The sequence below is a fragment of the Suricata suricatta genome, chromosome 1 (assembly GCF_006229205.1).
Source record: "Suricata suricatta isolate VVHF042 chromosome 1, meerkat_22Aug2017_6uvM2_HiC, whole genome shotgun sequence".
Classification (NCBI taxonomy): domain Eukaryota; kingdom Metazoa; phylum Chordata; class Mammalia; order Carnivora; family Herpestidae; genus Suricata; species Suricata suricatta.
The window spans coordinates 40,922,635-41,066,510 of NC_043700.1; the positions used below are offsets into that span (position 1 = coordinate 40,922,635).

The 143,876-nt window shown below is 49.7% G+C and overlaps 1 protein-coding gene and 1 long non-coding RNA gene across 6 annotated transcripts; one reads left to right on the forward strand and one right to left on the reverse strand.

Moving 5' to 3' along the window:
* Positions 1–17,847: 17,847 nt before the first annotated feature.
* GFRA2 (GDNF family receptor alpha 2) lies at positions 17,848–100,644 on the reverse strand. 4 transcript variants are annotated; one of them, XM_029936995.1, is made up of 9 exons: positions 99,934–100,644; positions 94,567–94,881; positions 88,622–88,705; positions 70,244–70,598; positions 32,601–32,710; positions 31,717–31,857; positions 29,147–29,319; positions 20,076–20,129; positions 17,848–19,202 (listed from the first exon to the last, which is right to left on the reverse strand). In XM_029936995.1, the coding sequence occupies exons 1-9, from the start codon at positions 99,971–99,973 to the stop codon at positions 19,080–19,082; spliced, it is 1,395 nt and encodes a 464-aa protein (XP_029792855.1). In that variant the 5' UTR covers positions 99,974–100,644; the 3' UTR covers positions 17,848–19,079. The 4 variants fall into 4 exon arrangements, 3 of the variants coding, with proteins under 3 accessions (XP_029792855.1, XP_029792847.1, XP_029792870.1); XR_003907746.1 differs by lacking the exon at positions 99,934–100,644 and adding an exon at positions 21,498–21,633 and having other exon boundaries at positions 19,164–19,202; positions 94,567–95,069; XM_029936987.1 differs by lacking the exon at positions 99,934–100,644 and having other exon boundaries at positions 94,567–95,067.
* Positions 22,950–25,864, forward strand: LOC115289670. Of its 2 annotated transcripts, XR_003907750.1 has the most exons (4): positions 22,950–23,270; positions 23,389–23,618; positions 25,375–25,473; positions 25,684–25,864. It is a non-coding gene; the product is annotated as an uncharacterized LOC115289670 (long non-coding RNA). The 2 variants fall into 2 exon arrangements; XR_003907749.1 differs by having other exon boundaries at positions 22,950–23,618.
* Positions 100,645–143,876: the final 43,232 nt, after the last annotated feature.

Below are 143,876 nucleotides of genomic sequence, written 5' to 3' on the forward strand. Positions count from 1 at the left end.
TACTCCACTTTACACCCTACCAGCAATGGCAGAAGCCACATGCTTCCTCACAACTTTGCCAGCACTGTTCCATCAAAATTTGGAGTTTTGCCTGATTTGAGAGGTGAGAAATTAATGTAGTTTTCATTTGCATCCCTCTCATTATAAATGGGTTGTACACGTATTCAAAGGGGAAAGGACTGTTTGCATTTCTGTTTTATGAACCCAATGTTCATATCCCTTGTCCATTTTTCTTTTTTTTTAATTTATCTATTTTGTGAGAGAGAGAGAGTGAATGTGCAAGCAGTCTCCAAACTGTCAGCACAGAGCTCAACAAGGGGCTCCATCCCACAAACCATGAGATTATAAGTCAAGGTAAAGTCATGAGTAGGACACTCAACCAACTGAGTCACCCAGATGCCCTTCCCTTGTCCATTTTCCTCTTGGGTTATGGGGCTCTTTCCTGATTTCGAATTCTTTTCATGTTAGAAGGATTAGCTCTTTGGGATATATGTGTTACAAATACTTTTTTCTCAGTTTGTCATTTGTCTTTTGACTCTACTTATGGCATTTGGGGCATGTGTAAATTTTTTTATTTTTACATGATTAAATTTACCCATCTTTTTCTTGGCTTCTAGATTTTGAATCATAGTGAGAAAGGCTGTCTTCATTAAAGGTGGTCTTCATGTTTCCTTATGACTTTTATGTTTGTGTTTAACATTTAAATCTTCATTCCACTTGGAGATTTTCCCAATGCGTGTCATGAGGCACAGAACCAAATGTATCTTTTTCTAAAAATGACTATTTTGCGGTCCCAATATCCTTTATTTAAAATTCATCTTTACCATATTGATTTAAGAGGCCACTTGCATCATTTACTAATTTCTTACAAATTTTATGGGCCTATCTTGGGAGCATTTGGTCCCTTTAGCCTATGTTTCTATCCCACTGCCACACCATTGTAATTACTGAGACTATATCGTGGTTGTATTGTCTGGTAAAGCTAGCCTCCACTCACAGGTTTGTTTTTTCTTTTTAATTATTTCTCAGGGGGGTCTTTCCTTGTTTAAATTTCCATATAAGCTTTAAAATATCTTGTCTAATTCCAGGAGGAAAATAAAACCCATTGGCATGTTATTGGAATAATATTAAATGTATACATTACCCCAGTGAGTACTGGCCTTCTCATGATAGCCAATTTTCCCAGCAGGGGTGGGGCTGGAGGTGGATGAGAGAATGAGTTCTGGCTTCAGGGTCTTGAGGCCAGTGTGATATGGGATGATAAGAATGGCGAATGTGAAGCCTGAATTTGCCATGTTCCACCTGCCATTCCTGCCACAATAATGTTTGTGGCCAAGGTCCATCCCAACTCTTCCTACTTGAGATTTTCTGAGAGGACATAAGAGGCACTGAGGAAGTTTGGTAGGACACACTAATTTCATAATCTCTTGAACATCCAGTTTAGAATTGGGATGGCTCAGTGTCATTGTAGTGGTTGGTGGGCAGCTGGAAGACAAGTTACAAGTTTAGTAGGTACTTTCTATGTGCTAAAACTGGGGAGGAGGTTTTACAAGGACAGAGACATTCCCAGATGCCCCAGAGCACACAGCTAGGATCATCAGCTGTGACTGCTTAATGCAGGGGGTAAAATCCTATGACACTGACACCAAAGGGGGCCATATGCAAAATGGGTTCTAAGTTTTAAAGGTGAAAGAGAAAGGCATTGATGGATGGCACAGATGAGCCTCAGCAAGACATTGAGATCCAAGAATTTTTCCTTGTCTTTCCACTTAGGCCCTTCCCTCTATCCATATGAGACTTCCTCCAGACATATGAGCCTCCTGTTGGTCCTTGGCCTGTCATATTCTAGCCACACCAAACAACCCAAAGTGCTCAGCACCATTGGTAGCCCTCATCTCTCTGTGCATCCGTACATGCTGTTCCTTCTGCTGGGGTGTCCTTTTCCCCTTGGCTGTCTGGCGTCTCTGCCCAGTCTTCCAAACTCAGCTTGAGCACCCCACTGCTGCTGTGAAGGCTGATTCCTTCCTGCATGCCAACAGTCACTGATGCTGAGTCTACCCTTGTGGAGCCCTATGGGGCTACGTGCTCTGCACGTCATCCACTGAGCACTTTCTCCTTAGGCTGTGCCCACACACTGGGCTTCAAACAAGGCCTCCCACATTAGACTCTGAGTGTCACCAGGGCAAGGACTTCATTTGTATTTCAGAACTGGATTTATAGAAAACATCCAATATGTGTTTGGATGTCCATTTGTACAAGCTAACAAAGTAATAAGCAGGAGGCCCCAGGTTCAAATCCCAATCACCCACTACTACCATTTACCACAACCAAACGACCTTAGACAAGGAATTAAGCCTTTGTTAGCCTCAGTTTTTATGCTTGTAAAATGGAGAGAATCATAACTCCTCATAGGAATATTAATAGGATTAAATAAGATAACACATGTAAAATGCCTAAAAGGCACTCATTTAATGTTAGTTACTATCATTGCCATTAATGAGCTTTTAGTTAATGAGGTTTGAAGTTTGAGCTTTACATTTAACAAGAGAGTGCAGGGCTGGACATGGGCTCATGTTTCCTGCAGGAGGGCTCTTTCTACCATGCTCCTTTGGAGGCCAGGGCTGGGTGTGCTGGGCCCTGCCAGTGTAGACAGATTCAGAGAGTTTCTGGGATTGAGTGTGCTCAGGAGCAGTTGCCTCTGTGACAGAGTGCTCCCAAGCACACCACAAAGGTTTGGAAGCCTGAGGTAGTGCCCCAGTGGCACACGGAGCCCAGCAGGACAGAGGCACAATTACAGCACCATGGACTTTCTGGAGTATTCCTCACAAATGCTTACTGAACAGCAAACCCCAACTTCACATAAGGTCCCATTGGAAAACCGCTGACAAAGGCCCAGTTATGTAACTGAGATGGCAAATTACTAGCACAAATGCTTCCCAACAGAAGTGGAAGAAACACCCCCTAAGGCCCGAACCATTCTATCCAGAAGGAGACTGCAGAGAAAGTTGCTTGCATTAGCCCAAGTAGCAGGAAAGGATTTTCCTCCCTAGAACAGACTTAATTGAAAACTGTCGGAGAACAGCCTATCCACAGGAGGAAGCTAAGCCAAGGCCTGGGGGTCTTCCTGGGGGGCTGCCAAGTCCCTCTTCACTCCTAGGGAAGGTGTGGGGAGGGGGCCAGGGGGCAAAAGCGCATGGCACCAGTCACCCATGCGTGTAAAGGGGAAGCCCACCCTGCCAGCTGGCCCGCTGGAGACTTTTCAAAGCATTTCCTCCTTGGGCTCCCCCAGGGACAGCTCTTAGTAGGCTCTAGATAAATGGTGTTGGATGAATAAATTTGTCTGCCTCTCAGGCTCCAGACCCGCAGGGATTTCCAGGGGACCAGGAGAAGAACTAGGTCATCAAGGCAGAAGGAAGAATGCAAAGAGATCACCTCCCCTGCCAGGTGCCCACCTGCCTCCTTTAGTAATCAGCATCCCCTAGGGGCCTCTACTGTCTTGCAGGCCCAGGTTACTGAGACCAGCTTTGTCTGGGGAGAGAGATGATTCTTCTAGGAAAGCGTTAACACCCAGCTCTCAGCAATGTGGAGTGAGTTACTGCATAGATTACAAATCGGTGAGGGCTTCATAAAGAGCCACTGAATAAATAGGGTATGCTGTAAAAGCCCTTAAATGTGGATTCAATTTTATACTGCAATTCGAATTTGGAAAGTTGCTAAATGCCAATTTGTGCGTGTGTCTGGGAGGCCACTCCGAATGGAGGCATGTGTGTACACATGATACAGCTTCAGAGGCAAACTTCAGAGCCTTTACTCCACATGCAGCCCTCCTCATGACCCCCACCACATTAATACTGTCTTTGGCAATGCTGTCTGTCAGAGCTTTTGACTTTGAACCCGGCCCCAGAGACAAATCAAAACCCTCAAAGCTAAGCCCTGTCTTCCCTGATGCCCACATCCCGTGTAAGTCATGGGCAAAGGTGGCCTCACCAAGAGGTCAGGCCCTCACAGCTTCTGCAGGCTGGACTGGTTGGGATTCAGGCTCTGACCTTCTTCAGAGCAAACTTCAGAGACTGTGCCAACTGCTAGCCACAGCCCCTGGAGGCACTCTCCCTAGGCTCGGGACAAAGAGCACTGAACCAGGGCCCCAGCTGCAGCTTCTATTCCAGCTTGGCTGCTAGCTAGCTGGCTGTGGGATCTCCACCCCATCACTTGACCTCTCTGGTCCTTACGCTTTTCACAGAGAAACCAGATGAAAACGCCTGCTGGCTTGTTTCACATAGTCTCTGTGAGGACGAAATGAGATCACAGCTGTGAAATAGCACTTTGGAAACATAAAGCTCCACGCCTGCACCATGGATAATTACTGCAGCTTCAGGACAGCCCCCTGAAGCAAGGTGCAGGGACGGCCAATATCCTGAGCCACTGGCAGTCTGTCCTGGCCAGGGGCGCAACAGAGCAGAAGGTGTTCTTGCCTGACGTCAGGAGCCTGGGTCTGGGGCTACAGACACCCAGCAGTGTAGCCTAGAGACACCACAGTACCTACCTACACCCCAGTTTCTCCCACATAAAATGAGAGGCAGACCCCTGACCACAAAGGTCCTGTTCGGATCCATGTGCTACAAGTCCATGAGCCAATCTGGTATTTGTCTGGATAGTGTCTCCAATGGTGTTCAGATGTCTATTCAGGGATGTACAGAACCCATGTGTTCAGTCAGGTGGTCCAGCTTACACAAAAGGAGTGTCAGACAAGGTACCTGGCCTCAAAGAGCTTAAAGTGAGCTTAGAACAGTAGGACACACAAGGAGCATCACATCACTGAGGTGGAGACTTTCTTTCACCCATGATAAATATTTGCTGAGCACTCGTTATGGCCAAATACTCTGTTGCACACTTAACTTACGTGATCTACTTCATCTCTCATTGCCCTATGAAGGAAATTTCTTTACCTCCGTTTTTATAAATAAGACAACAGAAGGTCAGAGAAGCAGAGAAATCTGCCCAATTGCACACAGCTGTTAAATGACAGAGCCAGGAAAATCCATGCCCTGCTCTGCTCCAAAGTCTACGTTCTCGAGCACAAGGCACTCACGGCTGGAGCTGGTAAAGGAGGCGTTGTGGAAGAGAAACTTAGTTATCTGCTCATTTATTTACATCCCCAACCCCATGTAATTCTAAAGTTGTGTGTATAATAAAAAGTGTGCAGGGGTACCTGGGTGGCTCAGTCAGTTTGGCATTTGACTTGGGTTCAGGTCATGATCTCACAGTTCATGAATTTGAGCCCTGCATCGGGCTCTCCACTGACCATGCAGAAACTACCTGAAATTCTCTCTCCCACTCTCCCTCTGCCCCTTATTTTCTTTATTCCCTCATTACTCATACCTACATTTTTCTCCCTCACTTGCTGCACCAAGTTTGAGAACTAGAAAGCCATATAAGGCGACTATATTAGCTTAATTCCCTGTATAAATATGTGCACAGGGGAACATTCTAGCATTCCACTCTCCGCTCTCTTGGAGGGATTGCTGTAATCCCAGCCACCTGATTAAGGTTTGCTTTGTCTGCAAACTCATTCTGGAAGACACTGCCCATTATAAGCAATGGACCTGAGATACATGATCTTAGATTTTAGTGCAGGAAAAATGAGGTCTTCCTTGATGTTAGACCACTGTAGAACAGCTCATATTTCTCCTTTTGACGTTGGTTGCCAGAAAACTCAATTTAATTTTGTGCTTAGGAGCTATAATACCTGAAATACTTGTACAACCTAACCTCTCTCACACATCCTTCAAGGAAACCTTCTCTGACGCCCCACGTCTGGGAAAGAGGCCTACTTCAATACTTCTGGTATTCATGCTTTCCTCAAACAGAACCTTGTCTGGCTGACATTCCCACTCCCTTTCTCTCAACACCCACACATGTGCACACACACACATACATGTATATGCACGCACATATACACACGCATACACACATACATGTATGTGCACACACGTCAACACATGTATACATGTATTGCACACATGCATGCACAACACACACATGCATTCGACACATATACGTGCACGAGTGCACACACATACACACACATACACATGTAGGCACACATGCGCTTATTCACCCCAACCCCAGCTTTAGGTTCCTTGAGGATGTCTTTCAGCTCACCTGCTATCTGGAATGTATGAGATACGAAATAAATGCTCATTGAATAAAGGTGAATGAATGAACAACTGATAATATAAATAACATTTTAGTTTAGTTATCAGATATAACCATCTTTTCTTTCCTATTCAGTGGGGTTTGATCACATTTTGATCTTTTACAATTACTGCATACTTTTTGAAAAATTTTTTGTTTTATTAATTTGAAAGAAAGAAGAACTCACTTAGACCAGGACAAGTACCACAGCCTTGCTTTCCTGACTCCCAGGAAGCTACCGCCTCCCTCACATTTTTTCCTCTGGACCCAGCCAAAGGTCATCCCCCTCATGGTGGAGCAGCCAGTCAAAGCCCCCTCCAATGACTACTCAGTGATGAGGAGCTTGTTAGAACCCCTCTGCACTTTGCCTATCCCCCATCTCAAGGGCAGTGCCACTTCACTACAGCCCCAAGGGCAAATACATCCTAGACCTCATCCAAATCCTACCTATCTTTTATTATGAGGCAATGTCCCCCATCCAGAGGGAAGTCAACTAGAAAATCCCTCCACAGCCTTCTCTGTGGATGCTTTTCTCCCCATCCACTCTTCTTTGGATTTCTCTCTGAGTTCATGTGCAAACAGTTAATGACATTTTTAAAAGCCAAATGAAGGAAAGGGTGCCTGGGTGGCTCAGTTGGTTAAGTGTCCAACTTCAGCTCATGTCATGACCTCCCAGTTTGTGAGTTCAAGCCCCAAGTCGGACTCTGCTGACAGCTTGGAGCCTGGAGCCTGCTTCAGATTCTATGTCTCTTTCTCTCTCTCTCTCTCTCTCTCTCTCTCTCTCTCTCTCTGCCCCTCCCCTGCTCATGCTCTGTCTCTTTCTCTCTCTCAAAAATAAATAAAACATTTAAAAAAAATTTTTTAATCCAAATGAAGGACTTAGCAAAATTCTTCACTAGTTGCAAATTATCACACGAAGAGTACCATCACAGGGGCCATTGAAGGAAACACCCTGGACTAACAGCTTCTCAGTCAGATTTGAGACAGGCAGCAGGACCCTTCTGCAGTGGGGGCTTCCCCATAGCCAACTGCCAGGCCCAACAGTGGTCCCCTCATCACCTGAGACCAGAAGCAGCTGGGTGGCTGCAGGGCAATGCCAAAGACACCAGGCCCCATGGTCCCACCATTTCTCAGCCCACTGCCCTTTGATTTGTCAGTCAGCTTCGCACAAAAGAACTCAGATTTGGTTCAGAGAATTGTCAGAGTGAACAATTCCACCCACCTTCATTGTTCCACCAAGAAGAAATGTGTGCATGTGTGCATAAATATGTGCTCACTGGAATGCACATACCCATCACCACTCACTGCAGAACAGGAGTGCAGGAGAGAAAATGTGGCCCCTCAGTCTCGCAGCAACATGCAGCCCTTCCCTACATGCCCTCCACAGAGAGAGAGCCCTGTCTCGTGCACACGAAGCATTTTCTTAAGCAAAAGATTGTCAGCACATTTCAAAAACTTAAGTCCCAGAGTTTGCCTGGTCCCTGTTCTGGTCCCTCACTTCTTTGTCTTTAAAAGTCAGCAGGTTTATGACCCCTGAGAGGAGGCGAGGGAACTTTGCCAGTGACCCCTGACTCAGGGCCCCGATCAATGCCCCTCACTCTCCACCACCAGTAGCTGGGGGGATAATTATGATAAGGAGGCTGCTCACCCAAATAGACTTTGTATGAGGTTATGTTTGTTCACCAGGGCGCACTGGAACCTTTCAATTTTATTGCCTCCCTGAGATTGTATCTATTTCCTCCCCATTTCAAGAGGCAGCTGTTGATCTCAGTTGTAATGGCCTGGTGATTTCTAACAAGCTCCTTGTCCCTCTGCTGATGGCCTTTCTCAATCACATACCTGAATGAGCAAGACTTAATTTTCCCCTTTTATTATCAGCAGCTCCACAGAGCGAATAAACCCCCTGCCCCCTTCCTCTGCCTTGCCATCCAGGGCCTCTCTTTAACCCTCCAAGCTCATTCTCATATGCTGAGTAGATTTTTTTCTTACCAACCTCCCAGTTTTTTAACTGGGAGAGTGAGGCTGGGTAAACGAGGACATACAGTGTTTTGGAGGGCCGGGATGAAGAAATCCAGATGACTGCGAGCTTGATTATAAAATAAGCTTCCTGCAGAGAAACTCCACTGAATTTGTTTAAACAGATGTTCAAGTCTCCATCCTCAGTCAAGGGTTTTCTTTAGACATTCTCATCAAAGCTGACCACTGTAAACCCATGGTGCCTTACCACCTCCACTGAAAGTTCCCTTTGTCCCATCCACCAGAAGAGTTTGCTAAGCAAATTTATTCTTTTCAGTGAGATCACAGGGTACACATATAATCACCTAAGAGCCATTGTCCAGGGTGGAAGGAGGATCAGACTAACAAACGGAATCCTGAGTTCTAGTATCAGCCCTGCTCTTAAGTATGTGGCCTCAAGATTTGTCTCAACAAAAAGGAAAATGCTTCGGGACAGCACTCCTGGGCTTCTGCTTTGATATGCTAATTCAAGATGCTCTCTGTTCCTTCCCCACCCTGTTTTCTCTCAAGGTACCACCTGCTCATTCTCCGGAGATCTGCTAAAACTCCTTATCAACTTTCAGTCAATCAACAAACATTTGTGAAGATCCCTCTCTGCCAGGCACTCTTCTAGGTGCTAAGGATATGGTAATGAAAAAACAACAGATGGAGATCCTGTCCTCTTGGAGATTACATCATAGTGGAAGGAGGAAGGTCATAAACTTCCAACACACACAGACATACACACACACACACACACACACACACACACACACACCAAATACACATGAATATATATGTGTATGTATAGCCTGTAAGAAGGTGACACATGCTTTGGGGAAGTAGTGTTAGGGAGTGGGAAGTCCTAAGGAGGGGGCCGAGAGAGGAGTCCTGGACAGAAAAGGTGTCATTAATTGGTTGACATTTGAGTGGCGACCTGAAGCAGGGAGCAGGGAAGGTAGCTATAATGACTAGAAGAGTGCCCTAGATAGATGGAACAGCCACTACAGAGACCCTAAAGTGGGAGCCAGCCTGACATGTTCAAAGAAGAGCAAGGAGGCCAATGTGGCTGGGGCACAGTGGGCAGGGGAGAGCACTTGGGAAGGAGGTGGGAAAGGCAGCCAGCCAGATCCTGTGGGCCTTACAGGCCATTACAAAGGCTTTGGCCTACTACAAAGACATCATACTATTTGTTCAGCAAGATTCTAAAGTTCAGATTTTGTTATTTATTTTGTTATTCATATGAGTCTCCCTTGACCTCCCAATTCATTCAAATGAGAAGAGTTTGGCCCCAGTGGATGGAGGGATGTGAGAAAATGCACAGGAATAAAGAGCCTGCTAGTGGGGGAGCTGGAGCTCTTAGGCCAAACCACGTGGGTGAAGAGAGGCTGTCTGCCAAGCTGACAGGAACCCTATAGGTTTCAGCTCTCAGCTCCACAACCCATGGAGAAACCGCCAGGGGCAGACTGGATGGTGGGGGGAACACGGATGGGATGATCGAGATGGAAGCAGAGAGCAGCTAGTTCAGGGACTTTGAGGGGACACATCCCCCAAAATGCCGCTCAGTTGGGCTCAGCCACTAAGAGGAAGAACAAACCCGACATGAAGCAGAGGACTCAAAGGAGGAAAGCCCTTACTTCTCCAGGTCCACAGATGCCTGTGCCAGGAGATGATGCCAGAGAAAACCAGCCAGGCAGGAGATGATGGAAAGGAGGAGGAAAGATGGCATTCCAGGAAGAGAATGACCAGATAGTCTGAATACTGGACGCCCCACAGCACCCGGGAATCAGCTAATCTGTTGAGCCACACCCAGAGTCAAAACCCACATTTGCCTGCCTAAGGTGTAGGCCCTGGAGTGGCTTCAACAAAAGGAAGTGTCCAAGGCCACAGCCCTCTCCGGGGACAGCAGCAGGTAGAGTGAAAAGGGAAGGGCCTCTGGGACAGCAGCTCCCAGGTTGGAAGTCAGAGGGATCCTCGGGACTCCGCACCTTCCATGGAAATCAATCACTCCATCAGTCAGTTTTTCAGAATGAGGTAGTACCTATCCCCAGTCCTCCCACTGTCCTGACACCATCAGATTTCACACTGGAGCCGTGCATCCCCAAGTCCACATGGAGATGCCCACGTGGAGGACTAAACAGACTGAATTGTCCCCCAGATGCATGGGGTCCTTTGTCCGGCAGACTCGGGGGCAGGTGCCAGGATGAGTGGAGAAAGCCCTGGCAACTAATGCCCAAAGAGGAATGAAGGCCATAGCATGAGCTCAGGCCCTTCCATCCACGACAGGGACCCGCATTTGTGGCTGCTCCCACAAACACTTTTTTGATTGTCCAGCAGTCTTTCTAGACCTGTCCTCTCCACAGCTGTCCAGGTCCCAGACATTCAGACATTAAGATGCATGGACTTGGGCAGGTTTGAAGGGCTGCCAAGGGGTCATCCCCATCACCAGGACAACAGCCCCTCTGGACTATTTCCAGTCATCAATAAAGTTGCCTCCTCATTTGGAAGAGAAGGTTATTTCAGCAGCTCCCAGCTACAAACTTCCAGGAAGCAGGCATTTTAGAGTCCTTTGTGTCCTGTGGCCTCACACTCACCCAGCTCTCTCACACAATAAGAATTAAGAGTGACTTCAGGTTGTAGAGGCCCCTGAAAAAAGGCCTTTCATCTTCCATGGAGGATAAAAGTGAAGGATGTACCAGGCCAGAGGTGTCTTCCCACAAGGATTTGTTTGGCCCACTAAGGCTAGACTCTGGTGTTTAAATGAAGTAGAGTGAGAGCTGCAGCCTTTATTTTAAATTGTCAAGCTCCTTGTGTGAACGGGCAGGGAGGAAAGAAGGGGAGTCCATTGTGCAGGCCCAGGAAAAACCATGGGGGAGGTTTTCCTGGATGCCTCTCTTCTGGCTACATGAGTTCAGCACCCCAAATCATACTGGCCAAGGTGGCTGGGCAAACTCCACCCACAGAGATATTCGATGAGGATTAGTCACTTCCCGCGTGGGTGGTCCAAGTAGAAACAGCTCCATGGCCTCTGACCTCTGAGCAGCATCCAGGTCAAGATGATGACTCAGCCAAGACATGGTAGGCATAGCTCCACGTGGCCCCGGCAGGTGTTAACTTTCTGGGAAACGCTGTCTTGCAAGGAAAAGAAATGAAGCAGAGCCGGGGGGGGGGGGGGGCACCATCAGCCATACCCAGAATGAGCCCCACGGCAGCAGTCTGAAGCTTTGCACAAGACACTTGGTGAAAAATTGGAGCAACCAAGCGGGTGGCGGCGTTTATTGAAAGAGAGATGAATTCTGTCTCCTTCCAAGTCATTCTGTGCCGGGCTAGTGAGTTCAGAAATAGCTGGCAGTCATAAAATCACAGAATCCCATTTGTGGAAAGGAAGCTTGGAGAACAGTGCCTCTGACCCTTCCCTTTGTAGATGAGGAAAGGGGGGGCCCAACCAAGTTAAGTGACTTGCCGACAGCCACACAGGGGCTTTCAGGGGCCCCACTGCCACACCCCGCCTTCTCAGTGTGCACATGTGACCCTTCTTCCCTCCCAGCCCCAGCGCCCTAGAACAGCAACTGTCCTTGCTCTTGGCCACAGGCCCTGCTCCACACATACAGGAGCCCTTGTGCAAACCAGCAAGCGATGCCCCCCACCCACAGGCCCAGGGTAGGTCTACAGATAGAAGAGTTGAATTTCTACCCCATTTGCCTTTTGGCCCAAAGCCCTCGTGCAGAACACAACTGCAGTCTCACTCTCCAGACCACACCTCTGTGATCATAGCCCATAGTTTACGTGGTTCTCTCCTCCTTCCTTGCCCAGCACAGGGCCCTTCCCTCTGGCGTCCTCTCTCACCAATTTCACCTCCCTTGTCACAGTGGAGGACTGCCCTCTCTCTTCTTCCAACCCCAGGGTGACTTGAGCGCTTCCACCCATCAGCATTCCTGCCACCAAAGCTCAGTAGTCAGAATGCCCAGGATTGAGAGGTTGGTCTCAGAGATTATTTAGAGCAAGTGGTGACAAACTACAAGTTCAGCCTGTGCCTGCTTTTGTAAATACAGACTGGATACACACAAGCCCCATGATTTACATAATGCCTATGACTGTTTTCAAGCTATAAAGACCAAGCTGGTACTTGGCAGCCAAAATGCCATGACCCACAAACTCTATGCTACTTATTATCGGTCCCTTTACAGAAAAAGTTTGCTGATCTCAGATCTAAAGCAAACTTTCTGAGGCTGAGTTCAGTGACTTAGCTGATGGACGGTCAGGCAGACTTTGAGTGCAGGTCCCCCGACACCCTTTCAAGTATACCCTCCAATTCTTGAGGAGAGCATATGAGCTTGAACATGTCATCAGACTCACACCTCATTGCCAGCCTTTTTTTCTATAGGGAAATCACAGAAGAGAGAAAGTTCTCCTCAGAAAGCATGCAGGTAACTCAGAATTCATCACAGAACAGGGGTTTGGGGCTTGGGGCTCCCTCCTCACAGGGAGTTCCCAAGCTTGCCTTGGGCCCTCCAAGACTCCACGCCAGCCTGTTACCATGGGTGCTGACATTGCTCCCAAACCTCACGGCTGATCAATGCTCCCTGGTCTCTATTTGGGGCCGTTGACCTGAGATGCATTTGCCCTGGTGCCCTTTACTGCAGTGGCACATCTCCTGCCTTCATGCATGGAAAGTAGGTGGCCAATCAAAAGGACTCCAGAGAGAGCATGACATTTGGCTGTTCTGTAGCGTGTCCCCAGTGACTCCTAGATCAAGTCAAATGTGCTTTATAAATAATAAGGAAATTTCCTTTTTTTCTCTCCCCACCTCTCCTGCCCTTTCAACTCCACATGGCAATGCTTCAAAGAGCACAGTCCAGAGGCCTAATGACCATCATGTTCTTGGGTTTGCCACAAGGCATCTGGATGCCACAAGGAGGAGACCTGGTGGGCCAGGTAGGTGCCAAGAATTCGTGGAGGTCCAGGCTGGCTGGCCCACTGGCAGCACGAGGGGCACGGCTGAGGGCCTGCCCACTGTGCACCAGGCCCTTGCCAGGGATAATTCCATTTAATCCCGATAAGTGTTGCAACGAGGCAGAGACAGCCACCCTCATTTTACAGATGAGAAACCTGAGGCTCATACTGGACGTGATCACGTGGCTGGTCAGTGGCAGATCTATAATTCAAACTCAGGTCTGCCTGAGCCCCAAATGGATCCTCTTTCATCACCGCCATGGTGTCCCCAGTTCAGAGTCAAGTAGGCAGGTCCTCAGATGGTCAGTCTCCTTCTTTAAGAGGCCATCTTCCCACCAAACTTTCCCCACAAGGTCCACACTCGTGCTAAGAAACACCAAGGTGGGACACTCCCCGCCAGGAAGACCCAGGGTGTGCCATGTCCAGAGCTGCATCCTCCTTCTGCCTCTCTCCCTTCTGGAGTCCGCATTGTACTGGATTTAATGAACCAGTTTACAGAACTCCCTCACCACCTGCCCTGTAGGCTGGAGAGGGAAGGGAAAGCACAGCAGTGAAGCCCAGATTAACTGGAACCCCCAGAGAAGTGGCTGCCTTTGCCAGGTCAGCTGCAGGTCAGCACAGAGCAGGGGACAAGGGTGGCAGCATGGCTCAGGCAGCAGCCACCACAGCAATCTGAGCTCAGATCCACAAGGCAGCCTAGCTAGGCTTGCATCTGAGCACCACCACGCCACCTACCCTACTCTGTATGATCTTGGGCAGGATTGCAACTTGTCCATGCTTCATTCTGCTCGTCTGTGGTATGGGGAAGCAGGGCCAACCTCCCTGCATCCCCATGGGAATGAAATGAGTTGATACACAATTTTGGAACAATGTCTGGCACATGTGAAGGCTATGTAAGCGTTGGTTAGATCTTATATATGTATATTTTAAAATATCCACATTTGGTTTCAGTTTTGAGTAATGCTATTAAAATCCTTCTAAAATGTTCACTTCCCTTTTTCTGCTCTGGAAGGTACAGCACAAAAAAGCACTTCACTCCAGAAGTGGAACGTGGCAAATAATGCTCTGATTAACTGATGCTTCTCTGCACAATCCTGATTTTATAAACCACATCTTTGTGAAGATTTCAAAGCCCTTTCCATTTGCTCACTTGTCTTAAGATACAAATGTAACAATGAAGTGGTATGGCTGGGCTTTTAGAAAGCACATCTGAACTTAGAAATTCGAAATGGTCATGTGGCAGACAGGGATGACTCCTCCTTGCTCAGGCGAGCACCGCACAGGGAAAGCACTTCTGGTATCAGCCTGTCTCTGTGCCTCTCTCCCCCTCTAGAGCTTATTCAGAGTTGAGAAGGACCTTAATTATCCTCTAATTGAACTTTGTAGATGAGATAACCAAGGTTGAACAACATGACAGAAACCAGTCTTTCCACCATTTACACCCATCACTAAGAATCGTACCAACTTTTGGAGTGCCTGGGTGGCTCAGTCGGTTAAGCATCTGACTTGACTACTTCAGCTCAGGTCTCACAGTTCATGAGTTTCAGCCTGGCACTGGGCTCTCTGCTGTTGGTGCAGAATCTGCTTTGGATCCTCTGTCCCCCTCTCTCTCTGCCCCTCCCTAACTCGTGTGCATGCTTGCACTCTCTCTTTCACAAAAATAAGCATTTTTTAAATACCAACTTTTTATCAGTTTTGGCTCCAAATGACTGTCTTTCCTTAAAAAACTAAATCTCTTTCTCTAAAAAATTTTTTATTCATTTATTTTGAGAGAGACAGAGACAGCATGAGTAGGAGAAGGGCAGTTAGAGAGGGAGAGAGAGAGAATCCCAAGCAGGTTCATGCGCTGCCAGCAGAGTCCAAGGCAGGACTTGAACCCATGAAGCCGTAAGATCATGACCTGAGCCAAAACCAAGAGTCAGATGCTTAACCAACTGAGCCACCCAGGCACCCTACATTTCTTTCTAAAAGATAAAAATCTACTCTCCACTCAGACTTTAAAGGAATAGGCAACAGGCTATGAATACATTTACTTCTATTAACACAGAGTGTATGGCCAATTTTATCCCCTGGTATCCTGGCCTACAAGAGAGGGAACACCCAGCTTAAGCTCATTTCACAGATTAGAAAAGAATGGCAAAGAATTTCTCTGGCAGCAAGCAACACTGAAGCTTTGCTCTCATGTGAGGAAAGGCAAGTCTTTGTCTTATACGGGCATCAGGCAGTCCCTGGAACAGGGCTGGGAACTAAGGACAGGCATGTGCACATGTGCGCATCCACACCACCCCCCATGAGGCCCTTTGGCATAAAGTTAAGCCCTTTCGGGTGGACTATCAGACCTGGGAGCCCAGGGACCAGCTCAGTCTAAACCAGGGCTCCTGGGTAGGCATCTCAGTAAGCAGGTGAGCCATGGGGAGGATCCAGAAAGCAGATGACAGTGAGCCACCCTGGCAGCCCTGGAGCTGCTTGGCATCTAGGTCTAGTGGAGACAGCAGGGCCCAGCTAGGGCCTAAGAATCGAGTCAGGCCTGTGACTTAGAAGGACTCTAAGGAGCAGGGTTGGGCTCAGTCCTGGGAAACCTATGTTGACAAGTAGGTAATGGAGGCAGGGTTTGGGATGCAGAGAACTGAGAAAATGACCCTGCATCTGGTCCTAGAACAAGGCAGAGGTCCAGCTATGCAGCTCACCACCAAGGTCAGGACCAGGGAGTGGCTCACTTGATACTGAGTCCTCTGCACTCCTGAACCGGCCTTCTTGGATCTGCCACCATCATAGGTCTCCACTGAGCCTTCAGCCCATTCTGAGTGGTCCTATGAGGGTGGTAGGGCATGAACCAAGTAGGAAGCTGATGTCTGGGTTCTTGGCTGAGCAAAATTGTCGCAGGCTGGAAGCCTCCCCAGGGAGAGGAAAAGCATTCCTAAGTGATCTCAGTCTCATCAAGGTACTAGAGCCTAGTTGCAGATAGATGAATACCCCAGGTCAGCAATCCCCAAGGGGTCAGGGGCAAAGAAAGCACATTGTATAGACTTTGCTGACTGGGATAAAGGCACAGTGAGCCTATACTGCATGCAGCTGACTCTCCCCAGACGAACTCTAAAACCATTTTAGCTCTATCTCTAGAATCTTCTCCTGATTCCATTCTTGCCCCTCTCCATTTATCTGTCCCCAACACCCAATCTCAATATCTAGATCCAAATACCTTAATGTTAACTAAGATTCATTCAAACTATTAAACTAATTAGCATTAAGATAGTAATATTTTATTCTTCCCAGTTTTATTTACACATTTTGAGAGGATTACAGAGAACAGGAATCATCTCAACAAGTGAATGAGTATTTCATGGTAAAATTTCAGCTATGTGATACCTGGACAGGGAGAGGTTTTAAGGCAGAGTAAAGTTGCCCTGCATCTATTCCTCCTTCATAATGGTATCTCCATTTCCTTTTGGGAAATCTTCTCTCCCTCATTCTGCAAGCCAAGAGCTTATATCACATTAGGAATGCGAGATATGAGATATTCTCCTCTCTCACCAAAGTATGGCAGGAGGAAGGCACAAGGCCCTAGTACAGCCAGTTGGACAAGTTGGTGGTTGTTCATCACAGAGGCAGCAGCATGCTGACCCTTTAGATCATGCCTTCTGCCCCTTCAGATGTCCTTTGATTCCTGCCATACCCTCCCTTGGTCCTCCCACCTTCCAGTGATTCTGAGCCTTTCCTCCCCCAAAGCCTTTTAAGTTAGCCAGTCTTTGCTATACACAAAGAACATGGATTCCCAAGTAAACTCCACAGCCACCTCTACACACAGTAAGGCTAGTGGTGGCTGGGAAAGACAGTTCACTGACCCACTGTCACTCCACACACAGGTTGGAACCTGTACACCGCACTAGTCACCACCATAGGCCAATGTTGCCCATGTTACTGCAACTGGAAACAAGCCATTTGGGGGGACCCAGAATTGGGAGACCAGAAAACAGCATCTCATCTCCTGATGGCGACAGGATGGGATCATGTGCAGCCCTGACAGCGGGAGCACCCCCTCACATGACAGTCTTCCTCCTCCATCTTGCCATGTGCACACACTCGCACATGCACATGAACACTCACAAGCCTGCACATGGCTGCACACACACACACACACACACACACACACACACACACACTTGGCCAGCAGCCATCCCCCTAGTCTTCTCCAAGGAAACTCTCTCCAGGAGAATACAGCAAGTCCAGCGTCAAGGTGGAGCCTGGGAAATAAATGGAGAAAAAGAGAAGGGATGAATCACATTCATCTTCCTTCTCTGGTAGGACCCAGAAGGCCAGATCCCTGCCTTCGTAATCACATACCTTAAGTAAACCAGGAGTCCCAGTGGGAAGATACCACCTCACTCCACACAAGACCAATGGGGCCACTTAATAGGACCACACAGGCAGCCTTAAAACAAAAACATACCCAAGATCAAGGTCAAGGTCAAGTTGTCTCCTGCCCCATCAGATCCCCACAGGTGCGTTCTTTCTCTTCAAGGTGGGAACTCCATCACCCACATCAAAGACACGTAATGGATGGAGACACATGTGCACATGGGCACGCACACACATACACACACACACTCTCCAAGGCCCACCAGGAGCCCAGGTAAGCAGCCAAGAGGTGGCACTATGCCAAGGACAAAAATAGTGGGAGAAGGCACACCGGAGCAAGGCAGAAGGCAAATTGCTTCCTAGTAGGTTTATTGGAGCCTTGGCTAAGTATGAATACGGATCAGGAACCCCCTTCCACAGCCCAGTCAGCCCGACAGGGGCAGAGACACAGGGGGTCAATCTTCTTTGTTTCCCATTATAGACAACATTGTTAAAAAAAATAAACTTTACAATAATACATTTTCGCTCATCTGTTGGGGTATTATTTCGATAGTTTTGTTTCTTAAAAAAAGGAAAAAAGGGAAAACCACACAATATATGTATATGGATGTATATATACATATATGTTGAGAAGGAAGTTGTGTTATGTACATACAGTTGGCGCTTGTCTGGGAAATGAGGAGAGAATGTGGAAAAGAGTAACAGAGGGCCGAGAGGAGGAGAGAGTTGTGGCCAGCAGAGCATGGTGCCGGCAGGCATCCGCCATGCTCTTCTCTGTCTCTTGCACAGACCCCTCTCCCCAGTGGGAGACCCACCAAATGAACCCACAAGAAACCGAAAGAGCCAACCAAGGATGGTTTCTCTTTGATTTCAAAATTCCTGCCACCAAGCAGGAAGCAGCAGCCTTGAGCTGGTGCCCAAGCTTTTCTCCCTCTGCCCAAGGGGTTTCCCCAGAGGGCTAAGCTCCCAAGCCCTCTGGAGATGGCACCCTCTCCATACCACAGTCGGGGGGCCTGGTACCATGCCCTCCACAGGCAGCACTGGGGGTTCCCAGGTCAGACGCAGAGAGGGCAAAACAAACTCCATCCTTGAAGCCAAGAAGAGGTGGTGAGGTGCCCAGCTGGACCCCCAGCAGCCAGCCTGACTGCTCCGCTACCCGACACCCTCTGCCAAGCCATCCATGGGGGTCCCTGGCTCCGTTTCACATCAGCACAGCCACAGTTCCTTGGGCCACAGGGGTGTCATCTTGGTCTCTTATGTCAGTGGGATCCAGAGAGGAAAACACCAGGAGAAAGTGAAGGGCATTTCTAGACCCTTGTGCCCTCCTCAGTGCGGGGTTTCCTTGATGAGGGACCTCTGGGCCAGCTCTCAGGCTGCCCACCTGCTTGTCTGTTTGGTTTAGAAAAACTTCTCCATAGAAGAAACCTGGGAGGAGACAGGTTCAGAGAAAAGGTGGGGAAAAAATTTTTTTGCAAGGTGTGTGTGTGTGTGTGTGTGTGTGTGTGTGTGTGTTTCCACGTTGTCAGGCGGTGTTCTCATCTGTGTAGTTTCCAGAAATCCCCCGACATGGGTCCCAGAGCCTACAAGGCCAGCTTCAGCATCAGGAAGGAGACAGCAGTCAAGGCAGCCGACGGTCTGGCTCTGCAGGGGCCTGAGTTAGGTTTGATCACCTTATTACTCCCTGGGATGATATTGGTCGTGAGCTGCAGCCATGGCACAAGGGAACACAGAAGCAAACAGCACAACAAAAGACAGAAAAACAAAGGAGTCAGCAGGGCTGGAATCAGGCAAAGAAAAGGACTCAAGAAGTGGAGTCCTTGGGCCCCTGCTCTCTCCGTCCACCCAGGGTCCCTGCTCTGTGCTTGCCTGCAGGCAGAGCTAGGTTTCCACAAAGCTGAGCTGGGCTCTGGGGGCCAGGGAAATGGGCTGACCCGGCCAAGTGAGGAAGAGGGTCTGTGGACACAGACCAGAGAGGAAGGGCATGGTTCTAAGGTCTCAAGAAGGAACTCTCTCTCAGGGTCCACAAGCACCTGCTTCCTGAGAGGAGAAGAGAGGAGGGAGAAGCTCTTTTCTCCTTGTTCCTAAAGGTCTTTGAATCTCCCTCCTCCATGAAGCTTCTTCCCTGCACATCTCTGTCTGAGCACTCTCCTTCTCTAGAAGCTTATACTTCCTTTCCTCTCTCTCTCTCCCCGCCCCCCCCCCACAAATATCTACACATACACTATATATGTAATCATAGGTATACTCCTGTGTTGGGGCTCCTTTTAAGAAGGGTATCTTTTTCCATCTCCCAATCTCCTCAATATCACAGAACCAGCACAGAGTAGGTGCTCAGGACATTTGTCATAAAGAGTCAGGAGGGCTTAAGAGGGCCTCTGCTTAGAGCAGTTGTTTATGTCTCACCCAAGGAGATAGCCAAGGGCCCTGGCTGCCCAGCACAGTGACTCACCCAAATCTAGGTGGGCCAAAAGCTCATGCAATGGGCTCTGGGGGCTCAGAGTCTGAGACTCACCTAGGAAACACCCTCTTCTGGCCTGGTCCCCTGCACCCATCACCCCACTCTGCCCTTCACTCACCTCTGTGAAGCACATGCTTAACTCTTTGGAGTTATTGGCCTTCAGCCCCTGTTCCTGTGGAAGAGAAGGTACTAGTAAGGACAGGCCACCAGAGCTGGGTCTCTGGCCAAGTTTTGTTCCATGACTTGAATAAGACCAAAGAGTCCATGGCCCTGCCATCCACCATTGTCATCATTAAGCACAAGGTTCACATGAAGAGTGCTGGCTCAATCCCATGTAGCAAAAAGACCTAGTCCCTTTCTCATACCATCAGCACTTAGGTCCTGTCCCCCTTGGGCTCCTGGAGAAGGGATTCCTAACTCTGCTTTCAACTTAAAGTATGATGTAATAATAACAAGAAATTTGCATGTTTATCTACTAAACTCAGAGCTTCTCTTGACAGGGCAGGGACCATGGCTTCTTTTCCTTGCATTGGGCAGTGTCTGGCTCATAACACCATCTCAGTAAATGCTTCACTAGATGCACGAAAGGATGACTTAATGAATGAATGTCACAGATCAGAACCAGCAAGCAAGTGCCAGCTCCAAAAAGCTCATAAGCCCTTATCTGGGTGTGTGGGGAAGAGAACTGTCATTGATTAGTGATGTCTGACACTGGTGCATGTTAGGAAGACATCTGGTAATAGCGCCAGACACTGGCCATTCCACCCTAAACAGATGTGTGGCACCTGGGGTCTTGGTGGCCCAAGATGATGAATGAGAAAGGAAGGCTGGCTTACTGATGATTCTAGGATTCTCAACTCCTGGCATAACCACTTGGATGCAGGACCAGAGGGTGAGCAAAAGGATGTTTCCTTTGTTATCATCATAATACTGATCCATGGGAACCAGCTGGGGGACATGGTGTTTCTACCCTGGCTTCAAATGGCTTGGTTCCCAAGACACTTGTGGGGAAGCTCTGGCCACCATAAGCACCAGGAAGCCAAGAAATCATTCCTAAATCACTGCTCTTGGCCCGAAGTATCAATAATCCCTTAAACATCATAGACAAGCTACCACCCTGGGCATCTGGTCAGCTTAACAAGGCTCCAGCTATCACACAGAGGCCAGCCAACATCCAAGCCACTCCCCATTGTGGAGATACTACTACGGTGATGATGAGCACAACAGGAGTGGAACCAGGGACCTGACCCAGGAAGATCTTGTTCAAGGCCACAGTGCCCGTGACTTCAGGTGCTGAGATCCAGGCCAGCAAAGGCCACCTTTGTTTCTAGAAGGGCCCTTTGGAACCCAAGGACTGGATTCTACTGCCACAGACCAAATGCAGGTCCATCCAGGGCTGTGGAAGATCACTGCTGGACAGAACCCACCCATCCCACCCCAGGGGCTGTGCTGTCACCACTGTCTTCCATCCAACTGCCCTCATCTACACAATCCTCCCTCAGTCACTCCCGCCCTGAGCAACTCGCAGCACCCCTGATACCTTATGCCACATGCCCCAGCACCTGCTTTTCCTAGCATTTTTTCCAGCTACACTGGTTCCATGTATGGCAGGTCTCTGTCTCCAGGCGCATGTCCTCTTCCAGTGGCCCCCTCCCCCAGTGCCACTAAAACGGAACCTGTGTCAAATCAAACAGCCAGGATGAGCGTCCTCACCCCCACTTCAACCAAAGCAACTCTGATTTTATTTGTTCTGGATATTGGAGCTATACACAAAAAAGTGTTTTTAAAAACAGCCTACTGCTTAAAAATAAATAAGGTTTGAGAAAACAACTAAACAAGGGCCTGGCAGTACAGCCTTCTGTGATGGGTCCTCGACACGGGCCTGGCCACTGCTGGCTCTGGAAGGCTGCGTCCCAGATCAAGCCACACAGGGCGAAGCCAGCAAAGCACAAAAGCACCAGGACTGAGGGTTCAATCAATGGGGAGGAGGGGACATCTGCATGCAGATCTCACTGAACAACTGGCCTATGGCTAGATTTTGCCCCTTGAAGTGAGTGGACTTGATAGGTGCCTCTTAGAAGAGAGAGGGGGCTGTTAGCAAATATTCAAGGGAGAAAGAGGGGAAGGAGGAACAGGATGAAAGGGTCAAGAGAGGAAGGGAACAGAGAGAAAAAGGAGAAGCAGCACCCTAAGAGATAAAGAGCACACGCAGAGAGGTTGGGGGTGGTGGTGGGAGCAGGGAGGACAGAGGGGGAGAAAGGGGAAGGGAACCGAGAGGAAGGGAGGGCACACAGGAGGAGGGTGACAGGAGAGGCAGGAACAGAGGAGGAGCCCTCATCCTCTCATCTGACCCCCATCAACAAGAGAAAGTGACACACACCCTTGGGCCAGCTCCAAGGCAACCCAATCCTTGCTCACTGGCCTCTGACAGGTGCCACAGGGACAGTGGTGGGAGAAAAGGACTGGCCTCCAGGAAGAGTAAAGAGAAGACTTCCCCCTGTGCCCCCATGTGACCCACTGTGTATCCATCACACAGCATTCACCTAAGTCTCTCTGAAGCAATGACATGCCAGTCCAGCAGGCTCCAGGGACACCAGCCACATACCGAATGTGTGCTGAATGCTCAGGTGACATCCTGGGCTTCCTTTCGCTGTCCCAAAGTACTTCCTTCAAGTGCTGTGAAATGGAGCTTACATATTTTTATCCTCACAGACCCATGCAGCCTTTCCCTTTTAGACCAAAGGGTCCTAACCCTTGGTGTCCATCCCCACAGGACAATTCCTGGATCCAAGGAAGGAAAAGCCTGAGAGACTAGAGCCCTGGGCTCAAGCCTTATTTAACCAGTGACCTGAGAAAGTCACTTCATCTACAAGAACATCAGTTTTCTCATCTATAAAATAGGGATAGACAAATGCACTTCACTGACCCATTGTGATGATTACATGAGACAGTGCACATGGCACAGCAAAACTCCACACACCTATAAGAGCTCCTTGATTCCACATGGCGCGAGGCTGAGCCAACCTTAGTTTTGCATTCTAAGGCAGGGCCTGTGAGAAATGCAGAAGGGGCCCGGGAAGGGGCTGTGAGGTGAAACCCAGGGTCAGCCTTAGCCTAAGGCTACCTCAGTCCTACCTGACAGTGCAGAGAGCAGTCTCTGCCCTACGTGGACTCCAGCACCTGACTTCCAGCAGAGGGTAAACGCTGCAGAAATCTCGCCAGTGGCAAACCTGAGACCCCCAACCAGCCTACACAGAGCAGTGCCGGGGTTTGCCAATCAGCTGACCTTTTCTGAAAGCAGCATATAGGCAAGGTGCAGAGAGAAGGTTCCACTACCTAATGGCAAAACCACCATTTCTGTCTTGCCTATCCATGGCTCAGATTCATTGTTTCCCTCCCTCACCATTAACTTTCACCTACTGCTCCCACAGGGGGTTCTAAAGGTGAATGAGTCACAGCTCTGCTCGCACTGTAACGAGAGAAATAAACATCCACAGTCACCTCAGCCCCAGTTAAGTAAATGGGAGCAGGAGAAGAGGATGCCTTGCTCCCCAAGCCCCGCAGGCTGCCCTCTAAGGCCATGCCCCCCCAAAGGCCACCCACGATGCCCATCTCACCCAATTTTCTTGGACTCTGATGGAACAATTTTATGGGAACAGAGGTGAGTTGCCCACCCCTGTCCCACCCCCATCACTACTCTGAGCCTATCCTCCCCTCAAGGCAAGCTCAGGCACTGCTGGGCTACAGTGTCCCATAGGGCACAGGTCTGGGCTGCAAGGACGGCAGAAGGCAGGGCTTTTAACAGCAAATTCTTCTGACATAAAGGTGGGCACAGGGGCTTTGTGTCCTTGGCTGTATTGCAGGGGCTTCCAGAAGTATGAAAGAAGCAGGTGGCACTGGGGGACTTGAATGAGGGAAGGGACTCAGACACAGAGGAAGAATGGCAGGAAGGAATTTCTCCCAGAGGGGTTTTTGCCCAGGATGTTTAAGGAGTTATTGTCTTCCTCTCTTCCTTGCCCACCTTCCTTCCTTTCTCCCTTGTCCACCTCTGTCCCCACTCCCAAAGCAAGGTCTGGCAGTCCAGGTGCTAGGGACCAAGCCCAGTGTTGCGTCCATGGAAAAACTGTCCCCTGCTTCTGGTCCTGGCCCTACCCCCAAACCTCAGTGTCCTCAGCCGCCTCCCTCCTGACAGGCCCACCCAGTAACTCATTCCTCTTCCCCTCTGCTGCCTGCCACCCCTGGCTCAACATTTCTGTCTTGCCTATCCATGACTATCGATTATGGCAAAGGTCAGCCACGTCTGCAAATGTGTCTCCCTTGCCAATCAATCTCTACCTGGTGTCACAATCGTCCCAAATCACAGCACTCATCTTTCCACAGGAAGTGGCTGTGAGAGGGGCTGCTCCCTAGTCCAAAGCCTTCTATGGCCCCTCCAAACCCCTGCTTCAGCCTACTTATCAGACTGCATTCCCATCCCTCCTACCATGTGAGAGCCTAGTGTTCTCACCTATCCCAGGGCCTCCTGCTCCTCTAGACCAGGGCAGGCAAACATTTTCTGCAAAGGGCCGGGATAGTTAGTATTTTAGGCAACTCTGCCTGTAGCACACAATAAATCTGTAAACAATGGGGTGTGGCTATGTTCCAATAAAATCTGATTTATCCAAATAGGCAGCAGGCCAGATACAGCCAGCAGATCCACTACTGAACCTGTTCTGCACTATGCTGACTCCATGCCCTCACTCCACTTGCCCCTCTGCCTGGACACCCTCACCCACTCCACCCCAGTTCCACATCTCCACATACTCAGTAATCCCTGTTTTTCCAGGTCCAGTAGCAAGGTTTACTCTGCCCGTGAGTCCTCTGCTTCCACTCCCAATCCAAAGCAGCCCTCCCTCCTCTGGACCCCATGTCACTTTATCCACCTTCCTGGGGTGCCAATCGCTTCCTCCCCCCAATTATCTGAGCATGCATCCTGTCCATCCTACCAGTATGAGACCAAGGTACTGGCCTAGAGTACCTGTCGTCTGAGCTGTTAGCCTCAGAACCTGGAACAGAGAACATGCAGGATGAATCTACACTGAGTAAATGAATGAATGCACTGACGGATAAACAAATGAATGACTATAAGGGGAGACAGAGGAAGGGAAGAAAAGAAGGAATGCATTCAAGCCTTTCAAAGCTTTGAAACCTCTGTATTTGTATGATCAGAACAGTATGCCTAATAGACCTACGACACACTGACAGGACTCCCGGTCCCGCACTGTGATGACCACAGACCTGCACCCTGGGTAGGAGACCCTCTAGCCAGCAGGCAGCAGGAGGAGGATATCAAAGTATTTACAGGCTACTGAGTCTACTGCAAATATGTTGAGGGGGACCTGCAGCAACCCCTCCAAATCCATTTCTAATTCCACCAGGTATGATGGGTAGGATCAAGAGGAAGAGCAAAAACTGGCTGGTAGAGACCAAAAGAGCAAAGGAGCCTGTGTTGCCAGGGCCCTGCAGCCTTGGGAAAGGTGAGATCCCAGCTGATCTGATGGGTCCCTGCAAAGTGGCTCAGAGCAAACCACAGGGTATGCCAAGGACACTGAAATAAACCATGACCAGAGAAAGCAAGAGCCCACTGCCAGTCTCCCCGCCTCCCCCACCCTCACTGCACCACCCTGGTTCAGGCCCCATCGTGTGATAAACAAACCTTCTAACCAATCTTCCTGCAACCTCCATAGAAAGACTTCACCTGCCCATCCACATGGCACACAGACGGCATCTATGAGAAGGAGGTAAGCTGCACAGAGCTGCCTGCAAGCAACAACACATTCAGAACCTGTTCTGGAATGAAGAGCAGGAAGTTCCAACAAACCCAATAAACTGGGGACTCTGGTTCTCTCAAACTGTCCGGAGCACCTACTCAATGCCACGCACTGAGCACTGGGGTCCACAGGGCAGCAAAGAGGCTGAGAGGCAGCCTCTGTACATCAGGGACGCTTCACCTGGTAGAGGGAGCAGAGGCAACGGTTCGGGAGCTGGGGGCTGGGGGCCCTGGACAAAGTACTGCCCCCACCAAGCTTCCATACTTTGGGGCTTGAAAAAGAGATCTCAGAAGGCCCTCTTGTCCTAACGTCCAATCACTTATGTGGGGTCCCCAACTCGCTGCCATCTCTCAGTCAGTGAAGGGGGTCCCTAAGGTTTCCCCAAGGGGCTGGGCCTATGGATGGGGAAGAGGACAGAGATAATAAGTGACCTTGCCTCTCTCTCCAGGGGGTGAGTAGGGTGCCCAACTTCCTCCACCCTCCCTCCCACCCTGGCCTCTGCTTTCTGTCTCTGCCCTCACTCCCGAGTGGAATGAGGACTCCCTTACGTAGCTGTGGGTTGCTGTCACTCACAAAGGCCACCATGGAGCCTTTCCAAGCCAGCAGAGCTGAGGGAGAGGGTATGGGGACAAACCACCCCCGCCAGCCTCCAGCCAGGCTGAGGGCAGGGATGAAGATTTATTCCCTCTTCACTCCCAGCATCCAGCACAGAGCAGTAGGTGCTCACTGAACAGGTTGTGAATGAAACAGAATCCGGCCCCTCCCCTTCACTTTCAGTGAGAAGGAACCAGGAGGAGGTTGGCAGGCCCAGTCTGAGGGTCACACTCTTCCTTCTCTCCTGGGATGGCCATTCTCAGCTGTCCTGCCCAGAGTGACTTAGTCAGTAGACTGTGAGTTGGCGGTCCCTGTTAGCCCCCAACTAGTCAGCCTCCCCAGCGCAATCCCCTGCATTCAGAGGGCTCCTCTGTCTGTAGAAACTTTCACGTATCATCTCACATAAAGATGGTGTATTAACTCCACTGGAATCAAACCAAGTGTAAGACAAGTCCCGAGATGGTGAATCTAAAGAAAATCAAGCTGGGGCTAAAAGAAACCAGGCAACAGTTTAGCAAACTGCTGAGGAAAAAGGAAAAAAAAAAAAAATTAAAATGAATCAGAGTCACCAGGCACTGATAGGCTGAGTGGGCTGCAGTGAGGACAAGAGGCCACACCCTTGACTCTTCCACACCCATGGTGAGTCAGGTCACAGTAAGAGTCTTGGGAAAGAGCTGAAGCCACCTGCTGAATCAGCACTTCCCTGGGTAAGCTGGCCCCAAGGGGCTCAGGGAGGCTTGTGGTGCCCCAGGGGACATGTGGGTTATGCCAGAGCATGGTCACCTGACAGGTGGCCAGGCTCTGACCAGTGAGCTGCCCGCCACTCTAGCATGAAATTAAGCTGGCAACTGTCTGTGCGGCGGGCCTGAGCCCCCACCTGCAGCCACTCGAGCATGGCTAGTGTAATTAGGAGCTGCCCGAGGGTGACACAGACTCCTCAGCCCCAATCCAGAGGATCGACCTGATGGAGGGGCGCAGAGCATGGAAGGCCAAGCTCAGCCTAACATGAGGGTACGTGGAGGCCAGGTGTTTCAGCAGAGAGAAGCCCACCAGAGAGGGTAGGGGAGGTAGGCTTCCTAACCAGGACGGGCACCCCCACCCCAGGGCTCTTGTGGTACAATGGGTCCCTACTCAAGTCTTCATCCTGGCACTGGGAATGCCCACTGGGTTTTTTTCCAGCTTTACTGAGGTTGTAATTGACCATCAAAAATTGCATGTATTCACAGTGCACAACCTGATAACCCAATATATGGGCAAATATACTGTGAAATATTTACCACATGCCACTCAACATATCCATCACTTTACACCTTGAAATTGTCCCTTTTTTTTCTTTTTTGTGGAAAGAACACCTAGGGTTTACTCTCTCCACAGATTTCAAGTACACAGCACGATACTGTCAGCTACTGCCACATACACCAGGTCTCAGAACTGTCTCGTTGTACACAAGGGCAGCTCGGTAATCAGTCCTGTGAGCACGGCGCCCCACTCAGCCCGGCATCTTCACTGTCCCACACACAGCCAGGCCTTGATCACCCTGCCCCCTCACCCATGCTTAGGCTGTGCCCCTGCTGCCCCCAACCTTCTGGGCAATTCTAGGCCCAACTCCCCCACTGTACCCACCACCTACAACCTTGGTGTTCCCTCCTTCCTCTTCTCCGATACTCTGCATGGTGTCAGTCCTCTTTTACATTCTTTGTTCTAGGGGCATGTATGTGTGAGTGTGAGAAAGTGTGTGTGTATGTGGGTGTTTCTGAGTATATTATGTGAGTGTGAAAGTGTGTGGGTGTGTGTATATGTATATGTATGAATGTGTATGTTGTGTGAGTATGTACATGTATGTGTATGTATGTATGTGAGTGTAAAAGTGTGTGAGTGTGTGTGTGTGTGGTGTGGGTATATGTATGTGTGCTGTGAGGGTGTATATGCGTGTGGGTGTATGTGTGTGTGTGTTGTGTATGAGTGTGTGTGTTCTGACTAGATCCAACTGCCTAAGCTAAAAATCTATAGTAGCAAATGTCATGAGAGCAAGAGGGTAGCCCAGCAGAGAGAAAGGCTGAGTGGGGAGCCCTAGATGTGCCCCCACAGTGCCACATGTGTCCCCTATTATGGCAATGAGCCCAGTCCATGCCTGATGCTTGTTGAATTGTTTGACCCTGGACAAGACCGTAAGGACCACAAAACCTAGGACTGTGTCAGTTTTATTCACCAAGGTCTCCCTCATACCTCATGTAAGTCCTGGCACACAACGCGTACATAACACATGCTCAATGAATAGATGGGCAGACAGACAGATAGACAAACAAACGAACATTATGGGTTTTGGAGTCTGATGTAGGTTTGAAATCTTATTCCACCACTAACCGGCTATATGACCTTAAATATGTTGCCTAATCTTCCTGGGTCAGTTTCCTGTGTGTAAAACATGAACACCAATACCTCACTGTGAGAAAATTCAATGAAGCAGGCAGAGAATCCACTAGCACAACACCTGGTAATTAGCAGATGGTTAGTATGTGGTAACCGTTCCATTTCCTGGATACCCCATGTTATCTAGCACAATCCTGTGCTTCCTACTTGTCAAGTGAATGCCTAGGGAATATATGCACAAAAATCAAGGCCCCAACAGCTCTTCCCTGCCCCTTGCGTCCTGACCCAAGGGCAGGAACTTGCATGTCCTGTCCCTGGCCCCCAATGAGCTAAATTCCCACGCCCGCTTCTGGTGTCCTAGTGCTTCTCTATGCCCTCAGCTTGCCCTCCCAGCTGCAGAGCCACATCCCCTCACCTGGACAGATGTGCAGGTGCTGATGATGCTGGTCCCCAGACTGGTGCTATCGCTGAGGTCATCTGGCAAAGAAGGCGTTTTCTCCACCCGAGGGGCCTGCGTGGCCTGGAATGAGGGGCTTTTAGGGGAGAGGTTCACATCTGTGCCATTGCCAAAAGCCTGGATGGCATTCCCTGTGGGAGGCAAGAGCAGGTAGGCACAGAGAAATCAGGGGCTGCCACCATCATTTCTTCCCCTCACATCCCAATGCTGCCTTCCCTGTAACAGCCCAGAGATGGGGACAGGGTATGGCTTGTCCAAACTTAATTTCTCTGGAGTCCCCTTTCAGATACTACTAACATCTCACATGTAGAGAAGAAAATAGCAAGAGTGAGACTGCAGAAGACAAAGACAACAGAAAGAAATATGGAGCCCAATTGTCCATCAACTGATGAATGGATAAAGAAGTTGTGGCGCGCGCACGCGTGTGTGTGTGTGTGTGTGTGTGTGTGTGTGTGTAATATTATTCAGCCATAAAAAAGAATGAATTCTTGCCATTTGCAATGATGTGGATGGAGCTAGATAGTATGATAAGTGACATAAGTCAGTCAGAGAAATAAATGCCATATGATTTCACTCATGTGGAATTTAAGAAACAAAACCGATGAGCATAGGGGGAAAAAAAGAAACAGGAAGGCAAACCATAAAAGAGATTCTTAAGATAGAGAACAATCTAAGGGTTGATGGGGGGTGATGGGCTAAACAGGTGATGGGATGAGCACTGAGTGTTCTTTGTAAGTGATGAATCACTCAATTCTATCCTTGAAACCAAAATTACATTATATGTTAACTAACTAGAATTTAAATAAAAACTTGAAACATTAAAAAAATGTGGAAGAGGAAGGGAGGAGAAGTGGGTATGGGGAGCCCAGGAGGAAGCAGCAGGCGGGGCGCAGGGCAGTGAATACTGGCTTCTCTGTAGCATCCGGTGCTGCAGACCACCCACCTCAAAGCTTTCCCCGCAACAACCCCCTTCCCCTGACCCTGCCCCTCCCTCCAACCCCCACAAAGGTTCTCCTAGCTCCTCTAACACCTCATATGTTTCCAGGCCCTGCCAGTGGCATTCCAAGAGCCCCAGACCCAGTCCACCTCAGGGGTGGCCTCACCCACTCCCATACCATCAACACCAGTGCACTGAAGACTAAATAATGGGACTTCTTGGACCAAACTGTCCACAAGACATGACCCTGGAACCAAGTGCCTCCAGAAGTCTCCACCTCCAGGTCCCAGATGCACCTCAAGTTCATCACATCTATGCTCCAAAAAGGCATCACTCCCTCCTGTTGCATCACTGCTTTCTGCCCATGTTTCCAGTCTTGTGGGGGGTCATCTCCCCCCACCCAAGCCCCCCACCATGCTTCTCTGACCGCCCACTTACTGGCAGTTGAGACCACTGCCTAAAGATTTGTGCACTCCATCTCTTCTCTCCTCTGCCCACCACTGCTCTGGCTCAGTCACACCAGCGTCTCCAGGAGCAACTGCTCCCCACTCTGAGCAGACTTCTGCTGGGCCACCTGTCAGAAGCACAGCCCCAGCACTCCGCACCTCTGCAGTGCAAGTCTGCCCACAATGCCACCTGCTGACTCCCCTTCAGTGACCTGCACTGCCACCTCCACCACCTACAGGACCATAAGATCCTAATACTTTTAGGACTGCAAGGCCCTTCATGAGGAGGATTCTCTCTCCCTGTTCAGATAACCCCAGGCGTCCTCATGCTCTACAGCACAACTCTGTAGTCCACAGTTCCTGCAAGTGGCCCCTGTCCAGGGTGGACCAGCGTGCCCTCCCTGCCTCGTCAGCTGACAGGTGCCCACTCTCCCACAAGGGGCCAGCCTCTGAAAAGCTTTCAGGGCCTCCTCCTCCAGGCTGACTGGTGTCACCAGTCTGGGCTCCTGAAGTGCCCTAGTATCACTCACCCCATACTGTGGTTGCAGTGACCCCCTGACATCAGACTCTACGCTGCTCAACGGTAGGCACTGTGGCTCATCTCTCTGAATCGTCAGTGCCATACAGAAAGGGAGGATGGACTGATGGATGGAAGGAAGAAAGGACAGCGGGAGGTAGGAGGAGATTTTCAAGTGAGTGGGAAGCAGGAGTGTCAGACTAAAAAGAGCAAGGCAGGCAGAACTTGTGGCTAACCTCTCTCTCTAGCTTTTAATTAGCAGTTTTGAGACTTGCAAGTCACCAATTCTAAGGGGAAACAGATCCTTAAAGGGACAAGCAACAGGTGCTGAGATCCTCATCACAGGGCTGTCTCTGAAGGAACCTGACTGAAGCTCTCAGGATAACAGACCAGAAACTTTCAACCTTGGCCTGGTTCAAGGCCTCCAGTGGTAAACTCAGACTGGCCTACTGACCATTCAGTAGGGTGAGTCTCCAAGAGCACAAAACCCAAGTTCTTCGTGGGTCACTGGGGAAGCCCCCGTAGATTATCACTGGCCATCCCAACACAGAAATAAGGGCATGGCAAAGGCAGGCCTCCAGGGCCCCTCTGGGGCTGAGAGGCATGGGGAGGACCTGCTCAGACTTACGGAGGCACGGGTTCTCGGTGAAGTCCCTCAGGAACTTCTCACACTCCTCTTCCATGTTCCCACTCCCACGACAACTGCACCAGGGGGACACCACGATGCCAGTAGGGTTGGAGTCCACGTAGTTGGGTGTCACATCAAACCCTGGGCAGGGAGAAAGGGAAGGCAAAGGAAAGAGGAATGGTAAGGCCTTCTCTTTGGGCCCCAGGCCCCAGACACAACACAGAAGAGGCTGGAAAACCGTCCCTCCCTCCCACCTGCCCTCTCAAACACACATACATTACAACTGAAACAAACCATTACTATCCCAGCAACTATGGGGCCATGTCCACAGGAGGCAGAGGGCTATGAACACTGAGGACAGAGCAAGACAGCAGAGGAGCTATGCAGCAGCCGCTACCCTGGTCCCTGCTTCCCTGGGCCTTTGTCTTCTTCACCAGCAAGCAGAGTGTGTATTCAAGAGCCAGGGAGATTAAGGTTCACATCCTGGGTTTGGATCCCAGCATTTACTAGCTAGGGGAACCTGTGCAAGTGACTCAACCTCTCTCAGCCTCAGTTTCCCCATCTGTAGAAAAGAGATGCCAACTCCTCCCTAGTAAGAACTGTTGTGAGAATTAAAATAAAACAGTTGGTATAAACTGCTCAGCGCAGTACCTAGAAAGTCCAAACCATGCAATAAATGTTGCTTTCTCATTTCAAACGCCTTATGAGGCCCCTGGGGCCCTCCTCCCCCCATGATAAAAGGCTGGCTTCTCTTCTGATTTCCCACCACAGAGAAAAGCAATCTCAGGCTGTCCACCCTCTGAACCGGGACCCCTGCCCATGAGGATCGGGCAGCCAGGAGCCACCATGAGCCCAGGTGCGGTGGGGGGGGGGGGGCGGCTTACCAATCATGCCAGCGTAGGAGCCCAGACACGCCTGGTAATTGTCGGCAGGGCACCTGGTGAGCGTCTGGTAGGAGGCACGACAATTGGCGTGGAAGTCTGCCAGCCGGGACCTGGTGTCAGGAGAAGACCCAACAGAGACAACGGTTTAGTCTGGCTGCCTTCCCGCCTTTTCTGCAGCAGAGCGGCTCCTGCCTGCAGGTTCCCAGGGCAGGAGGAAGCTAGGAAGATGGAGAGGAACATGGGGGAGATCCAAGCCCTGGGTGGCATCAGGCTGATTGCTCCCTGAGGGCAGGACTTCCTGGAGAGCCAGGTACACAATTTAGGCATGGTGGGCTCTGAATGAATCTTCCAGTCAGAGGACCACAGACAGAACCTGAGGTGCGTTTGCCATGAATGCCTGGGACCAAGGAAGGAAAGCTGGGCTCTGCTTTCTGCTTGGCCACACTCCAGGATGACCTTGCCCAAGGCCTTCAACACATCACTCTTTCTGTCTGCAAAATGCATACAATAATCCCTGCCCCAGCTACCTCCCAGGATCCAATTGAGGGTCAAAGGAGCCAGCCCTCAGGCAGGTTAAAAAAAAAAAAAGAAAGAAAGAAAGAGTCCCTCTAGGGTGAGATACTCATAGGCTTTCCTGACAGGCCTCTTCTGAACAAGTCAGAACAAAGCTTCCCCCTGCTGTCCTTCCAACTGCCCCCCTGTCCCACAAGGGCAGAATCATCCCTTTCTTCCCCTGGTGATAAAACCTGCCGTCACCCCTTCCTCTCTGTTGGCACCCATGAAATTGCTTCATAACTGTGTGGGTATGTCCCTCTTTGACCATGAGCCACCTGAGGCAAACAGACACTCTCTGGCCAGGGTCTGTCTCCAGCACCTGATGTGGAAGGTCACATGGAACCCAGGGCACTCAAGTCTAATCTTCTCCGGCACCCTGGCTACCATCGGCCTGGCCATCGCACCTCCCCACCTGCTATCACTTCCTACAGGTGAGTGCCCTTTGCCATGGGGTCCTAATGTATCATACCATTGGTGTCTCACAGCAGCCCCAAGCATCGAGGAATATGGTCTCATTCACTGGTATTGTCCCAATGATGGGCACACAGTAGGACCTCAACAAATACGTGCTGAGTGAGGAGACTGTGGTAGCAACAGGATGGGCCATAACATAGCCTTCAACTCCCTGCAGCCCCCTCCACACCATAAGGCACCTCACAAAGTCATCCAAAGGCTGCCCCAAGTTCAGATCCCCTGGTCCTCCACTGGAACTCTGTCCTGTCTGAGAAAAGAGCAGGCAGAGAGACCAGAGGTTGAGAGAGACTATGACAGCCTGACAGTAACACCCTCGAAACAGGCAGCTGTATGTATCCCACCATGGGACACATTATGGTTTGTCCTGGGGTGTAGGGTTTGGGGGAGAGGAAACTGCAGAGGAATTCAACCCCAACAATGCCTTGTGTGTCCCCAGACCCTGCAGCCCACAGAGGTGTGGGAGACGGAAGGTGATGAGCACCGAACTGACAGGTGACTAGGGTTCTCACTTTAGCCGTGTCCCTAATTCACTGGGTGACTCAGGCAAGTCCTTCCTTCTCAGGGACTCGGTTTTCTGATTTATCAAATGAAATAGAAAGCACTTTAAGTAAAAGACATTTTCACAGTCTGGGAAGATGAAAAAGTTCCAGAGATGGAGGTAGTGATGGTTGCACAATACAGTGGATATACTTAATGTCACTGAAAACAACACTCAAAAATGGTTAAAATGGTGAATTTTATGTAATGTATAACTTACCACAATAAAAATGACTTCAGAAAAGATACTTCCACAGCAATCCATTTGTCATTCAATCCTCACAAACACTGAGGCCTGAACTCTGTGAGATCTGACCAGCAATTGTTTTTACTATCCCACTTTACAAAGGAGGACGCTGAGACTCAGACACGCTAAATACGTTGCCCAAGATCACAGAGTTCCTGAGCAGTGGAGCCAGTTCACCCCAGAGTGAACACGGTAGATGCCCTCTCTGGCAGGTCTCTGCTACCATGCAAGAGCCCCTGAAGGTCCTTCCAGAGCCAAAATTCTGCTTCCCTGAAAACAGGAAGCCTAAAGGTGTTTTCCCCTTCCTTCCTACCCAGAAAGACACCCTCCACCTCCTCACCACCCAGCACCAAAACAGGGAGAAACAGTATTTCTAACCAAGACTTCAGCCCTTGCAGAGTTAGACTCAGTCTTGAACAGCAAGAGCAGCGTCCGTCCCACTGCACACCCTGCATGTGCGTGAAGACACTGACAGAGTACAGTGGCCTCTGCCTGCACCCCAGTTCCCCAGAGACACAGACTTGAATAGGTACAGAGGACCTGGAGATAAGCAAATCAAAAGCTCTAAGCACCCACTGTGGGCTGAATCACATCCTGACTCCCAGTACCCATGATTGGGACCTTATGTCAGAATGAGCTCTTTGCAGACATGACCAAGATGAGGTCACAGTGGATTATGGTGAGCCCTCCAGTCAATGACTGGTGTCCTTATAAGAAGGGGAGAAGGAATGCAGACACAGTGAGAACACATGGGAAGATGGAGGCAGAAACTCAGGAACACACCGACAAGGCTAGGAAGGCCAAGGTCTGTAAGCAAGACCAGCAGCTGAGAGAAAGGCACAGAGCAGACTCCTCCTCCAAGCCTTTGGGGTACATGGCCCTGCTGACACCCTGATGTGGGACTTCTGGCCTCCAGAACCGTGAGAGAATACATTTCTCTTTCAAGCCTCTCAGCTTGTGGGATTTTGTGATGGTGGAAACTCATATAGCCCCTTCAGGGACTTCACTGCTTTGGCCAGATGCCTCCCTCCAGAAGGAGACAAGGGGACATGGTCAGGCCCCAACACTAAGGGGGGCTGGGCTGCAGGTGGGCAGCATGAAGCCAGAACTGAGCTCCTGCAGGGTATGGGGCAAGGAAGCTACTAGACAACAAGCAAAGCTGCTAGTTGCCATCTCCTCCCCACCCAAGAGGCATTCAAATCATCTCTTAACCAAAGCATATGAATGCATTCCAAAGTTGTGTGATCACACTAGGGTTGGACTGCCTCCTAGCGCCTCCCCCACCCTCTGGCAGGGCCCACCTGCAGTCATTCCCCATGAAACCCTTGCTGACCACCCCAGCTGTGTGGATTTCTCCCATCTCTGTATTTCAGCTACACACATGGTCTGGACCAGGCAATTTCATACTTAATTGTGTAGAGACACTGATACTGGCCTATTTGGTCTCTCCAACTGGTACCTATGTTCCTAGAGTGGTAAATTTCACCAATTTCTTCATTTTTCCTCCAAACATGTATTGAGCCCCTGCCACATGACTGACAGACTAAGGCTGGGAAGGGCACACATGTCAATGTAGTGTCAGAAAGGAAATCCCAGCTAATGGGGTCAGGGCAGAGTGCCTATCAGGCCAGGGCCCAGAGCTTGATAAGAGGTCATGGTCAGCTCATCCTCGTGTCGGAGCATAAGGCCACTTCCCTTCTGCAAAATTGATTCTCCACTCATTAGCACTGGGAACCTTGAGGATCTTGCCTAGCCCCACCATCCATGAAGCCTCTCGAAAAGTCACTGAGCCCCACAGGCTGGAGAAGGTGCAAAGCATGAGCAAGGAGAATATGAGTGTCCACAAAGATAGACAAGACCACTGGAGAAGAGATGAGAGAAAAGGAAGCAGGGAACTGGAAAGTGAAAGAGCCCTGAAGGAGAGCAGATCCAACTGCTGGGAGAGGAGAGAATATCTGTCCCACAGCCATGCTCTATCACTCATCGGCTGTGTGACCTTGGGCGGGCCTGTCATGTCTCTGAGCTGTGTCCCCAGTTATCAAATGGGATGAGTCATGCCTGCCTATCTCCCCCCACGGGGCTATGTAAGACAGCTTGGGCACCAGAGGAGGCATCACCTTATCTTCCTTCTATATCCAGACATCTTGTCCACAGCCCTGTGCCTGCCAAGCACTGGCAAGTGCAAATAGGGAACAGTTTTTCCTGGGTCTGGGATAGAAAGAAAAATACCCATTCAACCTCCCAGTTTGGGTCTGGTTCCCACACAAGGCAATGCAGTGCTCTCTCTCACCACAAGGTTCCAGAGTCATCCCTTGGGTCCCAGGTGAACGATGGCTTCCCTACCCCACCATCACTCTCCATGCCACTCTGTGGACACAGGAGGAGGAACACCTGCCCTCAGAGCATACACAAAGCTCCTTTGCCAGACCCCTCTAACATTGCACCCTACTTCCTTTAAGCAGGCCTTCTGGCTCCATTCAGAGCATGGGGAGGAGAGGAGGTAGGCCCAGACTCAGCAGCCAGCAGAGGGGCAGGTGAAGGGAAGGTCCACAGCTCAGCCTTCTGTTCCTCCATCTCTCCATTCTTAGCGTCAAAGCAATCTTGGCAAGGGAGAGGGCCAAATGGGGCCAGTTAGGAGAATGCTGCATCCAAGTCTCCAGAAGGCCTTTGATTGCTCAGATTCTCTCTGCCCTTCAAGACAGGCTGACGTCCACAGCATCCAGCTCCCTCTGTCAGCATCAAAGACCAAGTGGCATCAATTTCCTTCAAGCTGGCGACACATTGGACTCCAACCACTATGTGAAGCAGCCACATGAGCACTCCCTGCCCAGCCCAGGGAGGCTTTCTCCAAGGCAAATGTTATCCTTTTCATAGTGCACAGTGGCCAGCCAGCTGGGGCTCTCTGCGCCCTCCCCCTGCCTGATGCTGCTCCTCCCTACAGACCCCTTGAGGTCACCTCTGGACTCCATTCTTACTGCTAGGGAAACTTCTTCTTGGCCCATCCCCATCACTTTGCAAACTTCTGCCTTTAAGAACCCCCATAGGAAAGCAGGCATAAAAGAAACCATGAGAAAAATAGAGATAGACAGACAAAGAAAAGCACAGAGAGCCAGCAAAGAGCCAATATGAACAAAGCCAAGTCCATCCCAGCGAGACCAAGTGAAGACTGCCAAATGAGCTCAGGGTCGGCAGGTGGCTGTGTCCAAAAAACACAGGGTTTCTCTCTGGGCTGGTTTCATTCGCAGCTGTAGCCTATTCAATCACACGGAAGCAGCAGGAGAGGCACAGAGAGACACTTGACCCTCAATTTGATTAAACAGTTGCCAGATTAAATATGGGACGTCCATTTAACTTGAATATCAGATAAACAATAAATTTTTTAGTGTAAGTATATCCCATGCAGTATCCGGGACACACTAATATTAAACTAAACATAACTAATAGGAACCCTAAGTGGTTTTTCGTTGTTGTTCATCTGGAATTCAAATTTAACTGGGTAGCCTGAATTTTCATTTGTTAGACCTGGCAACCCTGTTTGATTAGGCAAATGTGCTCCTACAGAGGGAAGAAGAGGCAAGGCTCAATGTGCAAAGATCAGCCATACGAGCAGAAATCACCCATACTGGAGAGGTGGCGTGGACTCCCTAGAGGTTAGAGGTTCTCTAAGTGTGGTCTACAGAGCAACAGCACTGGCATTCCCTGGGAACTTGTTAGAAAAGCAAATTCTCCAGGCCCACCCCAGACATACAAAATGTGAAATTCTAGGGACAACGCCCAACAATCTGTGCTTTAACAAGCCCTCTGGGTAATTCTGAGGCAGGCAAAAGTTTGGGGATATGGCAGTCTACACAGGCTGCAGAGCTGGGCTTCTGGGGGCCCTTCAGACCCCACTCCCTGGTCTCACCTTTAACTATCCCACTTTATGACCTCGCTGTGGAAGAAAACAACGCTTCACACCATGGCCTGAGAAGGCTCCTGGTTACATGGCAAAGAGTGCTCATGTCTGGACACACACACACACACACACACACACACACACACACACTAATCTCCACATGGACATACACTTACACTTGGATACACACTTCTCAGTTTTATGCTTTGGTGTTAGCCAAGAGAAAGTACAGGCACCTGTTATCAATGAGACCACCCTTGATCCAAATTATAAACACCTTCCTAAACACACATATTTTCTCAAATCTGTCTACCCTAAAATAATACAAGGTGAAATGCTCCACAGAATCCCAAAGCATTCCAAAGCCATCCAGTGCATGGCTTTTTGGTTTGAAGTTCTTGTCAGCTTCCCAAAGTTCCCATTTATCAGATTATACCTTTTATGCTGCTGCCATGGAAACCAATGGGTTTCTATTGATAGTCTTAGAAGTGGAGAAGGAAAAAAGGGAGCTAATATTTACTGAGGTCCTATTATGTACCAGTTACCTCACTGAATGCAGTTACCTCATTGAGTTTTCTGAACAAATCCACAAAGTAGACATATGCCACAATAAGAACACAGCAACTCTGAGAGGTAGGCCACATATACCATACAGACAGACTACCATGGCCAGGTACCTGTTAACAAGGATAGGGTCTTTTCTCTGGCTGTGCTGTCATGATCCACCACTGCTGATGATGATTCCAAAGGCAGCCACCAGCACTGCACTCATGCAAACGAACAGGATACTTGAATATTTTATGGAAGGGAAAAGGGGCTCCCAAGAAGTGCAAATTACTCATGATAGGCCTCACAGAAATTTATGGTAATGCAGAGAAAATGGCTTTAATAGACCCAAGTGCCTCGGGAATAGCTTTCTGAGGTTCCCCCCAGCAGTGCAGGGCTTGGTTAAGTGGGTTCAATGTTATGTGACACCAAGAAAGGGAAAAATGGATTTCACCCACAAGGCTACTTTTCTGACACCAGGGCTCACTGTGGACAGCCTGATCCTCTGTCTTTTCCTGCTCTTCCAGGAGACTGCCACCACTTGTTTCATGAAATCAAGGACCAACCTGGCTTCTTTCTTTTCTGTTAATTCTTCAGGTGTGCAGTGAACATTTATTCTACCTGCTCAGAAGAGCAGATCCCCTGGGGGTGGGCTGAGGGGAGCAACTTCTTCCTCCAGCCAGATAGCTCTAATAAAGGCTATCAACCATGGCACTCTACCTCCTAGGCCAAAGGTGGACACATGATCTGGGCTGGGCCAACCATACAGTTCTGTCCCTGGACACACAGACTAGTTTAGGGATAAGGAAGTGACACCAGGTAGGCCAAACAGGGTGTTTCCCTGGGGTTTTCCTAATGGAGTAGGAAGACTATTCTTTTCTCTCTGGTTATAAGACACCAAAGACATGAGCCCAGATGAATCAGGGCCATAGCTCTAGCTTCACAGTCGCAAGAAGAATAAACACGCAGCTAACCCACAGAGAGGCAGAAACAAGAGACAAGGAGAGAAAGAGAAAGACCTATTTGTATTTGAGTCCTGGAATATACTCTTGCCCTTTCTAAATTTTACTGGAAGCCAATAAATTCCTTTTTAATTTTCTTAAGCTAGTTGGGTCTCTGTCACTTAAAACAAAAAAAAAAAAAATTCTTTACTAACATTTAGATTTACTCTCTGATTTTATATGATCTTCTCTGCCCAAGTTCAAAGCAACCAAAAAAAGGCATACACTGAAAAGGACACAGATCAAAAACCAAACCCACAAAGGGTCTGACTAGCCCATGTGAAAGAGCCAGAGCTGCAGGAGTACCTCAGTGAGAGCAACGTGGAAAACAGATGCTAATAAAATTCATGAAGGAAGATGGACCTGGCCTTGGATTCTCTCCCAGGCTTAACTAGAGGGGGATGGCTCAGACAGATGAGCCACAGAAAACAATGCTGCTATTAAAAACAAGAAGGACATAGATTGTGCCAATATATGAAAATTCAAACATGAAATCACATGAAGGGATTAAAAATCAGGAGACAGTACAGTTTTCATACCCTGGTTGCAAACAGGGAAAAATGGTAAGTACATAACCTAACGAGATCCAGAAGTAAATTTCAAAAGATGCTAATAGAATACACTGTTCGTTATGCTCTCTTTTAATAAAGTTGCCTTAAGATTGTAATTATTTCTTCAAGTTTAATTGAACAAGGCTCAGGAATCCTGGGTTATTATAAACAATGGTTTTTCTAAGCCTTCATTTGGAGAAAGTGTTATTAGTTCCAGGAACATCAGCAAATTTAACTGACCCTCTGTCCCAAGACAAAGAGGCTGAGAGAGAAAAAGCTACCATCTCAGAGAACTGGCTCCTCCCTTCGGGGCGGCTCCAAAACCTAGATGCTAGCAGGCTGGAGACAGAACCTGGTATCGAGCTGGGAAATGCACACCAGACCCTTCTGGACATGACCACGACCCCAGGGCAGGATGCCACAAGTAGAAATGTTTGCTCTCCTCACACAGGAGGTCCTAAATTCACCCCAGTCAGAAGGTGAATTTCACCACACTCAGCCAAAAGGTCCGATTTTCGACATCATGCCACACTCACTGGGTTTGAGCCTTGGCTTAGCTACTCACTAGCTGTGTGACCTTGAGTAGGTCATTAAATCTCTCCAGGCCTCCATTTCTTCACCTGGAAAATGGACGTAACAATAGTATTTACCTCATATGGTCTTGGCAAGGACTGAATGAGATGTCCAATGAGCAAACATACGTAAGTGCTTGGACAGTGTCTGGCTTGTAGCAGATGCCCCGACAGCACTTGCTGTCGCTCTTGCTGAGATCAGAAGACCCCGCTAACCACTCCTGAGCACAGAACACGGTATTAGAAGGCACGAGCCCTTTCCCTTCAGGCCAAGGTACCTAACATCTCTGATCTATTAACAAGCACCGTCTCCATTTGCACAGTGTCACACAAAGTACTTCTACTAACGTCCTCACATTTTACTCTGACAACAATTCTCTGAAGTTAGCATTATTATCTCTGCTTTACAGATAAGGAAACGAAGACTTAGAGAGGTTAATTAACTCAGTTACTATCAGCAGCAAGGCCAAAAGACTTCGCTTCAAATCTTAGCTCCGAAGCCACTGGGTTTTCCCTTCCACCACACGGCCCACACCCTCACCCTCACCCTCCATCCCTTTTCCCAGCAATCTCACCCCCTCCCCTTCTCCCAACATTCTGAAGCCACAGAACAAAGGAAGTTTATTTCTCTCTGGAATTACCCAAGGGAATAAGTGGGGTGCTACCTTGCTCCTTGGCCCCTCCCTGCCATCCAGCCTGGAGATCCCATAGAACCCCCTTCTCCCCTCCAGGTGAGCCAGGGAGAAATGGCCTGGAGAGTGCTGTGGCTGGAGCCGCTGCACCCGCAACTGACCAAAAGCAATCAGTTAGACCCAGGCCACCTTTAAGAAACAAATACACCAACCACGGTGTCCAACCTAAGCCTGCTTTGGGAGAGGATCGATTGGTAGGGTCTGGATGGATCTCCCACCCAGGGCCCAGAGATAAGAGCCAAGATAATATCCTTCTTCTGGAGACCACCATTGGATATGTTCTTTCACGTCCTCTGAAAACACAAGCAGATGGGCAGATACCCTTTTCTCCATTTTTCCCCAATCCAATCTTCACCTGCATTCCAAACCTATTATTACCCAGTAAGAAGAGAAAAGAATTAAACACATGCATCATTTGATTTTAATTGAAGGACTGTTCTATTTCATTGAACTGCTAAGTAAGCTGAACAAGAGATTGTGTTTACATAAGCAAACCCCAAGTCACTATAGACTTGCTGTCACATTAAGTCAATACTTATGAAGGCTCTCTATTTAATTATTCAGTGAGGATTGACTTATTATTGTGTTAAGAGTGTGGTTAGCCTTGAGCTAGGTAGCCAGCCAGCTGAAAGATTTCTTTCAACTTTCTCTGAATGCTGATATGGTTCTTGCTGGTGGTATGAGGTTAGGTTTCTTCCCTCTCTTTCCCCACCAACACCCTCTTCCAGGTCCACCTCCCACCAGTTGGCAGTAGCAGGCAATCCTGCAGGGTCAGGGAGTAGGCAAGGTCTCAGACCTCAGTGGGCAGCCGCTGATATGGTCTTCCTAACCCCAGGAATTAGTCCTGAGACTCTGACACCTGAAGTCCCATTAGCTTATTTCCTCTGTTCTCAGTTCTAACCATTCTGTCCTTCATTCTTCCTCTTCCTGATGTTGAAAACCTCCTACACAAGACCCAGATCTCTCCCCACCTTTATCTTCCTCAGCATTTCCCCTCCCTTGGACCTCCACAGATTGTGCTTCTCGGCCTTCACAGTCCATCCACGCCCATGATATATTGTTACAGAAATTCAGATAGGTTCTTATATCAAATAACATTTCCTGAAACATAACATACTTAGAAAAATCCAGAGGTGGATACTTAGCTGAAACTGCAGACCAACAGAAGACACAGAATAACATCGTGGCTAAGAGCAGCATCCCAGGCCAAATCACCTTCCAACCCCAGCTCTGCAAATTACAAGGGGTACAATCTTGGGCAAGCACTTACCCCTCTGTGAGCATCCTCATCCATAAAAAAAAAAAAAAAAGGTCTAGTAGTTTCTGAGACGGTAACCAAGATTCCCATCTAACACCTAGGGCCCCACATGCCAGCCTTGGCTTTTATGAAGGGTCCATTCTGACCTGGTGACAAAGCCCCACTGATGCCCCAGGCTCCTTCAGCCCATCCGGTACCACCCTGATTCCCACCCATACCCAGATTCCACTGATGTCTACCACTTCATCTCTCATGCTCCTCCTCTCTCCCGCCCCAATTCTTGCAGCAATATCAAAGAGCACACATTCCCTAAGCATGATGTTTCATGGATGCTTATCCCACAGTGCTCCTTCTGCAGGAATGCCATCCCCCAACCATGCCCTCCTTAAGCCTCCTCCAGTTCACCCTTCCAGACCCAGTTCAGGTGCCAGCTCTTCTGGAACAATTTCTGTGAACGTCTACCCTAACCCTGAGTGTGTTTCACAAACTCTAATTACTGAATTTGGACCACCAACCATATCATAATTTATATTTTTCATATCTGTTTCTCCCATTAAACTAGGAGTTCTTTCAGAACAGAAACTATCTTGTTCATGTTTGAATCTCCAATGCCCAGAGTCATACCTGACACCAAATAGGGACTCAACAGCCCCTGCATGGAAGGAGGAAGGGAAGGATGGATGAAAGGATGGACGGATGGTTAGGTGGGTGGATGTATAAATGGGTGGGTGAGTGGATGGATAGATAGATGAGGACTACTCTGTGGAGGCCTGGAAGACTTTCCTCAAAGCAGGATGAGAGCCAAGAACTCTCCTAATACCTCCCTTTGAAAAATAAAATTACTAGCAGATTTCTGGCTGGCAGCATAGCAAAATACATCAACATTGCATTAACTTTAGCCCCAAGATAGATAGCTCAGCTCCCCAAAATGCCCTATGGTGTGTCTGTCTTCCTCCCCCTCTAATCCTGCCTGGTGGTTGTTAGGAATCTGGGAAAGTATCTTCGCTATCTCTGGTAATAGCCATCTGCTAAAGGAGGCCCCAGTGGCCTGAAAGAATTAACACACATCCTTAAGCACCACTCTTAACATGAAGAAGTGCCTTAGGGACTTGGAGGAGAAAAAACCCAATGGGTCCCTGTGGAGAAAGGCTGGGTAAACTGTCCATTCTCAAACAAGCAGAAGGCAAAAGGAATTAGTGACAGGGCAGAGTATTGGGTCAAAATGCCACTGCTTATAAGCCATAAATCCTATAAATACCACTGCACCTCTCAGTACCTAAGTGGCTCTGATACCTACACAGAAGAGTACTTGGAATGAAACCACATAGGCAAAAGCACTTTGCAAAAACAGAATTCACTATAAATTTTTTTAAATGTTTTATTATTTTATCTTTGAGAAAGAGACAGACAGAGCATGAGTTGGGGAGGGGCAGAGAGAGGTAGACACAGAATCAGTAGCAGACTCCAGGCTCTGAGCTGTCAGCACAGAGCCTGATATGGGGCTTGAACTCACAAGCAGTGGGATCATGACCTGAGCCAAAGTCAGATGCTCAACCAACTGAGTGACCAGGTACCCCCAGAATTCACTATAAACATGTTTACTCTTTTCTTATTCAAAAATAAATAATAATAAAGGAACAGGTAGTGCTATAGCACCCAAATTCTCTTCTCCAGCTGACTCAACAGACCAGCTCCCAGGGCAGGCAGTCAGAATTGAGACAGGAGAGAGCTGGTGTGGCAGCATTGGTAAGAAGCCGACACCCTGTGCCCACCAGGAAGCAGGAAGGACCAGGTATGGTTGGGGTCCACCCTCAGAGAGTGCTGGGAGAGCACATCCTCTGAGTCACGGTGCCCACAGGAAGCCTTGCACCCTGATTCCCTTCCCTCTTGCCCTCCATTCCAGCCCTTCTAGAGCAGATCACATAGACAAATATTTTTCCTATCAGGTAAGCATCTGAGCAGCTATGTCGCCACTAAGAGTCTTTCTCATTAGATAGACTAATGAGAACGCTATGCTGCTCGGGAGCAATTTATCAAGTTAACATCCAGTATAAATGACATTTTTCCTGAAATAACAAAGAATGTGAGGCTGGGAATACTGGTTAAAAGGAAATGTTTAGCTGATTCCAGAAACCATGCCAAAATTAATGACCTACCCCCTGGCTGGTCAGTGCTCCCTCTGTGCTCCGCCTCACACCCACATCCCCTGCCCTGGCCACCCACGTCTGGACCACCTGAGCCAGCAGGTTGGGGAAGGAGAGTGGTGCTGGCTCCCAGGAACAGACTGCCTTGGGAGGAGAGCGAAGTCTTAAGCAGCAGCATCACTGAAGCATAGAAGACCAGATTATTTGTGGTCCCAACTTGCTGATGTAAGATGAAAAATACAGCAAACTGCTGCTGCTGAACTCAGCTTTTTTTTCTTTTTCTTCCTTCTTTCTCCTTCGCTGAGGTTAGTGTTTTACAAAAAGGGCTTAAAAAAAATAAAATCTATAAACTAGGGGGTTCCAACCTGTCAGCTTAAGGTCAAGCACATAGAATGTAGCATCCAGGGAGGAGAGAACATAGGCCATTTCTTTCACTCACCCACACACATCCCCCACGTGAAGGCCCTGCCACACACCCCTCCATTAAGAAGTCTTCAGTCCCCCCAACTCCAGGCTATGCCCTTCCGCTATGCCCTGACTTGCATGGGTCTCCCCCACCTTCCAATTCCAAAGGAAATGATAACTTCAAGTCTCCCTTTGACATCAGAGAGCGGGGGAGCCATGCCCATCCTGTGTGGGCAGTACATGCACCAGCGCTGATCACACAGAGCTGCAGTCTTGCAGTGGGTCAGCTTCTCTCAGTGCCTCCCACAGGGAGTGGGCGGAAGGAAATCAGAGGGACCGTGGCAAACCACTCAAGGACGCAGATGGCTACTGGGGCTCAAAAGGCTAGTCACTAGCCCCCTGAAAGCCTCTACTATCAGGCAATGAAACATAGAGACCATAGTGCTTATGAGAATTTGAACAGAAGCCTCTGGCTTCATCAAAGAAGATGAAGTGTGCAGACAGACTCTCTCATGTGGCAGTAAAACAGTGGTGACTCCTACATGAAGATGTAATGCCAGGTGACGAGTAAGAAGACTCTTTGTTAGCTCATCAGGCATTTAAATGAATTTATATTAGAATAAGCAGACTCTGGGTCCCAGGCAAGTTCCTCACCACTTTAGACTAAGTATCTCACACTTATCCTACAAGGCTCTGCCAAAGCTAAGGTTCACAGGATAGGGGATGGGATACAGGAGTACAAAGTACAAAGGAAAGAAAATTCTGAGTTGAAAGTGAGACACAAGTAATGGCACACCCAGGAAGGGAGAGAAGGCCATCAGAGTCAATGTGGGATGGAGGCCAGGAAGTAGATCCAGCAAGGAGTATGAATGAGTGGGTTCTTGGGGCAGACTGTAAAGTGATGCCCCAGAGTCTGGATGCAATGAACAGAAGGCTTTGTAGAGCACCTGAGCTCCAGCCTGAGCAGAAGGAAGCCCCCTGAGGGGTCTGATACAGACTGAGTGTTGGTGTCATCATAAAATTTCTATGTTGAAACTTAATCCCCAGTCTGATCGCATTAGAATGGTGAGGCACAGTGGGTGGAAAATCACAAACCACGGCCCAAACCCACCAGGAAACAAGTGGGCAGGAGAGCTACAAGAGGGGTGCCTGGGTGGCTCAGTTGGTTAAGCATCCAGCTTTGGCTCAGGTCATGATCTCACGGTTCCTGGGTGGGAGCCCCGCATCGGGCTCTGTGCTGACAGCTCAGAGCCTAGAGCCTGCTTCAGATTCTGTGTCTCCCTCTCTCTCCACCCCTCCACTGCTTGCTCTCTGTCTCTGTCTCTCAAAAATAAAATAATAAAGACATTAAAAAAATTAAAAAACAAAGAGAGCTACAAGAGAACTACAGCCTAAGAGAACTACACCACAGGGACAAAGCCAATCAGGTGACCCCAGGCCCCAAGAAGCAGTTGTCTAGCTTCCTGCACAGGAAGGGTAACATGTCCTAGCAGGAAATCCTGATGGTGTCCACCCACAGATGGTCTTCCACGAGGGCATGGTGTTTCATGGTGTTCCTTCTTGCTGTCCCTTGGCCCACTGGATGTCTCTACAGGCAACTTGTATTTCATCTGGATATTGCTGATGGTGATGCTGGTGTTCAAAGGAAAAAGGGAGTAGAATCTATTGTTGCACTGCAATGGGGTACAATGAGTTTTGATATATGCCAATAAATGGTAATGAGGAAGGTAGACCAGTTGTTTGCTGACAAGAGAGCTATTCTTTCAATACCCAATTGATACACTCTTCTGTAGTAGTAGGTCTTCAACCAGCAGGTAGATACCCATGCTATTAAAGGCCTTAAACAGAGCCTTCCCAAACTAGGAGGCAAACTGGGAGTGGCAAATTGAGATCAGGTAGCTGATGATCTGTAGGCAAAGGATCTACAAAGGGTGAAAGTGCTATTTTAATGAAGGACCCCAAGACAACAGTAGGTCCATGTGCACAGAATTGAACATAAATGAAATAAAAAATAATCATACCCCAGAAAGCATTCAAGGGTTCGAAGGATGCAGTAAATAGTCTCCTTAGTCCCCTGACCCACCTCTAGGCTCAAATACAGCATCATACGTAATGACATCACACAGAGCATCACTCCTGGTAGAAGTCCCTACAGGATACATCAATGTCTCGACAAGGCTGCAATGGCCAGGTGCAATGGAGTCACAGCCCCAACACAAGCTCTGGACACCAGCCTCCAAGGCCAGGAGTTGCTCATGCTCATCTTCATACAGCAGACCTTCTCAAAATCCACCCCTTCTGACCCCTTCTGCTCTGAAAGAGAGCAGAGCAGCCGGCCTGGAGAAGTTGAAGAGTGAAGGGTTAATACTAGTTAGTTCATCCCTAAGGAGATTTATGGGTTTCTCCAAAATTGAGACCTCAGAGCTGGGTCCTTCCTATCTAGTTTCTGATAAGGACCAAGACCTGCAGCAGCCCTGTTCCCACTACCTGGATACGGACTGCTTCTACAAGCAACAGGAGACTGAAGAGGCTGACAGGCCTTCAGATCAGGAGCCAGAGCAGAAGACTGCTTCACAGAAGCCCAGTACGGTACCCAGCCCAGGGAGAGGCAGAGCCACCAGGGTGCTGAGCCAACCCAAGCACTTGGGATCTGAAACCTGAACCTTGGAAACCTGTATTTTTATGCTATTTATATTTTCTATAATTACTTCCTTTCAGTCTTGCCTTTGCATTCACCAAGCGAGACCTACTAAACTAATACTAAATAATAATAGTTAACAATTTAGCATGTTTACTACATGTCCGCTAAGTACCTCTCAAAGCATTACTTTCTTTTGCCCTCACAAATCTGAGACAGGTGCCACAAAATCCCCCACTTTACAGAGAAGGAAACCCAGCCTTGGAGAAACAAAATGACTGGAGACACAACTGGGAAGAGCTGGGGCGGGGATGTAAACCCAGACAAGCCCCAGGCTGCTGGTCATCTCAGGATTTGGGCTCCTACTCCTATGTGAAACTGACATTGCCCTTGGGGGTGGGTATGATAGTGGCAGCAGAATCCAAGACAGAGGCCTCAAGGTACAGGACAGTCACAAGGGCAGAGCCAGTGCTGTTTGACCTTGAACACACTGTGCCCCCTTTTCCCCTTGTGTGAATACAGTCCCCGTGCTGTCCCAGCCAGGTGTCCCACCATCCACCATCTCACTCCTACTTCCTTTCCTCAGAAAGCACCCCGCTGAATTTCCCAGACTTTCTTGAATAGCACCTACTAATTTGAGCCAGCTGTAGCCTACCTGCCTCTCATGGGACATGAACTGTCATGACTTTGGCCAGGGTCCACCAGGGACCACAGTGACCACAGCAACACACCCTTTTCCTGGAGAAGTGTGGGAGACCCTGTCTCAGTGTATTAGTGCCCTAGCACTGCATGAACAAATCACCAATGGCTTATTCCCTCACAGTTCTGGAAGCTGGATGTCTAAAGTCAAAGGTCAGCACTATGCTTCACTCTGAAGGTGCCAGAGGAGGAGCCTTCCTTGGCTCTTCTGGCTGCCAGCAGCTCCCAGCAGTCCCTGTGTTCCTTGGCTCATAGCTGCATCTCTCCAGCCTCTGCTTGTCTTCACACGGCTTCTTCCCAGCATGCCCTTACCTTTGTTCTCCCCTTGTTATAAGGACACCCTAATCCAGCGTGGCCTCAACTCATTACATCAAATAAGCCCACATCCTAGGTTCTAGGTGGACATGAATTTTTGAAGAGATGCTGTTCAACCCACTTACATTCATCAACCACCTTCCCCTTACAGCAGGTGCTTGATCTCACCTCCCACTGCCCCCCAGGTTATTCCAAATGCAGGCTGAGACCCTCTGTGTGCACAGCCTGTGTGACCACTTCTCCAAGGGCAGCTTTGATTGTCCAGGATCTCAGACCCTGCTGCCCACCCAGGGATGGCCAGCTCCCCTGCCCCTGCTGAGGGCCTTCTCCGGGTAGACCCTCAGGAGCTGCCCTGGAGGAGAGGGTCAGAGCCCCACCAGGACCAGGTCCCCAGGACCTGCACACTGCAGCTACACCTTGGGGGAGCAATTCTCATGGTGCAAACCTCATTCCCTGTGTCGTGCCAGAGAAAGACAGCCACAGGACTTACTTCCTCAGGTCCTCAGACTCAGATCCTATGGGAACCCACAGGGCCAGGCATGCCCCCGGCATGGCAGATAGCCATGCAGATTACCTTTGGACCACCAACTCACTGTAACAGTCAGCCAGACCCATGCAGAGCACCACCACTCTCTGACCACGAGCACTAGTCTCCACACGGGACCTAACTCGGTCTTTGAGGCTCAGGCCCATCTGCCTGCTCTGTTCATGCCACAGTGTCTCTCTGCATTGACATCCCATTCCAATGACTGGGCTCACACCAAACACTTTGTTTGTTTTCCAAAGGATAAACAAGTAGAGATCATTTTAATAATAAAAACGCGAGCTGGATATTAAAACAAAAGTTTCTGGATGCTTCACACAAGTAAATGGCAGATACAGTCAGGCCACTCTCCCACCCAGGCATACTCTGTCTGCCCTTGGAAGAGTTCTAGAGAAAGCAGAGAAGGTGGAGACATCAGCAAACAAGCTGCCCTTTGCAGGTAAATCTACGAAATAGATTCATCACACTGCACATCACAGGACCTTGTCTACAGGGTCCCGCATAGGGCCCATGGGTCCCCATCTGGATGTGATGATGAAGAATAACAGTGAAAACACAGCCTTTGGAGCCAGGCTACTTTAGGCTTCTGCTCACCTTCTTAGCTGTGTGCTCTTGGGCAAGTCACTTAAAATCTCTGGTCTTGGTGTCCTTCCCTGAGCATAGAGAAACAGTAACAGTGCCTGCCTCAAAGGATCATAAAGAATACGTGAGGTCAAGCATGAAAATTCCTAACAAGTAACACGGTGCCTGACACACAAGAGCTCCATCCATGTCATCTGCCTTGAAAGGCCATGTTCTTTTGGGCAAGACTGGCCTCCCTGAAGGGGTGGCAATCCAGCATCAACTACAAGCAGAAGAGATAGGTCCCCTCTGGCAGCCTTACTTGCTCTCTGGGGTCTGGACAGCAGAGTTGGGCAACAGAGGCCCGTGCCTGGGTGTAGTATATCCCAAGTGGTGCCCACCACATGGGCAAACCAAGACCAGAGAAGGACGGGCACTGGCTAGCCCCAGAGAGCATGCTAGGCCCAAAAAGCACAAAACTCCCCATGAGTATCTTCCTTTGCCTCCCTGAGGCTTTATTCAGTGTCCATGAACATCTCAGCTGATCCCACTTCTGACTGGGCAGAGGTATCAGAACGTAGAGGGGCACTCCCACCAGAGCCATAGTACTGCCCAGCCCCTTCACATAGACAAAGGAATGGGAGCCATCCATGGAAGATCTCAGAGAAAGGGCCCCAGGAGACAAGGGTGGGGTCTGGAGGCCCACCTGCCTGTCCTTCCCAAGTTATAGCTCCCCCCAGACTTACACCTGTGGACAGCATGGATTGCATTACTATAAAGAAGGCAATTCTTTACAGAAGTGGCCCCTGCAGTTCAGAAACACTTTGGTAGAGCATGCTGACAAAATCCATAGACAACACACAGACCCGCTCATGGAAGGAATCCTTCTTGCCTGTGTTCCCACACATTCATTCCAGGGTGCCCCTCATGTGACCATACACTCATCCCTCAAAGAACACACACACTGAGTCTCCCTCCCTCCCACTGCCAGCCCTGAAGGGCACAGTGACCCAGGGAGAGTCACCAGGGGATGACTCTCTCCTTTTTGCTCTTCTGAGAATGACTAGGAAGCCACCTCCCACCCTGTCCAGCCTAGCCCCCATGCTTCTGAGTCTGGGAAGCCCAAATGCTACAAAGAACAGCCCACAGGCCGACTGACCTGCTTTAATACCTAGAAAACCTAGAATCAGAGATGCAGCACCCACAATGCCCTGGAGAGATGAGTGGTCATGTGTCACACCACCCAGAGGACTCAAGGGGGAATGGGCCCACAGGTAGGACCTCCCTGGGTGGGAGAAAGGACTGTAAAGGCATTTTCTCAGGTTCTCAGTGTTGTGGCACAGGAGGGGCTGTGGAGGTCAATGAGCCCCCCGCCCTCACTCCAGAAACGAAGTTGTTGCCCAGAGGGGCAAGGGACTAACCCCAGGCCCCTTTTGCAGTTCCTGTGTATGTGCCAACACGGGGAAAGTTTGAGTCTTGCAGTGCAATGCACAGTACAAGGCCCCTCCTGATGGCTCAGCAGCTCACGTGCCCTCAGTATTTCTCTGTGTCCCACACCTCACACATCCACACACACACAGCACCCCTAAACACTAACCCCCCGCATCTTCTCATGTTCTCATGCAAATTTACAGAATCATAAGACAGAGGTCAATGCAAAGCCCTCAGTCTTTTACCTCACTGGTTGGGAGAAACTTTATGAATGCCCTGAGCCCGTGGTTCTCCTCAGATCACATACACCATCCGGCCCTGCCCCATATTCTAGAAATAAATCAATTTATGAAGCATATAAGAGGGGATAAGTGTCATTTCATTCAACCCTTCTGTTTTCAAATAAAGGAACAAATCCCAACAGGTTACGCAGATTCCCTGAGGTTCCCTCGCAAGATGGGCTGATTCAGGGGTAGGACTCAGGAATTCCAGCCAACACCTGGTCTCTTCCATTAAGCTGGTGACACCAAGCTAACTTGCACTTCCCTCATATCCAAAAAGAAGCCCTCAATATGCCTTATTCCTATCTGGTCCTCACAGCACCGCTGCTTAGGATGGGCCTTACTATCACCATCACTGGCATGGTGCTCACCATCACAGGGCGGAGATGCGACCACACCAGGCCCACAGTGTCCTGTGCAGGTACCACAACCCCACCAGAGACCAAAGCCACCCCCATCCCAATCCCTGGGCCTGCAGGGTCAAACTGTGTGCTCGTACCCAAGGTCATCAGGGAAACAGGACAACGAGGAACTGGTCACATCTTTCTGCAGCAAAAACAGAGATGTGCCCATCTTTATCCATCTCTATAGCCAACTCCAATTTCGAAAGGTCTTAATATGCTCACTTGTCCCTTTTCCAAAGTCATCTTATATTTTTAATCTGAAAGAGTTCCACCATAGCAGCAGTTCTGCAGGTCACTCATCTGGCAGCCTGCCATGAACAGGAAGCTGCCTGCGTGCAGTAGAAAGTTTGCACACTGAAACAGATATTTTACACCTAAGAAAATCTGTTATCTCTTTGCTTAGAGTCTAATGGCTCATCATGCATACAAATTCTCATACATGGGTGTTCTGGTTTTCTGTTCCACAGAAAACCCGAGAAAAAGAAAGGGTGACAGAAGGAAACTCCCAGGGGCAGAGAGAGCCTTCAGCAGGAAATGACAGCAAACTTGAAGGAGACAGAACTACCAGAGAAGCAAAACACAGCAACTCAAAATTCACAGTATCTGGGGCTAATTAGCACAGGGGCAAACAGTTCTATATAAGTCAGGAGCACCTGAAGGCATCGGCGCACGCTATCTGCACAACAGAACGGGTAGTCAAGGAGAGCACCGTGTCATCAAGAAAAGGTTAAGCTACCTTCCCTCTGTTTAAGGAGACAAAGAATATTCAAGAACTCAAGTATGTCTTCCACCTTGCGCTGTGCCAGGCCTTGGGCTGGATGCAGGGGTAAATGAACAAGCCACCCTGTGAGCTCGAGAGATGCATATAGTGCACCGCACACAGGACACCTGGAGAAGGAAGCTGCGTCTCATGTTCTCAAAGGTGCAGCTGCATACGAACCGAAATGATGGAAGGTGTTTTCCCTTCCTCCCTGCACACCCATGTGCCCCTTCTAGAAGGCGAGCAGAATTTTGAGGCCAGGAGGCCTGGGTGTCCCAGATGCTGAAAGGCACCTTATTTTCAGACACCTCGTGAAAGCAGGTTGAGAGCTCAAGATGCCCAGGGCTTGGTGAGCAGGGCAGGAGGGAAGGCAGCTTCCCCAGGCTGGAGGGAACCTGGATCCCACTGCCCTAAGGCCCAGATGAAGGACCACTGGGAGCAGCCAAACAGAGAGCCCCATGGTGTTGAGGAAGTGCCTGCGGGTCCTCTCTGGGCAAGTCTGGAGTCAGTAGAGTTTATAGCTGTGGGGGCCTAGGGGTGCCCGGCAGATGCTGAAAGACCCAGGCCCACAGTGCAACTGGCAGAAGGAACACTACTGCATGCTGAAGATCAACCTCCCCCATCCCTTCAGGCTTCCCCACCTAAGCCAGGCTTGGCATGCCACAAGACAGGGGAAGCTCAATTACCTGGGATTGCATTTCCTGCTGGCCCGGCTGGGGAACAGGGAGCTAGAGCTAGTTTAGAAAGATCAGGAAATGTGATCTGACCCCAGAGTGTTGTGGAGTAAAATCCACACACTTTACAAGTGCAATGCATCCTAAGAATAGCTCTGACGGGTTGGGACAAAGTAGTGTTGGAGCACAGGCAACAGAACACAGCTTCCTGGAAGACAGAGAAACTTCAAAGAGGTGATGACCTCTAAGGGGTCTTCTAGGATGAAGAGTCACTTTCTGTTTCACAGGAAAAAGTCCCCCAAAAGGGGACTTGTCCCTGCAAAATCCCAGAGACAAGTTACATGCCCTAGGGGCCTCAAGCAGAAGTGCCCCTGGAAAGGGGGCTGAAGACAGGGTCAGAGGCAGGAGGCCCAAACTCCATATTCTTCGGGAACCTGAGACAGGAGAGTCCCTGGGTTTGAGGGCTTTGAAAAGTTCATCCTGAGGACTTATCTGATGGCTGCTCACTGCCAAGGTGTTTGATTGCAAAATCCATTGCCAAATAGCCTGCTCATCTGTGAGAAGCTATCGGGACTGTATATCAGGAGCAGCCATCCTCCCCAAGGTCCCACACCCCAAGTTTCTCCTGGCTTCCTCAGGCTGTGGCCCCTCCTGTTCCACACAGACCCAACCTGCCCTGACCCCCTCACCCTCCCCAGAAGTCCCACAGATCACCAGGTTCCTGCGCTGGGCCCAGCCCAGCCTGCCCACAGCCCGAGCTCAGGAGGGTCATTTCTCATCAGAATGAGCAGATTACAACCCCTGCACTTATCCACAGTATGTGGTTAGAATGAAGAGTTGAAGCCCACAGTCCCACCACTGTGACCTCTGCCCAGCACCCCACACCTCAAGATGTGCCCTTTCAACTCTCCAAGGAGATAAGAGACAAGAGAGAGAACACCCTGGCTCCCCGTGGCTCCCCCTACCCCACCCCACCCCATCATAACCACCTGGCAGGTTATCCCAGGCCCAGCAGGGCCCACAGCTGAGCTGGGGGCCACTGGAAACCCTGCTCTAGTTAAAATACATCTATCTGCAGCATTCAGAAAATAGCTATCTACAGTATTGCTTTCAGCTATAATGGAAAACTGATGGCTTTTATCTCCCCAACTTTATGACTATTGATGGGATAGAGGCTGAGGTTTGATGACCATTTAATAGCCGACCCTGTGCAGTTAGAGGAGCATCAGAAAGCAATGAAAGCACCGCGATGATTGTCTGGCAGAGAATTCTCTGCTGAGGTCCAGGAAGCAAAACAACCACCCTCCCCAGGCTCCGACAGAGGAAAAAAATCAAAGTCATCATCATTTCTGTTTCTCCCCCCCTCCTCTCTGCCACTGACCTCTGGGAGGTTGATCCAAAGGGGAGAGAGGAGGAGGGGACAAGAGCAATGCAGGCGTGAGCCCTTGTGAAGAAAGGGAGGGTGAGGGGGTACTGACTGATGGGACACCGCCACGTCCCCCTCCTGCCCAGCCTGTAATCTGCCATGGACTGGCTGGGCTTCTGGCAGGACTACACGGGCTCCGGACTGTCTGACAGTCTCCCTGGGAAAGAACTGGGAAGATAGGGAAGGTCTGGTCTAGCCTGTGATCCAAGTGGTCTTAGACCTTCTGTCCATGGCCAGAAGCCAGAAACCATTCCAGGGCTTTGCAAGTACTCAAGTACAAAGCCTTCCCTGGCATTCTGCTCCTTCCCCAATAGCCCCTTAGCTGTCCACCTTCCTCCCCAGGTTACAGGCCAAAACTCTGGGGGTTGGGGGTGAACACATCACACTTTTAAATATGTGGGGACAGGCACCTGAGTGGTTCAGTTGGCTGAGCATCTGACTTCTGCTCAGGACATGATCTCACAGTTCATGAGTTCAATCCCATATCAGGCTCTCTGCTATCAGCAAAGACCTGCTTTGGATCCTCTGTCCCCTCTCTCTCAGCCCCTCCTTTGCTCATGTTCTCTCTCTCTCTCTCTCTCTCTCTCTCTCAAAACTAAATAAAACATTTGAATGAATGAATGAGGGGAGGGAATATCAGGGGTGGGTTCTTGGCAGCATTACAAACACCTTCACTGATCTCTCATTTTCTACAAAAGCCATGCAAGGTGGACATGGCAGACTTGATTCTATATGCTCTTTAAATAAGGAAACTGAGACTCAGATATATTCCATATCCCAACTACGGGACCCCAGTTTTTGACTCCCTGTCCAGTCCACCCACTGCCCAGCCAAGATGCCTTGCAGTGCCCAGGGAGGAAGATCTGACCTTTTGCCTGGGTTCTGCCACTTCCTAGCTATCTTACTTTGGGCAGCTAATTTCACATCCCTGGACCTCAGCTTCTGCATCTATAAATGAAATTTTGCTGTTAGGGGCACCTGCATGGCTCAGGCAGTTGAACGGCCAAACCTTGATTTAGGCTCAGGTCAAAACATCACAGTTCTTGAGTTCAAGCTGCACGTCATGCTCCTCGCTGACTGTGTGGAGCCTGCATGGGATTTTCTCTCTCTGCCCCTCCCCCACTCATGCTTTCTCTCTCAAAAGAAATAAGCTCAAAAAATAAATAAATGAAATTTTGTTGGTATGAGCTGCAAGATCTCCTGCAGCTCTGTTTCCAGGTGAACACATAGATCCTTAGGGGCTCCACCCAGACACATTTTCTGGCACTGTACTTTGCTCTGTCCATAGCTGCCACATTTCCAGACAACATACCTTTCTCCCATCCTGAAAAAGGCTGTGGAATACTAAAGACATAGGAACCAAGGCCCTACCCCTGCCAGCCCCCCTTGTTACACACCATCACACCAGGGTCTCTCCATGCCATCAAGCAGTTAGGAGAGAGGAGGGGTGCTAGGACCAGTGGGCAAAGACCTCCAGGGCTCTCCCTTTCCCACCCTTGAGCCAGTTAAGATGCTTAGGGTGGTTCTCTCTCTGAGGACCCCTCTTTCAGCCCAACCTCCTGAAAGACACAGGCCTTAACTATAGAAACTAGACTACAAAAGGAGAAACAGGCAGAAGAAATGGCCAAAATGCCTCCTCCTCCCCAGACTTCTGTGGACACGTTCCAAGCAGGGGGAAGGAGGAGGCAGGGGACCCCCAGACCTGGTCACCTGCCCAGCTTCTTCCCACCCTGCGTACCGGCTGGGGGATGAGAGCCCACCTCTGTGCCAAGCATAGCTCTACACCTCACTGGCAGCTTAACTGCCTCTGCTGCTGTGGCCCCCAGGTCTTCTGAGCTCACTGGTTACCACTTGGTAGCTACTAGTTGATTTCTCAGGGATTTCCCATCCCTGCTGGAACTAGGGGAGGATTAGCAAGCAGCAGGCAATGATCCTTGCTTAGTTTACTTAAAACTCCCCAAGAGAAGCAAAGCACTTAGGAAAAACCAAGTGGAGAAAATATGCCACCACCCCAGACCTTCCTTCCAGGCTCAGCCTGCTGATACTCTCCAGCCCAGGCCCCTCCAAAGTGCCCCCACGGACCCCTGTCCTCAACCTCACCAGCCAGCCTATTTCTTAATGGTGTCAACACTAATGCCGATTCCTAAAATTTTCCACATTGGGCATCATCTCTCCTTGTCATTGGATGGCAGCTAAAGAGGCCTTGGCATATTCCATTCTAAAACTCACTGGCTCCATTACAGTCCTCACCCTGCACGCTGCCTCTGACAAGTTAGAGGAAACAGACCGCACTCTCCTTAATGACTTACTCTGGCTGAGAGCAACTGAAGCCCGCCAAGAGAAGCTAGCCACAAGCACTCACACCCACCATGGAGACACTGCTTCATTCCAGTCCCCTGTCTCCTCTCCACCCTGAGAAAGTCCCAGGTCGGGACCCAAGAGCTCTCTTGAGGGTCTTGCTGCCTGGTACCCACTCCCTCTGAGGGCCTAGAATGCAGTGGTCCCCACCTTCTGGCAGGCGCGGATCCAGACACAAGTTTCTCCCGTAAGAGTGAATGCACCGTGTGCGAAGAACAAGTGGGACACAAACCCATGGGCAAAACTAGACCTCCATTAAAATCCAGTTCACTTGTATGTATGAAGATGCTAACAAAGATTGAATGTTAACAGTATATTTAGAGAATAAATAGCTTAGAAAACAGCAATACTCCATGACATCATTTTTGCCAAAATATGTGTATGCATATTTACGAAGTCTGGAAGTATATTTTTCCAAAATGTGACCATGGCTTATTTCAAGGTATTAGAGATGAAGATGATTTCTACTTTTATTAGGACACTTGCCTGAATGATGTGTTATAGTAAGTGCATATCACTTTTATAATCAGCAAAAATGGTAAAGTGAATTTCACTTTAAAAATTAGGGAAAGAGGTGCCTGGGTGGCCCAGTAGGTTGGTGTCCAACTTTTGATTTTGGCTCAGGTCATGATCTCGCGGTTCTCAGGTTTGAGCCCCGGATCAAGGCTTTGTGCAAACAGCATGCAGGCTGTTTGGGATTCTCTCTCTCCCTCTCTCTCTGCCCCTCCCCCGCTTTTTGTGTGTGTACATGCATGCTCTCTCTCTCTCAAAATAAATGAGACTTTAAAAAATAAATTAAAAGTAAATAAAAATTAGGATAAAAAGGAAAGAGAAAGGGGAGGGGAGGGAGCCTCCTGACTCATGTAATCCATTCATCCATTCTCTTCAATGACCCCAAGAGACAAGAGATCCATGTCACACCTGTTCAGAAGGAACCTACAAAGCCCATCCAACCTGACACTCATCTGGGGCCTGACAAGGGGCCTCCAGCCTCTGCCTGGTATGTACCTCTGAGGATGGGAAACTCACTACCCATCCCAGTTTCCAGTAGATCAGAGTCCAGTACTGACAAAGGTAGGACTAGGACTGCAGCAGTAGTATGATTTAGTATAACTCCTAATCTAAGACCCTTTTCACCAGACTCTATTTCTTCTTCTTTAGTAAGCAACAGATTTGGGAAACTCTAAGTCTGCTGGAATTGGGACACAAAGTGGGAGGCCTGGGAGGGATAGGGGAGACACTATGTGCTCTGTGTCTCCCCAGGGCATCTCAAAGCTCCACACACACATGCACACACATGCACACACACTCTCCTCCACCTGTGGGACCTTCTGCTCTGAGCAGGACATTTCTCCCTACCTGGAACAAGACATGCCCAATCCTGATTCTCCTTTCTGTCCCCCTCCCCTGGTAGCCTCTGCCCCTGGGGCACCCTGCCCTCCTTCCTGTCCCAGCCGCAGGACCTAGGACTCCACACCACCTTCCATGGCTCTTCCAGCCACACAGCTCCCTTTCTCTGAATGCCTGCAGCAAGCAGTTTAATCCTTACAACACTTAATTAAGTGGGGCCTCCTCTTCGTATTTAATGTTTTCAGACGTGTGAGACTTGTCTCCCCAAACGAGCTTATACGCTCTTTGAAGGAAGTAATGTTTACCTTGTGCCTAAGTGCCAGGCCCTACGCTCGCTGCTCTTCCTGCATTACCTCACTTAATCCCATAATCTCCATCCCAAGCCCTGGCCTTTCTCCTGAATTCCCACATACACAAACACTTCCCTGGGATTTCCACTTGCTTGCAATGATAGGCTTGAAACAGACCTCTTCCCTCTGTGGCTAGGCCTCCTTCTCCCCCTCTCTTCTCTCAGGTGATGGCTGCATCAGTCAGCAGACCACCAGGCCAGAGATGCTGGACTCCCTCCTCCCTCAGGTCCCCTGGAACTGAGCTCTGAAGGTTTCTGAAGTGGGTCTGTGACCCAACCCTCCACACTCGCCCTGTGATCTTGGCCTTCCCATTGCAGTGTAATCCCAGTGGGACTCCCAGTCTCCAATCTCACTTTTCTCAGACCATTGTGTACACAGCAGCAAAAGAAGTCTTTCCAAAACACTGGCAGGATCATGTCACTCTCTTGCTTAAAAGACTTCATGACATCCATTTTCTTCTGGAGAACACCACACTGCTTTCCCTGTGCTTCCACAGGGTCCCCACTTTATAACACAGGCATTCCCTCTGGAAGGACCAGAGGCCTACCTCCATGTACAGGCCTATTCCTCCCTCAAACTCGATCTAGATATCCCCCAAAGCTGCCTTCCACAAGGGCCCCCACCAGCCTCAATGGGATCAGCCCTCCACCTCACAGCTAGTACCAGGGCAGGCCTGTGGTTTACCTGAGCATCCTGGGTGCTGGACACCACAGCGGTCCTGTTGAATGGGTTACCAAGCTTCAATATGACATAGTCACATTACTGTCCTTATTTTGATAAGGAACACAGAGGCTCTGTGATGGTAAAGCTGCCCAAGCTCACACAACTGCCTAGGCGAGGGTCGGAAGCCAGGATTGTGACTCCAGCTGCTTCATGCTGCCCAGTGAAGACTACATCTGGGGAGTCTTCTCTTGAACACGTCACAGTGCTCAGAGAGCACCCACGATGGGCCAGGTGGTAGCAAAATCACACATCGGGGAAGACCCCTTCCAGACTAAAGCAGTGTACACGGGCAAGCAGCTATCCCCAAAGGTACTACTCCATAATGAAGAGTGAATACCTTACTATTCCTTCATACCTAGCCCAGTGCCTGGTTCTACCCTGTGTAAGGGCACCAACGGTGGTGTGATATGCTTACTTGCCTCAGAGACCCTGGGATAGCAGGGCCACCTGCATGAGGGCTGTGAGTCTTCCACAAGAGCCTCCAAAAGAGCCCTGAGGGGGACAGCCAGCTCCAAGATACCAGGCTAGTGTTCCTTAGGAAGAAGAAGAATGGGGCCACCTCATCCCTGTGGATACCACCCCAGGAGGACAAAGAACATGTCCTGGCTGACCATGGGAAAAGCCACATCCTACCCCCGAACACCAGTGAGGAATGCCTATGCAGGTAGCTCCAGGGGCACCTCTCAAACACTCCTCAGTGCCGTAGTGTGTGCCTCTAAAGAAGGCTGAAAAGGCAAAATTCCTCAACCAACTTCAAGCTGTCTGCTCCAGGTGGGTGGGTCATCTAAGAGGTTCAGAAGATCATGGGGTTTAGAGAAAGGTCTCTTCCCACATTTAAGGGCCCTTTTGGTCATAGCTAGAAAAGCAGTGTCAGTGGCAACCAAATCACTGCCCCCTAGAGCCCAGGGAGGACATGGAAGGTGGGGATGTTTGGGATCCTAATCACATTGCAGTGTATGTGTCAGCAATCAAAGACCATCAGCCACATGGGGTCCACACCATATCTCCAAGACTGGGTAGCCACAGGATCACCGACTGACCCTCATCAAGGGTGTGCCCCTAGGATCTGCAGGGTGCCATGGCAGAGTGCCTGAGAGTGCTCACTGTGGCAGTGACCCCATCCTATACTTGTCAAAGTCATGCCAGCGCTGGGTTCCCCTTGGCCATTTTTTCACTGAAAAGGCAGATGAGCAACTTCTCTATGCTGCATGCACTCCCATCCCTTGGGGATCTTTCCCAGGAGACTTTGACCAGCCAAGTGACAAATGTTTCTATGGCTCTGATCAAGCTTCTTTGATCACCTCTTCACTCAAACCGCTGTGGAAAAAGTCACCAGTGCCTTCCACTTTCCCAGATCCAATGGTCAGTTGTGTGTCCTCATCTTTCTGGACCTCTCAACAGAAGCTGGCACAGCCATCCCCTCCCTCCTTCTCAAAAATCTCCTTCTGACTCCTGGGATACCGTAATAATGCCACCGACCCCTTACCAGACACTCACAGGTGCCAGGCACATTCTCAGTGCCTCCACCCAGGCCAGCCTGTCTCTGGGAGACCCTGTCCATTATCCTAGCCTTGAATACCAGAAATATGCTAACGACCCTCAGAATTTATAACCCCAGTCAAGCTCCAGATAGGAATGTCTCCAAGGCATCTCAAAATTAACATGCCTAAAATGGAATTCCTGATTTATCTCCCTGTCCAAGACTTCACCGTCTCAGAAAATGGCATGATCACACACCACGATGCTTAAGCCAGAAGCCAGTGGGTCACCCTTGAATTCCTTCATCTTCTCACTCCCACATCAAGGTATATCATTTCCATCTCCAAATATCTCACATCAGCCCACTTATCCCTCTGCACACGGTCAGCCCCTGGCCTGAGCTGCCATCACTTCTGGTCTCCTGATACCAGAATAACCTCTTCCCTGGCTCTTTGAGGCCATTCTTGCCCCCTCCCTTGACTCTCCACACAATAGCCAGAGTCATCTTTTCATATCCTAATTTAAATAATGTTACTAGTTGGCTTAAGCTTCCTTTTAATTGTGCTTAGAAAAAAATTCAAATTCCTTGTTATAAAACAAATATGTCACAGGGATGTAATGTACAGCATGGGAATATGGTCAATAATATTGTAGTAGCTTTGTGTGATGACACGGGGTGACTACACTTACCATAATGAACACTGCATAATGTACAGAATTCTCAAAACACTATGTCACATACCTGAAACTGATGTAATGTTGTATGTCAGCTATACTTCAGTCTACAACAAAATCCAAACTCCTTGCTGTGGCCTGCAGGCCCTGTGCGACCTGGCACTGCCTGCCCCCTCTGCCTCCTCCTGCTCCTCTCCCCAGGGGTCCCTTCTGCTCCAGCCACAGCAGCCTTCTTTCATTTCCCCAGCAATGGCCCAGTGCCCTCCCTCCTCCAAACCTTTGCACATGCTATTCCCTCTGCATTAAATGCTCTCCCCCATCTCTCTCACCTCTGACTTCTCGTTTGTCAGATCTCAGTTTAAACGTCACCTCTTCTGATAAACTTGTCCCGGTCCCTGTCCAAGAAGCTTCCCCCCCCACCCCCATTATGCTCTATTTCTACATCCTGCTCATTTTGCAAATGTTAATTATATATTTATCTGTTTACTCCTCTCTCCTCCATCAGATTATATAAGCTCCAAGGGTGCAGACACCATGCCTAGTGTGTTCCTGTGCCTAGCATAGTGCCTGACACACAGTAAATATTTGTTAAATAAGTCAAACAGTAGTAATATAATATAAAAATACAACAAAACCAGAGACCTAACTGGGAAGATAAAGTGCTAAAGGAAAGTCATGTGATTGGTGCCACATGAAGGATGCAGACAAAGTTCTAGCATCAGGAGAAGGCACAGCTAGGAGATGGGGACCAAACAGGCTTTGAGTGAAGGGTAAGTCTTCATGCGATAGACTGAATGTTCATATCCCTCCAAACTGATGATATGTTCAAACCCTGATCCCCAGTGTGATGGTATCTGGAGGAAGAGTCTCTAAGAGGTAATCAGGTCATGAGGGTAGAACCTCCATGATGGAACTCATGCCTTTATACAAAAAGGAAGAGACACATTCCAAGAAAGGCCACATGAGGACATGACCCTCACCAAGAACTCAACCATGCTGCTACCCTGATCTCAGACTTCTGGCCCCCAGAACTATTTCAGCACCCCACTCCCTGTCAATGGCATTTTGTAAGAGCAGCCCTAAGACACTAAGTAGCAAGCCAGTAGAGAGCCCATGTCAATGAGTGGAAGTGGATATAGTCAAGGAGCCTAGGGCACAACCAAGAACACAGCAGCTAAAAGTGCCGTGGTCCCATGTAAGCAAATGCACACACAAACGTATGTAATGCCTGTGGTAGGAACAGACCTTACTGGCTTGTATTCTGATCCTCTCTGCATAGTGGCATCTCCCCCAAATGGGTCGTTCCTCCTGCCGATCATCTAGTACTGAAGAGGCTCTCATGCAGAACTCCACAAGAGGGGACCTTAACTAGACAAGGGGTGTACCACCACATCTCTGTGGAGCCCAGAGGCCCAGAGAGCTAGTCTGGATGGGAAAGGTTAAAGGCACTCTCTGCCCTGCAGTGGGCAGAACCACAAGATGTAAACTTGATATCTAGGCAGCAGCTTCTCACCATGTTTATTTTCCCAGAGCCTTTGTAAAATAATGTTCAACATTCAGCTTGGTCTCAATATGCCACAGGAAATTCTAAAAGGAGTCATTCGGGCAGGACCCCTGCTAAGGCCAGCAGCAGGAGCTAGCATGGGATCCCCAGTGGGAAGGTGGGTTTCGGGGTCTCTGGCAAGGCTGAAGATCCCAAGATGCTGCCCACATGAAGCATCTCCCTCTACTGGCAACCTTACTGGTTAGGTTTTCTTCAGGAAGAGGTAACTTCTCTACCCCATGGCACTCCTGGGCACAGCTTTGCTCTGAAAATAGATTGGGATTTGGGGCTCTGAGCTCTGCTCAAGACCAGGCAGACCCATAAACCAGATTCATGTGTGTGACTGCTCTCACTGTTACCCAAGTAGGTAGCAGATCAGATCTGTGATGTCAAGAGAACCTGAGTAGAAATGCTTATCATCTAGTTTATTGTGTGGCTCTATTCTTGCTGCAGAGGCAATAAACAGAGTGCTGACACGAGAGTATAAGCAAACTGAGGACAAGGACCTCCCCCTAGTTCATGAACTTTCTGATCTGAGTACAAGACCTGGCCCACAGTGGATGTTCAATAAATAGTTGTCAAATGAATAAAGGAATGGCCCTAAGACCTGCATTCTCCTGCTCCAGGGGACCTGCTAGGCTCAGGAACACTGGCTGGATTCCAGCAGGGCATCCACTGTGCCCCTCCCGTGCCTGTGGCAGGCCTCGCTAATCAATCATTCACAATCCTCCAGGCAGCCAGTCCAAGCTGGCCATCTAGAGAAGGCAGAGGTTTTTAAGCTTTGAGAGATCAAGGAAACCTTTGAGAATCTAATGAAAGCAATGTATCTCTCTCTGGAACACACACACAAAACTTTGTATATGATTTCAAGATATTCCAGACCCCCTCCTTTATGAAAAGTGAAGGCTTGGAAGCCCCAGAGCCCATTTACTCCATGCAAATAATCATCTGCTGCCATTCATAGAGATAACTCGCTGAAAGCATCAGTCAACAGATTCTATAAAGAGTCCAAAGGAAGCTGAGAGGCTACCCCAAGGAACCAAGAAGCAAATCCAAACCTGTCCATATACACTGCCTACAGCTCCCAGATATGCCACAAGCGAGGCAAGAGGCTGAGCTTGCCAAAGGGACTCCTCCCGCTCCCTGTGGACAACCTTGATTAGGGGGTGGAGGGGGAACTCCAGCCCCTCTGCCTTCCCAGAACTCCTCCTGGACAAGGACAGTGTCCACTGCACGTTGGGCCCAGGCAGCCAGGGCAGCCCCAGGCTGGAATCTATTTATACATATCCTTAGCACCCAAAGGTTAAATTATAGTCCAGGACATGGCACAGGGCCAGCACCAAGTTATTTATATCCTCTTGGCAGACCAAGAGGATCAGGGCATTTCAGAGGGCTTCTTCCAAACGAGGCCTGAAAGGGACACAGTTTACAGGACAACAGAACCATCCTCCCCACAGCTTCTCAGCCATAAACACACACACAAACACACACACACACACACACACACACACACACACACACAAGCACGATCCAGGCCATCCTTGCAATGAGTATAAGTGGAGAGTAGAAATCAAAAGATTGTGTTACCAAAAAAAAAAAAAAAAAAAAGTAGGTTACGGCCCATTGAGGGGCTAGGGTGAAAGAATTCAGCCAAATTCCATAGATTTATTCCAAGAGATTCTCTGGGCTTTTCAGACTCCATATCAGAAGACTTTTAAGGGAAAAGCCTCTACTGAACTTAAGTGTACAACTCTAAAGGCTCATGGGATACAAACCAGACAAAAGCCAGAGACAGAGCATGCAAATTTGGGGCTAGTTGGAACCACGGGGCAGGAAGCTTCCATGCTGATCCTATTCCAAAGAGTCAGGGGAGGACTCAGAAGCACTTCCCACAAACCCTGGCCCAGCACAGAGAGGTCCTTGTTTAACCAAAGGCTTCTTCAAACCCCAACACCTTGTGTTTAGTGACATTTCATAAGACAGCACAGTGGAGTCTGTTAAATATCACACTGGGAATGTACAAGGCCTGCCCGTGGGTATGTCACAAAGCAGATCAACAGACTTGCTTTACTGTAGTGCCAGGTGAGGTGGGCTCTGGCAGAGCTGCCCCCTCCCAGGAATCCTAGGCCAAGATTCACTCAGGAAGAAGCACAGCTGGGCCCCAAATCCTCCAGCAGGAAAGTGAAGGGGGCCAGGCAAGCTTTGCAAAGTGAGGACTAAGTGCTACAGCACCCGAAAGACGCCTGCATGCAAGGGCCTCATTCTCCAAGAATCAACCCAAAGAAGCTTTCCCATGACCCCCATCAAAGCTAGTTTTGTCCATTAAAGCGCCCAGGGAAAGAAGGCTTGGGGTCTCCATTTCCTGATCGAAACATCATGGCACTGAGTTTCGATTTCATAGCTTTCACAGATTTCTACCTGTGGTGCCTATCTTGAAGGGCAGAAACCTGGAAGGATCCAATGCCAGGCAAGGAAGTGAGGGTGCTCCTTCCTGGGCATAGGGAGAACAAAGCCTGGGTTGCCTCTTCTCTGCACACTCCCCTCCAGCCACCCATCACCTCCTGGGCTCCTCCATGGGGAAAGGGTCCATGGGTCAGTAAGTCAGATTTGCAAGGACATGGGGAAAAATCAGCTCCTCCCCTTCCAGGCCTGTCCCTAGGTCCTTCAAATCTGCCCTCTCATGCCCTCTACCCCAAGGTGGTGTCTCTGTCATGTCCTCTTGTGCCAAGAGCTCATCTCCCCGGGAACATAACCTCAAATGGAGGTGCAGGAGGAGAAAGCTGCCCCAAAACCCAGACTCACAGACCTGGGAAGGGTCATTGCAGACTGGTGAGCATCCCTATGTGGTCAGTGAAGAAACCAAGGGAATGAGGAGTGAAATGCCCTCCCCCCCCAGGACCACTCAGGAGACCAGGAGCAGGTCTTCCAGCTCTTGGGTGACCACGGCGACCATTTCCACCCACCACTTATCAATCTATTTCAGCCCAGTGCACCTCAAGCCTCAGCTCTGAGTCATAGGCAAAGCTCCCCGAGGACACCTGGCCATGCTAGTATAATCCCCACGCCCTGCCAGCCCCATCCTGGATGCAGATTCTCCTTCAGCCCTGTCCTGCCACTTTCAAGACTACACTTTAAATCTGTGCAGGGATGGGAACTGGGCAGGGAGGGTTACAGGAATGCCCCAGTTCTAGACCAGGAACTCACCCTGTCACATCCTGGAGCACCTAGAACTTCTACACTTGACCCAATTCAAACTTCTAGAGACTGCACTGTTCATGGGTCCTGCGGTCGCTGTCTAAATTTACGTCCTGATGCATGGAGCCTCCTTCAGTTGGCTCAGTGCCTCTCAGAGGCTGTCAACCCTTATCTCCACTGGTGCCTCATTCCAGACCTCCTCAACCCTTAATCTCGTGGAAACACCCCTTCTGGTTCTGCGATATGAGGCTTAATCCCACCACTGGAACAAATAACAAAAAACCCCTCTGGCTCTTTAAACAAACACAGATGTTCTATAAGCCTGCTCTAAACTCTCCCCTCTTGCTCAGGGCCATGGACCCCTGCCCTGGGAATGACACACACTCTTCCTCCTTAACACAGGACTCATGAAGGGGGTGCTGGTGCTCTTGCACTCATCCGCTACCGCTCCTCATCGAGACAGCTGGAGGCAGCTCACCTGCTGGCCTTGGTGCACCTGGCCCACAGGTGAGCACAGGCTCCTGCAGGCCCCGGCCTGTCATCACTGGGCCCAGACTTAGGCTGCCCCTCCGGCTCCCTCCCAGGCCCAGCTTCTAGTCCATCTGTCATTTTACATACACTGTGTGTAGTAGCCTGGTGGGTCATGTCAGCACTTAAAAGAAGGAGAGAATGTTGTGTCTGTCCAAGAACTACCATGCTCCCTTCCGTCGTTTTCTGGAACTTGTGTGGCCAGTCATGGCCAGCCACCATGAGGCACAGAGCTCCAGCTCAGTGCTGCTAGATTGCACACCTGAGGCACTAGCTCCTGCCTTCTTTGCAAGGCCCTGTGTTTCTACCTCTAACTATCCTCTTGTCGTATGTGTGGCTTGTTTTAAATCGACTCAATCAGTGTTTGTAAGTGATAAGACCTATTTTTTAAGTAAGCAATAGAGAAAAGCCTACCCTCTTCACAGTTTTCTCAAGCCCTGCAGTGAGCTCTTGGGATCAGGCCTGTCTCTGAACTCAGGCATTGCTTATTTTCCAAACCAAACTAGCGCTTCCCTTTCATCCAACATGGCCCCACTGCACCCAGAGTAGAGAGAGGCCTCCCTTCCCCCCTGCAGCCTCTGTTTCGGGATATGTGTGTGTGTCTCTCTCTCTTCTGTGCGTGCAAGTCCTCAATAAGAGGGTTTGCCTCCACTTCTGCCTCCTGCCAGGCCTGGACCAACTGCAGCTGGCTTCCACCTGCCACTCACTCACTCACTCACTCACACAGACTCACACACTCCCTCACACATACACTTTCACACTCACATGCTCTCACTCACACTCTCTCACACACACCCACACCCCCTCCTACATACACACTTACACTTCCTCACATGCACACTCACACTCTCGTACACACATGTACACAACTTGAGGCACCATGTCTCAGTCACTCCCTCCCTCAGGAACCTCTTCTCTCCTAGGAGAAGAGGCCCACCCTCTCCTGGCCGTCCTTCTACCCTCCGAGTCTCCCAGCCACAAGCCCCACTTCCTTTGCCACTCCCTAAAAAAATGCACATTTCCAGCAGAGTTCTGTCTCACTATCCACAACAATGGCTTCTCTCATCACCTAAACACTGAGGATGCCCAAATCTTCAGGCCTCTCCATCCTAGACTCCTTTTGGGCTCTACCAACCCACCCTGTACCATTTCACTCACTCCTCGGGCTTTAATCACCAACAAAGTGCCCAGCAACCCCCAAACCCATTTCTCCACTCCAGCCTCTTTACCGAGCATGCCCCAGACATTGCCAAGGGGATGGCAACGGTCCTGCAGGCAACTCAAATACTACACACCCAACCCCCCTACGCACACACACACACTGAATGGCTTCTTCATCCCATAATTACTTAACTAGGAAATACAGTGGTCACCATTCATTTATCCATTCAAGAAACGTCTGTAGAGTGCTCCCATGTGCCAGCCTCTACGATTTCAGCTCAGGATGAGGTGTGGAGTAAACGAAACAGAAATGACTTCCGCCTCCAGGGAACTTTCAACCAATCACCCAGTCCTGTCAAGTCTACTTACCAATCATATCTGAAATGATACACTTCTGTCCATTCCTACAGCTGGATCTGAGGCCAGGCCAGTACACTACATGGGAAAGAAGCAGTGTAGATGGATGGATCGCACCTCTGAAATGTATGAGCTGTGTGACCTTAGGCAAGCTACCTTCTATGTCTCTATTTCCTCATTTTACAGATAAAGATGATAATAGTTATCTACCTAGTAGCTTTGCTGTGAGAATTAAATTAGACAAACCGTATAATAAACTAGCATCCAGAACACAGTAAGCAACCTCAATGTCTCTGCACTCCCATGGCCTCTATTTCTCCAGCAGCCCCAGCTGTGGCCTCCCCACCTCACAGCCCATAGTCCATGTGTGCCCACCATCTGCAGTTCCCCTTCAGCCGGGCTCTCTCCTACCCTCCAGCCTTTTGTATATGCTTTTCCAGCTGACACATTCCCTAGCTTTCACCTTCTCATTTTTCAAGGTTTAGCTCAAGGCCCCCTCCTCTAGAGCCTCAGACAGAGGCAGATGTCCCTACCCTGTGCCGCCTCATCTGAGAGCCCCCAGCCCTGATCCCACTGCACTGGGATCCCTGCTTTGTCTGTGTACCCTTCTGGACAGGCTGCTCCTCGGAGAGCACAGTGTTCACCTCTGCACGCCCAGGTCTTAGAACTGAGTGCTGCGCACAACAGGGACTCAATAAATGCTTAACAACAAACAGGGAAGACATATAAGAACTAGAGGCAAATTTCAACTCACAGTAATGACAACCGAAAAAAACCTTGCTAATATTTAGGCCACACTTATCAAACATTTACTATACACCAAGCTCTGTGCTAAGCTTCAGACACACATTATGTCACCTAATCCTCACAATAACCCAATGTGGACATTTTTACTCCTATTTAGAGGTAAAGGAACGGCGAAAACTCTTACAACTTGCTCCAAATCACACAGCTAATAAGTGGAAAAGTCATAGCCGGGCAGTCAGACTCAAACCCACTCCCCACCGCAGCACCAGACTAGCTCAGCTCTCTGTGTGAAAGGAGCTGCCTCTGCAATTTAGGAGGACCCCTTCCTGCCGGCCACACTACCTCACCGGGAGGGATATGAGGTGGGGGCTTCCTTCGGGAGTGGGGCCAAATTCACTGAAGGTCCCTTCTCAGGCCAGGCTCTAAGGTCTATGAAACTCTCTGCTCACCGGGTTGTTCAGTTGGACTCCCACTTTTCTAAGCACGAGTGAACAGAGGAGACAAACCATAAAGGCCGGTCTTAGCGCGTGGGCGGGAGCGCGCAGCGGGGCTGCAGGGCGGGCTTACCGGCACAGGTGGTCAGTGCGGCACACGGCGCGGAGATCCAGGCAGTTGGGCTTCTCCTTGTCCTCATAGGAGCAGCTGGGCAGGATGGTCTGCCGGCGGCGCTCGGCACATGCCCGGTCTCGGCAGGAGCAGAAGAGCATGCGGTAGGTGTATTCGCCCGGCACGCGGTCGAAGAACTGGCGCAGGGCCTTGTGGCACTTGCGGCGGTTGCAGCGCTCCATGGGCGAGATCTCGCGGTTGCAGATGGAGATGTAGGAGGAGCGCAGCTTCTTGCAGTTGTCGTTCAGGTTGCAGGCCTTGGCGGCATCTAGGCAGTGGTTGCTCTTGGCGCTGGCCACCGGGTCTGCCCCTGTCCCTGGGGGCGAAGGAGAGGGAGGTCACGGGCCTACAGGGGCCCTGGAAGACCACCACCACTGGCCCACTGGGCACACCTCCCAGGATTCAAGATGCCCTCTGCCTCAGTTTCCTCCTCCATGAAATGGTTCACCCAACAGGCAGTGAGGATTAAAATGCAGGAATACACAGCTCCACGAGTGCTTGGGGTGGCACCTGGTGCACAGCAAACCGTCCCTGTGGTGAGCTGTGATGATGAAGACTGTTAATCCAGCCTCATTTAAAACTTATCACAACCTAAAAGGCAAGCAACTGGAGGAAACGGGTGGCCCAGTTGGTTAAGTGTCTGACTCTTGATTTCAGCTCAGGTCATGATCTCACAGTTTGTGAGATCAAGCCCTGCACCCAGCTCTTTGCTGACACTGTGGAGCCTGCTTGGGATTCCCGCTCTCTTCCTCTTTCTCTGCCCCTCCCCCACTCATGTGTGCATGCTCTCTCTCTCTCTCTCTCTCTCTCGCTCTCGCTCTCGCTCTCGCTCTCGCTCTCACTCTCACTCTTGCTCTCTCTCAATAAATAAACCTAAAAAAAAAAAAAAAAGGCAAGCAACTAGGTGTTCTTGCCCTGTTCACAAAAGTGGGTAATGGTAAACAAAATGACTGGTTCACGATCACACAACTGAGGGGCAGTGGAGGCAATATGGGCTCCCAGGCCCTGAAGTGCCCCGCAGTGGCACACTTGAACAGGCTTCTGCTCAGGGTACTGCTGGATTTAGGGAGGGACGATTCTCATCATGGCGTCTTCAGCAGCCACCAATGCCACCATCCTCACCCTCACCAAAGGACCACTGAAAACTGTCCTTACACATTTCAAAATGCTGCATGGCAGGGGTGCTACAGCAGCTCATTAGCATGGAGAACCCCTAAAAAGGAAGCTCCAGGTGGGAGCCCCAGCAGTAGAAGTAGAGGCTGAAGCCCAGCCTCAGACTCTAACGGGGCTGAATGCATAACCAAGCAAAGGCACATGTGCTGGATGTTGGGACTTGGCCCCTAGTGCCATGGCTTCGAGCTCTGCCAATGGAGTGGAATATCTTGCACACAAAGCAGGATTGCCACCATCTGTCAAGTTCCCTTTGTGCTGGCTACCCCATCCCACAAGTCTTGGCTCTTCTAAGGATTACCTGACCCTTTACTGCCAGCCAACCCCACCCACAGAGTGCCTCTTGCCCTTCCTGATGACAGACTGGAGGGAGGCAGGAATCCAGCCTGTACATGCCCACCTGAGACATTCTGGCCAGGAGAGCCAGATGGAAGGTCACCTAGCCCTACCTCTTGATTTTACAGATAAGAACACTGAGGCAAGGTCACCCAGCACACTGGTGGCAAACCAGAGCAAGAGCCAGGTGGTGCCAGCACTGTGTTCACCAGGAGAATCATCAGCTTAGGTTTTAGGATGGATGAGCCTTAGCCTCTGCTCTCCTTTAAACAAAACCCCTCAAAGGAGTCGTCCATACCAGCAATCTCTTTCTCCCCTGCTGGTCTCACCTGGACCCAACACAGCCTGGCGTCTGCCTCTGCCTCTTGCCAGTAGTCAGGGATCCTGGGGCTTCCTCCTCCTCAGCTCATCTGGACATGAGACACAGCAGGTCTGGCCCCCTTTCCTCACAGTCTTCCCTCTCCACTGGGCTTCCCGCTGCCGCCCTGCACTCACCTTCACAGCCTCCACCTTTTCCTCCAGGGCTCAGCCCTGCTTCTCTATGTGCACCCACTCCCCAGGGTGCCCATGGCTTGTCCCCAACCAGGCCTCCCCCTGAGCCCCAGATTCATACGTCTAACTAACTGTTTGCCCACTCTACCTGAAAGGCTGACACTGCATCTCAACCTTAACAGGCCCCAAAGCAAACGCACATTCCCCCCAGAGGCTGTTCCCCCACCACCATCCCCCTCATCCGTCTCAAAACAACTCACCCTCCCACTAGCTCAGGCTAAAAATCTAGGTACCTCCTTGACTCCTCTCTTTTTTTCTCTCTCCTGCATGCTAATTTTGCTCTGTCTACTAGATCATCCCCATCAGCTATTATATCACCCATCTTTAAGGGGGAAAAGCCTCCTCATTCACACGCCACGTCATAAAAGCCAGGCAGCTCCACCTCCAGAATACATCCGGGATCCAACCACTTCTCACCACCACCGCTGCTCCCAGCGCTGTCCAAGCCATCACTGCCGCATACTGGCAAGAGCCTCCTTCCTAGTCTCCCTGCTCTATCCTTGCACCCACCCCACCCCCTGCCTCAAAACAATCCTCTCATCGCAGCTGGAGTGAACCTTCTGGAATACAAGGCAGAGAGCTAATGCTCCCCGGCCCCAAAGCTTCCTATGGCCTCCCCTCTCATTCAGAGGCCTGGGCCTGGTCTTTGAGGCCCTATATCTGTGCTGTCTAAAATGGTAGCCACTAGCCACACACGGTCATTGAACCTGAAATGTGGCTAGCCCAAAATGAGATGTCCACACCAGATTCTGAAAATACACACCAAATTTTAAAGATTCACTAAGAAAAAAAATAATCATGTAAAGCATTTCATTAATAATTTTTTAGTTTGACTACATATTGGAGCAATAATATTCTGGGAATATATTAAATAAATGTATAGTTAAAATTAATTTTACTTGCTTCTTTTTACTTTTTTAATGCAGCTATCAGAACACTTAGAATTATATCAGTGACTTATATTTCTGTTAGCCAGCGTGGCTATATGTGACCTCACCTCCTACTCCTCCTGGTCACATCCTTGCTCTTCCTGGAATATGCCTGGACCTCAGAGCCTTTGCACTTGGCTGCTTCCTCTTCCTGGAAAGCTCTCCCCCATGATCTTTCCTCACTTCTTTCAATTCTCTACTTAAATGTTACTTTATCTTTGACTCCTTCCTAACCTATACATAATAAGAAGTTACTCTTTACCCCTTCTCCGATCTCTTTTTCCCACAACTCATCACCATCTGCCATAGTAAACACTTCCTTAGTCATTTGTTTGTTTGTGTCACATATAAACTCCATTTGAAAGCAGGGATCTTATTGGTTGTACTCCCTGCTGTATCCATATTTCCCAATGTCTGGTACACAGTAGGTGTTGAATACAAATTTGATAAGTTAAAGAATAATGTACTTAGAACAATATCTAATACATACCAACTACTCAGAAGTTGTTGACTAAAATTATTAAAGAAGCCAAACTGATGCAAAGCCAGCAATAGTAGTCAACACAAGACCATGTCTAATCAAGTATCAATGTAAGGGCCTAGTCCAGAAGGACTCAGATGTGAAAGTCAGGAGACAATGGACGAAGACTGAGCCTCACTTCGACACCCTACCAACAGCAGCCCTACAAAGGCAGAAAGAGAAAAGTTCCCTCTCGTCTTGTTGTGAAAGCAAAAGGAAGATTAAGACCAAAAAGGAATCAAGGTTGGTTTTCAGCTCTTTACTGAAGGCCTACTGTGTGTAAGCACTTCCCCAAGACCCAGCTTGGGACAGGGGAGCGGCCCGTGGCATGCTAAGCTGTGCATTGGGGAAGTCAGGGTGCTGTGGCAGCAGAGACAAAAGCATCCTGCCCAGACCAGGGGTCACGGAAGCAGTGACATCTCAGCTAAACCTACTGGATGAGTCAGAGGAAGCAAAAAGAGTAAAAAGAGGGTCCCAGGCCAAGGGAACAAAGAGCTGGGGCAAAAGCTGGGAGGAGCTGACAACAATTCAGGATGCCTGGACACAAAGACCAAAAGTAGGGCCCAGGAGAGAACAGCTAGGGCTTGTCTCCAGTGGGGTGTGGCCTCCAAGCTGTCCCCCGAGCTGTGGCAAAACCAGCCTGCCCACACCGGGATCCAAGAACATGCGTCCACATAAAGGCTGCTCTGGGGACACCACCTCTACACCAGCCAGGTGGTTCTTCCGTGTTTCTTGCACCTGACAGGACACCGGTAGACAGAGGGGAAGAGCAAAAGAGCAGCCTGGGGCGGAGGTGGAGAAGAGCGGAGAGCAAGGATGGAGGGGGCCCCCAGAGAGGAGCAGGGCGACAACAAGCAGAGCAGCAGCTAATTCAGGCCCGTGGCTGCTTTTAGGTTCCCCAGGTGCTCTGTTCCTGCTCCTCTCAGCGTGTTCCTGAGCTAATGCCGCTGTAATTACAGCCTCAGTGCCTTCCATTTGGAGCCTGAATAGTGAAAGCTTGTGCTAGGGGGGTAGGAAATGTAAACCCCTGAGCCAAAACTTGGTAAATTTCCTAGAAAAAAAAAACAATAAATGTGACAACAGTAACAGCAATTGCCTAGTTACAGGAAGATGCCCTGTCTGACCCCCGGAGCAGGCACCCATCCTGGTGTAGAACAGCTCCAAAGGCTGGCCCAGGCACGTCTTTCCCTACCAGTCAGAAGGCATGTGGGGCAGGCAGGCACACCCACCAGACAGCCCCGTCCCACATCCACTGCCTCTCCTTCACCACTAAGCACCTCTCCCTTAGGTCCAGAAGGCTTTGTTTTCTCTTCATGAGCCCCCACTGGGGGAAGGAGAAATGCTGGATTGCAAACACCGGCCTCATCCAGTGTGGGCCTGAGCCCCTGAACTAAAATGTGGGAAGGGCAGGGAGGGAGGCCCCTGCTACCCCATCCCTCCGCCCCCCACAGAGACCACACAGGACCTGAGAAGGACTGCGGAGCTAGAAGTTCACCATAGGCCTAGGCCAGCCAGCTCTCCACACTCACTCTGCTCCTACCCACACAGGTCTCCCACGCCTGCTGAGAGGAGCCCAGATGGGCCAAGGAATAGATGAAAAACAGCTGCCCCAGGGAGCGTGAGGCGGGGATTGAACCACGCCTGGTACTCTTCCAAAACCTCAGTGAACTCAGCCTCCCAGCTCCAGCCCCTGGGGACACAGCTTGGCTTTTTCAGGCCCTTCCCTTTCTGTCTCTCCATGACAGCAGGGCCAGGAAAACAACTGCAAAAGGACTCCCTCACCCCAGCCTCAACCTCCCCTCTTCCCTCCTGGGGTGCTCCTCTGAGCCAAAGACCATGTGTCCCTGGATCATCAAAGTGGTATCTTTGAAATATCTGTGTGACACTTGTATGGAGATGGGCTCACCACATGGCAGTCCAAAGTCTCCTTTAAATCTCTTTTATTTTTTTTAATGTCTAATTTATTTTTGATACAGAGAGAGACAGAGCATGAGAGGGGGAGGGGCAGAGAGAGAAGGAGACACAGAACCCGAAGCAGGCTCCAGGCTCTGAGCTAGCTGTCAGCACAGAGCCTGACGCAGGGCTCAAACCCACGAACGTGAGATCTGACCTGAGCCAAAGTCGGAGGCTTAACTGAGTGAGCCACCCAGGCGCCCCTCCTTTAAATCTCTTAATTCTCAAATGAAATCTAAATTTCTCAGTTGACTCATTTTTTAAGTTTTTCAATAGCTACCCAGATTTGTCCTAAATGATAACATTAGTTATTAGTTGTGCATTTTTCCAGTTTGTGTTAGAATGCACTGCTATTAAAATAACAACACTGGGTGGCTCAGTTGGTTGAGTGTCTGACTCTTGATATTGGCTCAAGTCATGAGATTGAACCCCACATCGGGCTCTATGCAGACAGTGCAGAACCTGCTTGGGATTCTCTCTCTCTCCCTCTCTGTCTGCCCCACCCCTGCCCACACACTCTCTCTCTTTCTCTAAAATAAAAATAAGTAATAAATTAAAGCATTTATTCTTATGCCCATCTCCCATTCCCACAGCAGCATGCCTGGTCGGCCTGGTTGGTCCGGTGGGTGGGAGGGAAGTAACTGATTTACAGCTCTTAAACTTCATTGCATTTGTGAGTCACTTCAAGTGGCTGCAATGCACAGGCCCTACGCCTTCCTGTCAAGAGCTCTATGGCTGGTCCCTAAGAATCTGGATTTTACAAGCTGCCCTGTGACTCTGAGGCTGCCTTCCAAAGCTGCAGAATCACTGACTTGGAGCAGAGGCTGGGCTGCCAATGCCCGTTCCTCAAACATGCACACATCCCACCCAGCACACCCTTTACCAAACCCACCCTCAGCAGAAGGCAATCTGTAGCCTTCTGTTGTCATAAAAGCATGCCTTCTGGTGCTTCACCCCCTCCACCACCACCCAACTGAGAGGCTCATCAAGGTAGACTTTCCAACAACCAATAGGCCTCTCCCTGTGGGAACATAAGTAAGATGCTCACCATTCTATGATTCTTGCAGGCCAATGGGACCCCGGGTGTTTCTTCTCCCTTCTGGCCTTCCAGGAATCTGCCAGCCTGGTTGCTTGCCCTAACCCCCTTTCCAGCTGCAATGTCCAGCACCAATCCCACGCTGCAACCCTGGGCACACACACAAGTGAAAGACTGACAGCTGCAGGGAGTGAGAAAACTCCCATCCCACCTCATTTAGAAACAGGCTCAAAGGAGTCTACCCTGGCCCCATGCAAACATAGCATGTATACACACAGAAACACGCTCATACATACAGGGGTGACAGCCACACCGGCCACCTCCATGCACAGCCCCCAAGTCTCTATCAACTGGTAGTCAGTCCACACAGCTGTCAGTCAACAAATATTTTCAGGTACTGACCACAGGCTCTAGAAATCCAGCTGTGAATTGGAAAGGCAGAGTCCCTTCTCTCCAGAGGCTTTCAGTCTAGTGAGAGAAAGACCAGTAATAATCATATAAACAAATAATAAGGTAATTTAAAGTGCTAATGAGTGCCATGAAGAAAATACACTAAGGGAATACAGAAGAGAATGACTGGGTTCTGTAAGAGCTGTCCTAGGAGGTAACATCCACATTGAGACAGAATGATGGGCAGGAGTAAAATGTGCAAAAAATCCAAAGTAAGAGAATCCCAAGCAAAAGGATAAGCAGGTGCAAAGGTCCTGAGACAAGCATGACCTTGGTGTGTTCACAGGCAAAAAGAAGTGTAAAGTGGCTGGTGCTTCCTTAATGAGGCAAAAGTAAGAGAAGCCACAGGTGATAGCCTAAGTAGAGTGATAACTACAAAGGTGTCAAAAATTAAGCCCATGTTGCAAATAACTTAGAAAGAAAACCAATAGGATGGGTCAGATGTGAAATAGGAAGAAAGAGATACCCTGGAAAACTCTGAGGTTTGGGGCCCAAGCACCAGGTAGATGGTGGAATCACTTTGTGGAACAGGAAAGACCTAAAGGGAGGAAGGAAAGCAGAACTGAACACATAATTCTGTTTTCACCGAAGTTTCAGATGCAAACTAGATGTCCAAGTGGAGACGCTGAAAAGGCAGAACAATCAGTGAGTCTGGATTGCAGGAGTTATGTCTGAGCCAGAGGCATAAAACACCATGACTGACACGGAAGCTATTTAGTGCTGTAAGACTAAATGAGGTAGCCTACTTTGAGGGTGACAATAAAGAAGAGAAAGGGGTCAGGACAGAGCTTTGGACACCATCATTTAGCATACATTGGAAGGAATGGACCATGAGGTGGTGGGAAAGTCAGGCGATACTGGTGTCATGGAAGCCAAGACAAGAACTTCAAAGAAAAGGACAGAACAGTCCACTGAGTCCAAATAATTAGGGACATAAGGGTGAGCAGAGAGGCCATCAATAATGAGATGTCAACAATACTAAACAGGGCTGGATGGAAGGTGGACACTGGGGAGCTAGGGGGAGCCCACCTTCCCTGTTGGGTTGTAGCCATCTGCACTATCACCTCTACACTCCTCGGCCTCATAGGGCCATCCACACATAGCTGCCCTGACTTTCCCAACACAGAGCACTCACTACATGTAAAGCACTGCTAAGAGAATTAAACAAAACTGGCAATGCTCCAGTCCTCCTGGAGCTTACATTCCAGTGGAAAAGAAGAGAGTAACAAATGGAAAGTTACCCTTGGCCTGAGTGTCCCAACCTGGTGATTATAAGCAGGGACTCTGGCCCACCTGGGAGGCAGAGGACCTAGCAGGCCACCAACAAGCAGAGCAAGCATGAGCAGACAGGTTATGCAACTCTTTGACCCTCATTTTCCTCATCTGCAAAATGAGGATAAAACACCCAGGCTACCTACACATATGACTATGCTAAAGATTAGACTGGATAATGTAGCTAAAAATGCCTCACACAGTTTCTGGTCCATGGTACATGTATCATAAACGCTTGTTTAAGAACATGTTCCCCGGCTGGAAAGATCCTCCCCCACATCTGTTTTCACATAACCCTGCTAAAAGAAGCCCAATCCATGCACCTCTCACCCAAGCCTCATACACCACATCCCAAAAGATAGAAGGGTCCCCAGTTGCCTCACTGGTGAGCAAGAGGCAGGCTTCAGAGAACCCTCTGCTCATCCAGAGAGCAGCACCTCCAGGACCTTCCTCTCCGCTGGGAGTGGTGGCCAGGAGCCCCATACAGTCTGCATGAAGTGGGACCTCGGCTTCCCCAAGAGATGACCTTGCCACTCCCAGCATGCCTCACCTGCCAGCCCTCTGTCCTCACTCAAGGCCCAGGAACCCAGCAGGACAGCAACCTTCACTCCCTCCAACACACCGTTCTGGGTGCCTGCCTCCCTCCCACCGGCAACAGTGCTGGTCCAGGCTCCCCGCCTAATGTCCTCAACCTTCTCTGGGACTCTCCCCGCACCTGCAGCCCCACAGAACATGCAGCCACCCCAGCACCCTCCAGGGTCAGCTGTATTTTTGGAAGCAGACCAAGACACCAAAAGTCAATTTGATGAATGGCAAATTCACTGAAAATTGATTCCAAAAATCGATTGCCTTTTGAATATCATTTTATATTTTGTCAAATCTTAACCACTGTTGGTATGCTTTCTCCAATGCTTCAAAAGGCATAGTAAGCTTCATTTTTGTGTTTTGAGCAATTAAAAATTAAAATTTCATTATTTCACACTTGAAGGGATTTTTTCAGCCACTTTTGAGAGCTCTGTGTCTTCTTAAATGTAGTTTGGGGGGTGGGTTTGGCATTTTTTTAACTAGGATTTTTTCCATACTCATACCAGTTCCCACAATGGCATATCAGCTTTAATTTTGTATTTATAACAATTAAAAGCCAAAATTGAGGCATTTCATATTGATGTGATTTACCTATACCCTTCATCAGCATTTTTTATTTGTGGTGAATTGGATGCAGGATTGGAAGCACCAACCATAAACTAAATTTTTTTACTGATTATGAAATAAACCTTTCTCACCTTCTTCTTCACAAAGAAATTCTAAAACCCACCTACAGTTGCTGTTTTTACCTTGCTACCTCACATCCCCTCTTCTATCCTCCCCAAATTAAGCTTCCAACCCACAGCCCCATTAAGGACACTCCAGTCAAAGTCATTAGTGACCTCCATGCTGCCAAATGCAATGGCCATGTCTCTAAACTTCTTTAACTTGGCCTCTTGGCTACATTTGGCATTTCTGACCCCCTTCCTCTCTCCTCAGACCCGTGCTTTCCTTGACTTCCCCTGGTACCCTTGATTTAGTTTCCCCTTCCTCACTGGCCTTCATCTCAGCCTCCTCTGCTAGCTCTTCGTCCTCTACATGGAGAGCCCCCACCCGCCTCCCCCTCGGGCCACACACTCTCACTAGGTGACCTCATGGGTCCACAGCTTTAAATACCATCTATATGCTAACGACTTTCAATCTATATATCAACCCTGACCTCTCCTCAGAACTCCAGGCTTACATCCAACTGCCTACTTGGCATTTCCAGACAAAGATCTAGAGGTCTGTATCTCCAGCCTACTGTGGCAGACAGAGAACTCTCCTTCCTTCTTCCCCATTTTGATATATGGCAGTACCATTGTTGTTCAAGCCTAAATTACCACAGTTGTCCTTAGTTCTGCCCCACCACAGATCCCAGATCGTGCAGTGCACCCTCTCCATCCCCTACTGTCTTAGGACTCCAGCCAGTGCAACAGCCTCTAACTGCTCTCTGGCTTCCACCCCTGCCCATGCCCCTCCCTACCCCATGATCCACTCTCTCACAGTGTAAGAGTAAGCTTTTCAAAAGCATAAATCATACTGTGCTACTCAAGTGTCTAAAATCCTCGAAAGGCTTCTCATCACTCTTAAAATGAAATCCAAAGTCCTTAACTTGCCTGCAGCATCCCTGTGATCTGGCCTTTGCCTGCGTTTGTGCCCATCACCCAAACCACCACCCCACCCTCTCTCACTAGGTCCTGTCCTGGGGACCTTTCCCTAGAATCCCTCTGCCATTCCACAGACTTCCCATGGCTGGATCCTTCCAGGGAGTCAGATTTGGGCATTCCCAATCTGGATGACCCACCAGCCCCCTGTCCTGTCTTCCTATTTAATCCTTACATGGCATTCAACACTATCTTTTTGTTCTTGTTGTTAATTTGTTTGTTGGCTTGTTTTCTGTTATTCTCTGTCTCAGGCTAATCGAAATAAGCTACATAAGAGCAACAAACAATGTCCCTTGTCTTGTTTACTGACATTTCCCTGGCACCTTGAATAGGGCGCAGCACCCAAGGGATGTTCCTGGAGTCTGAAAGATGAATTCACACACACACACTGCTTCTGCGGGAGGGGACGTAACTATCCAGAGGATGACATAGCCTCCACACTGTAGGAAGCCCCAAAATACACATACAAAGGTTCAGTCCACTAATTATTTTTATTAATCACATGAAGATACCCTTCCCATCTTCAAATGTCCCTCTGTATTCACCCCTGCACCAGTGTTTCCAGGGCTTCCCAAAAGGTAAAAAAAGAGGGCTGAGGGTAGTGATTATTCCCCTGCCGAAGGGCCACATCACCCCCTCCACTTTTCCATTTCCCACTCAGGCACAACACACACAGACACACACACCACATGTACACACCACCTCCTACACACATTCCACTCCCCACACAAACACATAACGTGCTCACATTGCACATGCACACACACACACACACACACACACACCACCCCACACACCTCCTTCCACACACTATGACCCCAGCCAGACCTGGTCCTTTCTTTCCACAGCCATGGAGTTAAAGGAGTATATCAACAGATACGGTTTGAAGGGGTATTCCCAGGGCACTTACCCAAAACCTGCCTTCCACCAGGATAAATCGGGTGAGTATAGTTCATGGCTAAGCCAGGAGCATGCTCGGGGGGTGGAGAGGCAGACAGAACCTTGCAGAACCATCTGAGAGCCTCTAAAGAACAGAGAGACCCAGCCCAAAACCACTCCACATCCCACTGCTGGCAGGCCTGGCTAATATGCCCAAGGGAAGTAAGTAGGTGCCTCTAGGAGATACTGTTTTAAAAGTACCGGAAAATGCCTTCACCCCAAAAACCTCGCCCCAACCATGACATGTCAAATTTTACCATTACAAAGCCATCTTTTAGGGTTAAATTTTGTTCTCTCCTGTTCAGTTCATTCTTTCTTTCTTTCCTTCTTTCTTTCTCTTGCTTTCTTTCTTTCTTCTCATACCAATTTCTTCTTTGGACACAAAGGCAATAAAACATGAAGTCACCAACACCCTGCTCACACCTTCGTACGAGCAAATCCTCCCACCCACTGATGGGAGCCCGAGTCACCAGCACTGATAGGAGAGGGGAGGAAATGAAACACAAGGGGGAAATGCCTTGGCACCCCTTGATAGCGAGGCTGGCCTCCCCCCAGTTGCTCCCACCTTCTGCTCAGCATGGCCGGAATCACTGGTCACCTGACCCCATCCACCCAGTCACCTCCCCTCTCCCTGTCCCCACAGTTCCTGTCTGTCCCACCCCACACCAGCTCTCCCTGGCCACCAGATGAATTCTTCCTGAAAGAGGAGGTGTAAAAGGTGACAGAGCTGCAGCTAAAGCCCAATTTTCATTGACACTCAGAGTCTCTGACAGCTGTTAGAAGAAGAATGTGATTTTGAAATTTAAATAACACACTTCTGCATTCGGCTCAGGGAGACAACCTGAGGATAAGCAGTTTATCGCCTAAGCCACCATGCAGTGGGGCAGGGAGAGAGGCTGCCGCTTCCCTCAGTACCTCCCTTGCCATCCCCAAACCTTCCCTACCACTGCCTCACAGGGGCTGCCTCAGAAGGGGGTTTCTGAGAGGCACCAGCCCACCACTGAGGCTGAGCTGGTAAAGCCTTTGCTCACCAGTCTCTGCTAAGCAACCTGAAGGGAGGAGGGACTAGGGGCACAAAAGCTCAGCACACCCCCCCACCCCACTCAGAGGAGCAGGGGAAGGGAACAGGTCTCCCCAGGCATCCAGCAGAGCTGGGCCAGGCCCCCACTATGGCCACTGAAGCAACCTTCACAGTGGAATGGCTTTGGAGCCCAGAACTAAGCCTCTCCCCGACCCAAGGGCAGCTTAGCCCCTCCCCAGGGACCCAGGCCCCCTAGCCAAGCAGTCATGCTCAGCTCCATCCTGGAGAAGTCAGGGACAGGAGTCCCAAGGGAAGAGACCCCAGAGAGGCCAATCTCCCATCTGCCACAAGGGTCTGTATTCATTGCCCTTAGAGCCCACAGGCCCAGAAGACGTGTGGTTCCTTCATCATCCCAGGTGGGCCAGGCCTCTAGTAGATTGCAGGTGGGCCATGACGCTACCAGGAATGGCATTCCCAGACTCCCATCTGTTCTCTTCCAAGACTTTCCTGATTTCCCCAGGATCCTTGAACTCTCGGGATAGCACTTGGTCTACACTGCCACCAATAAGCCTCCTCATGGATGTCTAAGTGGGTGTCTGCCTACCCCACCAGACAGTGAGGACATGAGTCTGAGTCACTCTAAAGCAGTGTCTGACGCAGTATCGGGAACACAGAGAGCTCAATGTTTACTGAACAAAACATGTCGGCCCCCACCCATCTCTCCCATGAGGCACTTACGAGCACCCTACCCTTCTGTAAGCCTCAAATACTCTTCAGATGCAGCATACACAGGCCCCCTCAGACTGGCTTGACCCTCTTTGTTGCCTTTCCTTGTCCAGTCTAACACCCCACACTAAGCCATGAGCTCCCTTAAGCCCTCAACAGTGCTGCCCTCGGCCACCATCTAGGGTGCCCTGGTACCACATGAGGAGCCGCGCATGCGTCTCGTCAGGCCCGCCCAATTGCTCCATCTACAGGTCAGGAAATGAAGTTCAGAAAGGTCAAGTGACCCATCTTGTGGTCACCCAGCTGGTAAGGCAAGGCCAAGATTCAAACTAGGTCTAGAAAGCCCACCACTAGTCTAGGATCCTCCATGGATATGTAGTAGGAGCAGAGCACCGCACAGCGCCAGGCAGCCCCAGGAGTACAGAGAGGCGTGGATGCATACACACAGAGACCAACACCCACAATCACACACATGCCCCCAACACATCAAAGTGTGATGGCATTCATCTGTCAGGGGCCACCTGCCAGGTTCTGGGCAGGGACACGGTTCCCTCTACTCCTGAGTCCCCAGAGAAGAGTCACTGGAGACAGAAACAGCCCACACGAGAAGATTACTGGCCAACTGCGGCAGACGCCACCCACGGCTCTTCCTCCAACCCACAAAAAGCCCCAGGCCCAGATGTCTTGCCAGCATCCACATGTCCCCACCCCTCCACAGTGTAGCTCAACAAGGCCATGGTGGCCCAGCAGGAACCCCGAGGTCCTACTGTTCCCTGAAAATTGCCCAGTCAGCCTCATGTCACCAAAATGCAAGCATTTCCCAAATGCAAGCTTTCAGGCCAGCCCTGCCATAGCCTGCCATACTGCCCTTAGAGAAATCACTCCATAATAAATTTTAAATATTTTAGTGCAATATGCCCCAGCACGGGATCAAGAATTTACCTGCAGTATCTCATTTAGTCCCAACAAAAACTAGAAGGTAGGTGTTTCCATCAGCCCCTAGCTGTGTAAGAGGAGACCAGGGCTTAGAGGCATGTGCCTGAGGCAGACACTGGACAGGGGTGGGAACAAGGACTTGAATCCCAATCCAGTCTGTCCCAATTCTCAGGATCTCAGCTTTCTTTTCGGTAAGGGAAAGAGGTGGGCCTAGGTGATCTCTGAATTCCTTTCCAGCTACAGAAAAGATAGGTTTGCATAAATATGCTCCACACCCATGCATCTGATAAGCCTGCAACGCCCTGCAGGGGAAGGAGGCTCTGGGGGCCCCCGCCCCTCACTAGGAAGGCACAGCCCAACAGGGGTCATCTGCCTGTGGCTTCTCCCTGTCCCTGAGGCATGGCCCTATGATTTCGAGGGAAACCATTGCCCGGGCCTGCCAGACCCTGTCCCTTGCAGTGATGGCCTCCCTCCATGTGGACAGAGAGGTACCAATTCCCTCACTCTCCGCAGAACCTTCCACAACTGCTCTCTGCCTGAATGATTTCTCCTTTCTTTAAGAAGCTCTTCTCTTCACCTGTTCCATCCTCTCCTGTCTCCCCAGATGCGACCAGCTGGTGTTCAGTATTCATAGGATCACAGACACCTGGGCACGGAGGGGCTCTCATCTTCAGCTTCCCAAACCCCTGTCCCTTACTGAACATCCTCAGCAAAGATAGGATGACTAATTCTGTTACTCTACATCCATTCTTGGTGAATCCTCTGTATCAACCCTGTCTGTAGGTATCACTCCCATTTTACAAACCTAGACACTACAGTTCAGGAAGGTCCAATGAGGGGTGCCTGCGTGGCTTAGTCGGTTGGGCGTCCAACTTCAGCTCAGGTCATGTTCTCAGTTTGTGGGTTCAAGCCCCGTTTCAGGCTCTGTGCTGCCAGTTTGGAGCCTGGACCCTGCTGCAGATTCTGTGTCCCCCTCTCTCTCCCCCTCACCCACTCACACTCTATCTCTCTCTCTCTCTCAAAAGTAAATAAACCTTTAAAAAAATTTTTTTTTAATTTAAAAAAAAAGAAGGCTCAATGAGGCCCAAGACCACACTCACCTAAGTGGCTAGGTTGGTGGGGCACCTCGGTGGCTCAATCGGTTGAACATCTGACTCTTGATTTTGGTTCAGGTCATAATCCCAGGGTCATAGGACCAAGCCCTGCATCTGGCTTCATACTCAGGATGGGGCCTACTTAAGATTCTCTCTCTCTCTCTCTCTCTCTCTCTCTCTCTCTTTTCCCCACACCCCCCCCCCGTCTGCCCCTCTCCCCCACTAACTCTCTCTTTCTCTCGGTCTCCCGCTCTCTTTCTAAAAATAAAAACATAAAAAGTGTCCAGGTCAGGATTCAAATCCTGGACTGCCACCTCAAGGCCCACCCTTTTTGTACACTGGGCTGCCTCCCTAAACACTCCATGTTATGCTTGCAAGGGAAGCCTAATTGCTAAAAATGGAAAAAAAACCTCAGTTCTCCATGAACACTGGATGCCTCAAACATCACTGTGGTTCAGGGCACAGCCAGACGGCTCTCCTCCTGGCCCTAGACTCGGAATTACTGGGACACCAGTAATCCCAGTCCCAGTCACTGACCCTAACCCTAAACCTAGTCTTTGAACTAGGCAGATTGGAGAGGAAGCTTGCCCTTCCCCCAGGGCCTCTGGCATCAGAGAGTGCTGGAGTAGTCCTGGCAGCTTTTTTTGCCAAGAAAATCTCAGTAGGACTTTCTGAGAACCCAACAGACAGAGGAGGCCAGAGATAAAGACTACATGTTCCAGGAGGCCTCAACGACAGGGGCCTAAATTCTTAGACAGTAGATGTTAAAGACATAGCAGCAACTGAGCCCCAAAGATACAAGAGCACCCTTTTCTGAGTTCCTAGAGCCCTGATTGGGGGACTAGAGGAGAGCCACAAAGACCCCATGCTCCCCACTCACAGCACTTCCACACAGACGATGGAGAAGACAATGCACAGCCAAATACAGGCATGTGGAAGTGGAGAGGGACTCCATACAGTCCTACAGGGTGGCAGTCTTGTCATCCTAAAGCATCAGTGCAGATTGAGTCACACAGGCCAGGCCTTCCCAGCTAGAAAGCCACAGGCAGGTGGCACATGTGCCCAGACACTGATCCCACAGGACAGCCAGACCGGAGCCCATGTTCCCCTGAGCCCTATGCCAGCGTCACCTGCTGATGATATTCTCAACCTGCACCTGAGCCCCAAAGCTGTCTCAAAAAGAGTGGCCCATGGTGGATTTCCATACAAAACTAACCAGGATCAGTTCTGAAGTCTCCATTTCATTCACCACCACCCCCAACCATCACCAGGGCCCAAGGGCATATCTAGATGGTCACCCTTTGACCAGTGCCTCCTTTCTCATGGGGTTCTAGGACTTCTCTCACCAGGTACATAGGTATCTTCCCCTCTCAATCCCTTAAAGCATGTATTCTCAATGGGAGCAGAGGGTATCACCCTCAACTGAGCAAAAATTGGTTCCTGGGCAGACCAAAAAAAAAAAAAAAAAAACAGGTATTCCTTGGCATCTGCTATGGACCAAATTGTGTCCACCATGTTCATATGCTGAAGTCCTAACCTTCAATGTGACTATATTTGCAAACAGAGCATTTAAAAGGTAATTAAGGTTAAATGAGGTCATAAAGGTGTGGAGGTAGAGCCATAACCAATAGAACTGGTGTCCTTATAAGGAAAAGAAGAGCTCTCGCTCTCCCTTGGTCACTCCTTCCTATCCTACCCCCACCTCACCCTGTGAGGACATAGTGAGAAGGCAACCATCTGCAAGCCATTGGAAAGAAGCTCTCAGCAGAAACCAAACCGTGCCAGACCTTGATCTTAAACTTCCAGCCTCCAGAACTATAAGATAATAAATTTCTGTTGTTTAAGCTCCCCACTCTATGGTATTTTGTTATGGCAGCCAAAGCAGACAAAGATAGTATTTCTCTACAGAGAATTGCCTTTTCTTCTTAGGAGGGCAATAATGGAAAAAGAAAGTTTGAGACACACTCCTAGAGAATTCTTCATTTGAAAGGGTTTGGGGTCTTACCAGAAAGCCTTTCATTTCACAGTTTAGAGTACTGCTTCTCTACTGGTAATGGTTGTGCCTCCAAGAGACATTTGGCAATGTCTGGAGACATTTTTGGTTGTCATGACTCAGTGGGTTGCTCCTGGCATCCAAAGGATAGAGGCCAAGGACACTGCTTAACATCCTATGGCACACAGGACGGCTCTTCCCACAGGACAGAATTACCCAGGTCAAAACGTCAGTGGTGCTGCCATTGAGAACCCATGGTTTGAAGCAAAAGAAACTTCCGGAGGCTTCACATACTGCCACAAAATTTCCTAGAAACCTGCGGCCTGCAGCCCTGTCCTGTAACAGCCCCCTGGCCACCTCTGGGCACCAGTGGTGGCTCCAGAAGGAGTTCATCCCCAAGCCCGCACAGAGCAGTTCCCAAGACTGGAAGCCCCCCAGCCACCAGTGCCCAAGCAGGGGCAACTGCCCTGGGCCCACAGGTCTCCCAGAGGCCAGAGGGAACAGGCCAAGAAGAAAGAACCAACAAACTCATCGGACTCCTACCCAAGGACCATAGCAAGCAAAGCTAGAGCTCAACACACTTTTTCTCACTTTCTGGAGCAGGCCAAGCACCAGAGAACCAGAGGCTTCTCAGTGGAGTTCAAGAAGAGCCCTCGAGGAAGGAGACTCTCAGAGGAGAACCAAGAGTAGTGATACTACCGCCACCAACCACAGCTAACGGTTCCGATCTGGGACCTCTGCTGTGCTGCCCAGCAGCTGGTTGAGCCCTTTACAACCATCAGCTCATTTGGACCTCATGACAATCCGAGGTAGGTACTGTCCCTCTGCACAACTGAGAAAACTGAGGCACAGAAAAGTTGAGCAACTTAACCAAAGTAGAATTCCAAAGTGGAAGAGTTGGGACCCAGAAAGAAGGACCCAGCAGGCCAAGACCGGTAACAAAATAGGAGAGTGACACCACGTTTCAGATTCAACACCTACTGCATGGTGTGCTCATTCTAGGCAATTCCCATAATGCTCCACTCCACAGACAACCTTGGGGATGGCTATTATGGTTTAATCTTTTACAGATGAGGAGTCAAAACTCAGAAGCAGTAAGGGGCTTGCCAGCGGAAGGCAGAGCCGACTGAAGGCCAGGGCACCTGGGAGGACCAGGGAGGCCCCAACACGAGCCCACTTACCTGAGAAGATTGAAGCAAGCCTGAAGATATCCGAGAGGCGGGAGGTCACTGGCTCATAGGGTGAAGCTTCATAGAACTCCTCACCTAGAAGACAGAACCAGTGTCAGGCATAGGCCCACCCTTCCTACAGGACTAGACAAGAGTAAGTTATGAATGAAATGGTGAGCATTTCATACAGGTAAATTCTTTCTCGCCAACTAGAGTAGAAGTCCCCACAGCACGTCAGTACTGCCAATACTCTCTTCTACTGACCTCCCTGCATGTCCAGCCCTTTCTAAGGACTTCCAAATGCTTCTCAGAAAAAGGCACTGGGGAGGAGGACAGCCTGTGGAAAGCCAGATATAAATCACAGGATTTAAAGCCAAAAACCCTCCAAAGTCATTCAGTGCAAGTTCCTCATTTCACAAGAGAGGACTCTGAGGTGGGCCAGAGAGGTGAAGCAACAGACTGAAATCACACAGCTACTCATGGCAGAGCTAGACTAGCCCTTGGTCCCCTGACCCTCATACCAGCATTCTCTCTCATCACACTAAGTTGGCTCTACCCAGGCCACGTAAGGGCACTGAACTTCCTCTTTTTTCCCATCGTGTCACCAGGACAGGGCTGAAGGTTTTCTGAGTGAAGGCCTGATCCCCAGCTTGTCTGACTGACTCCCCGCCACCTGCTGGCTTCTCAGATTCCTCCTCGAGGCTTCAGGGTGCATTAGAGACTTGGTGTATGGAAAACAAGCGAGTGACAGGAGATAAATGGCACAAGGATGCCCCGGAGACCCACCACCTCCACATGGGGACTCCCGCCCCTCTGCGGACACCTCGCATGAGAGGAAATATCCTCCTGAGACATTACTGTGAGGAGAAATCAATGGATAATCACTCAGACTGCGTGTATGTGTTGAAGGGGCGGGGGAGACAAGTGATGACCCACAGCCTCACACATTGATTTCCTATCCACCCAGGGCCCAGCACCTAAAGAAGAGTACATGTGGGGTGGCATCCATGGGGGCCACCTACAGGAAGCTGCCAGCCATCCAGAAGAGGGGGCTTGGAATCTGCCTGTAAGAGGCTCATTCAGCCAGGTCCATGAGCTCACCCAGAGGCTAGCACTCAAGGCTTATCCAGCTCTCTGCTGGTTCAGAGAGCAGTTATCAGTCTGCTATCTCTGGCAGACCCCCCAAAAATGGTATGGATCACCAGATGTTCATTTTCTCCCTGGAGAAATAGCTTTACTTCATACCCTCATGTTCTGCAACACCCAGCACACACAATGCATTGAGCACAATGGGCACCCAAGTGGTATCTTACTATTCAAAAGGTACTTATTCTGGGGCATCTGGGTGGTTCAGTTAGTTGAGCATCCAGCTTCGGCTCAGGTCATGATCTCACTGTTCGTAGGTTCGAGCTCCGCGTCAGGCTCTGTGCTGACTGCTAGCTCAGAGCCTGAAGCCTGCTTCAGATTCTGTGTCTCCCTCTCTCTCTGACCCTCCCCTGCTCATGCTGCCTCTCTCTGTCTCTCAAAAATAAATAAAGAACATTTAAAAAAAAAGAAATTATTAAAAAAAAAAAAAGGTACTTATTCTTTCAGGCCAGTCCCAATCCCACCTTCCCACTGGACTGTCACAGGCCTATACCATCTCAGGAAACTCCACTCTACCCACAGACATGGGAGAAACTCCCAGTGGTGGGGTTACCAGCCATCGCTATTTGTTAGAGCCAAATAATACAAAAGCTTTTTGTAATCAAAATGATGTTACACTGAGCCTTCTATGTACCGGGACCACTGAAAGTGCTTTAGGTGTACTAACTCATTTAATCCTCTTAATTTCTCTATGGAATAGGCATCATTCTTCTGTTTTATTGATAAAGAACTGGGGTACTGAGATGTTAAGGAACTGGCCCAAGGTCACAGAGCTGATAAGTGGCAGCTTTCAAACCCTGGCAGCTGGCTCCAGAGTCCAGGTACTTAACCATCATAAATACTGTCTCCAAAATTAAAGGTGTCATTGAAACAAACTGTTCTTACACAAGTGGTGCTGCTGTTTAACTCTTCACAGAGTCAGTCTTATGCCAGCCAGACTGGTCTCCCAGACCAGGTCCTTCCCTCCTGCATCTGGCAAAGCTAGGTAGACCCCCAGGTATGGATCAGCTAGTGTGGTTGACTGGAGGGAGTCTGTCAAGGAAAACAGCCTCTTGCAGGACTGGCTGGAAAGGGCCCATCCTATTTAAGTCAACCCATGCTGCCTATTCCTGTGGCAGAATTCACCAGTGGGAAATCAGAGACCTGGCCACTCGGGCATCCTGGCAACCAGATTAAATCTAGGATGTCAGGCTTCTGGGCCATGACCTGGAAGAGGCCTTTGCTCTTCATATTTGAATGACCAGAATGACCTCAAACTTCAGTTGCCACCTTTGGAGAAGTCAAGAAGTCTGGTCTCAAATCCCCCATCCAGCCAACAGTGACAGTGCCACCATGTAAAATACTGGTGGTTATGGTGGTGGTGACAGAAGAGGAAGATGAGCCTGAGACCACAGGATCTCCCCATGGCAGCTGGAAAGGAGCCTGGATAAGGAGTCCTGGGGGCCCTGGTCCCACCAGCGCTCCTCCCTGCACCTCAGCTTCCTCACCAAAGTGGGAGTGGGATGGAATGATCTCTAGGTCTTTGCAGTTGGGACCATCTAGGAGCTCAGCAGAGGCCACATTCCCACCACCACCAGCTCTGTACATAGCTAAGGTCCTCAGGCCAGGCACAGCTAAGCCTCAGGTGGAGGGAGAAGACAGGAATTGCACCCACTGGCCACCCACCAGCTGGGGCCAAGGAGAAGCCACAATCAAAGTCCAAACCCACACAGATCTCTCCTCTCCACAAGCCCCCACCCCACCCCAGGCCCAAGCCAGGTTATTAAGTGTTATTAAGGAACAGGGAGGAAGTACTTGCAGCCTCCCCCAGGGAGTCCACTCATCCCACACCGTGAATAATTAACTCTCAGGTGGATCCTGTCACTCACAGAAACATTATTTGCTGTTAAAAGGCCTCTCAGCTTCCCCTCCCCAGCCCTGCACAGAAACTACCTCTGCCTCCCAAAAGCTGGGAATGGGGGTGGGGTAGGATTTGAGGAAGGAGAAAAGCAAGAAGCCTACTTTCCTAGAATTGGTCCAGGGGAGGGGTCTCCTAGCCTGTATGCTGGCCAGCACAGGGGACACGGTTGAATCTGTGCTCTCATCTTTTGAAGTACACAGATGTTTGCCCAGTAAGGGAACCAACAAGCTAGCTCACGCCTCTCCAGCCTGGCATTCCGAGGTTGAAAGGGCCTTGAAGACCACATGGCAGGACGCAGCATAAACGCACAGAATGCACACCGTTATCATTCAAATGCCTCACTGCCTGGGCTCCAATCAGCAAGATCCTTGGTGTTCTGACTTGCTCTTCCAGCTGGCAGTTCTTCTGTCCCCTCCCCAGTGCATTTGCCCTGCAAGCCCTCAGCAAGCCCACCCCCAAAGTACCACCAGCCCACCTCCCTTGAGTCGAGACTGAAGGCCATGGGAAAGAAAACAAAACACTAAACAAGCCAGCGGTTGAATCAGGGACCTCAGTTTTCACGCACTACAAAGGCATCCTCCAGATGAAGACCACTCCTCATCTTGCAAAGAATAAATGATACACACTTTGTGGCTGGTGGTTTTTCCCTCTCTACTCTAGAACTCGAAGCTACTAGGAATGGGAAACCGACGAATAAGGGATTACTCTGCTATTAATAGTGGTAACACTGTTCATAATTACATGCCCAGTTTACTCCCAAATTCAGGGCAGATTGGAACTATCTTGGCCACTGGTTAGGAATCCCTCATTCTCCAGCCCCTGCACCCAATCCCAGTTTCCTCCTTCCCTCTGGCACCCTGCTCCTTCATCCAAGGCTAACCAAGGGCACTGTTCCACAGCGCGCCCCTCTCTCTTCACCTCAACGTCCCTATCACTTCCAGTCTACCTTAGCATTCAAGCTTCTCCACTCTCTCCCCTCTTACAAAACAAATCATCCTTTGTTCTCCTCTCCTCTTCAAACCAAAGTTCTAGAAGCCATCCACAGTCACCACTCCCAGCCTCCTAGTTCCCATTCACTCCCCAGCCAGGCTTCTGCTCCCAGCAGCCACCTACAAAGCTCATCCCAAAGGCATTAGGGCCATGTCCTAGAGACTGTGGACCCTTCCTCCTCTCCAGGTTTCCTCCTGTACCTCCCACCTCTCTCCCAGCACCTCCCCCCCCCCACCTCTGCAAGACCCCTTGCCTCCCCTGCTGGCACATCGTTAAATGCTGGTGGTCCTGGTAGCTCTGTCCCTGCCCTCCTCTCAGTGTGTGAGCACCCACTCCCATGGCTCCAGTCACACCTATAGGCTGATGGTGGCTCCTCAATTTCCATGTCCAGTGCCACTTCCCCACCTGGGTTCCATCTGTGTGTAGGGCATGGCCAGTGAGAGCCATGCGACCCAAAATAAAGGCATCATCTCCCTGCCTTCCCCCCTGAGCTGCTTCTTGTGAACCCACCCAGGTGCCCAAAATAGAAAACTGCCCTCCTTGAGTCCTTTCCCTTCACCAAGACCTGTTGATTCCATCTCCTAAATAGCCCTTGGACGCTCCCTCTTTCCTACCACTGTCCCCAGCCAGCCACCACTACTCCAGGTCTGTATCACAGCCTCCAAGCAGCCCATCCAATCTACTCTCTTCACTGCAACCACGTGAACACTGTCCAGAAGCAGAGATCACATGGCCTCACCTTGCAGGACTCCCTGCTGCCCACCAGGTCCCACACCCCTCCCCTCTCTTCACCTTATCCCTACTTCCAAGCCCTTTACTACTAAGTTACTTACAGGTTTGCAAGTGAGTTCAACTCCCTCCTGTGGGCCTTTGCCCAAGCTCCCCTCCACCTCCCACACTCTCCCCACATCCCCCCTTCCCCGCACTGCTGTGTAACTACAGCTTACTCCTTAGTCTCAGATCAGAGGCTGCCTCTTCTAAGGAAGGCTCTTTAGATTTTATAAGAGGCTGCCTTGGGCTACCTCAATACCAGTGCTTTCTGACAGCACTCACACCACCAAGCGACAGGAAGCCCCTCACTTATATGCATCCACCCACAAACTCTGAGATCCAAGAAGCCAGAGGCTACCCCAGCTTGTTCTCCAGTGTTCCCACAAACTTGGCAGAAGATAACCTCTCAATAAACAGTTGTTGAATCAAGAAATGAACATCTAACCAAGGTAGCCAATCCTCCTGCACTATACACAGATCCCCCATGCTGGAGGGAAAGGTGGGGGGGAGCAGGTTGTTAGGGAAGGGGGTGGGTATGGTTCCGCCTTGGGACCTGAAGCGGCCTGCTGCCCATACACTGCCCCAAGCCCTATAGAAGGTGCCTAGGTCAGCCCTGGGGTCAGGAAGCCACCTGTAGAGCAGGCACCCTGGCAGCAGGAAGAACAGAACTGGGACTGCCCTCAGCTCAGCGCCCAGGGCTTCGGGATGTGGCAGGGGCTGGTTTGCTTGGAAGCACAGCTCTGCATGCACAGGATGCACCCCTCCCTCCTCCATCTGCCCAGGTACTCCAGCCTTCCCTTCTCTAATATTACCACTTCACTGGCCCATCAGTCCATCCATCCCTCCCAACTCCTACTTCCTCCTTTCTACAGCCTCCTTCTTCTCCCACCACCTGGCCCTCCCTACTTCTCAGCGGTCACTCTGCCTCCTCCTTCACCTCTCCAGGTGGCTCTCTCCAACAAGTTACTTCCTCTGCGTTCTGCACCCCCCCAGCAGGGGGCGATAGAGAGCGGACCAGTTCCCTCCACTACCAAGTCCTCCCCTGAACCTGCACCCCCCCACCCCCACCCCCGCCTTCCCGCTTAGCGCTCCCCACAGCCCCCAATCCCAACGCAGCTCCCCACCCCCCGCCAGGCTCAGCTGGGCTTACCCTCGGTCAGCCCCAGGTGGATGCTCCAGTAGATCTGTAAGCACTGCAGCTCCCTCTTCATGCCCCGCTTGCAGCGGCAGTCGTAGAGCGGACTCTCCTGCAGGACCTCCAGGGCCGCCTGGCACTCCTTGTTGGCCAGCATGGTGTTGCGGTCCCGGCCCGCTAGGCACTGCCGCAGCGTGCGGTAGCGGGAGCTACAGTTGGATTCCGCGGCGCACAGCTCATTAGCCCGGACGCAGTCCACTGGGGGGCGCCAGCCGTGGAGCTCGGGGCCCTGCAGGGAGGAAGGGCTGGCCAAAGAGCGGAGGGTCTCGTCTGGGTGATGGGGAGGGAAGACAAGCATGAATGAGGGCCGCCATGATGTCTGACCCAAGATGCAGGCCTGGGAGCTTGCGCCCTTCTGGGAACTCCACACCCGTTTTACTCCAATGCACACCACCAACACTGACTCCATGCTGCGTCCCCACCAAAGAGCAGGTCAGAGGAAGGACCCCAGACACCAATACCCCTCCTCAGACCCTGGCTCTACCAGATTCCCTTCAGATTCCACCCCGTCACACCGCAGCCCTGGGCCTAGGAGCAGAGTGCAGTAAAGCCTGAAGATCCTCCAGCAAAACCACAGTGCAAAAGGCCAGGAGGCCAGAGAATAAGGTCACAGCCTCAGCAGAGAGCTGGGGGCTACAGGGCCTGCCTGAGCATGCAGAGGGGACCTTCGCTTTCCTGCTGCCCAAACCTCCATCAACCTCAGCTCCAGCCAGAGGTCTAGTCAACGTGCTGGGCTAAGCCGGGAAAGCAGCAGAATATTATTTAACTTTTCTAGTCTGTTAGGACTTTAGAGACACTGTGTCCAGCTCCCACAGTTTACCATGGGGGGAAACTGAGACCTAAAGAAGAGAGATGACAACTCAAGGTCACACGCAGGCCAAAAAGGCCCCTTGAACTCCTAGCCTGTCTGTTCTGAGTTCCCAGACCCTAAGAGAAGACCCCAGAGACAAGCCTGAGCCTGTGGCCTGAGGCATGCCTAGAAGGAAGCAGCTACCCTCCCCTGGCCCAGCCCTCCACACCTTCCAGTCCAAGGGCACACTGGCTGGAGACCTGAAAACAGGATTTCTGTAGACAAGCTCTACCATAGCCCCGTTGACATAAAGTGCTACAGGAAAGCCTGACAAGCAACTTGATTTCTCCTGTGTGTGTGTGTGTGTGTGTGTGTGTCCAGACAGGCCTTTTCTGTCTCTCTCACACACACCTCTCTCTGACTTCCTCCTAAGGTCTATTTCTCCATCACCTTTGCTCTTTGAATCATCACCTGTACTCTCTCTCGCTCTTTCTAGCACCACCTATTTTCTTCTCTTTCTTCACCCCCCCCAACCCTGTCCCCTCTGCCTTTTTTTTTCTTTCCAAAACCAAATAATAAACCAATTACAAAAGGGAAATAGCTTCCCTCCTCAGACCCTGGCCTTACACATGCAGCCTCACCTCTCCAAAAGTGAACAAGAATTAAGCCACCCTTCTTACCCATCACCCTCAGAGCATCTAAACCCACAGGCCTGTGAAGGAAGGGGCTCAGGGAAAAAGATTCAGAAGTGAAGGGTAGGGAAGGGCCCACTTGGTCCTGTCAAAATCAGCCTCCCAAAATGATTTCCTCTAAACACAGATATTTCCCTGGTCTCCCTGTCCTCTCCAAGCCCCTCACTCCAGATCCTGCCCCAGAAAAAGTTCTGTGCACCAGAGCCAAGACTGCCTTTTCCAAGTCCCAGGAGTGATCTGGGAGACTTCCTCCATTCCATCTAGCCCAAAATTGTAAGATCCTGGGCCAGAAGTCGCCCTCCTCATAATCCCGCAGAATCCCACCAACCCACCCCATTCCCTATCCAGAACAGCCACTTCTCACTCCTTCCCCCAGGAGGCCGTGTTCAGTGGGGGTGCCACTGCAAGGGGACAGCGACACCTAGAGGCAGAGCACTGCACCATGAGCCTGTCACTCCCCACAGCTGCGGAGGGAAAAGGAATCCACTGCTGGGAAGGGAGGACACCTACCCACAAGAAAAGAAAGTAGAGAAGCAAGGGGTAGGCCAGAGCAAAAGATAGTCCCCCACCCATTGACCATACCTCTGCCCCAGGACAGGAAGAACTGACAGCTGTGGCCAGCCTGAGACAAGACCAGAGCCAATATGGAGTGAGTGGGGGCATCTGCCCCAGGCACCAGCTGGAGAGGTGTCCTCCATCCAATTAGAGGCAGCAGCTTCATTTCCTGGCTTCAGCAAATTCCTAGGTCCCTGAGCAAGACTCAGTGCATCAGGGCCACCCACAAGCAGCCGAGCTGACCCAGTCTCACTTGCACCTGCTGCCCCCACCTAGCCAACCAGCCTGCCTGCTCAAGAATGACCCAGCCCTGGGACTCCCACTGACTTCGCCCCAGCATCCCAGCAGCCTTCTCCCCTCCTACCTTCACTGAGCCTGAGGATGCACTGTCGGAGACAGACTGAGAAAGGAGCATCTTGGGCAGGTTTAAAGGTCAGAACATTGCCCCCAGGGGCCTGAGGCAATAAGGGCACTTACCTTGCCTGCCCTTCAGGTGGATTCTAGAGCCCCTTGGGACAATCGTCACAGATTCCTGGGGTCCTGTGCCAAAAGCAAGGGCTTCCCCCCCCCCCCCCCCCCGTCCTACCAGCAGGCACAGGTGAGTGGGGCAGGAAGATGCTCTGGAGAGAGCCAGTGCATCCTCTCACCAAATCTCTGACTGCACCTATCCCTGGCTCTTCCAGGTGGCGTCATGACCCCCAGAACCAATCAAGCCCAGCAAGGAAAAAAATAGCAACTGAGGGCCTTGGGCCAGGAATTCTAAAAGAGTAAAGGTCAGAGAGTATCCTGGAGATGCTCCCAAGTTCCAGATCAGGAAAAAGCTCAGATCCATCAAGAAAAGATATGTGGAACAGCTTGTAGAGACAAGGGGGACTGAGAGACTACGTGGAGCTACAAACACCTTCTGTAGTAAACGTCTTGGCAACAGCCAGAATCCTAATTCTCTCCCTGGGCATGTCAACACTGGAGGTCAGGATGACTGGCCAGGAAAGCCCTTCTACCCCCAGACCTCACTCAGACCTGGGGGGGGCGGTGCTCACTGAAGACCTATGCTCCTGGGAACATGCTTCACTGTGCCTCACACACACTGAAACTGTCTACCAAGTCTCAAGCTCCACAAAAGACTCTTCCCCAAGTGAAATTTCCAACCAACAACCAACAGTGGGCTCCTTGCCAGGAAAGTGGCCCTGAGGCTGAAGTTTCCTTAATACCAATGTATCCCCTCCTCCTTGGTGGGCCTAACCCACAGCCTTCCAATACTGTGGTCACTCAGTTAACTCCTCCCCCCCAGCTTTGGAAAGGGGCATCTCAAGGGAAAGGCTCTGACCACAAGGGCTGCTGATCCCCTGCTCTTACTCCTCCTCTCACCACTCACCACCCAGGGTCTCAGACTCCAGGGTGCATCTCTGACATACACACACACACACACACACACACACACGCACACTCTCACACATCTATATCATGAGAATAGTCAACTCCTCAGCCCTCTCAGCTGAAAAAAGCCTGCCTGCATCATGGGCCGAGACAGGACTAAGGGGCCCATATTGCTGTTTTCTACACCGGGACGTTAGAAGGCACCTCTGGGGTGTACACAGCTCAGCAGCGCACAATCTGATTGCTTTTCCTGAAATAAAAATTTCTTTTATTCTTGGCCCTGCTCATTCTTGGCCCCAGAAAGCTGAATTTTCAAACCAGCTGTGGGAGAAAAGGTCAGGTTTTATAACAACCCTTTCAGAATGAGAGCCCACTTGCAGTAGCCAGGAAAGGCTCCCAGTGAGCCCGGAGTACCTATTCAGCTCCCTCCCATTAGCTTCTCCTGCCTGGGAGAGGAACTGCCCCAGGCCTAGGAAGTCAGGACCACCAAGGCCACACCCCTGAGCAGGGCCAGGCCCCCTGGGGAGTTTCTGGGAAGGAGCAGAGGATGGGGGTGGACAAAGGGTCCAGGGTCCAACCAATATTGACTCAAATCCCCTGTTCAAGTCAGGAGAGCATTATTAGACCATCCACATCTTAATGTGACAGGCACCTACCTCTTCAGGCCTTCCCCTCTCCCTTCCTCCAGGAGGCAAAGGATACACTCTGGATCCAGCTAGGCAGCCTGGCTAACATCAGGCCAGGGTGGCGGGAAGAGCATCCACACTGGAGCAGACGAGTGCTCCATCAACACATGCATTCCCTGCTCCCTCTCTGGAGCACCTACCCTGGGGGCAGCAGCCTTGCCAGGGACTCCAGGTCTGCCCAGGGCCTCAGAAACACCTTCTCCCTCACCTCCACTCAGGGGTATGCTCTCTCTCAACCCATTTCCCAAGCAGCTGAGAGGTTGGCAGTTCTGGGTGGGAAAGAGACTGCCCAAGGTTCAGGGACACCAGGCAGCCCCTCCTCCCTGCCCTTGGAGGAGGGGGCTTACAGAATGAGCACTGGTCTTTGTTCAGACCCCTTTTTTTTCCAACATTCCTCTCTTTCTTCACCCAAGGAAACAAACTCTGACCTCCCTCCCTCTTCTTCCTACAAGCTAAGGGGTGCCCCGCGGCCAGAGGTGATGAAGGATAGGCCGTGAAGGGCTTCTCGAAACCCTCCACTGCTGCCCCAGTATCCGGCTCGGGTCTGGGCTGGAGGGAGGGCTAAGGGTGGGGGAAAACTTGAAAAGTGTTCTAGGGAGCAGGGCCACTGGAAAGGGGTTCGGGTGCGGGAAGCGGTATGCACTTCCCAGAGGTTGATTAGGAGGTGAGGGGATGGCTGCCATCGTTGCCCCCACACACGTCCAAGCGGGAGCTCCTGGAGAAACGCATGCTGTCCACCCGAGTCGATCCAGGAGCCGACAAGAAAGATGGAACTGGCATGATCTTTCTCTGCACGACACTGAGCCTCTCCCCACCCTCCTCTCTTCCAAATCAAGAGTTGGAATTCTTTTTTCTTAAGTTTCCGCAATTTGAACCCATTATTTTGAAACAAATGAGTGCTAGTAGCATTGTGTGAGAGTAAGCGAGTGTGCGTGTGTGTGCATGCGTATGTACGGGGATGGTTAGGGTGTTCCACGTCTCCTTCCCAAGCCTCCGCGTAACCAGCCAGCAGCAGTTCGCGTCCCTCCGCCCGCATCCTCACCGCCCGGCTCGGCTCGGCAGCGCCGGGGCCCGGCTGGCTCAGCGCCGGGTCTCCAGCCCGCGCTCCGCTCACCCGCCGCGTCCCCGGTTTCTTGTCGGCGCCCGAAAGCGCGACCCCGCGCGGCCCCCCAGGCTCCCGCGGAGAAGCTGCCCTCCTCCCTCCCCGCCCGCAGGTACTCACCTAAAAGGAAGAGGAGGCAGAAGACGTTTGCCAAGATCATGTTAAATAAATCCCACAGTTTTTTGTGTTTTTTTTTCTTTCTCCCTTGGGTAAAGAAATAATAACAACAGCAATAATAATAGCCAAGCAGTGATAATCAGCCCCAAATCCAATGCAGAGATCCCAAGCTAGTCCACCCGATGAAGATCCCGAGTCCTGCGATTCTCGCCTCTGGGGTGGGGGTTAAGGAGGTCGGTGGGCTGCCTCTCGACGCCCCCCTTGCCAACCAAAATCAAATATACACGTAAATGAGGGTATATCTGTTTTACAAGCCGAGAGCCCGATCCTCGCTCTGTCCTCTCCTCCGCTGGTCCGGGAAGGCGCGAGTCTCCGCGGGTCCAATTCCCCTGCGCTTCCCAGTAGCTGACTGGGGAGGTGGGGGAAAGGCAATTTGAGAGTGAAGGGTTGGAAGGAAGCCGTGAGAGTGGGGGTCAGAATAAAATGCAAATAGGAGAGAAATCCACGGACGGGTGTTAGCGCCAAGGAACAATCCGGTGGGAGCTTCGAGGACGAAAGCCCGGAGTCGCTTCTTTCGCACCACCACGAAGAAAAGATTCAAAAAAAAAAAAAAAATCTCCCGCTAACCCCTGCTCATCTCACTTTTTTCTAATGGAATTCCAGTGACCGGGTGTCTGCGTGCGTGTCTTTCTCTCGTCTCTCCCTCCCTCTCCTCTCCCAGGCTCTCGCTCTTTGCTCTCGCTCTCTCCAGCTCTCCCTCGCTCTCCTCTCTCCCTCCCCTTTCCCCCTCTCTCCCGGCTCCTCCCTCCGCCCGCCCCCTTCCCCCTTCGCGGCTCCCTCGCCACGGCTCTCGCGCCCGCGCCCCTTTTCTCCGCCCGGGGCTCGGCGCTCGGGCTCCCTGGCGGCTGGCGGCGCCGGGCGCGGGAGCGCGGCGGAGCAGCGACACTCTGCAACGGCAGCGGCGACACGGCGGTGGCGGTGGCGCCGGGGAACGCTGGACGAGAGGAGAGCTCCGCCGCTGACTCCCTGCTCGGCCACCCGCCCTTCTCGGGACTGACCTGCTGCCTTGGCCGGAAACTGACCGGCTCCCCGGGTTACGGCTCAAACCCACCAAAGGCTCCGCAACCTCCTCCTGCCCCCGCAGCCCCACTAGACCTCCCCCGGCTGCGGGCAGGCTGCGCCCTCCAACCTCCACTGCCCCTGCCCCCGTCGCCTCGGCCCCCAGGTCTTGGAGGCTCGAGGAGGCTCAGCTGAGTCCAGAGGGCGTGGAGTCCCGGACCCGCTAGCCCTCCCGGGGGTGTGGGGGAGGAGGGCTCGAAAACCCCCCCGGTTTGGCGGCCTGGGTCTGGAGCGGAGCTCCACCCTCCAAGGGCGGAAGCGTCCTTGGAGCGGGGAGTCCGAGCAGAGCGTCTCCCCGAAGGCGCTAGAGAAAAGGACCCCCTCCAGCACCAGCCCCCAGCGTCCCCTCGCAGCCTGCCTGCCTAGGTCTAGCCCCGCGCACGTATACACCTGTGCTCTCCACTCGGTGCTCGAGAACTTTCCCCGCACGCCCCCGGCACCCTCGGCCCCCCGCACGCCCCGGCGTTGCAGCCCTTCAAGACTCCCCTTCCCCAGTGGTCTCTCCTTCCCTGGCGCGGAAGGAAGGCGGTGGTGCCTGGGCGCCCTGACCGCTTCCAGAACGGCGGAACTGGCCGGACCGCACCAGGGGGATGGGTCCGGGGCTCGAACCCCACTCCGGGGGACGCGCCCGAGATCGACCCGGCCCAGAGCTCCATGCCTAGCTTGGCGGCCCGCACTCGGCGGCGACTGGGCTCCTAGAGCTCTCCTGAGGCAGTCGGCAGCTCCTCGCTTCGGAGGCTCCGGGTGGGGCTCCCCTCCCCCAGCCGAGAAGGGGGCGATTGATCCATCTGTCGATGGGCCGGGCTCACCGGCGTGTTTTAGTCACGGAATTTACAGTAAACGCCCAGAAGCACCAAAAAGGAAGCGTCTGGCTGGGAAAGGGCTGAAGGAGAGCTGAGGTTGCTGGCACGTTCCAGCAAGAGGGGGCGAGGCGGCGGGGCTGTGGATACGCGGGGGACACGCCCACGCACGCCAGGCACCCCAGTTTCACCCTTCCTCCTGACACATCCTCAGCAACGTTCGAGCAGCCTGCGTCCCTCGGCTTTGGCGCACACATTCCTACCTTCGCCTCGTACCCTGGGTGCTGGGGTGGGGTACACCCAGTGCCTCGTAAACTTTCCGCGCTACCCAAAACCTGATCTACGGCGTATTTGGTAATGTCTTTTACCAGACATGTGTAAATGAACAAGACTCCAGAACAGAGTAAGTGCTAGAAGTCGACCTGGGCTCAAAGGGAGGGGTCGCTCACAAAACCAGCAGCCTTCGCTAGTGGAAGAGCTAGAGGGAGCAACTTCCATCTTGCGGATTTAGGCGGGAACACGGCTTCCAGTATTTGGAAGCAAATAGCGCCGAGGTCTCCTTCGAATGCCCCTCTCCTCTGGCTGATCCTGGGGCGTCGGCCGGAGTCCTTTCCCCTCCCCCGCTCCTTCACTGAAGGTTGTCCGATAGAGGCGTGGCCAGCCCCAGGGAGTGGGAAACTGGGGCCCAGAACGCTTAGGGACGGGAGCTGGAGCAAGTCTCCTCCGGGAAGCCCTCCCTGCCTTTCCTCTGCGCCTCGCTAGTTCTAGTGAAAGACCTCACAACTGGCAAGCTCGCCCTGCCTCTTTTCCAGAATTCGGGGACTTCAGGAAGCAGCTTAGGAAGAGTATAGATGAAAGGGTAACAAGCCCATAGGGCTTATACTGATGGGGAGTCTGGGGAGACTGGAGGACAGAGGCTAGGAGCCTGCTGTAAATAAACTTTCTCTCTCCCCTCCCCAACGTCAGGGTCTTCTGGTTGCCCAAGTACCCTCCACCATCCCCATACTCAGGTATCCCAGACAGCTTTTCCTCCTTCTAAGGGTTAACTCTACTCCAGGCTCCCAAATTAACACACCCTTTTTTCTCCTCTAAAACTTTGTTTAACTCTCTTTTAACTGGCTAGGCATAAGAAGGACAACTCACTGGGGGGGGGGGGTACCTGGGGGGGCTCAATTGGTTAAGCAGTTAAGCTTCCGACTTCAGCTCAAGCTCACAGCTTGTGGGTCTAGCCAAACATCGGGTTCTGTGCTGACAACTCAGAGCCTGGAGACTGCTTATTCTGTGTCTCCCTCTCCCCCATCCCCCACTCGTGCTTTGTGTGTGTCTCTCTCTCTCAAAAATAAATAAACATTTAAAGAATGTGTGTGTGTGTGTGTGTGTGTGTGTGTGTGTAAAGAAGGACAACTCTCTGAAACACATGTGGCAGCTTTGCCTGACCCCCTTTCTGGTGAAAGGAGCTGAGAAAGCAGCAATGGACATGCCTTCTTGGCAGGAAGGGAATCTGGTAGCAAGAGGTGAGTGGCTGAGGCCCTTCAGGGACTTGGCATAACCGGCCTTCACAAGGACACTGGACAATACCAACCAGACCCACATTGAGCTTGTTGTGGCTGTAGGACACTCTGGCATTAGGCCCTCTCTTCCTCCTTGTCTATACAAGCCTCTCCCACTACAGTCCACCCTCTGCTGACCCCAGCCCTCAACCTGCGTTGCCCTTAGATATGGCAGAGTCCAGGTGCCACACTGTTATTTCCTGAACACATGCTATATGTAAGCCCTGCCCCCTGCCCCACGAGGATCTGCAGGATCTGCAGAGGAAACACAAAAGAACACATGCTAGCCATAGACAATTTAATCTATAAAATCTTTATAAAATGAGGATCAAAAAAACTTGAAGAAATTTGATGAGATACTGTACACAGAACAGCTAGTCAAATGCCTGGTTTATAGGAAGTTGTGCATAAAATGTCCCCCTTTCCTCTGGGATCCAGAAAAAAGAATTGGGAACCTATGACAAGGCATAAAACAGTGGGAAATGAGAAGGGAAGATAAAAGGCTATAGTAATTCAGGGGAAATAGAGACTACTTTGTAGAGGATGACGGAAAGAAGATCTTGCAAGAGGGAATCCTGGGAGAAAGGAGTCAGCATGTGTGAACAAAAGCCTCTGGGTTTCACTGATGCACTTCCTCGCACCCCCAGGTACTGCCTTCTTCACACTGCCTTCTAGGGCCCATCCATGCCCTGCGCTAACCAGCAGTTAAACCTCATGCCCATCCAACTGCCTTGACTGCCCCTCCACCATCAAAGATACAGAAGTTACAATGCGCAGTGAGAAAGGAAAGAGAACAGTTAGACCTTTGGTTTCTTCCTTTGCCTCATCTCTCTAGACCTACTCATCTTGTGGAGTGGCTTCTCTGGAGGACAAGAACAATGGAAGCAGAGAGGGAAGAAAGACTGGGGCAAGGGCTTGCAGCCCCACTGCAGTACACACACACACACACACACACACACACACACACAGGCTTACACACACAGGCATGTGCACACATGCAGTCACCACAGAGCTCAGCTGATCAGACATGTGCCAGCCCCTCCCAACACGTGCCCCCTGCAGAATCTCATCCCTTCCTTTCCTTCAGTGGAGGGAAGAAAGCCGGTGTTGCCCAGAGATAAAAGCCAACCAGGGATAAAAAGAAAGTGCCAGCTGAGACATGTCAGGAACCACCATGGGACAGCAGCCCACCAGAGAGTCTCCTGCAATCAATCAAAGCAACACACACTTATTGGACCCCTTTTCTGTCCGCAGCACCGTGTTGGACTGCTCCTGCCATGGAAGCATTTACACAGTGTTAGGTCAGGTGTCCGTGAAAAGAGTAAGCAACCAAGAGAACACTGGGGCCAAGTTAAAGAAAAGAAGAGTTAGTGCCACTGGATTTCAGGACTTGCTAGAGAGGTAGGACTCAAGCTAGAATTTGGCTGAACACAGAAGACAGCATTCTGGGAAGGGAGCAGCCCAGGTAAAATCACAGTGGTGAAGGTTTGAGCAACAGGCCAAGAGTGGGGAGGAACCATGGGCACGTGTTGGGAGGGGCTGGTGGGAGGGACTGGAAGGTCCTATTGGGATGTACAATGGAGGACCAAGCAGGGAAGGCTTTGGACTTGCTCCCCTGGAAGCTACTGAAGGTCTCTGAGTGGGCAAGTGACATGATAAAAAGGTATTTTCAATAGATTGATCTGACAACTCTGTGAAGGATGGAGACAGGAGAAGTTAGGAGGCAATTGTTAACAGTCTCACATAAGGTAATGAGGGCCCAGAGCAGGCAGGCGGTGGGCACAGACTGGAGCTGGTGGTGGGTGTGGCAGGAGGTGAAGAGGCAGGGACTGGAAGTAGTGGTAGGTATGGACGTGAGGAGGAGTTGGGCCTGGACAGGAGGTGGTGGTGGGCGTGGACAAGAAGTAGCGGTAGGCAAGTAGGCAAGGACTGGAGAAGGTGGGCATGGAAAGGCGGGTAGGAGAGGTAGGGGGAAGGGGGGGAAGGTGTCAGGGGCAATGTAAAGATAAACCTTCAAGCTGTTGGTGACAGAAGCATCACAGAGTCCCAGGAGGTGGGAAATTGCCTTCTACTCAGGCAGTGGTCAAGCCAGGATAAGATGACCAGCTCTGACTTCTCAGTCTTTGTATGGAAAAAATAATTAAAATTTATGGCAAGATACATGTTGATATAATATATAATATCTCTGTGAGGCAAGTACTATTAACAGTCCCATTTATAAATAAGAAAACTGAGGCAAGAAAAGTGATTTGGCTTGGCCAAGGTCATATATTAAATGGCAGAATCATGATTAGAACTCTGGCAGTTGGGATCCAGGGTTTCTCCCTGGTAACCTATGTGCCCAAAATAAATAAGCAAAGTGATGGCTCTCCAGCCTGTAAGTTTTCTTGTCCCAATTCAGAGCATCTTAAACACTCCCTTTTTCCCTGCCTTGGCCAGCAACATTGTGAAAACATTGTAAAAATCTAAATTTCTTTTTTCTCTTTCCTGCGGGCCTTGTTTGGCCTCATCCTTGGAGCTCATCAAGAGCCTAGAAAGCATCCTGTCTTACGTGGCATAACTGCATGGTGCCCAGTTCATCGATAGGCTTTCCCAGCCCTGTTCCATGCCCCCTGTCTCCCTCCTAATGGCAGGCTGACCCCCTCACCAGCATTCTGTCCCCATAGAGCCACTCCAGATCCTTGAGACCCAGCCTAGCAGGAGAGAACTAGTCTGGGAATGGAGATCAGCAGGAATTCAACTAAACTGTCTGGTCCCAAAGAGTGAACAGGACTGCTGAGGCAAGGTGGGTGGGACTAGGCTAGGAGGGAAGAAATGCATACTGCACTCAGGGGCATTGATTTCTCTAATTGATTTCAGTCAATGTTCTCCATGCCTCATCATTCTCTTTAGAGGTAGGCACAGGCAGGAGGTGGGAATCTGGCTTTACTTAGCCTCTCCCTAGGGCCTCAGAGACCTCTCTGCAGCCTCACCCATGCCAGAGGAGTCCCCAGGCCCTGGGGTAGCCCATTAGAGGGGGAGGAAGCTGCTGCTGCAACAGGGATGCAGGAATGCAGATGGTTACTGGGCAGGGAGCTCTCAGAACCACCTTATGTGGATGTACCACCTCTGAGTTTCAAAGCTTTCTCCTCCAAGATCCTAAAGCCCTTAGAGCATCCCTGGGAGGAAGGCCTGGCAGGATTAGGTTCTCTTCTGTGTGAACTAACTCAAGTTTGAAGATATACCATGATGTAGCCAAGGTCACAGTGCAGCCATCAAGTGGCAGAGCCAGGACTCAAAAGCAGGTCCTCCCACACTCTGTCTAGTGAGCTTTTCCCTTCTCACTCAGAAACCAAGCATTCATCCTGCCAGAGTGCTGGGCCTCTCCACTGCTTTCTCCTACATAGGAGATCATGGAGGAGAGGGAGAAGTCACCCAACAGCTTTTGGCAGTGTCTTTCATTCATTCAGGACATGTCTGGGAAGGACTGTTTCTCTAAACTCTTTCGCTAGAAGTCACGGATGTCCTGAGAAAACTGCAAAACCCCATTTGTCCTCTGCCCGCTTCACAACTCCCCAGTGGAGCTGAGCTGGTAAATGGTCCTTCTAGTGAGCTACCATCAGCTTAAAATATCCCAGCTCACTGTCAAGCCTCCTCCCCACTGGCCCTCACTGCGCTGCTCTGCCTGTGTTGGCACCATCCAGTCCACCCCCCAGCGTTGTCCCCAAGCCAGCACTGTGCTTGGCAGACCCCAGCTGCCTGCCTGAGCATGCACACCCACCCCAGCTCTCAGGCACTGGCGATCTGCCAGGTTATGCAAGGTCAGAGGCAAAATCCTGGGAGAGGGGCAGTGATTGCTTCTGCTAAGCTGTGGGAAGCCAGATCCTGCTGTCTGCTGTCCCCCAGGAGAACTCTCAGACCCAGCAGCTCCCCACAGGGACTATGTCTTTATTTAGCCAAGCCTGGCAAAGTGGGTGGAGCACCGGAGCTAGGTCTGAGATGGACCCCTCACTTGAAGGGCCCAGGGCAATCTCCAGGGGGCTGAAAGGCAGCTCTGAAGGGGCTTTGGACCAGGGCGCCTGGGTTGCTCAGTCAGCTGAGTGTCCGTCCAAGTTCAGCTCAGCTCATGATCTCACAGTTTGTGGGTTCAAGCCCCATGTTGAGCTCTGTGCTGACTACTAGCTCAGAGCCTGGAGCCTGCTTCGGATTCTGTCTCTTTCTCCCTCTGCCTCTCCCCTGTTCACACTCTATCTCTTTCTCTCTGTCTTTCAAAAATAAATAAATGTTAACAAAAATTTCTTTTTAAGAAAAAAAGAAGGGGCTCTGGACTGAAAACAGGGACCAGAATATTCTTCTTTGAACAGACACACCTTCCCTGGGCCCAATCTAGAGTTTGAAGAGATAAACACATTTACCTTCATGGCCTCCCTTCCTCACTCCAACCTCTCCCCTTGGGAACTTCTTTTCTCATCATCTAAAATATTACCTCTGTACTCCACTGTCCCCATGCACTACACTTTCCAGATAGCCTCTCTAGCCTCAGCAGTTCCCAGGGGGAGGGGCAATGTTTAACCCAAAAGAATGAATTGCTAATGGTAGAATTTCAATCATCTTGAGCCCTCAGGCTCTCAGGGCTGAAGGAAACTTGCAGGACAACAAGAATAGAGAGCCAACAGATGCCTAGCATTCAACAGCTTACAAAGCTTTTTTCTGTAACTTCATTTCCCTCCAGCCCCCAAACAGCCTCTGAGGTGAGCATTTCTCAGATTAAAAAAAAAAAAAAAAAAAAAAAAAAAGCTTACAAGTCAAAGCAGCAAGTGACTTATCCAAGATCACAGAGTGAGTTGCCCACCTATGACTTGAACCCAGACCTAACTGATTCCAAATTTCCTATTTGTGAGGTAGCCTTTCCTCAAACACTTCAGTAAAATAAAATACTTCTTAATTGTAAAAACTAAGACAATTTCGCAGAAACATTTCCCTTGACGGTGTGCTTATTTCTCTTTTCATTCCACATTCCCAGACACCTTGGATCTTTGAGACACTCTTCCTTATGCCAAAATGGAATCTGTCTCCTCAAGACTCCCATGTTCACAAGGATGGGACCTGTGCAGGAGTCACCCAGGAGTCCCTCAAATTGCCCATACCCATGGCCAGCTGTCCATCAACCTCCCTGAGAGCAGGGATCTTCTGGCCGCTGTCTGCGTTCCACAGAGGGAGCAGAGCCGTCTGTCCCCACCTCTTGCTCCCCAGCCCAAGTCATCATGCTGTGGAAGTCATCACATCTGCAAAGCAGGCCATTCCCAAGGGTTCAAGCACCTGCTGCCTCTCTACTCCAAAAATGGGTGGGTCCCTGCTCCCTGGATAGGGAGGGACTGACTGAACCAGGTGTGGAGGCCTCCTTTAAGCAGCAGGCTTGAGCAGCAGAAACCTGAGTTTCTACCTTCTACCTAGAAGGGCCCGCAGTGACCCCGGGGCTGAGTATAAACAGACTCATTAGGTGACCCATCTCAAAATAGCCAAAGGCCCTACCTGACCCATGGCCTACTTAACCACCAGACATTGGTACCAAAAAAAGAACATTCCCAAAGTTCCCATACCTCCTCCCTCCCTGCTTAACTGCAGCTTCCCACCACTGCCTCCTGACAGTCTCTCCTTTACTGTCCTGCCTGCTGCTCCCTTGCAGTGTATTCAGTAAATGTCTATCTCCTTTGTTCCACCTTGGCTGAGTTCTTTCACTGCCTGGGCCTCACCTGATCAGCTAGCCCCACACTAATGGGTCTGCATTGCTGAGCGCAGGGGGAGCTTCAGGATTCTTTCATGTTCCCAGACCTGGGGTGGTCCCATTTCTCCAAATTCTTGCAATCTGGCTCCTGGGGCAACACCCCAACTGGGAAGTGTGGCACTGTGGACGGAGGCCGGGACTAGGGCTAGAGGTCCAGCTTTAAGAGTTCAATACTGTTTGTGGGTGCCTAGGTGGCTCAAACGGTTAAGTGTCAGACTCTGGATATCGAGCCCTCACATTTTTTCCTGGGGTCGAGCCCCGAGTTGAGTTCTGCAATGACAGCATGGAGCCTGCTTGAGATTCTCTCTCTCCCCCTCTCTCTGCCTGTTTCTCTCTCCCTCTCAAAAGGGAGAAGAAGAAGAAGAGTCCAGTACAATTTGGGCATAGCACAGTACACATAGGTTTCCTAGTTGAAAGAATAAGAGGAAGGAAGGAAGGACAGACATTGTACTACAATGCTTACTTGTCTTACGATAGGGTTACACCCAATAAACCCATTATAAGATGAACATGTAAGTAGAAAATGTGTTTAAGGCATCTAACCTACTGAACGTTCTAGCTTAGCCCCGCCTACCCTAAACGTGCCCAGAACATTTACATTAGTCTACAGTTGGGCAAAACCATTCTATTTTATAATAAAATGTTGAATAGCTCTTGTAATTGGTTAAACATTGTGTTGTAGGTGGAAACAGAATGGTTGTCAGTGCATCGGTTGTTGACCTTCGTGATGGCATGGTGAACTGGGACCTACACTCACTGTCACTGGCCAGCATCATGAGAGAAGATTGTACCATATGTTGCTAGTCCACATAAAGATTCAAATTCAAAATTTAAAGTATGCTTTCCACTGAATGCATATCATTTTCACACCATTATAAAGTCAAGTGTTTGTAAGTTGTACTGTCATTAAGTTGTACATAAGTTGAGAAGTCTCTGTTAGAATCTCTGTCCTCTCCTTTTCTCTGTGCTCCATCCCAACTCCCCAGTTCATCTTCTACCCCATCCACCTCATGGAATGAGCCACCCAAGTGTACATGACTTCCAGCCCAGCTCTGAACCAGCCACATGTATGACCTTAGGTCCTCAGGGAGGAGGCCTCACAGAGAAGGAAGATCCAGTGAGATGCTACATGTAGCAGTGACTCTGAAATGTCTGAGACACTCTGCTGGTGCAAGACACTCTGCTGGTCACTATTTTGGGGGTGCCCCTACCCCATGGCAAGTTTTGGGGCCACACTTTCCTATGTGCTTCAGGAGTGAGCAGCCCACATCCAGTGCACTGCTTGGCACAGTTCTGGCTGTTCCAGTGACTTGGAGCTCCATGATAAAGAGGAACATCCCCTTTCCTCAGACATGAAAACCAAGGTCTCCAAAGCTGAGCACTTATCATGCTCTATCGAAAATGGTCCTTGATTTCTTGTACAAAGAAGCTCAGGTGCAGGATCAATGACCTGGGTCAAAACGCTTCTCTTACTGGACTATTACAGGACTCACTGAGGTCTAACTGACCCATATATAATGCTTCTCTTTACTCCCATTCTGTTCTCCTTAGGAAAAATTTATATATCTGACCAAAGGAATTTTTGCCATTTATGTTCTTTTAATTCAAGCTATATTGGCTTATACTCTTCGCTTTAAAGTCTAATTCTATAAAGACTTAGTACATTAACAGTTCATTAAAATTCCTGATCGGCACGATAAACTGCCTCACCCTTACTTGTTAGAATGTAATCTCCCATCCCCTGCACTTCATTCAGCCCAGCAACCCCAATAATTTTTAATCTAAAGAAATGGGCTGCTACAACCCCGGTTCTCCCCAAACCTGACCCTCCCAAAGAGGGCGATGAAGACACAGCCCACAGACAATGGGCAATAGTGCCAGGAACACAGGTCTCTCCTGTTCAGAAAGGGTTTCTGAACAGAGGAAAGAGTAGAGGTGATCTGCACCCTCCCACAGGTGGTCAACAGCTCCATACCTCTAATCCCTTATGCCCCCACTGCAGGGCAGAGGGGGCCTCTCGTTTCCAACCTTGCCTTTCACCAAACTGATCTGCTCTCCCATTTCCTTTCAGGCAGCTACCATTTTGGGAGGCAGTCTGATAAACAGATTCTAAGTGTATTTTAAGGTGTCAGTGCACTGCATTTTCCAGAAGTAGCAAAACTGAGAATGGTCTTTGTTTTTTTTTGTAATCAATCCTTATCAATCAATCATTGAATTCTTCTGTACCTTCTTGGTACTCCTCTTTGACACACATGCATTTTAAAGAAATATGAACAGAGAGACAAGGCCTTAATGCGAGGTAGTGGTTCTCTAATAATGGAAATCAGGCACCAGGAGAAAGGGATTCAAATGAGATCCAGGAAGCCAAATCTGCTGCATTCTTGCACCACTCCCCTCTCCTAACCATGGCAGATACTGTTAATTGAACACAGCTAAGACTTCTCAGTGCAGCGCTCCAGGCAGCTGTAACCAGTCACTTGCAGTGGGCATGCAAGTTCATCTAATCCATTTGCAAGTGCTGCTTGATGAATTCTGAATGCCCTCTGGTCCTAAGATCTGGGGTTCTGAGAGGTATCTGGGAAGCCACTCCTTTTACCCTTCAAATCACACTGTGGATGACCCTGATGTACCCAACCACCCCAGGAGTGTCCAATGGGGGTGTGAAAGAGCTTTTCAAAAGACAAAAAGACCTTTCCACTCCCCAAAGGCGGACAGGGAATTGGTCTGTTGGAAGAGACCTACTGTGCCAAGAAAAACCCCCAGCCCCTGTTGGAATCTGATGACCAATTATAACAAATCCCTGCCACAGAAGAGCTTCCCCCTGCTGTCAGTCCTGTAAAAAACAGATATTTCTTCCCGAGGTGCGGCTCTCAGCCCTTGCTGGAGCACCCCCGAGTGCTCCATCCATCCACTCTTTGGACGGGATCCAGGCCACCAGAGCATGAGAAAGCTCGCCTCTGCACCCTCAGCCCCGTGGGGAGCTAGGAATACAGGAGGCCCCAGGGCCAATGTTGTGTTTGCTAATGAGTGTTCTGGGAGCGCTTAAATGGACTGCACAGGTGCAACAATGAGCCAGCCCCACATAACATCACCTGCTTGGCAGCCAACCCAGCCCCAGCATGTACACAGTGGCAGGAGACAGACACCACATGGGCCCCAGGGGATGCACGCAGCTGGTGGGAGGGCAGGACAGGAGCGCGTGCCTGTTCCCCATCCCGCACACCCTCTCACAGATCTGTACCTTCGGAATTCAGGTTGCAGCTTCCTTTCCTGCTCCCTTTCGCCTGTTCATTCCTTCCTATTTGTGCAAGGGGCACTGGATGGAGCATCCACAAAACTGCAGCCACCATCCTGCTGCTGAAGTCATGCAGACAAGGCCTCCTCCCCCAGGAAGCCCCTCCCCCGTCCTCTCAACCTCCCTCCTTAGTCCAACCAGACCCCTCTCCAGCTTCTAGCACCACCACGCTGGACTCCTAACAGGCCTTTAGAAGCAGGAAATGCAGAGATCATGGGAATGCCTCACAAAGCACTCTGGCAGTGTCTCCTCTGGTCCTCAAAACCGCCTACACAGTCAACAGGCTGTGATTGTTAGTCATGAAGGTGGGACCCATTCCTGGCTGCACTACTTATAGTTGTGTGACCTCAGGCCAGTCCCCTAACCTGGCTGCACTGTAAGAAAACAGTGATGGTAGACCTACTCTGCCCACACACATCATTGAAGCATCTGCCTCAGTGGACGCTGATGTGCAATATCGACAAATACTGTCCAGCTTCAATAAGACAATATCAAGAAGCTTCCAACCTGGTTGTGGGGAGGCAGATGGAAGAACAAATAAGTGTAACACAGTTTAGAAGCTAAACAGTCATAGAATTAGAGCACAGTAAGGAGAGGGATTGATTAAACATTAGATGTGTGTGGCAATGGGGATTTAAGGAAGTCATTACATAAAGAATGAATTCTTCCTGAACTCTTGCCAGGGGCAATTCCTGAATATGTAATTGCTCCTAAGATCGAAATGATAGATGTGGACTTGCTCTACAATAAACTGTGGAAAGCTGTCCAGTGCAAGGTATTTGTTTTGCTGTTAATGTAAAATGTCAGGCCTCAGTCAAGCAAAATGGGTTGTTAAGCTAGGCCATGCTACAGCAAAACACTGCGAAGTCTCCAAGGGGTGTGTTATAAACATTTTTTCTTCAGCTTAAGTTTGCAGGGAGTTCTGCTCCACTTCGTCACTCAGGGATCCAGACTGACTGACAAGCTATTGTTTTGTGGCTGCTCCTTCTGGAGTCACTGAGCAGAAACAGCTGGAGCAGAGAGAGTTGGGGTGGAGAGAGTTGGCCAGAATGATCCGTGTCACTTTCACCCATGGCCCATTGGCCAAAACCAATTACATGGTCCCATCTGACTGCATGAGGCCTGGTAGATGAATAGATGGACTGTGTGGTACCATCGATATCTCTGTCGTGGCAAACCAAAGAAAAGCTCTGCCTCCTGCAAAACTCTTAAGTATCCCATAGAAAAGAGTTTCGCCAACTATAAACTTTTCTGCTGTTACGAGACAAAAATTCTGTGGATTAGATGTCTCCTAGGGATGAGGCAAGGCTCTGAAGGGACGTCACCCCTGCCAGATGGGGGACAAAGCAAGACAGGTCGCTTATCCTCTGTGGAGACTTGCCCACATGGCTGAAGCAGCCGCGGTCAGCCACACTAAATGCAAGCCTTCTTTGCCTCTTCCTCTGGCCCCACACTCCTTCTGGCAGCTCTGCCACAGCTTCATATTTGTTTATTCTTCCTGCCGGGGCTTTTGCAGTATTTCTCCTAAGTGGGACAGCTACATCAATAAGTTCCATTGCATCAGGAGTGTGATTGAAGAGCAGAGGGCTGGCCTGCTGGCTGGGGCTTCTGGTCCAATGCACAAGGCGCTGTCTCTCACACACACACCATCCGCTATGGCAGTCTGGCCCCTCTTGTTCCCTTCAGCCCTTCCCACCCCTCCCCCCCATGCCACCTCCAAACCAGTTCCATTCTGCTCCAGGATCCCTGTTCCAGCCTGCCTGGTCTGCACATTCATCTCCCAAAGCCCCCCCACAGGTCTTAACCTCCTCCAGCCCAGAGCTTTCACTTAAGACACTGCGTCCGCCTAGAATATCCTTTCCCCATCTCTGCCTGTCAAAATCCTCCCCATATACACACAAAAATGTCAACAGCAGTTATCTCTGGCTGATGAGATTACGGATTATCTTTATCTTCTTCTTTCCAATTTTCTCTATTTGGAGATTTGGGAGAATGAGCGCATGTTGTTTTTATAATCAGAAAAACACAATGAAGTCGTGCTTCAAGTCCCTGCCCTCCTGCAAGGCTCCCCCTCACCCGGGCTTACACTTCTTTTTTTTCCTTCTGAAATTCTGTGGCTCTCAACCCTATCACAAATTGCTTTGTACCCTATTAGTTTGCTGTATGTGAATGTCTGTTGTCCACAAACTGCAAGTGCCTGAAAGCAGGGACATATTATACACATGCACCCTGCCCTGTATAGTCCTTGCATATATTAGGGTTCCGGGCACATAGGAAGCTGTAGTGACACGTAGCAATTACAGGGCTTAAAGGGATGGTCCTAGTATCCTTACATTGGCTTGGGGAGGTGGAATCAGAGGAAGTTAGAATGAAGGGCCTTGGAGTTTATATAACTGAATGTCCTGCATTTATACAGACTGTTTCTGACATTTTGTTTGCTCACTAATAGGGCTTTATTACTCCTACCCTGTGAGTAGCCAAACTAAGGCCTAGAGAAGTTAAGCGATTTGGCCCAAAAGTCCAGAACCACATCTCCTGTCGCCCAGCCCATGCCTTAACCACTAAACCACAGCTGCCACTCCAAGACCTTATTAATAGCCATTTCTCCCCCCCAGTCAGCAGCTGGACATGGCTTGCCAGGTTAATAATTTGTTCATTAGGCGCCTAATGAATTACTTGTTAATTGCTAACTTGACGAACAGCCAGCAGTCCCCATCTGCCTCGAGAAATGGCAGCAAACAAGCATACAAGGGCCAGTCAAGCCCCAGCCACTGGAGAGCAGGAGCTTGTGGCCTGAGGGTGGCAACAGTGACGACGCCCAGGAGACAAGCCTGTATTGGCCACCACCCTCAGCCCGGAAAGTGCCCAAGGTAAGGTGCCTTCCAGGTAAGCAGCACTTGCTGGGCACCACTTGCTGGGACTGGGAGCTCCTTGCGAATGTCCAGAGCAGCCCAGATTTTCATCCCCTGAACCTTTCTAGCCCCTGCCCCACAAAACCTGCCTAATAATGTCCATTTAGTTTCATTTTCTCTGCATTTCCACCACTGGAAGTCAGCACCACTCAATGTAAACTTCACATACACACATGTAATTAGATGCAATTGTATTTTCCCTGAATGCTGGTCTTCTCTCCCTGTCTTGAAGGTGGCTACAATATCCTATTGGACTTTAAGCTTCCTGAGAGTGCAAACTACATCTTCTTGTTCATCCTTGCATCTCCTGCCAGGAGTGCCCAACTCAATGAGTATTCATTAAAGAAGTGACTATTTTGTACTTTTCTTTGCAGATCTACATTAGTCAGCTCAGGCTGCCAAAACAAAATGCCATGGACTCCGTGGCTTAAACCACAGAAATCCATTGTCTCACAGGTCTGGATGCTGGTAGTCTAAGGGCGCAGTCCTGGCAGGTTAGTTCTGGCCGAGATCGCCCTCCTTGGTTTGCAGGTGGCCGTTTGTCACTGTGTCCTCGCATGGCCTTCTCCCTGCGTGTGAGCATCTCTGGTATCTCTGTGTGTGACCAAATATCCTCTTCTTAGTAAGATACCCTTATAAAATTGGATTAGGGCCCACCCTAACGGCCTTGTTTTAACTTAATTACCTCTTTAAAGAAAGACTGTATTTCCACATATACTCACATTCTGAGGCCCTGGGTGTTAGGACTTCACATAGGAATTTGGCGGAGGGCTGGGGATGACACATTTCAGCCCATAACAACTCTCCCTCATAATGCTGGTCTCGGTGCTGGGCACATATTAAATATTCAGTACATGGGCCAAAGCCAATAGGCATTTCATTTTCTCTGGGGAAGGGCTCATCTCTGTGGCCTGGGCCCCAATCCTGCACAGGCCCCTGAAAGACTTCTTGGTCATGTCTGCTCCAAAATCCTAACAGCTCCATTATTTTCTAAATCACTTCAGAGCAGGACTGAAGAGAGATGATGACTTTTTACATTTGCATAGGAATTTTTTTTTTTTATCAGAGCACGTTCCCATGTCATCCTTCCACCATCCCACCATCGCTGTGAGGGAGGAAGAGGGGGGTATGGTGTCTCTTGTCCGGACAAAGAGTTGAAATAAGAGGGAATTAATAACTTTCCCAATCAAGCTAAGCCCAGCGTGACTTTCACTCCCAGGGTCCTTCCTTTCAAGCCCCTGTAAGACTGGACTTCGTCATTTTCTTCTCTGTGTCTGCACACTCAGGCCAGGGCCAGGCACAGAGGGGATGCTCAGGGGAGTTTGGCATTAATGGAGCTGCCAGGAAAGCCTCCTTGTAGAGCAGCAGGAGGCAGAAGAGTCAGAACTGACCAACCCCCAAGTATCCCCAGGCAAAACCAGCCTTGGGACCAAGCAGATGGCCAGCTTCTGAGGTTTCCCACCCCCTACCCCCGCCCCCACAGCCCTGCTTTTCAGTTAAGGCCCTGAAGGCCAAGGTTAAATTGAAAATGAGTCTGGGAAATAATATATCCATTATCACTTTCACGCTGCTTTCAGGAACGATAAAAAAAAAACGTGTTTATAGTACAATCGCAAAATGATTTCACATATTATTTATTTTTATCCTTTATATCACAAGTATTTTTAGAAAACTCCCTCAAATACACTGTGGAATGAAACAGGGTATGAATTTTTAAAATATACTATTTCATTTCACCCTCGGAAGAATGCTTCAAAGTAGACTAGAAGGGTGTTGTTATACCCATTTGGCAGATGAGTAAAGCAAGGCAGAGAGAAGTCAAGTATTTGCCCAAAGTCATACAGGGAGCAGATTAATAAACTGGACCTTATCTCACACCCCATGCCATTTTCTTGGAGTCCCAGATTGGTGTGGGAGGAAACCTGAGGTACTAGACCAGAAAAGACACCTTCTGAGGGCAGGAGGAAAAGAGAAAGGTCTGCACCAGCAGTTGCCGGATTCTATGTCTTTGGAAGACACCATTTTTATTTTTTATTTTATTTTTTCCTAAGAAATATTTTTTTCTGTTTTCTTTTTCTTTTTTTTTAAATAGTTTATTGTCAAATTGGTTTCCATACAACACCCAGTGCTCTTCCCCACAAGTGCCCTCCTCCATTACCACCACCTCTTTCCCCCCTGCCCCTTCCCCTTCAACCCTCAGTTCGCTTTCAATATTCAATAGTCTCTCAAGTTCTGCGTCCCTCTCTCTCCCCAACTCTCTTTCCCTCTTCCCCTCCCCCTCGTCCTCCATTAGGTTGCTCTTGGTCTCCTGTTAGACCTATGAGTGCAAACATATGGTATCTGTCCTTCTCCACCTGACTTATTTCACTTAGCATGACACCCTTGAGGTCCATTGGAAGACACCATTTTTATACAATTTGATGGGAATGATTTCAGTTGAGGTGCAGATTCTTCAGTCCCCTGCAGATCCCCCTTGCCCTAATGCATCTCTATTACTATCAGGATGCTTAATTAATGGCTTTTGAATTTGCAAGCCCTGCTTGGTCTATGAACAGCATCTTTGCAACAGGCTTCCTTGGGCAGCCTCCTGGGTGTTAGGGATGGGAGAGAACTTCAGGTGTGATTCAGGACTCAGGAAGAATAGTGGGGGAACAGCAAATGCAAACTGTATGCCCCTCCTCCTCCAGCGACATAATTCTGCCAAGGTCAGGCAGACCTTCCACCAGGTGATAGGGTCTCGTGCCTTAAGCTTCAGATGCTGCTTCTCCTACAGTCCTGGGCATACGTGGATCCCACATTTTTTATCCTCCTTGATTATCCTCTACTTTGTGGTATGAAATAAGCACAGAATTAACAAGCCATGGGATCTCACCAGCTCAGCTCAAAAAAGAGAATTTGTGAGCCCCACAGTCTCCCTAGAAAGCCAAATACAAAAGTAACAAAGCAGATGACACAATCCCCTTCGCCAACAAGCATAGGTCCCCAACCCAAACAGACCCCTGTTCCCACCTGTAACTCCTTGGACTCAGGGAGTGGAAATGAGCCGCAACATACAGTCTTCTCCTTGCCTCCTTACCAGGTATGTCTGTCTCTGGCTTGGGTACAGACAGCCTCCCCCTCTCCCCAGCTCCCTTGATTGCTCTGGAGACTTATAGTTGCTCCTTTGTACCATACTAATGTCCCTAGTCTCTTCAAGTCCCTCCCCTCCCCAGACAGAGTCCATCCTGGGTATTTGCTGCCAGCATATAGACCAAAATCTACAACCAATTGGTGCCAGCTCCTTGACATGCTGAGGATACAAAGGGAATGGGCCCTAAGGGAGCAGGAGCAGAACCTCCCAGCCGGACTGGAGGAACTTGAGGCATCAAAGAAGCTGTCACTCAGAGACCCAATCTCAGTACGACTGGAGCAGTGCCACACACCCAGGAGAATGCATTCACCAGAGTGGGCTATGGGTCCTCAACAGAGCAGACAGTGAGAGTGAAGATCTCGGCAACAGAGGCCTGATTCTCAGGGCCTCTGGCAAAAAGACCAGGTAGTGCAGTGCCAAGGCCCAGTTTTTAGCAAAGAACCCTGGGAATGAGGTGAGATCTCTCACCTCGTGAGGCACCCCTAGTGCAGCTCATGCTCTGGGTACCAGTCTTGGGGACTGGAAGGAACCCCAGCAAGCAAGCAAACTCCAGGGGAGAAGAGAGACCTGGAAAGCCACCTGGCCCCCGTCCAGAGGACATCAGAGGAGAGACTGCCGCTTGATGGCCTTGCAGAAATACTTGATACTTCCATCGTCTCCAGAAAATCCATTTTCAAATTCCTCTGGCTTTGGGAACAGAACTGTCGGAGCTTTTCCTGGGCCTCAAGAGAGAGGTGGAGTAGTATGCAGACAGCAATACAGTCCCAAGCTCTTAGCAGAGCCCGAACAGAGGACATACTTGCCTCTAGGCCCCCAGTGCAGTATCCTCCTGGTAGTGTCCTCTCTGCCTCACATCCACCCCAGAGCAGAAGGCAGAGCTGGCCTCCCTCCAGGTGGCCCCATAGCCCTAGGCCCATATTCATCTCAGCCCACACTGTGGGAGGTCTGGGCTGAGGTTGGGGACCGGCCTTCCCAGGGCTCCTTCCCCTTCTAAGTTCTCAAGCCAGGAAACCTTTACTCTCTACTTTTCCAGCCCTTAGAGAACTTGTGGCAGGTTTTCCCAGGCAGGATAATACTAAAAATTGAGTGTCCTTCCCAGGATAAATTCCCAAATCATCTCTCCCTAGCAACCACTAACCAAACTCATTGTCAGGGGCCCTGGAATGTGGAGTGTCCCCAGTCCTCCACCCACCAGGAGCACCTGATGGTTTGGGGAGCTGTTCTTGTCTTCATCTTACAGGAGTGTTATATTCCTAAAGTTCTAGGCCTTGCCAAGGGCTCTTCAAATGCCAGTGACCCTGAGGAACTCCTGCAGACAAAGCCTCGCCTCCCTCCCCATAGGCTGTTTTAGCAGTGCATTTCTGCAGGCCCGAATGGAGACCTGTTCCTCTACCCCAATGGTTGGCATTCAGAGCAGAATGTGGCTTAGTTATTGTTTTGTTTTGTCTTCTTTAACTTTTAAAACAATAATTATAGATTAACAGGAAGTAGTAAAAAAAATAGTACAGATCCACCTCCTAGACCTTTCAAGTAGTCTCCCTGAATGGTTTCAATTTACATAACTAAAATACAATATCAAAACCAGGAAATTGACGTGATACAATGGTACGATGTGTGTATACAGGTGTATATAGTTCTATGCCATTTTCTCTCCCAGGTGCGGATTCATGTAACTAGCACTGCAATCAAGATACAACTTGTTCCATCACCACAAAGGTCACAACCACCTCCTCCTCCTCCTCCCCAAATACCTCCTTACCCCTCTCTTGCCCCCTAACCTCGAGCTGTCACTAATCTGTTTTCCATCTCTATACATCTGTCATTTCCGGCCTTTGCCCTCACTGAGCTAGTGGACATGCAAAACCACTTTAGAGATTGGGCAGACCCCAGCAGAGGAGGGGACTGACCAGGGCAGGCAGGCCCAGGACAGAAGTGACTCAAGGCACAGGAGCCCAGCCCCACTTGGATTCAGACAAACCGCATACCTGTACTGTGTGTGCCCTAAATCAGTCCTCCCCTTCCCATGTCGGCCTGCCTGTCCCATGGTGCTGCCCTGAACAGCATTCCTCCCGGCTTGGTCCATAAAGCAGCTGCTCTCTGCTGCCTCCATCAGGCAGCTTGTTGCTCTATGCATCCCAGCCCCAGGATTTTAATTTGAAATCCTGCTTCACCATACTGTACCTACATAATTCATTTTTATTACCTAAATATAGGGCTTAATACTTGTCCCTGTTAAGTTTCATCTTGTTTGTTTCAGGCATCATTTCAGCTTATCAGGATGTTTTCAAACCCTCAGCTCTTTCTCTGGACCTCAATTACCCCTTCTAACTGACATCTAAAAATTTAATAATCCTTCTCTGTGTCATCACCCACATCATCAATGACATCATTTAACTGAAGAGAGTTTAGGACTGAGTTCTATGGCACAATGCTAGGAGTCTCCCTTCTAGACTGAGATTTGAGATTTAAGCCACCGCCTTTCAGGACAGTTACCTAGCAGTGATGAGTCCACCAAAATGCACTATCGACTGAAGTTCACTCTTTGTCATTTCTTCACAAGGCTGCAATGAGTGATTTTACACTGTGCATTCAAGTAGCTAGGTTTCATCAGCCTCTAAGTATAAAATGTGGTCACATTTCCTTTCATGCCCAACTTACTATGTCTTGAGTCCCCACCCACTTAACCAAGGATCTGATTCCCAAAGATTCCCAAGAATTCCCAGGGTGGTATACATTTGTCTAAAACTCAGCCCTCCTTGAGGCTACCTGCTACCTGCAAAGAAAGCAGAAACTTAGCTAGGTTTGCTCACTGGCCTTGCCATTGATATCTGTCTGACTTGCGGGGACTATAATGGCTCTCTGAAGTGAGAAAGAAGACACCAAATCTACTTAGGACCCGTTTTTCACTAGATCTAAAGTTGTTCCCAGGCCCCCAGAGTTCTAAGTTAGCCTTGAGCCACTGTGGATTCCAGAGCCACCTCCCCACACAGCCCACATACATACCCCTGCCTTGTGCTGATGGTGCTAGGGGCCTGGGCCCAGGCCCGACTCCCCCTTATCTACTGGTGAGGTACTCCCAGAGAGCCTTGCTGCTCCTGCCTGCCTGCTTGCCTTGGCCACAGCCATCCAATGTGTGGGCAGTGTGGGCATAGGGCCCCCTTCCCTCGTCTCTGTGGGGACCCTCATCCTCTCTTATGTATGCTCAGGATAAAATTAGAGACTTAAGAGAGGGATAAGTCACAAGGCCACCCACCCTGTAGTACCTAAGTCCCATGCGTACATGAACAACATTGGGCAAAGGGTAACCCTCACCTACCACCTAACCACCCTGTGCTGAGCAGAAGCACCCTGCCACACTGATTGTCGGTCTAACAGCTGTCAAAAAGAGGGAAAAGAGGTGGGTTGATCTGCTGTGTTCTAAGTGAACTCATGCTGACTTCTAGCAATCACCTTCCTTTTCCAAGAACTCACAAATCATCAGTTTCAGTCCTCTGTTTTGGAATTTTCCCAAGAATCAACATTGAAATTACTGAATAATCATTTCCAAAATCAGGAAAGGTTCCAGGCTATCTGGGCCTGATGAATGAGTAAGATCCTTAAGTGGAAGCCAGGCTTCTCCAAGCCCCGCCAGCTGTTCCTTGCCCCTCACGCACCATTATGGTCACACACACACACACACACACACACACACACACACAGCATCCCCCCCCGCCCCGCAGGATTGCACTGAGAGTCCTCTCTCCACCACCCGGCTCACCCCCAGGAAGTAATAGATGTCTTCATATCTCTGTAATTGTGACCGGCTGAGTAGCCATGTGATCGCAGGGAAAGGGGAGCCAGGCACGCGGGAAGGTGCTCAGCAGGCTCTGACCCATGCTGAATACACACCTCCATCTGTCAGTGGCCGCCCTCCCTGTGTAGGGAGTTGATGGAGCGTTGACTGCCAGTTCGCTAACGTCCTTGTCTGCGGACACTGCAAAGACACAGTTTTCCGTGGAGGAATTCTAAGGCTTAGACTCAAGTCTTCTCAGAATTATAGTAATTAACGTTGAGAAGAACAGTACGCCAGAGCCCCTCCTTAACCTGTCATTTCTGGGCTGACGACAGGACTCCAACTTCAAGGTCACGCCATCCTCCTCTCAGACACCCTCCCTCTTTCCTTCTTGCCCATTCTCTCTTCTCCAAGCCAGGCCTCACACAGTGAAGAGCCCAAGCTTCCCCAGTCACAAATGAGAGGGCAACCAGGTCCCCTGGAAAAGTAGGCACCTTGGAAATGCAGCTTTTGGAAGCCAGTTGAGTCTTCCTGGGCTCATTCATCTAGGGGTTGTGGTGGGGGCTGGGTCAGAGACAATATCAGAACTGGAGGAGAGGCAAACCATGAAACAGACTCTTCACTCCAGAGAACAAACTGATGGTTAATGGAGGAAAGGTGAGCGGGGGATGGGTGAAATAGATGATGGGCACTAAGGAGGGCACTTGCTGTGATGAGCACCGAGTATTGTATGGAAGTGATGAATCACTAAATTCTACTCCTGCAATTAATATTATGCTATACGTTAACTAACTGAAATTTAAATAAAAAATTGGAGGAAACAAAAAAAGGAAAGAACAGCAACTGTGAACTGCAATCCTTCACATACCCTAACCACCAACCCCTAACCCTAACCCTAACCCTAACACTCTGGCAACGTCTCGGAACTGCAGGTTACCAGGCACATAGCCTCCCCTAACCCTAACACAACAGGGGCCCTAACCCAAACTCTAACTGAGGGGAGAAAAGGACGATATGTGTTATATATAAGGGGATATTACTTAGCCGTAAAAAAGTATGGAATCTCACCATTTGCAATGATATAGATGGAACTAGAGAGTACTTTGCTAACTGAAATAAGTCAGCCAGAGAAAGACAAATACCATGATTTCACTCATGTGTGGAATTTAAGAAACAAAACAAATGAGTAAAGGGACAAAGAAAGAGAGAGAGAAACCAAGAAAAAGACCCTTAACTGTAGAGAAGAAAGTGATGGTCACCAGAGGAGGGGGGAGATGAGTGAAATAGGTGATGGGGAGTAAGCAGTGCACTTGTGATGAGCACCGGGTGTCGTATGCAAGTGTTGAATCATTACATTGTATGCCTGAAACTAATATGACACTGTATGTGCCCTAGAATTTAAATAAAAACTTAAAAAGGAAAATAAAAACCTGAAAGAGATCTCAAACATCATCCAGATCTGCCAATTCCACAAATAAGGAAACCAGGGCTCCAACGAGAGAAATATCTTGTTCAAGTTCAGTTAAATAGTCATAGATCCAAAATGAAAACTCAGTTCTCCTGATTCCTGGTTTTTCTGACTACTCTAGGACCATTTATTGAAACCAGGCACTGTGCCATGTGCTTTACATAAATTATTTCTAATTTTCACCACCACTTTTTGAGGTGCATGATCCTAATTTTGGGGCTGAGAAAATGGACTGATTTGCCCAATGGCACAAGTTAGAAAGTGATAAATGAGGAATTCAAGGTCATTAAACCATCCCTTCTCATAAATATCTATCAAGGGCAAACAGAATCAAGTCTAAGTGTGTTTGTAAACACATTCTCCCAACTGGGAGAAGTCCTAAAAAACACCTCCCAGAATATCCCAGCCACGGGTCTCCACTGATGGTATTCAACTCAACATGTTCTTCACAATATGAATAGTAAGGACCATATGTGGCCAAATGGCAACAAACAGGGTGCCAAGAAGGAAAGATACACCTGAGTACAAAAGACAAAGGAAAGGTTCATGAAGGAGGTATACCTGGAGCTTGACTTCCAAGGGCACTTGGGGTAGGGGAGCTCTGGAAAAGCAGATGAAAATGGGGAGGTCCCTGGAATTGATGGAATCTCAGGGAAGACCCAGTAGGAACCATAAGCCTCCCTTGGATATTGGTGGCTATCTATAAGGGAGAGAGAAGGAATGCAGACTCCTAGTCTAGCTCCCAGATGACTGCCCACCTCTCCCCATTCTCCAGGCCCTGTCCTGGAATAATTGGAGGATCACTCAGACCTCAGAGAAAGTGACAGGATTATTCTGCTCCTTTAGCACTTGCTCCATATACCACACTCCTATCCAACTCTTGGGAAGTTAAGGGGTTTGGCAAGGAGAAATCAGAGGAACAGGGCTTGGGGTGGGAGCACAATGTGGCTGTGTTTGCGGAAGACAGGCTTACACAGCTTGGGAATGGGGTAGAGGAGCACACCCTGCATCTGTGGACTTAGGCATAGCATGATGGATCACTTATGGGTGGAGGGGTACTGCATCTTTCTGGGCTTTCCCCGGGAGGTGGGAACAATTGCCATGTCATCATCAATTGAGTTATACCAGCTTTTTTATCGTTTTTCTTTGCAAAATGAAGATGATAATAGTATGCACCATACAGGTTGGCTGTGAGAATTAAGTGAGATGCAAAGTACCTGGTATAGTAGCTAACAAGTAATCAACACGCAATAAATGTTAGATTTTTATTATTGTTTTTATTTCTAATCTTGATGAAAAATGTATTATTTTCACACTGTTATAAAACTAAGAGAACCACGAGTTAGGTCCCACAAATTTCATTGTTGAAATCATGTACTTTGGACAGTTCTATTACATTTGTATTATTTAAACAAAAATTTTCATTCTTAGGCAAGTCAGGAGGAAAGTGCTCCCCCTACTACCCCAATGCAGTGCTTTTGCTCAAAAAACCACTTTTTGATTCCAAGGTGATTTCTAACTGCTCATCATCACATTCTCATGGTATAATTCTGAGATCAACAGGGCAAACATTGTTATACTTCTTTTACTAGATCCTGAAACTCATGACAAAGGAAGTTTGTTGGCTGGACCTAAAGCCAGATCCCTCATGGCTCCCTCAGCCCTCGGGCCAGCAGCACTGAGCACAGGGATCTCAGCAGGCTGTCTCCCTGGCTGCCCCAGCACACACAGGTGTTCCTATTTGTGACATGCCCCTGACCTTCACTGAGTCCTGCTCTCTCCCAGGCTTCAGCCAGGCAGGGTCCTCACCTGGGAATGAGATGTGCAGAATCCTGAGGAGTTTGGAATTATATAAAAAGATAAAAAGATTGGGAGCGCCTGGGTGGCTCAATCAGTTAAGCGTCCAACTTTGGCTCAGGTTGTGATCTCATGGTTGGTGAGTTTGAGCCCCACGTCAGGCTCTCTGCTGTCAGCGTGAAGCCTCCTTGGGATCTTCTGTCTCTCTCCCTCTCTCTCTCTCTGCCCCTCCCCCACTTGCTCTCACTCTCATAAATAAACCTTTAAAAATTAATAATGCAGAGATGTTGGGGCTCCTGGATGGCTCAGTTGGTTAAGCATCTGACTTTAGCCCAGGTCATGATCTCATGGTTCACGAGTTCAAGCCCCCCCCCCCGCCCACGTTGGGCTCTGTGCTGACAGCTCAGCCTGGAGCCTGCTTCAGAATCTGTGTCTCCTTCTCTCTCTGCCTGTCCTCCACTCCTGCTCTGTCTATCTCACAAAAATATAAACATAAAAAATTTTTTAAAAATAATACAGAGATGTTTTTCCATCCCATAAGGGTTTCTGGTACCCAAACCTGCTTTTCCCAGCTCCACACCAACCTCCACCCCTGTTCACAACTAACTCCTTTCCTTGCATGTCCTCCTTCCAGAAAGATGGTCAGGCTGACCTTGGTACAACCTCTCAGGGCAGGAAAGCGTTCGGCTGGTATATGTTCTGATTGGCCAAAGCCCATGTTCCTCCAGGTATCAGAGATATTCCAGGTATTAGCAATTTTGAGTATCACTGCTGCCTGTTTTGCATGTTCCCAATTACCCCCACATGCCTACTCCCCTACAGGTAGGCTAACCATTATTCCCCAAACAGTTGGGCTTATCCACCAAGGTCTTGATCAGTTTTCTCTCCTAGAATGACTTTCCCTTACTGATCCAGCTCCTGCCCAAGGGGCTTTTCCTGCAGGAGACCCTCCCAGACCATCCCTAGGCTACAGTGTTTACCACGACCTTCCAGCTCCCTAAAGTCTCTATTGTATAGATTCATTTTTTTTTTCAAACTGCAGACACATTAGAGGGTCATGGAAATCAATTAAGTGGGCCACAATGAGTATTCTTTAACAAAATTGAATAGAATACAAAATATCAGAATATATTGACAGTGATATTGATCCCAGCATATCATGCACATATACATATGTATGCGTTGCATACTAATAAAATGTAAACTGTATTTTCCATTGTGAGTTGCAATCAAAACATTTTGAAAAACATTGGATATCAGTGTCTTCTGGCCTCAGTAGCACCAGAAAACCTATAATTTGCCTAATTTCTCCACCAAAGATGTCAGGAGTGAGGTGGTGAAAAGAGGGGGGAGAGGGCCAAGATACAACCACCCTTCCCCAGAAGAGAAGACATGAACTGACAAAATACTGTCAGAACTGTCCACTTCCTAAGTAATTAAATAACAAGCTCAAGGGAACAGGGACTCAACCTCTCTACCTACCTCTCTCCCCAGGAACTAAATAGGAGGAGTTCAAAAGTAAGTGTTGGTGAATGAATCATGCAGGTTAGGCTAGATTACTTGATGATAATGACAACAACAAAAAATCTCCATGGCTTGACATGGTTTGCTTCCCACTCATACAAAGTCCACCTGGGTTAGGAGTCAAGCAGGAGCTCAGAAATCTAGGCTGCTCGCATCATGGCACACCGCCTGCCATGTCAATGCACAGATTCTATGTAACCATGGCAGGAAAGAGAGACTTAGATTGCTGTACACAGTGACATGTCATGCCCCCTCCCAGTCATTGGGTGGGCCTTGTCAACTAGCTCCCACCTAACTGCAAAAATGATGGGAAATACAGAGAAGCACACAGATGAGCCCTAAATGTCTCTGCCGTGATGCTGCATGAGACATTTTGCCTTGTGACTTAACTATGCTTAACCTTTCCTCCCTGGCTATCCAGTTATTCGCTCCATGGAACTCCTGGGGGTCTGCTCTAAAGGCATCACTAAGCTGACCTCTAAAAATCCCTAGATGAATAAGACCATGTCCTAGTTTGGGTCACCCTGGAAGCAGACCCTGGGCCAAAGACCAACTTGGCTAACTTGGGAGGTTTGGGAAAACACCAGCAAGGTAAAAGGGAATGGTTAGAAGATGTGTTTTACTAAGCCCACTACCCACTAGGTGTTTGAAGCTCACACCCACAGAGAACCTCTGGAAAATAGTGTAAATCACACCTCAAAATCATCCTCACTTGAGAGTGAGGGAGTGGAGGCATCAACCCATTCCTTTGGGCTGCTCATGAAATCCTCATCACCCTTGCCAGATTCTTGGCTTTCCAGACTCTCTGGTATCAAACAGTGGTCATGTAACCCAGTTCTGCCCAGTGAGAAGTGAAAGAAGATCTGTTGGGGAAGGTTCTGGGGCAGCATTTGCTTTCCTGAGCAAAAGAACAAATGTATTTGCTGCTGTTCCTTTCTTTCTTCTTGCTCTGAATGTAAATGTGATGCCTAAAGCCACTAGAGCCATCTTACGACCATAAGGTGTTGAGCAGGACAACAAAATGCCAATGTGCTAAGGATGGCAGAGTGGAAAGGGAGAAGACCTCTGGAATTTTGACAGTTTTACTGAATAGCCAAACATCTGGCAACTGCCTGTCTTCTTGTCATGTGAGAAATATAAGGTCCTACAGACTTAAGCCCAGTTTATGCCAGTATCCTGTACTTGCAGCTCGACACCATCCTACCCAACCAGGTGGAGACCCAGGCAGAGGAAGTTTCATGCAGTAAGTCATGCCTAGGGATGGTAAGAATTTGGTCTGGCTGGAGGATGGAGTGCCCAGTATGGATTGACAGGAAAGAGGCTACAGAGGAAGGTTAAGAACAGAATATAAAAGGCCCACTTACCATGGAAAGGAGAGGAAGGAAAGAAAAGGAGAACTTTACAGAGCTTCAAACAAGGAAGTAACATAGTTGTGTTGGAAAACTACATCAATCATATAAAGGAAGAACTACCACCCCCTTAAAGACATAGATGATCTCCTATGAGTAGTGTCCAGTACGATTTTGTACCCTTTACAGCCTCTATTATGGTCACCATGTAATACTTGCTGAATGAATTTACCTAATTATTTCCATGCAACATACACTGCTTCAAACAACTCCTAAAACTGTTCAGAAAGGTTTCAGTTGTGTTTTTAGCTCTGCCATTAACCCAGCCGATGACTTTGGCTGTGTTGCTTCCCTCTCTGGGTCTCAGTATCTTCATCTGCACAGGGAAAGTGGAGAAATTGGTCTCACTTTCTGCAGTGATCCTGGAGACTGTGGCTGACTGCACCCAGCAACCAGTAGAGGTGTCACAGGATCGCTCCTCTTTATTCCCACAAAATGGGTAGAAAAGTTTGTGGGATGGCTTTAGCGAGGTCCTCGGGCACCAAGCACTGAGCAGAGAAAATGGGGCAATAACAATGCCACCCCAAGCCTGACTGGGGACAGAAAAACTATAGATCAGCTACGCATATTTCCATAGGTCTCAAATTACCTACAAACCAATCAATTAGTTCTTTCTTTATACGTAACATATATGCAAGTTTTGTTTTGTTTTTGATTCTGACTCTTCCAACTATTATTTCAAAACCAAGGATGAAGGGAGAAGGGAAATCAAACACTTTCTCCTGTCACATTCAAATAAAGAGTGATCAATTAACCCCCCAATTTAGGTATGTGGTGAGGAGACCCACAAAGATGAGGCACTGGACTCCATGTTCATACACCCATCAGCTCTGCAGTCTTAAATTATATTTGACATTTAATTAAAACTCTAAGGCAGTGAAGTCAAGAGCTGAACTGCTACATTTCTAGAAAAGGAGCTGCTCTTTGGGATGGATTCATTTATCCCTGTCACCAAAGGTGTCAACACCCACCTCCTACCACCACCTCCTGCATCCCAGCACAGCTCCACTCACTACCACCAGGAGAAATACAATAGAGGCCGTGATTGGTCAAAGGGACCCTCCTTCATTGCCCTCCCCTTACCAGCACACACTCCCTCAAATCCTTAAAAAAAAAAAGTTTATTTATTTTTTTGAGGGGGGGTGGTAGAGAGAGAGAGGGAGAGGGAGAATTCCAAGCAGGCTCCACACTGTCAGCATATAGCCCACCAACACAGGGCTCGATCTTACAAACTATGAGATCATGACCTGAGCCAAAATCAAGAGCTAGATGCTCAACTGACTGAGCCACCCAAGATGCCCCTCTCTCAGATTCTATAACTGCCACAAGTGAGCTGGACCTTCCCAGATTCCAAGCCACCTCTAGCCAAGCCAGTTGCTGGCCACCTACCCATGCCCACCCTCAGTTCTCCACTCATGTCTTTTCCTAGAAATGGCACTTTTGCCTGTCCAAAGACATGAAGGTTTTCAGCATTGAGTGGTTTTTGTCTCCTTCCAACCATCCTTTCCTCCTCTCCCTTCTCCCCATTTCCCCCACTCTCTCCCTTCTTCCATAGCTGCCTACAGAACTCACTGAATAACTTCCATTTTAGGGCTATACTAAATGTGACAGGGACACAAAGATCTATATGACTTAATTCCTGACCTTGTGATCTTTTGGTGGAAACCAGGAAAACTCATGAAATGCTGAATAACTGCACTAGATGTAATGAGACTGTGTGGTTCATGCCAGTGAAGGCTCCAGACAACAGGAGCTTCAAAGTTGGAGGAAGGAGAGGCTCAAGTGGGTAGGAAGGGCTTCAGAGAGGAGCAGGACTTGTGCTGGGCCCCGGATACTGATAGCATCTAGAAGGACAGAAGGAGGAGAGGCATCCTAAGAGAGAGAATAGAATATGCAAAGGTCTAGAAACAGGAAATAGTGAGAGCCCTTTCTGCCTAGAGAGGAGGCTCAGTGAGGAGAGAGCAGGCAGGGTAAGAGAAGCCTGCTGACAAGATGTAGTGAGTGCTGGCTGTGGAGCCCACACTTTCTCTGGAACCCTGGAAGCCTGCAGGCCCTGCAGGGATTCCTGGTGTTGGTGACTGTGGAACACTACAGCACACTGGGACTGTCATCCTTGCTGGACTTGTACCTGCTTGCTGGCTTTGTTGGAGACTAGCTGGATATCCTTGGGCAGGCTGCCTCTTCTCCAAGCCAGATTTTCTTCCCTCTGTGGAACCGAGAGGGTCACCCTCTCCCTGCTTCCCTCAACCTACCTTTCAGGATCAGATCAGTGCCAAATGGTACCATGTACCAGGTTTGAGGAGATAGGGAGGGTCACTGGACTCTTCCTCCACAGGTTTGAGATATCAGAACACAAGGTGCTTCCCTAATACAGATCACATTAGCAATGACTCAAATACCCATAAACCTCACTCTGTGAAACACAGACCATTTCATCACTTCTTGACTCACCTGTTCACAATTTCATCCCCAGAAGGTTTAGGAGGTAACAAAGGCAACAGCCCTCTCAGACTTCAGTCTGAGCCATGAAAAAGAAATTACTGAGTACTGAAAGTGATGGAAACCACGGACAGTGAGACAGGAGCTTAGGAGAAAGTGAGCATGTCATCTTAGAGCTCAGAACAGCCCAGAAAGAGAACAGTGGTGCAGAGGGATGTGTGTCACAGACTTTAGAAAGCCTAGCTTCCAGTCACTTAGAGAAAAGGTGGCTACAGTCTTATGAGCAGATACTCTAAAGGAGAGACAGCTGGAGAAAGATGGGTAGCATTTCCTGGAGACAAGATTCTCACTATGTGATTGCAAAATATTCCAGCAGGGAAGGGTGAAGAGAGAAATCTGGAGAATTCAATGAACAATTTCGGCTGCACTAGCAGCTCCCTGGCTTCAGCATGGAAGCAGACTTACTAAGCTCCTGTCTCCTATAGCAAGGAGAATAACCTCTGCCCTGAAAATCCAGTTTCAGTCACATCACTCTCCAGCTCTAGAATGTTCCTGGCTTACTCTTTCACAGTGAATGGCCTGCCCAACATGGAGCAGGCTTACCCTCCTAGCCACAGCTTCACCCTCATCCTGGTCATGAGTGAAGCCCTAGTCAGGGGTTGGCAGGCTGCAGCCCTAGGCTAACCACAGCCACCACCTATTTTTCTACAGCCCACAGCTAAGAATGGTTTTCACAGTTTTGAGTGATGGGGAAAGAAATCAAAAGAATGATATTTTGAAAACTTTTTGAGAGAGAGAGAGCACAGGCCAGTGGGGGAGGGTGGGAGAGAGAGAATCTTAAGCAGACTCCATGCTCAGCACAGATCCCGAAGTGGGACTCAGTCTCACAATCCTGGGATCATGATCTGAGCCAAAATCAAGAGTTGAACGCTTAACGAACGGAGCCACTCAGGCACCCCAAAAAATGATACTTCATGATGCTTGAAAATAATACAAAGTTCACATTTCAATGTTCATAAATAAAGTTTTATTGGCACCCAGCCACACTCATTTGTGTACATACTGCCTGTGTTGGTTTACTAAGGCTGTCATAACAAAGTACAACAGATGGAGGCTTACTCCACAGACATTTATTTTCTCACAGTTCTGGAGGCTGGAAGTCCAAGATCAAGGCTCTGGCAGAGTTGCTGTTTTCTGAGGCCTCTCTCCTTGGCTAGTAGATGGCCATCCTCTCACTGTGTCTTCACATGGTCTGTCCTCTGTACCTGTCTGTGTCCAAATTTCCTCTTCTTATAAGGGCACCTGTCATATTGGATCAAGGCCCCCTTTGTGACCTCATATTAACTTATATCATCTCTTTAAAGACCCACATCCAAATACATTCACAATGTGAGATCCTGGGTGTTAGGACTTCAACATATGGATCTGGGAGACACAACGCAGCCCATTAACACTGCCTATGGCTGCTTTTGCACTACAAAGACAGAATTGAGTCAGTGTGACAGAAACCATATGGTCCACAAAGACTATTACAGATAGATTTTACTATCTGTAGACTAGTTACTTCTGGCCCTTTACAGAAAAAATTGGCAGACCCTGCCCTAGACGATCTGTACTTGCTACAGATTCCCAAACGGCATGCCTCACTCTTATATTCTGAGCTTATCCTAAAATGTAGATGACCTCTCATTTTCACTAATAAAGCCCTTTTATTCTTCGAGACACCAACACTGGCAATGGCCTTGTGTGTGAGCACTCCTACGAGCATTAGTATTTAAGCCAAAGAAATTAGTCTTTCATGAGAAACTTTCAAGTAATCAGACACACTGAGCAGAAGTATGGTGGCCCCTGTCACATTCCACATGTTCCCCATGGAGGGGGGGTGGCACCAGAGCCAGCATGGGGGAACAGGAATTACAGCTGAGACTTAGATGTGGTTGTAATTGTCATCACCGTGAGAATGAGTGGGTCTGAAGCACGAGCTTTAGAGATACAAGGGGGAAGAAAATGTGGTAGCAGCTTCTAGGCCAAAGAACTCTAAGAGGTAAGTGTCAGAGGAAAGGGGAGGGCTGGCGAGGGGCAGCCAGAGGAGCAAGAAAGCCAGGTAAGGAGAAAAGGGAGGGCACTTGGAGAGAGCACAGGGTTGTCTTGGTATGCCCTGGAGATGGAGTCCCCGCAGCACATGGCGTCCCAGTGCACTGAGTGAGAAGCTGGCATTTAAGGAGAAGGTAGACTGGAGAGGTGAGGCAGGAGCACGAGTTCTCATGACACTGAGCTGCAACAAGAATCAGATCAGCTGGGCATGAATCTGTAAAGGGCACAAAAACATCACTGGGATTAAGAAGTAAAATGGTGCCAAATAACTCGTCTCTCCACACAGCTTCCTCAGTAACTTAACCCCGCTCCCACTGAAATGGACAGGGCTTGGTTAGGAAACCCCCAACACTTCCCTCAGGCACCAAGTCCAACCCCACACACAAAGAAGTCAATCTGGGGGTAATTGGGTGGCTCAGTTGGTTAAGCCCCCAACTTGGACTCAGGTTATGATCTCACAGTTTGTGGGTTCGAGCTCTGCATTGGGCTCTGTGCTGATAGCTCAGAGCCTGGATCCTGCTTCAGATTCTGTCTGTCTGTCTGACTCTCTCTCTCTCTCTCTCTCTCTCTCTCTCTCTCTCTCTCTCTCTCTCAAAAATAAACATTTTTAAAAATTTAAAATATTTTTGAAAAGCCAATGTAAAGGGCACCAAAATATAACTTGCCCGGTACATACATAACTGGTCCAGGTCCTGACTCCGGCTCTGCCAGGCATGATTTTAGACTGCTGTGTCCCTCTCTCAGCCTCAGGATCCTCATCTGAGACATAAGGGGCTGAGCCAGCTCCTTCCAGGCCCTTCCAGCAATAATGATACAGGGGGCGATGGCTCTAAGAGATTGGGCATAATGCGGTCCTCAGAGGCCTGACAGTTGTGGGGGAGGCCTGAGGAGAGCACGAGAGAGTGCTGCCTGGATGCGGCCCAGAAACCCTCCCTGTGGCTTGTTTTGCTCTAAAAGCTTCATGAGGTGTGCTGCAAAGGGGAAGGATAGTGACCTTGCAAATAGGGTCCCCCGGCAGAAACAAGGTGTACTTAGCGTGCTGAGCTCCATGTGTGCAGACACACATATACACAGCCGGCTGGTGTCCCCCTGCCTTGAACATGCCTGCCTTCCCAGCTGAGGAGGAAGAAAGGGGCTTGGCCAGGCGATAGAGCTAGAGACGGAAAGGATAGTAGGAGTTAGGGAGACCTTGTTCTGCTTCAGTCCTGCACAAAGCCATATAACTTTCTCCCTGGTATTGAGAAAGAAACTGAGGTAGTCCTCAATAAGAATATCCTCTTAAAGAATAAACTGAAAGCAGGAGGGAAGCCTCAGGCACCGACAGTGGTCTGGGTCTCACTTTGACCAGCAGGGAGGGAGGGAGGGAGGTGGGAAGGAGACTGTGGTAAATGAAGATGGCTCAGATAGAGGGTGTGCTGGAGAGCAACTCACTCTTCATACAGGGAAAAGCCACAACCAAACAGAGCTGCCATCAGCAGGGAGGAAAGAGAGGAACATTCTGAGCATTGAGGCCTGTGGTCAAATAAATGGCCCCACAGCCCCATCTCCTCGCTCTCCTTGGTGTGTGTTCCGGATACCCAACCACTTCCAACCTCTGAGAGGAGCAGCCTTCAAGGGTAATTCAAGCCCTGGGGCTTGCATCCTCTCCCTCATCCTCAGATACTACCCCCTCTTCACTCCAGGTCTCACTCTCCCCATGTCGACCTCCATGGAGAGTTCTCAATCCATCACTTCTCTGGAAGCAAAACTCAGGCCTGTCTTGTTAATTCTGCTCTTTAAGCTTTTAGTGGAATGGAGTGCAGGAAACCAGTATTAGTACTTACACACATGAGTCCCTTTCTTTAGGTCCTAGGGGGGGTATGGGTGGAAAACACACTCATTCTTCCAGAACTACTGGTCTGGATTCACTATAGTCTGAGGGCCCAGATTTTCCCAGCTGAGGTCAGAACCGCTTTAGCTAGCCAGGGTTCTCCATCAGGAAGTGGCCCTGTGGGCTAATTTCTGGGAAGGAGTATGTTCAGGTGGCGCTTTTCCCGGACCCTCATCCTGAAAAATCCTTTCATATCACATCATGGAGCCGTCACCCTCTACATGAATGAAGCCCCCAGTGGACCCATTTGCATTTCCAGCAAGGGTATTTCACTCTCAAGAGGCAAACCGCTCCATGTACATACTGCCCACGGTGTCCGGAGGCTGCTTTCTGTTCAGCCTAAAACTGCCTCCCTCAGGTTCTTTGCTGTGTAGTTCAACACACCCTCTCCAACAAAGGCAAGGGCTGAGGGACTGAATTCTCTGCCAGTCCTGGTGCTGTGAGCCGCGTGGCAGGGGGTGCCCACTAGGTCTTGGAGGTCATCACCGGGCGGTGTGGGGCCCCACACTGCACTTGTGGATGCAGCTCCTGCCAGCCCTTGCTGGTTGGTACTCTCCTTGTAAGGGCAGGTGCATTCCTGGCTCTGTCAGTGTCCAGTGGCTGCAGTTACAAACCACCTCAGGCCGAGTGGCAGAGAATGGAAGAAACTCATTCTCTCACAGTTCTGGGGGCTAGAAGTCCAAAATTAAGGTATTGGCAGCACTGTACCGCTTCCAAAGGCTCTTGGGTGGGGAAGGGAGGATCTTGTCTCTCCCAGTTCCTGGTGGTTCCTCTGTTCATCAGCTTATGGCTTCATCCCTTTGGTCTCTGCCTCTATGGTCACACTGCCTCCCCTGTGTCTCTGTGTCTCAACCTTCCTGTCTTTCTCTTGTAAGAATACCAATCCTAAATCTAGAATGATCTTATCTTGAGGTCTCTAATTGCACCTGCAAAGACCCTATTTCCAAGCAAGGTCACATTTCTGGATTCTGGGAATTAGGATTTGACATATCTTTTGAGGGGACATAATTCATCCATTATACCAGTCTACTGGTCATTCTCTTAAAGGTGATTCCCTCTACTGAAGCTTGAGGTCCAAACTCCCTTCTGGAGTTATCAGAGGCCCCATCTCACTTAAGGGCTTGGCAAGGAGACAGAGCTACAGAGAGGGAGAAGACAGACAGAGGGTAAGATGCTGGCCTGCTGCAGTCCTGTGCAAAGGCCCCCTGTTTCCCATGTCCCCACAGCTTGCCCACAGCAGTGCTCTCCGTGTCCCCCTTTTAGCGGCCCCATTCCTGCTACTGAACCCTGCCCAAGCTGGCCCCCCACCTGACGGGTCCCTCCTCCTTCCTCCTGTCCACTGGGTCCTGCCTCAGAGACTTCCCTGACCACCCAAGCCCATGAGAGACAGTGAGGAAGGAAGGACTTGCCCCCAAGTCTTGACCACAGGCTTTATCAAGAGCTCAGTTGCCAGCTGCTTGAGCTCAGATAAGCCCAATGTCTCTGGATCTCAGTTTCCCCCAAATGTAGACAATCTCTTCCTCACAGATTAGTGAGGAACAAACAGTACAACATACATGAAGGAATTTCCAATCAATGTTTGTTCTTTGGTTATCTGACCTTCCATTCTTAGAATTTAATTCTATTTGTAGTCGTCACTGCCCTTAATTGTCTCGTGCTGTTGGTCTTGTCTCCTAGGGCCCAGCTTCTTGAGGAAAGAGAATTTGAGGGCTTCTCTGGGATCTCTTACAGCACCTGGATAGCCTTTAGTCTTCCTTATGTCCCGGGAAGAAATGTCACGACGATGCCCACAATGCCTGTATTTCAGACTAAAGAGATGTTGGCCCAGATCCCAGACCCTGTGTCCCTTCAGTCACCTCCCTGGTCTGCTTACCCCCAGGGCCTCAGACCTCATGGGAGAGGCAGGGCCTGCTTGCCTGTCCTGCACGCAGCAGCCAAGGTGGGGGAGGCAGGGTGGCAGTAATGGAATGAGATGCACCGAGATCCAATTCCGAAATGATTAAGGTGAGAGGGACAAACTCCAGAGGCCAGTTGTTGGGTGTAATCAGGGTGAGCAGCGAATCATGGCAAGCTAAGAAGCCTGAGGCCAGACAGGCTGGGCCCATCTCCACTCCAGGAGGACCCCTGTGGTCAGCCAGGCTGAAGGAGATCTCTCTCCATTAGGTCCTGGCAGGGAAGGGCCAGCAGGCTGCACTGCATCATCCGGGTGGAGCAGCTGAGTGGATGTGACATAATTGAATGAAGCCTCCACATCCTCCACCCAGAGCTGGGGAATTAGCAGGCCTGACCCTCACCTCGGGAGACTGCATTCGGCCCTCATCTGCCGGCTTTGCTCCACTCCACAGCCACCTATCCTGGGCAGGGGTGCCGGGAAGGGGTACCTCCATCACCAGGAAGGATATCTGGCTGGAAGAGGGAAAGAAGGGGCAGAGGGAGATGGATGGGGGGAGGGGCTCAACTAGGGAAGTCCCAAAGGAGTGGGCGATGGGGAGGAGGTGATAGTGAAGGGCAGGAATGGGGAGCCACCGAGTGCTTACCAGACAGTCAAACAGATGGCAAGAAGACAGCCAGAGCGAGAGAGAGGATGGGGGTGGAGGGGCTGGGGAAGAGACAGACAGAGAGCAGGAGATGAGAGCAAGATAGGCAGAGAGATAACATGACAGTGGTCAGAGATAGAGAAATGAGCTGAGTGATGGAGGAGAAGATAAAGGGCAGATAAAAAGAAGCTTAATAGGAAAGATAGACTGATGGGCAGCCAGAGGAATAGGCAGATAGGTGCATTGTGGAACATTGCTGGAAATTTCTCCTGCAATATTAGCAAGATGCTTTGTTCCTCTGTGCACTCACTATGTGACCAGTGCTGTTCTAAGTGCTTCTCATTATCTCATTTATCCCTCACAACACACTGTATTGCAAATGATGACAATGAAGTTAGAGAGGGTAAATTACCTGCCCAAGGAGACCCAGCTAGAAAGCAAAGGAGCCAAGCATGACCCCAGGCTTTGCCTGATTTCACAGCCTCCTCACCACTGCATCAGCAGGGACCTTTCTAGGTTCACCCCCAGGTGAATCCAGGCCAGTGGCTTCCTAGGCTAACCGGACACAGAGAACTTTCTGGTGGCTGCAGGCATGAATGTGGTCAGGGGACAGTGCTTTGTCACCTTTCCTGGTCTCTGTCCCCTTCTCCTGAGACTCCTGGCACTCGCCCTTGCCATCAGCATAAGCCTCTCCAGCACTCAGTTGGCCATCACTAAATATTCACAGAAGTGTGAAACAATGTCATTTTTTTAAGTTTATTTATTTATTTTGAGAGAGTGAGAGCAAGAGAGAGAAAAATGGGGAACGGGCAGAGAGAGAATGAGAGAGAAAGAATCCCAAGCAGCCTCCAAATGTCAGTGCAGAGCCTGGTGCAGTGCTCGAACTCACAAACCGTGAGATCATGATCTGAGCTAAAACCAAGAGTCAGGTGTTCAACTGACTGAGCCACTCAGGTGCCCCAGACCAATACCATTTTAAAGTATAGCCTCTGGAAGGAGTGCTTAATTTTAATATGAGGCTCAGAATATGCTAGGAGAAACATTTGGGGGACAGAAAGTAGTCCCTATAACCTTTAATAACCCGATGTGGGCAGATTACTCCATTCATAGTCATCAAGCTGGCAGTGTAACTTGCTCTGTCCAGGTGGGAAGAAAAGATATCTGGACACATCACTTGTTGCCTTTGTGCCTTCCCCCCCACCGCCATGGAAGATTCCCAGCCATAGGCACCAGCTTGGAAGGCTTTGCAGCCAGACCAACCCAACCTCTCCCAAGGCTGGGGTCTTACATCTGGTGGGGACCACCAAACAACTTCTCCCACTCACCAAAGGAGCTCCACTATCTTTGGCTGCCCTCTGTCAGGATTCAGAGGGGTTCAGGCTAAGAAATCCCCTACCTGCCTAGTTGCTGGGCACTCTCTGAGCTGGGCAGATGGCTCTCCGGGTCTGGCGAGGGCCCTCTGCCCCTGCTAGTACTTCCCCCAGCCCCTTGTAGGGAAGGGAGGGAGTACCCATTTCAGCTCATAGCTCACCAAGGAACCCTGAAGGGAAGGGAGGGCTTGTTCACCTTCAAGGGCAGCAGTTTCCTAACAGCAAAGCTGGGATGCTCGCACCCAGGAAGGAGGTGCTGATCCCTCCACCCCCTCTGCTCTGGTGCAGCAAGTAATAAAGCAAATTAGCTGTTCCACTCTGCCCACAGGAAATGGACTGGCAAAGCAGGCAGGGGAGAGATGCAAAGAGAAGGAGGGAGAGTAGGAAGAGGCAGGCAGGAAAGAGACTAGAGAAAAAACACCAATGATGGGAACTCCAAGCTGGAGGGATGACTTCATCCATGCCTCTAAGGCCCAGCTTTACCTCTAAGGACCCAGCTCACTCAGCTCATCCTAGTTCACCAAGCTAGTCCTGACCTTGTAATCTCATCATCAGATCCTAATCACCAAGGCCACTGGAGTCTAGCTCTGCCCTGGGAACCAAACCCCCCTGTAGCCTCCTTAACCAAGGCTCCCTTCTGATCCTGGCAGTCAATGCTTTCCCCACCTGACCCCAACCTACTTAGTCTCCATTGTGTCTGCCACCAGTACTCCCCAAATATCCCTGATCAAGCTTACTTTTTGCTGTGTGGTGATGTCCTGAGTTCTCCCATCTTGGTTCACACTGGAATCCCTCTGGCTTCAATGCTTCTTCAGAGGTCAACCATTCTGAGAGGTCTTTCTTGGGGCTCCTGGACATCAGGAAGTTCTCCCTATCTTGTGCTGCCATGCCACATTTGTTGTATCTCTTATTAATTAATTAATTTATTAATTTATGTTTACTCAAGTATAATTAACATACAGTGTTATATTATAATGATTTGACAATTCTGTGTATTTCTCTGCTCACCAAGATATTGCTGTACTTCTCTTATGGAGAGAGGAAGTAACACTTATCAAGAATTATCTCTCCATCCAATATGCCTAGTGTTATTATCTCTACTTTATTAATGAAGAAACAGATTCAAGAGGTTAAGTAACTCAGTCACCATTACACAGCTAACTATCAAGTGAGTGGTGGAGGCAGAAATCAAATCTAGGGCTAATTTCAAAACATTGTTGTGCTTTGAATTATAGTTGCTGTATATTACTTGTTTACACCTCTTAAGCAATTAAGTTCTTTGATATCAGGGCTAGCCTTCTCTATATCTAGTCTAGTAGAGTGTTTGGGTATTCCAATTGTTTTTAGGATGGATGGATGGATGGATGGATGAATGGGTGTGTAGGTGGATAGATGGATGGATAGATGAGTGAGTGGGTGGGTGGATTACAGAAGAGTATGATATCTGCATCTGAGAAGCCAAAAATAGGTTGGAAAAGCCATGAAGATCTGTAGAATAGGGTTTAGGTACTACTCCAAGGATTATGATCAGCTAGCCACCAGCAACATCTCAGCAGAGCCTTGGGAAAGAGGAGATGGTGGGGGCTGCCTTGGGATCTAATAGGTGGAGAGTTGCTAAACCACCAGAACAGGAGATGGCCACTTCAGCAAGTGGCAACGATTCTTAAGTTTGAATATCTTTAGATATTCTTGGACTAGAACATCCTTAGAGATTATAAAGTCCAACTTCTCATCACCTCTTCCCTCTCGTTTTGCAGATGAATAAATTGAGACTCAGGGAGAGGAAGTAATGTGCAATATCACACAGCTAAGTGATTCTAGGCACTCAATCTCTATAAAAACAAAGCAACTTTATATACAGATACAGTCTGTTGGAAGTATTAGATGATATTCAATGCTATGTCCTGATGTACAGAGACTCTTAGTGAGAGACCATGGAATGATATGCTTCACGGAAAGGCCCTAGACAACAAGGACCCAGGGCACCGAAAGGGGCTGCATCCTCTTCTCATTAGCATCCTTGCTCAGCCTAAAGGGGGAGCCTAAAAGTGCAGCCCAAATGTGCAACCACATTTGGCCCCATGTCTTGGCCTCCTGGGGGAGAACTCCTGCTCTATTCCACCCTCCTCCATTTTCAGAGGCTATTGCAATGCCAGGCCAAGTTAACTTCTCCAGGCCACCCAAGATCAGTCTAGTCTCTGGGCAACTCCCCTGAGAGGTGAAGCCCCCACCCCATCCCCACCCCTGCCCTGGTTGTGGTTATACTCTGCCCTTCACTCCAAGGAGTGCAGGCAATATATCCAAATTCATTTGTTGTTCTTTGTTTGGGCCCCCATGATGTAATTACAAGCAACAAGAGTCATCCTGTAACAGCTTCACAAAGCAAGAAAGGTGAGAACACCATCTTTACTTTAGGTGGGGAAACTGAAACACTGAGTAGCAGCAGACAATTTGTCCAGGCTAACCCAGAAAACAGAGGAACAGAACCCTGGACCCCTTAGTCCCAGCTGACCTTACCCTGCCTGCCTTCTAGGTCTCCAAAAACAGCTGGGCTGAGGGAAGTCCTCTCTGAGAGACAATATCTGTCCTTCTTCCTCTCTTATTCCAGCCCACATCTTTCTATTTACTTATCTTTATCCCCAAGTGCTTAAGCCCCCTTGAAGGAGCTTCACATGGGATTCCCCAAAATTCCTAGAAGAAGGGGAACAGCTGGGAAGGACCCCAAACCAGGAAAGAACAATCAAAGGCACGGGAGGGAAGTAGACATTCAGAGTAAACAGCAGGTAGAAACAATCGAACAATTGATTTGGGCCAATAAACATCCACAGGAGCCTGTTAGGAGCATAATGAGGAGGCCACAAGGCAGGTAAGTCCCCCGCCCCACCCCCCACCGCTTCCAGCAGCACTAATGGTGCAGTTAAGTCTACAGAGGCACAGGGCTGGGTTTTAGGCTCTGTGAAACCCTTGATTTCTTTTCCTCCCTGAATGAGACAGAGCAGCAGCATGGTCCCCCCCACACTCCTCCCCATCCCTCCTCCTGAACTGAATGAGATCCAGAGGCTGAGCACTATTATCTAGATCAAATTCCACTTGGAACAGTGCCCTGCCTTCCTCCCCTCCTCTCTGCCCACACATCTCCTTCTAACCCTCTCCCATTTTACTCTTAAGATGTCCATGGAAACAAAAGTTGCAGCCCACTGTATCCAAAAGGCCCTGGCTGTCAAGGGTGGGTGGAGGGGAGTAGAGACCTATTCGCCTGGCTGAACCAGAACTGATCCCAGGGGCACCTCAAAAACTCAAGGTCTGGTAGACAGGGTCTCCCAGGGGACTCGATTTCTAATTCTGCCTCTGCTACTACCAAACTGCATAACTTCCACAAATCCTGTCCCTTTCTGGGCCTCAGCCTATCCATGTAATGAGTGAGCTCAGCTGTTGCTGGGGAGACAAGGGAAGGAGTTACCAAGGGGACCCCGGGCCCCTCATCTCATCCTGCACCTGAGCAGCCCTGCTTTTGTCTCTTTTATTTTCAGGCTTCGGGTAAGATTTCATTTGAAAAACAGATTTGGTGCCTGTAAAAAAAAAAAAAAAAAAAGGGAAGAAGAAGAAGAAAGATGAAATCCATTGGACTGGAGGTGTCCTTTGTGATTCCTTTCTTTTCTCTGTCTCATTCTGTGATTCCATATATGCATATATATTTGTTACTGGCTACCCTAACCTGGTCAGTCATGATTTCACATATCCTTTCCTGTGGTCCCTACGAGATAGTCATAGTCATCAGGCTTCATGCCCCAATTTGGATTCAGAAAGTAGGTACCCCCCAGACCTCTGGCTGAGTGTATAAGACATGCGCCCCACCCTAAAGTTCAGAAAATAAGTGCCCCCCTGAGAAGATAACAGCTCAGCCAGGACATCTGTGCAAAGTGCAGAGTGAGTGTTTTAGCCAAGAAGGACAGCAGGGTCCAGGAAGCAGAGGTCGGGTGGGGTGCACAGGGTGGGCTTACAGATGTGGATTAGACTCAGGAATGCAAAGATTCCAAGAAGGGATTACACTGGACATGTGCGGGGCTCAGCAAATGGTCTAATCAGGCTTCAGGGGTGAGCAGGGAGGTAAGATGTTAAGATCCTGAGTCAGAACACTGGGGCTTAACTCTGATTCTGTCACATAATTGCCTCATAACTTGGGCAAGTCATTTACAACTGAAGCCTCAGTTTCCCCACCTGCTTAAACAGCACCTAGGATTCTAACCAGCTCCCTATGATTCTCCCCTGCTTCTGCCTTGGGTTCTTTTCTGGGGTGGTCTTGCTCATGATTTTTATGGGAGAAGAGGACAAGGCCCAGACAGATCAGGCCCACAAACTGGAGACTAAACCTAGAACCCAGGACTCCCTCCCAGGTTCTGCCTCTGCCACACCCAGTAGGTTAGGAGGGGACCAGAAGCGAATGGGAGAGAGGAAAGGCAGAGTGAAGAAGGACCACTTCCCACCCTTTGTCTTCCCAGGTTCATTAGCAAGGCTGGAGAAATTCCCACTGTTCTGAAGGAAGAACTCTTAATGAATATTCATAGTCACCAGAGGCCTCATTTGCATCATCAAATTCCCCAAATGCCACAAGAAACAGCAGCCTCTGTCCTCTCCTGGAGGAGGGTAACCTGCCAGCCTAATCACCACCACTCTAGCAACTCGCCCACCTCCCTCACTTCATCCTGCCCTGGCCTTTCCTGTTTGCCCCAAGGCCCCACGCGTGTGTCCAGACCCTCCACTACCCAAACACGCAGGCTCAGCAAACAAGGTCTGAGCCCGCCAGGTGGGTTACCTGACCCTGTGAAGAAAGACAAACAGACCCAGGGGACAGGGGTCAGGTTGGCAAAGCTATAAAAGGAGGAGAGGTATCCCCTCAACCCCTCTGGGAGAGGCACAGGCCCTGGGATTCGGACGGGGGCCGGGATAGGAGGTTCTGCCACCTCATAAAGGCAGAGCCAGGGGACAGGACAGGGATGGTGAAGGAAGAAGAACGTCATCCCTGCATCCCACCCTCCCCACTCAGGCCTCCTTCAAAATGCAATTTCCATTTAGAACGATCCAGAGGTCCATCAGTC

What these genes read in the sequence shown, in the direction of transcription:
- GFRA2 (XM_029936987.1), bottom strand. Translation starts at nt 95,020, where the DNA reads ATGGAGTCAGTGTTGGTGGTGTGCATTGGAGTAAAACGGGTGTGGAGT. An exon ending in CTCCTACGCTGGCATGATTG is followed by an intron (nt 31,858 to 32,600) that starts GTAAGCCGCCCC and finishes CTCCCTGCCCAG; the next exon opens with GGTTTGATGTGACACCCAAC. An exon ending in TAAGCATGTGCTTCACAGAG is followed by an intron (nt 19,203 to 20,075) that starts GTGAGTGAAGGG and finishes CCATGGCTGCAG; the next exon opens with CTCACGACCAATATCATCCC.